At 39.8% G+C, this 144,179-nt stretch overlaps 5 protein-coding genes across 8 annotated transcripts; 3 read left to right on the top strand and 2 right to left on the bottom strand.

Moving 5' to 3' along the window:
* Nucleotides 1–318: 318 nt before the first annotated feature.
* Nucleotides 319–21,816, top strand: LOC124149171 (sideroflexin-1-like). The gene is made up of 11 exons (XM_048391703.1): nt 319–453; nt 5,227–5,400; nt 13,743–13,913; nt 16,422–16,520; nt 17,423–17,498; nt 17,919–18,004; nt 18,722–18,849; nt 20,139–20,188; nt 20,401–20,450; nt 20,643–20,690; nt 21,459–21,816. Exons 2-11 carry the CDS (start codon nt 5,240–5,242, stop codon nt 21,553–21,555), a joined length of 966 nt encoding a protein of 321 aa, XP_048247660.1. The 5' UTR covers nt 319–453; nt 5,227–5,239; the 3' UTR covers nt 21,556–21,816.
* A 10,952-nt stretch (nt 21,817–32,768) lies between these two features.
* LOC124149168 lies at nt 32,769–60,376 on the bottom strand. 3 transcript variants are annotated; one of them, XM_048391700.1, is made up of 16 exons: nt 60,276–60,376; nt 59,474–59,803; nt 58,176–58,299; nt 54,651–57,369; nt 53,207–53,320; nt 52,608–52,766; nt 51,547–51,635; nt 49,774–49,925; nt 41,224–42,332; nt 40,787–40,900; nt 38,797–40,289; nt 37,449–37,717; nt 36,715–36,889; nt 36,451–36,514; nt 34,291–34,390; nt 32,769–33,659 (listed from the first exon to the last, which is right to left on the bottom strand). In XM_048391700.1, the coding sequence occupies exons 1-16, from the start codon at nt 60,285–60,287 to the stop codon at nt 33,618–33,620; spliced, it is 7,065 nt and encodes a 2,354-aa protein (XP_048247657.1). In that variant the 5' UTR covers nt 60,288–60,376; the 3' UTR covers nt 32,769–33,617. The 3 variants fall into 3 exon arrangements, with proteins under 3 accessions (XP_048247657.1, XP_048247658.1, XP_048247659.1); XM_048391701.1 differs by having other exon boundaries at nt 51,547–51,623; XM_048391702.1 differs by lacking the exon at nt 60,276–60,376 and adding an exon at nt 59,913–60,070.
* Nucleotides 60,377–60,538: 162 nt separating this feature from the next.
* Nucleotides 60,539–95,675, top strand: LOC124149170 (ATP-dependent RNA helicase SUV3 homolog, mitochondrial-like). Its single transcript, XM_048391731.1, has 15 exons — nt 60,539–60,895; nt 63,183–63,260; nt 63,651–63,758; nt 64,850–64,964; nt 65,452–65,620; nt 66,106–66,217; nt 68,003–68,172; nt 75,310–75,361; nt 76,841–76,969; nt 77,681–77,774; nt 85,746–85,965; nt 88,599–88,679; nt 90,490–90,669; nt 91,729–91,877; nt 92,747–95,675. Exons 1-15 carry the CDS (start codon nt 60,652–60,654, stop codon nt 93,207–93,209), a joined length of 2,364 nt encoding a protein of 787 aa, XP_048247688.1. The 5' UTR covers nt 60,539–60,651; the 3' UTR covers nt 93,210–95,675.
* Nucleotides 95,676–107,102: 11,427 nt separating this feature from the next.
* On the top strand, nt 107,103–110,370 carry LOC125377709. 2 transcript variants are annotated; one of them, XM_048391728.1, is made up of 3 exons: nt 107,103–107,529; nt 107,876–108,061; nt 108,905–110,370. In XM_048391728.1, the coding sequence occupies exons 1-3, from the start codon at nt 107,257–107,259 to the stop codon at nt 110,042–110,044; spliced, it is 1,599 nt and encodes a 532-aa protein (XP_048247685.1). In that variant the 5' UTR covers nt 107,103–107,256; the 3' UTR covers nt 110,045–110,370. The 2 variants fall into 2 exon arrangements, with proteins under 2 accessions (XP_048247685.1, XP_048247686.1); XM_048391729.1 differs by having other exon boundaries at nt 107,991–108,061; nt 108,905–109,083.
* Nucleotides 110,371–113,482: 3,112 nt separating this feature from the next.
* On the bottom strand, nt 113,483–116,801 carry LOC124145946. Its single transcript, XM_046515936.2, has 3 exons — nt 116,501–116,801; nt 115,260–115,367; nt 113,483–113,873 (listed from the first exon to the last, which is right to left on the bottom strand). The coding sequence occupies exons 1-3, from the start codon at nt 116,743–116,745 to the stop codon at nt 113,483–113,485; spliced, it is 744 nt and encodes a 247-aa protein (XP_046371892.2). The 5' UTR covers nt 116,746–116,801.
* Between the last annotated feature and the right edge of the window lie 27,378 nt (nt 116,802–144,179).

The raw sequence follows: 144,179 nt of genomic DNA, 5'->3' as shown, positions 1-144,179 counted from the left end.
CTGTTCAAAGCGGCGTTAAACCCAACTCACTGTAAAAAGTAGAGACAACTGTTGACAAGTGAATAATTTTAGACAAATATATTCCTGAAATGAGTTACACTGTGTCAAGTTTACATTCAATGTTTGATCCATTTCCTTTAAATATCTGCTGCATAAACATTTTTTTTTCTCGTCGCGATAATAACGTATCAAAGTACGTCCGAAACACGACCACGACGCCAGATGATGCAACTAACGTGGCAACTTTGACCTCTGAACTCCATCCCCAAGCTTTAGCCAATCAAATTACGGGACACAGACACACCTCCAGACCTTCACCTTGAAGTGAACTTCCGCTGTGAAATCAACATGTTGGTCTGAAATTGATTAATCCGACCAGAGAAGTGTATGACACAGTCCATGTAACGAGAAAACAGTGACTATTTTGAAGCAGCATCGTTACTCCTTAAACAGGTAAATTTCCCATGTATTAACTGACAAGTTCTGAAATGTATCATTTTATTCCGAGGCGCGACATTGCAATTGGTGGCATTGTAGGCTAAACAGTGCACAGCGATGCGCCTAAAACAATGTCAACTGGTTCGTAATGTTTTAATATTTTACACAGATATGACCTATTCATACGTTATTTTAAACGAATGTGTTGTTACTAAAATGCTTATGAACGTTCATTTAGTGTTTTAGAGAACGTGATCGCCAAACGGGAAAGCGATACACGATTATTGTGAGTGACCTATATATTGACAAGATTGTATATCAAAAGGTGACATCTCTGGCTCCGAAACAGGTTGTGACCTACCATGCAAGGGCAAATCTTGTATTGTTATAGACACACTTCTTTTCGGTTCGTCGTTTATTAGCCTTGATATCAATCATCTATCGGGACAGTAATCCACACCTGGTCAGACCCCTTGCAATACAAAACAGCATTGATTGGTAGTGTAACACTATATGACCATCTGAAAGAGATGCTGAAGTAGACCATGAAAATACAATCTCTGAACAGTCTCCCCTATTTGTAATGAACAGTAAGATATAATAATTGAGTATGTGGACTATGAACAAGATGAATGCATCCCAATAAAAGTATGTGTTATGAACTCGTGTATTTGTCATTGACAAACACACAGTGACTGTGATGTTGAGGATTATTGGTACACTTGCTTATACTGGATACCTGTCAGCTAGTTTTGTTTGAGCCTTCTAATAAAGTGGGTCCCGTGAAGATCCGGGGTAGAATAGGTCTTCAGAAACCCATGCTTGCTGAAAAGGGCGACTATGCTTGGCGACTAACAGGACCAGGTGGTCAGGCTTGCTGACTTGGTTGAAGCATGTCATCAATCCCAATTGCATGGATCGATGTTTATGATGTCAATCACTGGATTGTCTACTCCAGACTTGATTATTTACAAACCACCGTCATTTAGCTGGAATATTGCTGAGTGCGGCATAAACTGCAAACCAACCAACCAATCTAATAAACAATCTAACATGACAGGTGGCCATTTGAAAAATAGTGGGATAAAGCTAACAAGCTGATAAAATGACATTTCATGCATTTGTTTGGTTTAATATGAGTGAAGTATGAAATTGAATATCAAAGTAATTCATAAACAACAACATAAAAATATTACTCGAAAATAGAAGTTCCATAATGGCTACCAGCTACATTTATTGAAACGACATTTAAACAAATGTGTTCTTATTCATTAACTTTGGTAGCTGGAAATTACACTTAATAAGCGCCCCGCTCTAATAAGCACCCACGGCGAGATTTGCTGATATATTGGCTAGTGAACAATCCCAGTTAGCACCCCTTCCGACCCCTATTCGCATATAATACACACCGCTTCCTTCCCCTATTCGCGTATACAACGCACTCATGTGTTATATGCACCCTTTATTATTGGCAATTAAATTCTGGAAACATATATCTGTTGTACATAAACATTTCAGGTTGTCGGCATAAACCGTGAAATTTATCTTTAAACTCTGTTTTTTTCACCAAAATAACATTCTAATAAGAGCCCACTTTTTCTAATTTTGAGAGCGCCCTGGGCGTTTATTACGTTGAATACAGTAGTTATAAAAGTATTTATTTCAAGCCCTTGTGCAGATGGGTGGAGGGAGGGAAGCCCCATGCATCTCGCTGAAGATCTAGGACCCCTATATGTATACAATACCTGATGTCCCTTACGATGAGGATTTTGTGGTGTTAAACAATACTCACTCACTCATGATAATAAACAGGATGTTTATGATAATACTGACAATTTATTTTTCCAAATAACAATAATAACAATTTCTTTATTTCACTCTCATCATGCTCATAAACATAATGTTCTTTGATATTAAGATATTGATAATGATATTAATTGTATTGAGGTTTTCCACTTTGCCAGTCGCTATTGTTGAGATATAGAAAGCACTCATAACTTCTAACATGATATGGTTAAACAAAAAATGAAACATTAAATGTTTTTTTTGTTTTTTTTGGTTTTTTTGTATTTTATATTGATTTCCCCCCCAAAGATCATTACCAAACTAAACAATTTTCCCCAACTTAGATTTTCCTAGATTTTTACTGTGCTGTAAGGGGATGCCTTCTGTTCATGAAACAGGAAAAATCATTTCTGTTGCAATTTGTGGTGGGTTATGTAGGATTTGACACCATATTGACTGGACTATCAGCCATGAAATTAGGTTATCGTCACGATATGGCTGAAATATTGCCGATGTGACGTAAAGCATTAACACACTCACACTCACTGATGTTAGGTTATAGTCAGTTTCGGTCTATAGCCTACTGTCTATAGCCAGCCAAAAATATAAAGTAATAGTAAATATCCATGTGATTGGTTTTTATTCACATCCCATATTTCTGGTGATGTATTTAAATTTCATAATGAATTTGTGCAATTATTTTATATTTTATTAAACACTGACTCTCATATCAACTGGTATTCATATATTATTCACAAATACAGTAGCCTGGTAATCAATATGTACATAACAAATTTCATTTATTATTCAAATCAGCATAGCATATACCATGTATACAGACATATTTTTCACTGGTGCACCAAAAAGATGGTTGGGCGGTCGGGTAGCCTATTGGTTAAAGCGTTCACTCATCACACCGTAGACCCGGGTTCGATTCCCGACATGGGTACAATGTGTGAATATTGCTGGAATATTGCTAAAAGCGGCATAAAACCATACTCACTCACTCACTCACTCACCAAAGAGATGATCTGGTATCATTTCGGGTTGTCGTCCTAGGTTGGCAAGAAACTCTTCACAAGATAACTTGGAACAATCTCAGAGATGGTTATAATCATTTCTAGAGCTACTAAGCTACTAATAATGTCATTGACTGTGTTTACTGTTGCTGGGCAACACTTCCAGTGAGTTCTGGAACCTTTCGTATTCTTAACTCTTTCCTTAAGCCAGAATACATCACATGCCTACCACCACGAGTATTGGAGTGGAGCTTAGTTAACCTGTGAGTTTGCCATTTTGTAATGATCAGTGTTGTCAGTGATACCATTATGTATCATTGGGGTTAGGAATTGGTCTGTCTTTGATATCAAATTGATTTAACTCAGTTCAGTAATAATTATAGTATGACTTACTGGCTGAGTGAGTGAGTGGTGTTCAGTTGAAACAGACTTTAGTAAGCCAACCACTAGTCCATGACTAAAACAACATTCAGCCGACTGGCGAAGTGGGAAAGTCATGCAGGTTGAACAGATAACTGGTTTAAACTGAATCTTGTAAATCTTTGTGAGCAGGAAGAACAGTGAAAACTGCAAGTGACTCACGCCCCAATAGCTTCATGACACAGTTAGTTTTGCAGACCAACAATGAACAAGTAATATAATGATGCATATTTATTTAATTCACTTCCACATGTCGTCAAACCAGCCAGTACATGATTGTATGAATAATCCCTCACACACTGTGCCCACACATTGACACTCAGGAGTCAGTAGAGTACCCCTGAGCAGGCCTGACATGCCAGCCACACACGCTACTCCAACCTTCCTTGGCAAATACAACAACATGTTTCTCACGTTGAGATCACTGACTACATAGAGTTACCATTTCATCATGACCCTGCTCACTTAAAACAAAAAAACACGCACCAAAGAAGTGTTGAACTGTTGGTAATCTCATCAACAGGTTGTCGCAAAACTTTCCAGATGCAGCTACTTGCTTCCAACTTCGATTAAACTAAAACATTTATGATAATAGATACAAGGCAATTATGTAGACCTTCTATGCTTGTGTTTACTGTACCAAACCTGTAATATACACAAGTAAATATGGACTGTTGTGTAAAGTCTGGTCTTAGAAGGGGGGCGTTTGTTGGAACAAGGCACTTATTACGGCAAATACGGTGCTTGGACTCAAATCCTAGACTTGCACAGCTCTCTAAGTCAATAATCATTAGTTTGTCATAATATCTAGATTATAGAAATAATAAGGGCAAGTTGTCCATATGAAAAACTGTCACCCTTAGTGTACAGTCCACTTCCCTAGACTTCCCTATTAGCATTTTATATAAGGATAGAATTACTAGACATCCATGATTTTATCATTCAGTAAAGCCATTAAACAAGCCCACTGATATACCAACCAGGGGAGGTAACTCCCATCTTCTCTTCACGAACACCCATGTTGCAGACATGGTTGTTGTTTGTTTGTTTGTTGTTTAACGCCGCACTCAGCAATATTTCAGCGTGAGCATGAGCATCGATCCACGCAATTGGAATCGATGACATGTATCAACCAAGTCAGCGAGCCTGACCACCCGATCCCGTTAGTCGCCTTTTACGGGTTTTTCATGGGTTGCTGAAGACCTATTCTGCCCCGGATCTTCACGGGTCTGCAGACATGGAAGAGGTATGGTACAGCCCCTGGCCATTTTGACTTAGATGATGCTTAGAAAACAAGACATTATTTCGATTGTCTGGCATATTACCATTGGAAGCTGGGTCAGGTTTTAAGACATGGGTGCTCAAGTCCTATTTCCATGGGGGTGGTCTGCTCGTCCTGCCGAAGACCCGAGTTCGATTATCGACATGGGTACAATGTGTGAAGCCCATTTCTGGTGTCCCCCGCTGTGATATTGCTGCAATATTGTTAAAAGCGGCATAAAACCATACTCACTCACTCACTCCTATTTCCGTGTACAATTGACTGTATGCTTTGCTGTTCCAGGGTTAGTTTCAACATGGAAGTCATCAAGAGGAGAATCAACCTGGATGAGCCTCGCTTTGACCAGGGCTCGTACAGTGGCAGGGCCAAACACTTCTTCATCACCACCAACCCCCTGAACCTGTTCGTGTCTGGGAGGCAGCTCGATGATGCCAAGGAGGTCGTGGACAGATGCAAGTGAGTCAATACTGATTTTGTCTGTCCTACTGATTCTGGGTTAGAGTTGGTCCTCAGTAGAGCTGGGACAGGTAACTCGGGTACTCGGGTCGAGTGGGTCCTGAGTAGGACCAGGGTACCCACAGGACTACCCGGACCCGTGGTTAGTCACGTAATATATTGTTTTATATATTTGAATTAAGATAAAATTTCATGCAGTAAACTTTAGTGTATGCATGACCATATCGCTTTACACGTGTATCAAAATACATACAGGGCTACGGTCAAACTTTTCCAAATCGGACAGTTTGTACCTATCTCCAGATATCTACAGCGGGTATCCGGGTAGGGTCGGGTAATTAGGTGATGGGTACCCGGGGAGTAAATTTAGACTCGTCCCAGCCCTAGTCCCCAGCAACCTATGCTGGTTGTACGAGCCGATCAAAATAGGTATCCTGCAGCCTGAAGCTTAGGATCATGTTCTTCAATATCAATTTCTCCTCATATTGTATGATTCTCAGTTTGCCAGCATCCTCACCCCTGTTCGTGGGTGTTCCCATAATTGTAAACATCGAAAGCCTGCATCTTTGGGCTTTCCTCCTGATTTAGTAGACACGCCCTGATATAATGGAAATACCCACCCATGCACGCTCACTCACTCACTCACTCACTCACTCACTCACTCACTCACTCACTCACTCACTCACTCACTCACTCACTCACTCACTCACTCACTCACTCACTCACTCACTCACTCACTCACTCCAAGTTCTCAGCAAACACCATACAGCAAAATGGAAAAGCTGCTGATACAGTATGATTATGATAATGAAATATAGATTGCAGACTCATGGAAAACATTATGATTTTTCATATCTTCATTTAAATAAGAAACTAGGAACAGATGGCAAAGTATTGATGATTTTTCTATATTTGACGTTCATATTTTCATTCGACCGACCACTCAATATCTGATGGTTTAGGGGGCATGAGTGGCCCTGTCGTCCAAGGCGTCGCAATTCGCTGTGCAGATCTGCATCCTATGATCGTGTGTTCGAAGCTTAGTCCACCCTGATTATGTTTCTAGGTTTGTCAGCACCATACCTGTGCTCGTGGGTTTCACCAAAGTGGTAAACGTTTGAGACCTGCATCACTTCGTGCTTTCCTCCCACATTAAGCTGGCACACTGCAATATAACTGGAATACTATTAAAAGCGGCATTTAACCCAACTCACTCTCTCACTCTGATGGATAAGAGAAACAAACATAAACCAATACAAAAATCATGCAAAATGTAGGTAACTATTAACTTTTCCAGTGATCATGGTAATAACTGATCAAATGTATTGTGTGGCTGCAAGTCTCTTTATCAAGAGAACAAAATCTTCACGGAAGTAAAAATTCTACATGTTACCATGGTTACTAAAGTTGTTCTAAACATCCTGCACATAAGGCGGAAGCCTTTATTTTGAACAAATTCAAAAAAATCTTTTTTTAACAAGTTGAGATTACATATACATTATTTTGACTGTCTCCCACTAATGGCTATTTAGGTAGAAAACAATTGTAAATAATAAAATCACAAACATGTTGCCTACAATAAAACTGGATTTTATTTCATGAACAATAAAATAAATTAAAATTTAAAATGTAGCTTAACATGCTCAATGTTCCCAAGCAAGGTCAAGGCTATTTACACTCATTCAAAACACAAATTTGGTATAAAAAAGTGTTTCCCATCATCTTTTGCATTCCATATCCATTTTAAAGTTTTAATGAGCTGATACCAGTCGTGCCAATAGCACTGATACTGACACAGCCTCGATGAAGTCATTGAAGCCATGACGAGCCATTCTTGGGCTGTCTTGGCCATGTGTTCGCGATTGATCGAATCGATCTAATGAGCTACATTCCCACGCTGCCCTCATCTGTCAGTGAAAATTCAGATAAAATTGACCATGAGGCAATATTGGAGGCTCTAGGTTAAACTGTCTTCCACAGAACATAAGATCAATTTCTTCTTGGCTTTGCAATGAGAAATTGAAGTTCACCAGCTATTATTAACTGCTGATGTGAATGTGTTGGGAAAGGGCTTGTTGAGGTATAAGACACAGGTTCTTATTTTTAGTTTAATTCTTCAGATAGACCTTTTTTTCTATTTTTATGGATAAAATGTGATACATTTTTCAAAAGTGAAAATTTAAATAAATACTTAAACAGTAGTTAAACATGTAAAATTGATAGAAAATGTGCTTATTTTAAAATATTAATTGTTTGAATATTTTTTATAAACTTTAAGTTTTTAATTATTTTTAATGTGAAAAGTTTCATTCATCATGTTCATTTTCCCTTCAGCACCTTTGCATATTGACCGAAAAGTCTGCGAAACGGTCTTGTCTTATGCAAGAATATTGTGATTATTGTATTTGGGTGCTAGGGTGGAATGGTTTTAAGAAATAGATGATTTATATCAACATATATTTATCATATTTATTCTTCATGTTCTTAGCGGGGACACAGGTGGCCTAGTCATCAAAGGCGCCACAGTATTCTGTGCAGAGTTGGTCCCATAGACATGCCAGAAACCTATGATTGTGGGTTCGAATCCTAGTTTGCCCCGTTTGTGTTTCTAGGTTTGTCAGCACCATACCCGTGCTCGTGGGTTTCACCAAAGTGATAAACATCTAACACCTGCATCACTTCGGGCTTTCCTCCCACATTAAGCTGACACGCCACGATATAACTGGAATACTGTTAAAAGCAACATCAAACCCAACTCACTCACTCACTCACTCACTCACTCACTCACTCACTCACTCACTCACTCCAAGTTCTCAGCAAACACCATATAGCAAAATGGAAAAGCTGCTGATACAGTATGATTATGATAATGAAATATAGATTGCAGACTCATGGAAAACATGTTAATAATAATAAATATTAATGATAAAATATACAATATGGTAGTCTCTCTTTATCATGTTTATTGTTTACATGTGACATGTATTTGAATCCCGTGAAGATTCTGGGTTAGAATGGGTCTTCAGCAACCCATTTTTGTCGTAAGAAGCGACTAACAGGATCAGGTGGTCAGGCTCACTGACTTGGTTGATGCATGTCATCGTATCCCAATTGCGTTGATCGATGCTCATGATGTCATTCACTGGATTGTCTGGTCCAGATTCAATTACTTACAGACCGCTGTCATATACAGTCAAGTCTTGTTAATTCGACACACGTTAATCCGACAGTCTCTCACTCTGACTCCGACACACCAAATTTGCAACTAATTACCAAAATCACTCATTAATCAGTCTCGTTAATCCGACACAGTGATCAGCGTCCTCTGTGGTCATCTGCCCGCAAGTACACAGCCCCGTGTTTTGATGCGAAACAGTCGTCAAGTCGCTGCATATTTCAACTGCCACAGAGATAAACTTGCTTAACAATAAACAATTACTGCTTTTAATAAACAAAACAGGATTAATCACATGCCTTGTTTACCTTAGTCTCATAAAATCGGATACAAGTTCTCGCTACCGCTGAAGACATCCCATTACAGGTCATGTCAGTACTAAGAGGAAGTCAACATTAGCCACAAAGAAAGCAGCTTTCTTAATCATTGCGGCACTAGTTTCAAATTGGCGACTTCCATTCCAGACTATGCTTTAAAAAGTATTTTGAATCAGTCATACATTGTGTTAAACTTTAGACTGCTTGCATGATTAGAAAACATATTCTGCTAACAATGTAACATAACAATATGAATACCGTATTCGACGTAATAAGCGCCCACGGCAATATTTGCTAATATATTGGCAAGTGAACAAACCCAATTAGCACCCTTTCCGACTGATAAATGTACACAAGACTTATTTATTCGTGTATTATATGCTCTCGTGTGTTATATACACCCTTAATTATGGGCAAATAAATTCTTGAAAAATATATCTGTCGTATATAAACATTTCAGGCTGTCAGCATAAACCAAGAAATTTATCTTTTAACTATGTTTTTTCACCAAAATAATATTCTAATAAGAGCTCCCTATTTCTAATTTTGAGAGCACCCTGGGCGCTTATTACGTCGAATACGGTATTGCCTTTCTCCTCTTTTTTTATTACAATGTGTTGGAACCGTTATCTATCTTGTAGTTATCCGATTTTCGATCACTAACGTTGATACTACTTAATTTTGTTTATCCGACATACTCGTTAATCCGACATAATCATATGCAACCAACAATGCCAGATTAACGGGACTTGACTGTAGCTGGATTATTGCTGAGTGCTGCATTTAACAAGAAACAAACAAATAAACATGTTACTTGCATATCTTTGTTTGCAAGCATCTCCCAGCACATCATCATTGGTCAACTAACTAATTCAGCTAATAATTTCAAACACTAGATGTGGGCAGTCATCTGTCAGTTAGCATGGTTAGAGCACCGAAAATACTTTTGTCCAATGGGTGGCCACTATTTTGGTCAGGTGGAGTACATTTATATGTGATAAAGTAAAAATGGTGTAGTATAAACTGCTTCATCACATTGTATTTTATTTGAAATGTGAATAAAGATTTAAATTAAAAAAAATAAAATAAAGTGCTTCATAAAACTTGTATATTTTATCATGACATGCCTTAAACACTTGAACTGCACAAACCATACTGATTACTTGTTTACTTCAGCAGTGTGCTTCAAATATGAATGGTGTGAGATCTGCAGTGGCAAGTTCGTGAAATTCTAGTATTTTCCTGTGCTCTGAGCTAGATGGAGAACTTGTACCAGTTCTTTATCAGGACATAAACATAGGCAGAGAACAAAGGGTGATGCGACAGTATTTTTAGGGACTGACCATGTGATATTCTGGGTAGGGGGGTGGGGGGGATGTTTGCTTGGATTTTGTTTCGAGATTCATTAGTTTTTCAGTTACAGCGACAAAGCCAGATATCTTACTTAAAACAATGGGCCTGAATTATTTTTTAAGAAAAACAGAATTAAAGAACATCAACAATACGATTTTTGTGGCAGGCAGTTTCTTCTTTTTTTTGAAAACAATTTTGTTTATATTAAAGTCCTAGGCCCCACAACCCACCACACCCACACCCACACCCACACCCACACCCACACCCACACCACACCCACACCCAAACCCACACCCACACCCACACCACACCACACCACACCACACCACACCACACCACACCACACCACACCACACCACACCACACACCACACCACACCACACCACACACCCCTGTCTCGCCAGAGTATCAAATGGTTAGTCCCTTACATCCTAATAAAGTACTGGCACTCAATGTCTATCTATTGCTAAGACTATAAGTAATCCATCAGTCCTCAGCTTAATTTAACCCATAGCACTCATCAAATTTATACATAATATGTGGATGATAATTTGTAAATCCATTAGCAAGGTCTGTGTCTTTCTGCAATATGCAAGGACAACATTGCTATTCTAACATGGTTAACAGCTGTTGTGTTTATTGAATGGATAAAGTAAAACAAATTGTATATTGTGGAACAGCTAACACTTATTGTGCATCAATGTAGGCCTATATCATAGTATATGTGTTTAATAATTACTCATTTATCATGGTCATTGTATGTCAATGAATATTTGTATAACAATTTTCCACTTGTTGTATGTCAGTGTTTATGTGTAGATAAAAAAATATATATGTTTCCAGTCTTTTGGTTTGGCCAAAACTGAAGTGATGATGCAACTTAAGAAAAAACCATTTCTTTTTCAAGCTCATGTGCATGACTCACCAACACCGAACCAAATGGTAGAATCTTCACATTCTTCATAGTCTCACAGTAATTCAAGTTAATTAGACACACTCCGGCGCAGTGGTGACTCAGCATAACACCACTGCCACAGGCTAATTTGCATATCACGTGACTGGATTTTTCTCTTGTTTGTAAACAAATGCGCTTTTTCAGAAATCAGTACAGAACGGATTAATGCAAGTATTACGGGGCGCTTTACATACTGTTTTGCATAATTATATAGATATGCTACTACCACTGGGAAAGTGAATTTCATGACAATATATATTTATACATCAGAGTGACCATATCGCTAGCTCTCCGCTGGGCTTCAATGACAGCATGTGGAGCCATACAACCAATGTAAACAAAGGATAACTACGCAAAAACAAATAGATTTTCACGTATTAGTATACTTTCTTAATGAACTGTAACCATTCTTTGACATTTGTTTATGAAAATGTGTAGACTTGTCAAACATGAAACGGATGAAAAGCATATGCAATATCTTGAATGGAATGTGAAAGATGTGACGAATCGTCACATGGCACTGGCCTGTGGCAGAGGTACTATGCTGGCTGGCTGCCGGTCGCTGCCAGTCGCATTGAACTCTGGGTAGGAGAGTGTTAATTAGAGTGATGTTTTGGGAAAACGGGTTAGAGTTACCTGCCCTTGATTAGCCTAAAAATACAGAACCCGTGCAGGGGTTGAAACTGACAGGGGTGGGGCCAGAACCATAAAACATGTTTTTTCCTTACAAATGGTAATAATAGGAAGAGCCTGATATTGTATAAATTAGCTACAGATTTATACAGAGGTTGTATAAGCCCGGAGTAGTGCACACAAGGCCAAGATTGGAGATGTACTCTTTCTGCAAAATTTAGAATCCTAATACCTTACTTCCTGTGTATCTTATTGATATTACCTCAAACCTAGTTTGTCTCAAGGTCCCAGAACCATGTTATCTTCCCTTCCAGCCAGCCCTTACTGTAATGCTATAGCCCTAAGTGAAGCAAGTCTAGATTTGCCTCAGGTTCTGAGTCTCCCATCTCACAGTCCCAGAACCATGTTATCTTCCCTTCCAGCCAGCCCTTACTGTAATGCTGTAGCCCTAAGTGAAGCAAGTCTAGATTTGCCTCAGGTTCAGGTTCTGAATCTCCCATCACACTGGGGCTCCTTTTCAATTTTAATGTAATTGTTGTTTCAGAAACTACCTCATACCATGCAAGCAACCATAATAACAAGTATCATATTGGTGTTTAGGACATTTCTACACACTAGTTAACCAGCCCAGGGCAAGACTTCTCAGGACCCTGTGAGGGAAGCATATTATTACAGATATTAGCAACACCCTTAGAAAACGTCATGAAAGTTATCAGATGTGTTCATGTGGAAGAGAATAAGAATTTGTCCATTTCAATTTTTCAGAGCTCCAGATAAGCTGTGTTTTTGCGTAAAATACGCATCCGAAATGCAGAAATACGCAGTCAAATAAAATCCAAGCTTATCAAATACGCAACGAACATTACAGATACGCTACAAAAATAATACTTGTGCGTATCATCAAAATATAGTGAAGTAACCCTGCTTTTCGATTGGCTAATCAGCAACATATTTTAAAATTATAAACGGGCATTCCATCAACCTTGCCAAACTCCACGATGATAGTTACATCATGATCATTTGCCATCACAGTTTCTTGTGGAAGTATCATGGTATTTTTGAGTCCTATAAAGCTCTCGAACCCACACGACATCAGTTTGCAGGGACTAGATGAATAGTGTTTTTAAATATTTAACTAAATACCCACATGTGTAAAAACTAGTGGGTAACAGAAATTTGAATACCCAGATAGAATTACTGATACCCAATGATTTTAAAATGCATGGGTAAAATACCCACAACACCAAAAGCTTATCTGGAGCTCTGAATATTTGCATATTTCATACATATAAAAGTACCAAGTGAATATGTAAAGCTGAAATGTCAAAAAGGTGGGTTTTAGATTTTTTGTAATTTTTGAAATATGTTTTTGTGGGAATACTGATTAATCTAGAACTATGGGAACAATAAAAGCTTTTTTTAAAAAAAACCAAAAAAACAGAATAAACATGAATTATATATTTTTTTTAAATAATAAAATATTTGAAGGTGAGGAAGTAGTTGACCCAAGCTGATTTAGTTTGGCGATGTAGACAGAGACATTACATACATCTGTACACATGGTACTACATTCATCTTGGGTCATGGACATTCTCATGCTTAGATTTTCACTAGATGTTTTAATCTTCTTTGCCTTACTCTTGAATTTGATATATCAGAAGTCAAAATGTGCAATAAAGCAAAACGGCTAGTTGTCAACCATGGCTGAAAATGTTTTTGCTAATATTTCAATTTTCAAATTTAAACTTTGACATTTCCAGTGGGTGTAAAACACACCTGTCCTATCTCATTTTTATACATAACGCAGAATCATGACAAACTGAAAGCCCTGACTGTACAAGGCCACAATGGTGAAGCAAGGAGGAAATATCTAAAGAGAAAACCTCTAATAAAAATGTTTTTGTTTCAGACGAGGAGATCCTTTGTCGAACTTGAGTGATGATGAGATATGGAAAGCCAAACAGTTGTATGACTCCGCCTTCCATCCCGACACAGGGGAGAAGATGTTTATCCTCGGACGTATGTCGGCTCAAGTCCCGATGAACATGTCAATAACAGGCTGCATGATGACGTTCTACAAGTAAGAGTTGCTCCCCTTGCTCATAGTGCCGTGAGAGGCGGACTGTCATCCATTGTTGCTGACTAACACTGGAAGCTACTTAAGCCTGACGCTACACCGTGCTTTAGCTTCCCTACCTTATACAAACAGACTATAGGCCCACCCAGACAGCGTCCGCCTCCTCCGCCTTACCGTCAGGCGCCACTGTCTACGCTGTGCCTGCAGTCACACAGTGAAGAATATGAGGGGGCCAAGGGGGATAACTCATGGTTGTCAAGGCAGGGGCTGTAGTCTGTTTCAACTGTCTCTTCAATCCAATACTGTCTGTTTGTATAAGGTAGCGAAGCTAAAGCACTGTGTCGCATCAGGTATGCATAAAAACATTGGATTTAATTAGGAGATAAACATACTGTAGAGCAAGATTACCTGTAGATTTAACAGTGCTAAATTGAATTTGGAACCGAACACGCAGTATGTGAAAACACAGTATGTTTATCTCCATTCTACCATGACTAAATAAAATGTGAACGCTTTGGTGTTAGCAAATATACTGAGTGAAGCGGCATGGGTTGAGTTCAGTGTTTTGAGTTTACCGATCTGAATTACGGAATCACCGAACAAAATATGGCGCTGTATATACTCAAGCAGTTTGTTTACACCGTAATACTTCACTCGAACATATTACAGGAATTGAAAGGATATAAGCACGGCAACTTGGTAAGCTAACATGAGGTGGGCATCCCTAAAGAAAACAAAGCAAGCTTTGCAAGGCTTTCGCTCCACATCGCATGCCACCATTATGACGTCATATCGCTCATTGTGACGCAAAAGATATGACGTCACAGTCGTATATAGAAAAGTGCCAAAATTCCAAGCTTTCTGTTGTCTCCAAAACCTAAATACATTCCCTTTGTCGATTTCTATCGTGTTTTCTGCACGAAATGTATTGCCACACATCCTTTGAATATTGTAGTAACTGCATCTGTGCATTTTGTAACCTGTAATTGTAGCTATAATTATTTAAATATGCCTACCGACAATGACTGAAATAAGTGCTATTCTATAAATATTAGCTTCCGCAGTGATGCAACCGTCAAACCAGCTGTTTCAATCAGAGGGAGTTTATTGTGATTTAATAGCCTCTGATTGACCAATCAGAATCGAGTAAATTCCAAATTCATGGTAGAATCGGAATGATCATTTATGAAAAAAGACAACATAGACTGATAGAGTTACGGTATGGTCCTTCAATCTTAAACTCCTCAATCTCAAATGTCTGCCTATCTCCACCAAACCTTCAGTTCCCTAATGTTTGATATAACAATATATTTGTATGTAACATATATGTCAAATTTTGAGATTCACATTCACACGATAACTCAAAATTAGAAATGATTCCCTAGTCACTTAAATACTATATAATTTGTATTTTTATCTCAAACTCAATTGGATTATTTTTAATGATTCATGTGGATGCACATTCCTCAGCTCAACAAGACATTGTACCAACATTTACTGGCAGCACATAAACAATGAGTTCATATTGAACTATTGCTAAATAAACATCCACATTTGATATTTGCGTTTCATGATTCGGTAAACTGTGGTCAAGCAGTAATGGTCGATATGAATAATGATCACAAAGTAATCTTGCCTTGTGAGACGTAAGCACAGTGCTTTCACAATCAGCATTTCACAATTGTCATTGGACTTTCAAATTTTGTATGTGGAATCAGAATGTGTGATCAGTGACTGTTTAGCTCACCTGACTGAAAGTCAAGTGAGCTTATGTAGTGGCACATAGTCCTTCATCTGTCCATCCATTCATTTTCAACCTATCCCCCGAAGCTACAAGACCAATGGAGGCTAATCTTGGTATCACTGATCCCAGCTATGATGTCTCTAACACCTGCTCGGGCGGTCAGGTAGCCTAGTGGTTAAAGCATTCGCTCGTCACGCCGAAGACCCGGGTTTGATTCCCGACATGGATACAATGTGTGAAGCCCATTTCTGTTGTCCCCTGCCGTGATATTGCTGAAATATTGTTAAAAGCGGCATAAAATCTTAATTTTAAATTTGTTCATAAGTCGGGCGAGCTAAAGAGCCTTTTGGCCCCGTTTGTGAATTCCAGTTTCTGATAAATGTGTAGAAGCATGTGACATGTAAACTGGTACTCAGGCGTACTTGTGTTCAGAGACTCGGGTGAATAAAGAACTGAAAATAGATATTGGTCTCAGATGATTAGGCAACCCATGCGACCACCATGACGAAAGGTCAAAATCAGTGTTTGGACATGATATACATAATCCCCTAAACATGTTGAACAATGTTCAAAGACTGCAAGATGGCCATGACAGTGGTCAAAAACTTGTTTCATCTGTTAAGTTTCAACTCATTTATCAGAAGTGATCAGAATGTAAATCTCAAATCTTTTCACACCTAAAGGTCTAAAAGATGTTGAAATATTGAATGGCAGGAACAAAAGATGACTTTTCAATGAGTCATTTGTTACAATATTTGTGTTTTCAGAACGACTCCAGCAGTGCTGTTTTGGCAATGGTTCAACCAGTCGTTCAACGCCATTGTCAACTACACCAACAGGAGCGGCGACTCTCCGATATCACCCAAGTCAGTACACTTGAAGGCAGTAGCGTTCTCTGCATCCTCTGTTAGTCAGCGTATCATACATCCATGTAGTTATTAAATATGACGATATGTTTGGACACATTCAACACCATTGCTTCTAGATTAAGGCTGAGACGACTCCAAATTTAATGCCCAGGTACCCGTTGTTAAAATAGACACACAAACGTTCTTCATACACACTTGTATTCTTCAGTCAACCCAAAACGCTTCCTGCACCCACAGGTGTTGTCAATCACTGCCATCCTGAGGCAAAACAAGATGGCTGCCATAAAGTCATTCCCAAAGCATAGAGGGTAGTTTCGTATTTAAGGGAAAGTTTCGTACCCACATATTAACACGTCACAGCCGCATTCTCCATAACTTTTAACTAAGAAAGCAGAGGATTTCTGTCCCTCATGACTTGAAATCATCAAGCAATCACAGACAGCAATCTTAGCCACCTTCTGTTATGTCTGTGTTAGTCTGTTTAGAACATGCGACTATCAATTGCGTGGATCGATGCTCATGATGTCAATCTCTGGACTGCCTGGTCAAGACTCGATTATTTACTGATATAGCTGAGTGCGGCATTAAACAACAAACAAACAAACCATTTAGAACATAAACTAACAAAAGTGTACATCATCCGATGTCCCCCTGGTTTTGCCGTGACCAGTGACTACATACGAAGTGTTTCATCTTCAGTGATTACAAAAGGAAATACTGGTAGTTATTTCAATTTTGTGTTTGCATCTTCTTTGTGTTCTAATCAATCATTTGGGTCGAATCTTCAAGCAGAATAATGAAAAAAAGTGGTGCCTTATTTAGATGCAATTTGTGACAGTAAAAGCTGTCATTTTCTTCACCGTACCCGGTACAAAGTTTGAACCCTGTGGCACTTTCAGGCATCTGGGCATCTCGTATATGCTGGCCACTGGCGGAGCGGTCACAACAGCGCTGACGCTCAACAGTATGGTGAAGGTAAGGTCAGAACATCTCCCATTGTGACAGCAGACTGGGGGCTGCATCTTCATCATGAGACTCCGGTCATCACTTGGCCAGCTCATTACAATCAGATCATTGTTCCTTTACAATAGACCCGTGAAGATCCGGGGTAGAATAGGTCTTCAGCAACCCATGCTTGCTGTAAAAGGCGACTATGCTTGTCGTAAAAGGCGACTTGATGCATGTCATTGATCCCAAATTCGTGGATCGATGCTCATGATATTAATCACTGGATTGTCTGGTCCAGACTCGATTTTCTACAGACTGCCGTCATATAGCTGGAATATTGCTGAGTGCAGCGTTAAACAACAAACAAACAAACAAAGTGTCCGAAATCACAACTCACTCAGCAGCAAAATTGGCATTCCTGAAGTTGACATTCATCTTTTCTTCCAGAAATTCCCTCCTCTGATTGGACGGTTTGTGCCCTTTGCTGCTGTTGCCTCGGCCAACTGCATCAATATCCCCTGCATGAGGAGCAAGTACGTAGCAGTCAGCAGAGACCATTCCGCGCTGGCAGTCGGCCATTTGGCTGGAACAGTAGTCTTTCATTTTATGTTTTGCAGAATGTTCCACAAATATTTGAGTACCTCAACATTTGTACTCTTTCCTGATTGGACCGCCTCAGTGGTCTAGTGGTAGAGCATCCGTCTGGACAGCGGAAGGTCCGGGGTTCGATCCCACGCTGCGTCATACCAAAAGACGTTAAAAGATGGTACTTGTTGTTACCCTGTCTGGCGCTCGGCATTAAGGGGCTAAAACAAGGAGTCAGTATACTCAATCTGAGTGGGGTATTCATGTTGAACTGCGGCATGGTATCTCAGTGAGCTATCACTATAAATCGGCATCAGTCCGGACTAGTACAAGCAGCCACACAAACACACACACGTACATGCACGTCGCTATATAAGTGCAATAATCTTGGACGTGAGGGTAAACCCCATTTCACCTCACCTCACAACTTTGAGGAAGCCATCAAGCACAACCCAAAGACTGGAAGATCTAAAGTAACACATGACCAAAATATGTCATAATGGGTCCCCTTTACTACATTTTGTCCATTGTTTAAAACTACCAATAAGGACTTGGTGTAGAAAGACACAGTGATGCAAACAGAATGATAATGTGAGCCTCGTTTAAGGATTAAGCAATTCCAGGAACTGCTCGATGCCTACTTTAGAGATACTGTGTTGTTTCAGGGAGCTAATGAATGGAATCCCAATATTAGATGAGAACGGGAACCGTGTGGGGACGTCCACACGAGCTGCAACGTCTGCTATATCCCAGGTGGTCGTGTCCAGAGTGATGATGGCCACACCAGGAATGTGTGAGTAGACCGACAGCTGTGTATTGGTTGGTCCAGGGTGATGGCTACGCCAGGAATGTGTGAGTAGCCCGACAGCTGTGTATTGGTTGGTCCAGGGTGATGGCTATGCCAGGAATGAGTGAGTAGTCCGACAGCTGTGTATTGGTTGGTCCAGGGTGATGGCCACGCCAGGAATGTGTGAGTAGTCAGACAGCTGTGTATTGGTTGGTCCAGGGTGATGGCCACGCAAGGAATGAGTGAGTACTCCGACATCTGTGTATTGGTTGGTCCAGGGTGATGGCCACGCCAGGAATGAGGGAGTAGTCAGACAGCTGTGTATTGGTTGGTCCAGGGTGATGGCCACGCCAGGAATGAGTGAGTACTCCGACAGCTGTGTATTGGTTGGTCCAGGGTGATGGCCACACCAGGAATGAGGGAGAAGTCAGACAGCTGTGTATTGGTTGGTCCAGGGTGATGGCCACGCAAGGAATGAGGGAGTAGTCCGACAGCTGTGTATTGGTTGGTCCAGGCTGATGGCCACGCAAGGAATGAGTGAGTACTCCGACAGCTGTGTATTGGTTGGTCCAGGGTGATGGCCACACCAGGAATGAGGGAGAAGTCAGACAGCTGTGTATTGGTTGGTCCAGGGTGATGGCCACGCAAGGAATGAGGGAGTAGTCCGACAGCTGTGTATTGGTTGGTCCAGGCTGATGGCCACGCAAGGAATGAGGGAGTAGTCAGACAGCTGTGTATTGGTTGGTCCAGGGTGATGGCTACGCCAGGAATGAGTGAGTAGTCCGACAGCTGTGTATTGGTTGGTCCAGGCTGATGGCCACGCCAGGAATGAGGGAGTAGTCAGACAGCTGTGTATTGGTTGGTCCAGGGTGATGGCCACGCCAGGAATGAGTGAGTAGTCAGACAGCAGTGTATTGGTTGGTCCAGGGTGATGGCCACACCAGGAATGAGTGAGTACTCCGACATCTGTGTATTGGTTGGTCACAATGGATCCTGGGGGGGGGCGGCTCATACAGTAGTGAACACCTCGCACTGTTTTTGATTACAGGTAATTGTTGTTGTTTTTTTTACCAGTAAAATAAAACTTGGACTGGGAATTTCAGACAATGTCGGTCCCTAGGATCAGAATACATATTTATGGCTACATCACAAATAGTCATTCTCATAAAATTACATCCGATAAAATATCTATAAATGAAGGTGGCACTGTTCTTACAAAATGTTTTGGCTAAAAACAGCAGGACTTAAACACATGAATGTTCTAGAAACTTTAATGTTGTTGTTTTGTGTTTCAGTGATTCCACCATTTATTATGAATCATCTAGATAAGAAAGAATTTCTCAGGGTGAGTAGATTAAATTTCTCCTCAAGATTCTTTTCAAATTATGTTCAATCTTAATTATTAACTAACTGCATTTTAAATATTTAGTAGAATAGCAAGTTCTTCTGAACTGTTTTGTTATACAAGTCCTTCAGCTGAAGTGTGTCAAGTTGAGGACACAAACACTCAAGCTTTTGTTCTTGTTTGCCTAAACAAATCTGCCATTTTGTTTCCAGAGAATGCCATGGTTGAATGCACCCATACAAGTGATGCTTATAGGATTTTTGTAAGTATAAAAAATATATGTAAATTAAATATTACCTTATACACTGAACAAGATCTGAATAGATTTTAAATAATTTTTTCTGTCTAGTTCAAATGGAAATGTTTGTGAAGTTTTGCTGATGTTTATGATGAGGTGTGCACTAATAACTGTTACATGAGTTGACACTCTAGTAATTCTTCTCTTTCTTTCCAGCCTTGTATTTGCCACCCCTCTATGTTGTGCACTATTTCCTCAGAAAAGGTGAGTTTTATTCATACACACGTTTGACATTCAACCATGATGTTTTATCACAGGCCTTTACAGACATACTGAGGGAAACAAATAAGGGAACACCATTACATTGCAGTGTCCCTTTATTTATTCCCAGATTTTTACCCACAGTGACATCCATAGCTTGGGAACAAAACCTGGAAAACAATAAAGGAGCACTTGTATTTTCATGTGTTCCCTTATTTGTTTCCCTCAGTATATATCCAGGATCATTTCATCATGTATGCTACTTGTTATTTCATAAAACAAGGTGGCGAGGGTCATTGTTTACGGTACAATAAACACGCTGCAGAGAGAATAAATCACTCATGGTTTATTCTCCCTGCAGTGTTTTATTGTACATAAACAACTCCCACTTGCGTTTATTTCTTAAGTAAATGTTAAATTATTCATAAACAATGGGTCAAATAGGGTCCCTTTCCAACCCTTATCCTTTCAGAAAAGAAATAGAAGATTCCGTGTAGAATAGGTCCCATGCTTGCTGTAAAAGGCAACTACGCTTGTCGTAAGTGGCGACTAAAGGGTTGGGTGGTCAGGCTCGCTGATTTGGTTGATGCTTGTTATCGTATCCCAGCTGCGTGGATCGATACTCATGATAATAATCACTGGATTGTCTGGTCCAGACTTGATTATTTACAGACCGCCGTCATATAGCTTGAATACTTCTGAGTGCAGTTTTAAACAACAAACAAACAATCAAACAGAAAAGAAATAATTCTCGTCTTTTTTTATTTTTAGTTCCATGGCAGTGAGCAGTCTAGAACCGGAAATCCGTGACAAACTGTTGGCTCTACCCTCGCCACCAGCTAGGGTCTACTTCAACAAGGGCTTGTAAACATGGCAGTATGTTGACATCGGGCCATGCTACACACCTCGTCAACACTCATGGCTTGGTACACTAAATGTTCCTCCGTTACCCGTTAATACAGTCAGCTCTGTGGTGTAATAGTGACATATGTCTATTTTTAGTCTGGTGAGGTGAGTGAGTGAGTGAATATGTTTTACGCCACTTTAAGCAATATTGCAGCGTTGTCACGGCTTCACACATTGTACCCATGTCAGGAATCAAAACCGTGTCTTCGGTGTGACGACAAACAATTTAACCACTAGGCTACCCAACCGCCCCTGGTAAGGTCAAATGGGGTTTAATATCATATTACGATTAATGCACTTATATAGTGATGTGCTTACATGTGTGTGTATCTGTCTGTCTGTCTGTCTGTGTATCTGTGTGTCCGGAATGATGCTAGTTTCATAGTGTTGTCCACTGAGATCCCATGCAGTTTAACATGAATACCCCACTCAGACACAGGGTACTGACTTCAAGCCGACCAGTCCTTGTTTTTTCCTCTTAATGCAAAGCATCAGGCAGGGTAACAACAAGTGCCATCTTTAAACGTCTTTTGGAATGGCGTGTCCGGGGATGTGACCTTCCACTTTCCGAGCAGACGCTCTATCCACCGGACAAAAGGCGGCCTTGAATCAGGAAATGACGTGAGCCAGTGTATACTTCATGGAAGTAAAACTAGCCTTCCTCCATCCGTGACCTTTGTGTGAACCCTAAGATTTCCTGACATTGAGGCAATGTTTAACGTAAGCGGGTCAAGGCTGTGGGGCATGGTGCCAGTGTTTAAAATTAAATAAATTGCCAGACTGCCATCAGGACCCACAGACTTTGGAATCTGCAGGCCCTGACTAAACTCTTCAGGGCGCCGTTCCACTAACCGATCTCAACGCTAAGACGATTGTAACTCCCAAACTTTAACAAAGACTTATGACAGTCATAGTGCTAGGATTGCAAGGAGGAACAGCTTCCAGACCAATTTATAAAACTAAAGTTTTTTGTGACAAATAATATCAACACATAAATTCACTGCATGCCTGAGAACCCGTTCAAGTTAGAAACTACAGGCCCGGCACAAGATCTACTTGCCACAGGCCTACGGGCAGCTGGTTATTTTTAACTCTGCATGGTGCCCGAGAAATATTGCTGATGTGATCAGAACACTTCATGGTCTGAATACCCGCTGGGTTCCCCACAAAGAAACCATTTGTCTTGTTTGTTAAACATAGCGACAACACAGCAAATCGTCCGCATGTATTGAGGGTGATGGCGGAATGTAGTGTATGGAAACTTGTGATGTATTGACGATATGCTACACAGATCTGGAAACGGAACTCACTCCAACATTTTAGTACGACCACATACTACTAAGTACAACTACCATCAATCAAAGGAGAGAAGCACTGGGACATTTATTAGGCAGAAAATGTAAACTGTGTTTTTTCAACAATTGCTTTTGAAACACTGGTTTTACTATCTGTATTTTGATAATATCCTGCCTGGTTTTGGTGTTTTGAGTTGTGAGAACAAAGAATATTGTTTTCTATCTTGGGCCAGACCATTTTTTTTGGTTTTAACAGATTTTCATCATCAATATCCTTTAGACAAAATAGAAATATTAAAAAAGGGTTCTTAACTGAGGTTGATAATTTTACATAAAAGTTTGAACATAAATACAAACAAAAACCTTTATAACAAAAGCATATATTTAATCAAACACCATTATTCGTATAGAAGATATTGACAAATACAAAAATTATATTTGATAATTGCATATTTTCAATGAAACAGCATTTGTTTTTGCATGCAACTTCTTTTTAAAAAAAAAAAAACAGGAAAAAAATGGTCTGGCCTTACAGTGTACTGTGAAACCTGGTTAATCTGGACCCCCTTAATCCAGAAACCCTATCTTCCAAATGATTACTGCTGGAAACACATTCATGTGTACAAAGGGACATTACTCCGTTATCACGATGTGTTTGTCTGGACATTTGTTTATACAGACTATTTCATAGGGGAACAGTACCATCCAGATTAGCAAGGTTCTGCTGTACATCAGTCTGATTTTACAAATGAGCTGACCTCTTTATGTGTGTATCTCAATTTCTGATATCATTATATAATAGAGGCGCCATGGAGTACCCTAGAGGTTAAACCGTTCACTCGTCACCCCGAAGGCCCGGGTTCAATTTCCCACATGGGCACAATGCCCATTTATGGTGTCCCCTGCTGTGATATTGCTGGAATATTGCTAAAATATAGCTTAAAACCATACTCACTCATTTTATATCAGAGCAGTGATAAAAAAGAATTTATTCAGTGACAATTGGATTGCATTATTTTGTGATTGGTGTGTTTTGCTGTTTGCCAGATGCTTTATAAACATCTGTAGACAGATGCATGTACTTTTGGCAGATATTACCTTACAACTAATGCAGTTATGTTCTCATTATCATAACAACACTAGATACATATTGACTCTTCATTATGATGGCAATAAATAGCCTTACATTGTAGTGGTAGGGTAGCAACATTTGCCATTAGGCCACAATAAATAATCATCATATTTTCATCAAAATTGTAAAAATATGTCAGACAGTTGCCCTTCTTTATGTTAAAAGTATTTTGGAAAAAACTAATGCAACTGTGTACATTAGTTGTTGATGGATGTGAATTGGGGGATCATATCGAAGGGGTACTTCCTCAAGTAAAGAATCTGCAACGTGCAGGGGTTATCTTCGTCTACTGGTACACATGGTATTTGGTACTGAGGGAGGTGGGGATACAATCTCATTAAAATCAGATCTTAGTTCTCGCTACCGCTAAACAAAGATCTGAGGACATCCCATTAGGGGTCACGTCAGAACGACCTTTCATCCGAACAATCAGAGCGCTGCTTACCAGATCATGAAAGTGACAGTCGGAATGTGATTTCTAATCATGCAACCTTGAAAACTTAAACAAGGGGTATTCCGAAGGATAGTTACAGGCTGAATCCATACAATCTAGATCATCTATTAGCTATTCCAGAATGTTTTGTTCAAGTTTCAAGTTTTTAACGAGAATTTGTCAAAATATGTTTCGAAGCGTAGTGGCCAATTTGAAGTTAGTGCCATAAAGCACAAGAAAGCTGCCTTCTGATTGGCTAATGTCGACTTCTTGTCACTCATTCCATTGGTCAGTCAAAATTCGTGCAAGGTCGGTGTGATGTGATCCGGATTAGAGTGTCTTCAGATCTTTGTTTAGCGGTAGCGAGAACTAAGATCTGATTTTGATGACATTGGATGGGGATCAGTTTTTTTATTGTGGCATTATGAAGAGTTAATGTAATTTGATAGCATTCAGTAGAGACATCCATTCCAGCGTTAAGTTGTGTGGCGTTATAGCAAAGCATGGCATTTATTACACAGAAATTATCACGTTTTGAACAGCTTGCGTTGGAATGATTATGATGATTATCATAAAGGTTTGCAAACTATAGTTCCTTATATATATGCACACAAAACTCAAATGAAGTTAAAGAATCCCTGATTTTTTCAGTTACCATCATCAATCTGTCAGGGCAGGAAAGAATCAGGTGTTCTTTAAGGTATTTTTGTATAATTAATTTAAGTATAATGAAACAAAGATGAAATTGTATTTGTGTCGAAAAATATATTCCTGAAGCAAATATGATGCATATCTTTGTACAACATGGTGTCAACCATACGCTTATATTACTAAACAAATTGTGTAAATGTTTATTTTGATAACTATAAGCAAGCTGTGAGTTAGGAGACTTTGAACGGAAGAATGTGGTGTTTGTAATGAGTTGGATCTGACAGTCTCGGAGGACTTTTTTAATAATGTTGTAAAAATCTGTTGTCGAATTGTTTTGAACAAATTTAATTGAATTCCTCTTACTTTCAAAGTTGTCAAATATTAAAACTGGGAAAACATACATTAACTAAGTCACAAAATGTAACAAACATAAAATTTTGTTAATCTTGAAAATTATGAAAAAAAAGTCAAGTCGCTATTTTCTCAAAAACAAATAATGAAAAAAAACAACAACAAATACAACAAAGATCTGGAATTTAATTTTGTGTCCTTTTGATCCTCATTTTTCCATATAAATATGCTTGTTATAATGTAAATAAATACTTGATGTCTTTGACATAATCATGTTTAAACTCCTATCCTTGACAAGATATTACAACATAGGCTGAAAGAAAAATTGATGCACCATTGTACCAAAATATTAATGTCAATGATCATTGATGATCAGATATGCTACTTGTTTCACAAATTGTTTGGGTGCCACACCCTGCCGTGCAGAGTTGTGTCCCCTAGCAGAGTTGTGCCCCCTAGGTGTGACAGGATCCTATGACTGATGTTTCAAATCACAGACATTCCTTGATTATGATCCATCGTTTGGGCTCTCCATTCTCATTCTGGTGGGTTTCACTAACAAGGGTGGATCCAGCATTTTTAAAGTCAAGTTTACTGCCTACAACATATTACATTCCGTTTTCAATAGGAAGGGTTGGGCATACATGCACGCACGCATGCTGGTATAATGGAGTTACATTTTGGCTGGACTAACGAGTGTATGCATAGACCAATCAAAATTGCACAACAAAATCGAAATTCTGTTCAAAAACTGTCATGCAGATTTCAGTCGATTGCAGGATTTGCAAAGCATGTGCACCACCAACTTGTTGTTAATGCATATTTTTCAAATCTTATGTTTTTAATCAAGGTGTTCATGTGATTTGATGCACTTTGCAATGTAAGACCCTTTTTATCACAATATAGATCTTGATTATCAATCAGATCATCTTGACTGGGCGCCACCATTTGGTTTGAAGCAAATGCTAGTGATTCGAGAGGTGGAATCTGATCGGTCCATAGGAGAGGCATAGAAGGGACATAACTCGTAATAGCCACTGGTGGCGCTACGATTGAGCCCGGAAATTTCAGCCTAGTTCGGACTTTTAAAGTCAGTTAACACTCTTGCCTCAGGAAGATGACATCAAGCTGACACACCATGATATAACTGAAATACTGTTCACAGCAATGGTAAACCCAACTCACTCACAAACCTTTTATAAACCTCCCTTAAAATAGTCTACATATTTGTTCTAGTCACATCTTTAGCTCCGGTACACTACAGGTACACATGCTGAAAAGGCTGGTACTGAGTTTTTTAATTTTTTTACAAGTATTTTTAACGAACAATTCAAAACATATTTGCTAAATTGTCTTTTTTGGGGTATATTTTACACAGATGCAGTGGTCATCTAGAGCTCTGTTCATTTCAACCCTAATTGCATTTGTTATACCAGTAGATAGATCGTTAGAAAGAAGGGTCTGAAATTGACAACGAAAAAAGAAACAATTAGTTCTCAGGAAAGCTGGACTGTTTTTGTTGTTGTTTCAGTGTGGGGATTTTGCTTCAAGTGTTGGTTGGAATTTCTTTTCTGAAATAACAAAATGCAAAATACAAGACTTTTGTTTGTTTGTTGTTTAACTCCGCACTCAGCAATATTCCGGCTATATGATGGCAGACAAGACTTTTGTACAGAATGATATACAATTCCTGATGAGGCAAGTTTTGGTCAATAAGTTTTGTGTCAACCTGTGATATAACTATAAATTTGCTGTGAATGACTTTGGTTTGGGTGAGGTCTGGGATTTGTGGTGTGTACTCCGTTATGAATTTTCATTTGTTAAAAAAAGATATTGTAAAGGATACCTGTTACCATGGCAACCATAGCTTTGAGGCTGTAGCAACTTTGTTAATACACGTCAGGAACAATACTATATTTCAGATAATTCATATCATTTGTGAGATGTATGATAAAGATGCTATTTTCCATAACACTTCTCTCAATTGCTGAAATTTATGTAAGAAGTTTTTTTATTTTACCACTTTGAGAAGTAGGTGATATGTCCGTTACAGATGGTATTTTCCGTAACACTTCTCAAATTTTGTGGATGTGCATGTTGCATGCTTGGATCTGCTTATCATGAGAATACCCTCAGTTATATTTCTTGTTCGTCAGCACCAAAATTATGAAAATCAAAATGTTTTGCTCCAGCATTGATCTGACAAACCATAAAATAACTGTTGTGTACTGTTGTGCTATGTTGAACCAAACTGATATGTTGAAAGGGAAACTATTTTCCGTATGACTACTATCATTTGGTAATACATTTGTTTTCAATGATTGAATTGTTAAGATTGATTTATGCTTCACGCTTTTACTACATTTAAAAAAAATATCTACCGAAAACGAATGTCTGCTCATTCGAGAAAAAGATTTTGTCATTCAAAAAAGTTTTACTGTTCCACAGATCTAATCCCATAGGAGAATGAATATCAGTATCATTTTGCTTGCCATATTTGTATGGAATATATTATTTTTGGTTTCTGTTCCATTTTCTGATCGAGGAAAACCAGCTGGTATCTGCGACAATAACTGGTCAGAACTGTTACATATTTCTTGATCTTGAGACATATTTTGATTTTGTTGTTGTATTGTTGATGTTCCTAGCAAATTTGTCAATGAGCAGATGAGTAATAAAGATCTGACGTGTCAGGGTTGATATGAGGTTTGTTTCACCTATACTGTCAATATTAACTATAATATCCTGTGTGATGTTTTGGGTTTTTTTCACTTTAAGAGAGGTTGTTCTTCAATTTTTTCAGTATGTAATGTTTAAATCTTTTTTGTAATAAGTGACTTGTACTGAAGGAATTGTTGTGTTGTGTGAACTACTATGAAAAACTTCCTGCTTGTATTTTCAGGGTTGAACTTATCCGTTGACTAAGGTTGAATCTGAATACATATTGTAATATACATCTTCATTATCGTTACACTTATAAATGTACGTGTGCAGTGTTCATGTCTGTCTTAACAATTCCATAATACAAATCAGGTGCATCTTCATCTAAACATCAACAAACAGTAATTGAATATTTTCCTAAAAGAATGATTGTGCTTACTATCTGTAAATTTTATATATATTTCACCATACTTTTCTGCAAGATGTGTAACAAATAATTATCAAACAGTACTGCATGGTAAAAGGCAACAATCATACCAAGACGTGTACAAGCCACATTCAAACATCTGATTATGATATTAAATATGTACATGCTTCTAGTGGTTAAAGCGTTCGCTCGTCACGCCGAGGACCCGGGTTCGATTCCCGACATGGGTACAATGTGTGAAGCCCGTTTCTGGTGTCCCCTACCGTGATATTGCTGAAAGTGGCGTAAAATCAAACTCTAATTTTTAAGTACACAAACAATCTTTCCATAATTGATCATTCTCATAAGGCCCAGTGTTGATTAGATAAATCTGAAAATATAAATTTTAAATAATAGTCGTTTCTGGTCTTCCTCTAAGCATTAGAACTGGCGCAAACATCAGTGAAGGCTCTAACTTTATGCTTTATAAAGCTGAAACCAGGATAGACTTCCACACTGAAGTTGACATTGTAGTCATTCCGGAATAAACCATTTCCATGTAGCACATTCCATTTACATGACGCGAATCTCTACCTGACAGTCATGTGACCCGCTTTTTCTATTAATAATTGATATGACCCTGAACTAAGATGAATCTCCACAAACTGACCCAGTTTCGTTTGTTTGTTTGTTTTCCTTCAACATAAGCCTTTTACTACCAAGCGGTGGAGCCAGGATGTCCCAATGGAAGGGGCTTACCATTTAAATTCATAACTTGCAGAATGTGTACGTTATTTGCGCAACTAAATATCAGTTTGCTGAAATATGCCAAGTATGTACACAAAAACAACTTGCTGTGTCCCTCGTGACATAACCATGCACTCAAAAAATGTCGACAGGAATGTATGTCGTCAACTTTGGCCAACTTTACAGATTTAGAGCTCATGACGAATTAGTTCCATGTGTCCATAGTGGGTATACGGGACGATATACGCCGATTGTTTATACCGCTACCTTCAGTATCGTGGCTGCAAGCCCATTCAGATCGTAAAAAACTTATTTACCAATCTATTGACACGTTCTGGTTTGGTTTGCTGTTTAACGCCGCACTCAGCAATATTCCAGCTACAGTCAAGTCCCATTAATCCGACATCGATGGTTGCATATGATTATGTCGGATAGTATGTCGGATAAACGAAATTTAGTAGTATCAACGTTCGTGATCGAAAATTGGACAACTACATGATAGATAAGGATTTTCCTGTTTTCTTTATTTAAAGCAGTAATTTTTTATTGTTAAGCAAGTTTATCTCTGCAGCCGTTGTAATATACAGATACCAGGCGATTCGTCTCGCATCAAAACACGGGCTGAGTACTCGTGGGCAGATGACCACGGAGTATGCTGATCACTGTGTCGGATTAACGAGACTGATTAATGAGTGATTTCGGTCACTTGTTGCAAATTAGGTGTGTCAGAGTCGGAGTGCGAGATTGTCGGATTAACGGGACTAAATAGCACTGATTTAATCGGTTCCCATCATTAGTGTCGGATAAAGCCGATTGTCGGATTAACAAGTGTCGGATTAACGAGACTTGACTGTATATGACGGTGGTCTGTAAATAATCGAGTCAGGCCAGACAATCAAATGCTGGACAGTGATTGATATCATGAGCATTGATCCACGCAACTGGGATCCATGACATGCTTCAACCAAGTCAGCAAGCCTGACCACCTGATCCCATTGGTCGCCTTCTACGGGAAGCATGGGTTGCTGAAGACCTATTCTACCCCGGATCTTCGCGGGTACTATAGACACATGAAACTCCTACAGCAAGTAGTGTAATGTATAAATTGGCCAGCTGTCTTTTGGTGTGCAAAGTCAACAAACAACATAACATTTCTGTTTGGAGTGATCTTAGCAGTTTCAATGGTAGCCGTTGGTGGTTTACAAGCTGGGGACTTCTTGATTCATGGAGATAAATCAATGTTTCCAACCTAGAGATTTGATTTTCTTTGATAAAAGAAGTCTGTTTGAATTCCATCCATCTCTTTTATTGTCTAAATTATTGTCAGACTATTATTCATTATGTGTAAAAGCATCTAAACCAGCGAAGCATTAAAAGTAGTCCCAATATATGTTGTGAATGTTTTTTCCTTTATTAAGTAGAAATAAAATATAATTAAGCTGCCAAAAATTTTAAATGTCTACTGAAAGAGGTTAGAGACGCATGCCATGACAAAACATAACACATTTCAAAGTGGCCATCTTCCCTGGCCAAGAGCATTCACTAGCCATATCATCCAAGTCTTGTTTCCACCCTTGCCACATCAAGCCCACTTTCCTGTGCAAAATATGATTGGACTGTCACAAATTTCGATAGTTCAATCAGAGAACATTTCACAAAATCAACATCCACAACTGGTACACCTCAGTATGACAGTGATTAACCGCTGTCTTTGACACAAATATGTCTTTTTCAACTTTTAAACCCCCCCAACGATTGCCTGTTTTTGTGTCAGGGATGAAATCGCGAATGTTTTCATTATCTGATCAACTAGGTTGTCGCCTATAGTAGTCGCCATCTTTGTGAAGCTGTACGAGATATTGGATATCGCGTTTTCATTGGAAGGGGCACAACTCGGGATCTACGAGAGGTGGCACCAGGTCGACACCAGTAAAGTGGCCTTGATGTGGCAAGGGTAGAAACTAGGCTTTGATATGGGCTAGTGGACACGCTTGTGTCAGGAAGATGCAAAGTGGCATGAAACTCACCTTTATGCTAATTTGTTGTTCATTTATATTTTTTTGTTTCAATGTAGGACAGTTGTCTTTGTGTGTAGACCTGTTTGTTCCATGTATATAATTATGGCATCCCCGATGGTAAATCCACCTTGAAGTATGTAAATAACATGTTGCAAATGAAACTGTTTGTATATTCTCAGTATGAAATCAGATCGAGTCAACTGAGAACCATTTCTTGGCCAAGGAACTGATTACAATTATGTACAATAAACTTCTTTTTTGCGACCCTGGCAGCCAAGGAATCTATATTTCCACTTGGGGAAACTGCCATGGCACACCACTGAGATCCTGAACTAACCAATCAGGTTTCTTGTGTAGAGTAGCCAATCAGAAGTTAGGTTTTATAGTACTCCATGCAGAAGATAAAAAGTTTCATTTCCTTAAACTGACTGTGCATTTCTGACTAGTATCATCATGATTAATATTTGATGGAATTTGAACCACCTCAGCTAGGAAATATCCCAGGAAATGTGATTTAAGTTGTCAAAAATATTTGTGAATGCTCAATAATAACCTGTATGTATATCTGATTGTTATGATGTTTTGGAAAGCTGTCAACGTGTGTTGATGTCGACACAGAAGAGTTAGGTAGGTGAAGTAAGTTTGTGTAAATAGTGACGTGGACTGAGCACAACTGTGAAGCATGCACTGTACAACAAGATTGTATTGTTTGTAGCATGAAAGTGCTGTCCCCAGAGGTGGGAAATAAATAGACGCTGAGAGTATACGTGGAGTTGTGGTCATTTCCTGAATCATTTATCAACGTCATTGGGGCACCAGTGACCCAGTTGTCTACACCACGGCAAGTCATTGTACAGAGTTGCGATCCTTAAGCGTCCAGAAATCAGTGATCATGGGTTTGAATCCTGGTTCGCCCAAATCATGTTTCTAGGTTTGTCAGGACCATACTTGCTGGTTTCACCGAAGTGGTAGATGATGACGATCTGCATCATGTCAGGACTTTCTCCCACATTAAGTCTACCCATCATGATATAATTGAAATATTATTCAAGGTGGTGATATACCCTCTCACTCACTCTGTAATCAAATACACACGCTGTCACTTCATGTGAACGTTTGTTGGTTTGTTTGTAGTGTTACGCCGCACTCAGCAATATTCCAGCTATATGACGGCGGTCTGTAAATAATCAAGTCAGGACCAGACAATCCAGTGATTAACATCATGAGCATCGATCCACGCAATTGGGCTTGATGACATGCTTCAACCAAGTCAGCGGTCCTGACCACCCGATCCCGTTAGTCGCCTCTTACGACAAGCAAGGGTTGCTGAACACCTATTCTACCCCGGATCTTCATAGTCACCTTTTACGGCAAGCATGAGCGAGTTGAATGCAGCTATGAACAGTCAGTATTTCAGTTACCTCTGCATGTTAGCTTTATGGATGACCCAGCCTAAATACATTAAAGAAAACAAAGCCAAATTGAATAAGACCTGTGTTGTATTGTACACTTAGATTCCAAACTACATGACTGAAAATGCATTGTAGTAATATTCTTAAAACACTACTTTTGTTTCAATACGGAATGGACGGAAGACACTGAATGACATTTCTCATTATCTATACCACTCAGAACAAGTTAAGGAACACCCACAATTGGAAGCCTGTGTGCTGCAATTCCAACCAGCCATGACAGTTTAACTTTAGTCAATGAACAAATCAGGTGTTCTTTAACTTCTTTTGAGTGGTACAGATATACCATGATATACAGTGAAACCCTGTTAATACGAACAGAACTGCTCCCACAGTATTTGTCCAGAATAACAAATATCCAGATTAACAAATCATTCCTAGAGCGTAAATTCCCTTTTATTCATGCTGATATTCCCACAGAATCGTCCAGAATGCAGGGTTTCCAGACTAACAAGGTTTCACTGTAGCCACTAATGCTGGAAAACATAAATATAGCACTCAAGTTTATCTAACCACTTGATCAATCAATATATGAATATGATCTATATACAATTCGTAGATACACTAAGAAACGCTGACTGTATAATTTCATGTGTGATCAAGCTTTGTTCCTATGACCTCTACTCCTACCATTTAGGGTAATAAATACAGATCTCAGAAAGAGAACTATTGACAGTTTCATTGTCCCTATACACGAAGTTGATCAATGGTCAGTAATGAGGTACTATTCATCAGGGGAATCAGTCATGTTATATTCATCATTGAGCTATTTTCCAGTACATGATTAATATACCAACAGAAAACTGTTCCTGAACAATAAATATCAATATCACAGTGGCGCTGTCTGGGTAACAGGCTTTAGTATGCCCCAGCCCTCATCAGAACGTGTCTCTGCACTTTCTGAAACACAAACAAAGAATGTTTGTATGTACATGATATAATGTTATAGACTATTGAGGAGCAAGACAATTTTAATAGCCTACGATCCTATTTCTGCGATCTGTTTTGCTTTGCTGAAAGGTTTGCAGACTGAAATTTTTAAAAATGTGGAATAAGTACCCATTTCAGTCTTTTTCAACATGTCTCGTTTTCACCTCTCCCTTTGTTCACACAACCATACCGTTTTACCCTGACAATGTATCTCAAGTTCTCCATCTATTACATAACAGGCCTCACTATCATTGATCAACATCTTTTTTTGTTTTGTTTGTTGTTTAATGCCACACTCAGCAATATTCCAGCTGACGGCGGTCTGTAAGTAACTGAGTCTGGACCAGACAATCCAGGGATTGACATCATGAGCATCGATCCATACATTTGGGATAAGATGACATGCATGCCTGACCCCCGATCCTGTTAGTGGCCTTTTACGACATGCATAGTCACTTTTTCACGATAAGCATGGGTTGCTGAAGATCTATCCTAACCCGGATCTTAACAGGCATGATCAACATCTACATACAGAGACACCCCATTAAACACAATTCACTACTACAGCAGTAGTTTACAGTTCCAGCATTGTCTGCCTCACCTTGGTGAACACCTTTGACTTGAGCCTGTTCAGTCGGTACTGGTTCTCTCGCTTCTCGACTTCTTGTCTCTTTAGTACTTCTGGCAGTTGCTTGTATATTCTACAACAAAATATGTCACACATCAGTGAGGAAGCAGCAGCATCTACAAGACAATAGAAGATAATCATTGAGGAAGCAGCAGCATCTACAAGACAATAGAAGATACATTGAGGAAGCAGTATCATCTACAAGACAATAGAAGATAATCAGTGAGGAAGCAGCAGCATCTACAAGACAATAGAAGATCATCAGTGAGGAAGCAGCAGCATCTACAAGACAATAGAAGATACATTGAGGAAGCAGCAGCATCTACAAGACAATAGAAGATAATCAGTGAGGAAGCAGCAGCATCTACAAGACAATAGAAGATACATTGAGGAAGCAGCAGCATCTACAAGACAATAGAAGATACATTGAGGAAGCAGCAGCAGCATCTACAAGACAATAGAAGATACATTGAGGAAGCAGCAGCATCTACAAGACAATAGAAGATAATCATTGAGGAAGCAGCAGCATCTACAAGACAACAGAAGATACATTGAGGAAGCAGCAGCATCTACAAGACAATAGAAGATAATCATTGAGGAAGCAGCAGCATCTACAAGACAATAGAAGATACACTGAGGAAGCAGCAGCATCTACAAGACAATAGAAGATAATCATTGAGGAAGCAGCAGCATCTACAAGACAATAGAAGATACATTGAGGAACAGCAGCATCTACAAGACAATAGAAGATACATTGAGGAAGCAGCAGCATCTACAAGACAATAGAAGATACATTGAGGAAGCAGCAGCATCTACAAGACAATAGAAGATAATCATTGAGGAAGCAGCAGCATCTACAAGACAATAGAAGATACATTGAGGAAGCAGTATCATCTACAAGACAATAGAAGATAATCATTGAGGAAGCAGCAGCATCTACAAGACAAAAGAAGATACACTGAGGAAGCAGCAGCATCTACAAGACAATAGAAGATACATTGAGGAACAGCAGCATCTACAAGACAATAGAAGATACATTGAGGAAGCAGCAGCATCTACAAGACAATAGAAGATACATTGAGGAAGCAGCAGCATCTACAAGACAATAGAAGATACATTGAGGAAGCAGCAGCATCTACAAGACAATAGAAGATAATCATTGAGGAAGCAGCAGCATCTACAAGACAATAGAAGATACATTGAGGAAGCAGCAGCATCTACAAGACAATAGAAGATACATTAAGGAAGCAGCAGCATCTACAAGACAATAGAAGATAATCAGTGAGGAAGCAGCAGCATCTACAAGACAATAGAAGATACATTGAGGAAGCAGCAGCATCTACAAGACAATAGAAGATACATTGAGGAAGCAGTATCATCTACAAGACAATAGAAGATAATCATTGAGGAAGCAGCTGCATCTACAAGACAATAGAAGATAATCAGTGAGGAAGCAGCAGCATCTACAAGACAATAGAAGATAATCAGTGAGGACACACGCTCTATAACCATAAAGCATGCTCACAGATTCACACTGCCAGGGGTCTTTTGACCACTAAATATTGAGTATTCTTGCTGACTATCAAATGTGACATGAATGAAAGTCTATCTTTATTCCAGTTATGGCTTTCATGGTGGCCATATTGAAAATCAGATTTGAGGAGACTTGGGGTTTAACATCGCATCCAAGATTATTGCACTTATACAGCGATGTGCATGCATGTGTGTGTGTGTGTGTATGACTGCTTGTAATAGTATTGACTGATGTCGATTTATAGTGCTTGCCCACTGAGATACCATGTCGCAGTTAACATGAATACCCCACTCAGACACAGTAAACTGATTCCGAGCCGACAAGTCCCTTATTTAGCCCCTTGATGCCGAGCACCAGACAGGGTTACAACAAGTACCACCTTTTAACACCTTTTGGTATGATGAGGCTGGGGATTGAACCCCGGACCTTCTGCTCTCCGGTCGGACGCTCTACCACTAGACCACAGAGGCAGTCTGAACAGATTTGAACGTCTTGAACAAATTCAAAGGTGGGATCAAGCCTGCCAAGTTTCAGCTTCATTGGTCCAGTCGGGGGAGATAATGAAATTCTATGATGAAGACTGAGCTACTGTTTCTCACCTTTGAGTGTTATCCTTTTGTTCCTGTCTGGTGAATACACGTCGTTTGGGCTGATATAAATGTTCTGGGAATAAAAATAAGATTCATAAAATTATCCAGTGACTGTCAATGTCATCAATTTTTATTCTTATTCCTGAATGCAAGCAAGAAATAGCAAAAGATTATGAAAAAAATACTGTGATTATATACAAGAGATTATATTCATGATATCTAGAATCATACTTCATCTGGACAGGGAAGATCTCCTCGCTCTCACTGACTTACCACTATATGGATGTGCACCCGTGTCGGCCCCGTGCTTCCGGGGAACGGGGAAGATCTTCTCCCTCTCCAGCCTAAGCTCTTCCTGCATGCGGCGGTGATCTGCTGACAAGGCCATGCGCTTCTGCCTCTCCCGAGACTGAGATATGAAGTGCTGCATCTTCTGCCCGAAGGCATCCTGCAACAGACAAGACAGAGTTGTACATCACTCTGTAATCTGTGTATCTATGTGCATGGTGCATGAATGTGTATGTGTGTGTGTGTGTGTGTGTGGGGGGGGGGGGGGGGGGGGGGGAGGAGGAGAAGAGAGAGAGAGAGAGAGAGAGAGAGAAAAGAGGGGGGGATAAGAGGGGATGGTGGTCACTGTGTGTGTCTATGGTCTATAGGCATGTGCAGGTCACTGTGTGTCTCTGTGTGTGTCTATGGTCTATGGGCATGTGTAGGTCACTGTGTGTCTCTGTGTGTGTCTATGGTCTATGGTCTATGGGCATGTGTGGGTATCTGTGTGGGTGGGTGCCTGTATAGACACTTGAATTTACATAATCAATACAATAAGCACTGATAAACCAACTTCTGCAGAAGAACACTCCCATTCTGTTACTTCCGGATATTGAATCGAGTGTTTGTGTGAGTCAGTGTAGCGGACTTCCCCTGTTCTCCAATCTTCATAAACAAGTCAGACAAACTGGAGGGCAGCACTGCTTTAATGTTACAAAACTACTTGTACTATGACAAACCTGCAAAGACTGTGACTTTTTGAAAGTGTACTCCTCCTCAATCAGCTTGGACGGAGCATCCTCCTGCTGTATCCTGTCCACCAGGTTGTCCAGGTAGCCCCGGTTCTCCTCTTCCTCCTCGTCCATGATGTCCCGGGGCTGAGCCGTCTGCCACTGGGACTTGGTCCCCGGGGCCACCCACGCCTGCTTCACCGTGTACTCCTGCCGCTCCCGCAGGGGCTGCCGCCAAGGGCGGGGGTCTTTCACCTCCACATACCAAGCAATGCCTTCTGAAATACAACACATTTCAAGGAATAAACTGGTTTGCTGTGAACTTGCTAGCGATACATTGTTACACTGGCACAGATTCTTGTCAATATTTTTCTGTGATTCTAGTTATTTTAATATGTTAATATTCTTACTGGTTATAACCTGCAGCTTTAAGGCAGGTTTCAATAAAATCACAGAATTCTTTCAAGATATACTAACTTGCACTATGAAGTGCTGACTGGCCCTATGAAGCACTGACTGGCCCTATGAAGCGCTGACTGGCACTATGAAGTGCTGACTGGCACTATGAAGTGCTGACTGGCTCTATGAAGCGCTGACTGGCACTATGAAGCACTGACTGGCACTATGAAGCACTGACTGGCACTATGAAGCGCTGAGTGGCACTGTGAAGCACTGACTGGCACTATGAAGTGCTGACTGGCTCTATGAAGTTCTGACTGGCACTATGAAGCACTGACTGGCACTATGAAGCACTGACTGGGACTATGAAGCGCTGAGTGGCACTGTGAAGCACTGACTGGCTCTATGAAGTGCTGACTGGCTCTATGAAGTTCTGACTGGCACTATGAAGCGCTGACTGGCACTATGAAGTGCTGACTGGCACTATGAAGCACTGACTGGCACTATGAAGCACTGACTGGCACTATGAAGCACTGACTGGCTCTATGAAGCACTGACTGGCACTATGAAGCACTGACTGGCACTATGAAGCACTGACTGGCACTATGAAGCACTGACTGGCACTATGAAGTACTGACTGGCACTATGAAGCACTGACTGGCACTATGAAGCACTGACTGGCACTATGAAGCGCTGAGTGGCACTGTGAAGCACTGACTGGCTCTATGAAGTGCTGACTGGCTCTATGAAGTTCTGACTGGCACTATGAAGCGCTGACTGGCACTATGAAGCACTGACTGGCACTATGAAGCACTGACTGGCACTATGAAGCACTGACTGGCTCTATGAAGCACTGACTGGCACTATGAAGCACTGACTGGCACTATGAAGCACTGACTGGCACGATGAAGCACTGACTGGCACTATGAAGTACTGACTGGCACTAAGAAACACTTACTTGGACTGACTGGTAGTTTCTTCTTCTTCTGCCGGGAGTGTTGGCTTCCCATGGACTCGGGCGTGAAGCAGCGGGAGTATGGCGGTGATCGACTCCGACTTGTCTTCTCTCTCATCGCAAAGGGCACACTCATCTCTGTCTGCTTCACTCTACGGCCTGGCGATGGTGACCTGGACTTGGATGCATACCGATGAAGATTGGGTGTGGTCTGGATGCCCTCTGACTTTGTCCTCCTCTGCTTGTGTCTGTGAGGACTCACAGGACTACGAGGCAAAGGTGATGGATAGTTTGTAGCAGCATCCCGCGTTTGTCCTCTAGACGTCGACCTTGCCCTTCTGTTACTATCTGGTGAGAAGTCAACACGTCTTGGCCGTTCCTGGATCTGAATATCAACCTCCCGGTAATCATACAGAGATTCAGTCTCATTAACAGACCTTTCCTTAGACCTCCGCTTATTTTTATCGCCTCTGTTTTTGGACTGTTCCTTCAGCTTCTCATTCGTCCGAACCTTCTCTGCCTTCTTGCTCCTTCCATTCTCATCAATGTCCATCTGGACAGTCGGCTGAAATTCTCCAAAACTTGCATCATATCTTTCTGAAGCAGGCTGGTTCCGAGCGAACTTCATCATCTGCATCTCAATACTACTGTCCTTAGCAGTGGTGCTGTCATCAGTGAGAATCTCGCTATTGGCTCCGGACATGGTCAGTGTTGATTCCGTGATCTCCTCCGTGGTATCCGTGGGAGCTGATGTGGTTGAGATGTACTCCAGCTGATCCAACAACGTCGACTCACTTATCCTCCCCTTCTTCTTCGCCGACAACAGCTGCTCCAGCTTCACCAGCTTCTCCATCCGCTTCAGCTCCTTCCGCTGCTCGCGCTCAATCTTCTCCTTCTGTCGCTCAATCTTCTCCCTCAACTTCTCCATGTTAGGATCGATGAGACCATCCAGCTTCTTGTACCGTCTCTGATCGAAGCTAATATCCTCGGGGATTGAATACAGACTCTCCACCCCTTCCTGTGTTCGTTCGCCAGCGTTCTTCTTATTCATCTTCTTCACTGAACTGGTCTTTGCCTTCTTCTTAGGACTCCCCTTCTCCATCACCTCGGTGTAGCTCCCATTTACCTCCGACTCGCTGATGTTCCTCTGACTCCTCCTCTGACTCCTCCTCTTCTCCCTCTCCTCGGCCGACTTCTCCTCTCGGGTCTTCCTCTGCTTCTCTTGATCCTCAAAGTAGGAGGTCACTAGATGCCTTGCTGGGTTCCTCAGGAGCTGGGCAAGTGTTTCCATGCGTGCTGTGTTGAGGGATGTGTCACTGTCCGTCTGGTTGAGCTCCTGGAACCTCTGCCAGAGGATATTGATGTCTACAGGGACAGCTGGATCCACCTCGTGTTCCAGGGTCTCTCTCAGTAGCTGGGCTGGGCGACTCACAGGGGCTCTGTCAATGGCTCGGTGGCCGTCATCTTCTGAGGAACTTATATCAACCTGCCCCCGTCTGTAACATGGAAGAAACATTTCTAACATCAGACATAGCTTCACTGGCATCACAACAGTAAAAGCAACTGAAATAATAACAAATATTGTTCATTATCAAAACATGACAAGTAAGATCAAGAAATAATTCTTACGGATTTGAAAATACTTGAATTCATGACACTTTTTATGGATAGCAACTTCTTTTTATTCTTTTTACAACATTTCAGAGCAACTTCCTGCTCCTTCATTCACCTGATGAAGAAGCAAGAAGTGGCTCTGAAACATAATACAAAGAATAAAAAGAAGTTGCTATCCATAAAAAGTATCATGTATTCATGTTCTCCCAACTTCAAAATGCATATCAAAGACTTACAAATACTTAATGTTAAAGCAAAACATAGCATTACTATTAAACAGCAATTAAAAGCAATGACACTTTGCGTTAATTCTCTGACTTGAACTAAAACTATCTATATGATGACACTTAAGTCTGCTTCATCATCTGTTTTATCCCACCTTGAATTTCGATTCTGCTCCATCCTCTGTCTGGTATCCTTCCGATCTGATGACCTCAGACGCCCGTCTTTCCCATTCCTCAGAGATGATCCTTGTGAACTCTGACCTTGATCTCTGCAAATACACAAATCCATAACATGTGAAGGTGAACACAGAAGAGAAACTTTAGCACCATTGCATCAAGTTTAGGAAAGCTGCACAAGAGTCTTTGTGGGTTAACACCAACACACCTAAAATGTGTCTGAACGGACACAATCTTTCTTCTATTCACCTTGTTTAACCTTTAAAAGTGAGGCTGTTCACTTTTGGAGTAAAAATTAAAAAACTACATTTTGAAATTTAATGCTCATCAGTTTTGATCATGTTAAGTATGTTGAGTTTCAAAGTAGTACTGCTTATCAAAGATTCAAAGATTATTTCACAAAACTATCTCTTACTCTTCCATCTGAATGTGGTCATCTACGAATCTGCCACTGCCAATTCTCTGGTCAATGCTAGAATCAATGGCTGTGGAATGTCTTGGATCCGTTCTCATCTGTGAGTCTCGTAGAATTGTAGAATGTGGGTGGATCGGTGAGGCTGGTGGCTCAGGAAGCTGGCCATCTCGGACAACAGATGCTGACCCTGGCTGCCTGTGAATGAGGTCACCATCTGACCTTGACCTTAACCTACCCTCATGGTCATGGTCAGGTACATCTCTGACAGTTGATCTGTATTCTGGATATTGCTCAGAACCCCGACTACCATTACTTTGAACAGTATCACTAGATCTGGTGGCTTCTGTGTGCCCAGATCGGCTATCATAAACATCATTACCACTTCCATACTGTCCTGTACCACGGACTCCACTTTGCCGTGACCTACTTTCCAAATCTTGACTGGATCGGCTCTCCGAGTACAATGCTGAATGTCTGTCATCCATTTGACTACCAGAAAATGTCCCCCCAAAATTATTACCCGACCCTGACCGCCTGTCCTCAGCCTGACCTTGTGACCTACTTTCTGTAATATGACTTGGGGGATTCTCAGGATGTAACACAGATTGTCTGTCATCCATCTGGATACCAGATGATGTCCTTGGCAAATTTTCACCTGACCTTGGCCTCTCTTCATCAAATTGACCTTTTGACCTACTTTCTATTTTCCTATCCAACCCTGACTCTTGTCCATCACGCGTATCCAGCAGCTTCAGGGTGGCTCGATGTGTCACATCCTTATCCGGCTGGTCTGAACGTGAACCATAGCCAACACTGTCCACATTCCTTCTTCTACTGTCCTCCATCAGTTCCATCTGATTTCTTCTCTCTTTCATCTGCAAAGTATCCGTCACAGTCGTGGTGGTGAAGTTACTCCTTGTCCCTATTCCTGAGTCGACTTCCAGCTCAGTACGGGAACTCGTCTTACTGAAAGTGTCTCTAGGACTGTGAGATCGCATTCGATCTGACGATCTTTCTGACCTCACATCCCCGCCTCTTTGGCTCTCACGGCTTTCCACCTTCTCCACGACAGTACGACCACTCTCCACAGGCATCCTGTCTCTTTCATCCTGAAAGCAAAGACAAATCAACAGGAATTCACTTAAGGGTGTCTGGATGAGTCTGTGTTCCCTGCGCCAATCAAACTGTCATGTATAGACATTCAAGACATGTTAAATCAATCTATCCACAAAACAAGTGATCATGGCAAGAATCAGTCATCTTGTCAATAACGAGTTATATATCAAACTAATCATGAATTATTTTCCGCTTTATGACAGGTCGCGTATGACTTATGGCAAAAGTGTATGAGAGTAGTGCTGCAACGTCCTTTGAACAATGATGTCACTGCACTGTAACCTCATTTCATGACGTTCTTGCACTGTATGACATCATAATCATAATGTTGCTACACGTTAGAAATTGAGGACAATATGTAAATTAGCATGTTACTATTCAACATATGCACACCAACATTAGTATGGTTTATAGATTATGGGTTTTTCAGATTAAAAACGATGTTTTATTGGTCTGTTTTCAGTCGTACAAATGGGTATCTCTCATACCCTCACGTCTAGTCGCACGTTTAAGAGGAAGCCAGAAGCTGGAATGTAAACATTAAACTTGTTTCTGTCCGGTTGCGCACGCACCTCCCTATGACATGTCACAAATCTCGAAGAATAAGCCATCAAGCAGGACTGGACTGGATTACTTCCCAGTGGGGATGGCTGGGTGGGAACGTACGACTGAAAACAGACCAATAAAACATCGTTTTTAATCTGAAAAACCCATGTTTTAGTCTGTTTTCAGTCGTACAAATGGGTAGAATTCGACGGAACACTGGAAGGAGGGTCGGGAAAGTAATCAGGCAGTGACCACTTTCACGTCGAATGTACCAAGTTCCTCATCCCTGTAGTGACAATAGAACATTCGACCAGATGCACGGACGAGACAAGTTGTTTATCACGAACGCACAGCATGGTTAATGCTCTTCGACACACAACTAATTATCGATGCGACAGGCCAACTGCACGCGTCAGTTGAGCTGCGATCGAAGTGTGGTCGACGAATAGTTTAGTTACAGAGCAACTCGCAGTATACAAGGTAACTAAAACAGCATGTTTAATGCTCTTCGACTCACAACTAATTATCGAAGCGACAGGACAACTGCACACGTCAGCTGAATTGCGATCGAAATGTGGTCGGCGTATAATTTAGTTACAGAACTCGCCGTAGACAAGGTAACTAAAATAGCATGGGTAATGCTCTTCGACACACAACTAATTATCGATGCGACAGTACAACTGCACACGTCAGTTGAACCCGGATCGAAGTGAGGTCGGCGCATAATTTAGTTACAGAGCAACTCGCAGTATACAAAGTAACTAAAAAATACGAGCAGTACTATAATCATGATAATGTATGGGAAGACGATGCATACACCGAATAACCATAATAAAAAGCAGAAGTACTGCACGCAACAAAAAACCATAAGAATGCGTACATTCACCAACAGCTTTTATTGTAACCTGTAGTATGTCACGAAGTGTCGAGCAAAAACTCCAAAGTGAATAAAACACAAATTCACTGTCTTTTCTCTGAGAGATCTGTTGTGCCACCACGAGTGGACCAAACTGTTTGAGTCCTTCAACATCTTCTGTGGAGATATCTCTAAGATAATGCGAAGCAAACACTGAAGTAGATCTCCAAAAGCAGCCCTCCATAATAACTTGTAGCGAACAATTACTGTGGAGTGCTAATGTTGAAGCGAAGGCTCGAACTTCGTGCGGATGAGAGGAGGTGGGAGGTGCGAGTCCTTGCGCCTCGTAAGCTCTGAGAATTACCGCTCTCAACCAAAATGAGAGAGTATTACGTGTAATCTCTTTCTTTGCATTGGTTGAGAGCGGTATGAACAGCCGTCGAAAATGTTGTCGTCGCTGTTCAGAACGCTGCAGGCAAATACGAAGCGCACGAACTGGGCACAAGGTGAGATCAGCGTGATCATGAGGGCCCATAATGGCAGACAAGGAAGGAATGTGGAACATTCTCGGATCTTGGCCAGGAAGTTGATTTTTCGCTAAAAAATCCCATCTAAGACCAAGATGGACGTTGCCATGGTAACGTTGATCGAACGTCATCCGACAGACGTCAATGGCATGTATTTCCGTAATTCTCGCAGCCGTAGCCAGCGAGAGAAGGAAAACCGTTTTCTGAGACAATAAGTCGAACGCGACCTGATCGAGAGGCTCGTAAGCCTGACTAGACAGGTTGCGCAGAACGACATCAAGGTCCCAGGCCGGCGGTCGGAATTTACGTGACTGATCTTCAACCATGAAGGCACGTAGAATCTTCTGCAACTCCGGTACGTTAGTGAGCTTGTCGCCCGTAGGAGACGGCACTACTGAAGCCAAAGCTGCCAGATATGTCGAGATCGTCGACCCTTTCAGACGCCGAGATGACCGGAGAGAGACTAGGAACTCCGCCACCTGTGGTGGGGTCGCTACCGCCGGGTTGAAGCCATGAGACCTGGCGAAAATGGAGAAAGTGGTCCACTTGTCATCTTACAGCTTACGAGTCGTAACTCGATGTGCCGACGAGACAAGCGCTGCCGCTTTAGCCGAATAGCCTTTCTTCATTAACGAGGTCTTAAGCAAATCCAGGCGTGAAGCTGGAAGTTCTTTATCCCCGGATGCAAGTCGTCGGTGTGAGGATGAAGAAGGAGGTCGTCTCGATCTGGCAACGGGAACGGTGGTTGATCGATGATCTGAAGAAGTTCCGGGAACCATGTTCTGGCCGGCCAATAAGGCGCGACCAAAAGCAGACGTAGGTTGGCCGTTTGACGAACTTTCACCAGTTGCGATGGTAACAGCACCGTTGGTGGAAACGCGTAAGCGTCTAGACCCCCCCACGATATCGCTAGAGCGTCGTGGTCCCATGCCCGTGAGTCTGGAACCGGCGACACGAATCGAGGGAGGCGGTTGTTGTACGGGGCAGCAAAGAGATCTACTTGGGGCAACCAGAGTCGATCTGTCAGCAGATGAAAGACTGTCGGATGGATCATCCACTCCGTTGGAGACGGCCTCGATGGTCTCGACAGGGCGTCGGCAATCACATTCTTGGCCCCCGGGATGTGACGGGCGCGTACACCCATGTCCAAGTCGTCGACGAGGGCGAAGAACCTGAATGTTCGGTCCAGAAGGGCCGCCGACTGAGTTGTTCCCTGTTTGTTGACGCAGTGGACGACTGTGGAGTTGTCCGACTGTATCATTCCCCTTTTCCGACGGAGTCGAAGTTTCCAAAACTCGACCGCCCGAATCACTGCTTCCATCTCGAGGCAGTTGATGTGGAGGACCTTTTCTACTGGCGACCACAGCCCGGCCGCTTGGTCGTCCCCGAAGTGCGCTCCCCAGCCTTCCAATGACGCGTCTACGAATAGGTGTAGTATGAACGGAGGCTCGCTCATAAAGACGCCTTCGCAAACGTTCGACGGCTGGAGCCACCACTCCAGATGACAACGTAGCTGCGCCGGAAGTGGAACCAGGAGATTGGGAAACTCCAGGTGGGGGTACAGCAATCTCTGCAGCGGACGAAGTTGAAGACGACCTCGACGAGTCAAGTCTTGGGCCGATGTCAACAGACCGAGGACTTCCTGCCACGTGTGCACCGACACCGAGGCATGTAGAAGTCTTGGAACGCTGCTGACAATCTTGTCCCAACGGTCTTGGGTACCTGGACCAGATTGACTCCCGTCTGGAAGCGTATCCTAATGTACTGTAGAACCCGAGTTGGTACCAAGTCCGACTTTTGAAAGTTGACGATCCACCCGAGGTACCGTAGTAGACTCAGGGTGGTCGCCAACTCACCTTGAAGGGCTTCTGTAAACTGGTGAGCTTGGAGCCCGTCGTCTAGGTAGAAGGCGACCCTGATCGCATGCCGATGGAGCCATTCTACGACCGTCTTCATGATCCGTGTGAAAAAGCACGGGGCCGTAGAAATTCCAATCGGGAGGGCCGCCCACTGGTAAGGAATACCTTGGTATTCGAATCGGAGGTACTTCTGGAACTCGGAAGCTATTGGTACATGTAGATACGCGTCCTGAAGGTCTAACGAGACGAGGAAGTCGTTCGGTAATATCATCCGACGCAGAGAGCTGAGGGATATCAAGGTGAATGTGTCGGGTGGTTGGAGGTATGTTGCGTTGAACTTTTTGAGATTGAAAATAAGCCGCATCTTTGTGGAGTTTTTCTTGGGTACTAGAAAGATGGGCGAGTAATACCTCGGCGATGGTGCCGATGTCCCCAGGCGAAGTACGGCCGCCTTTTCCACCAACAAATCGATGGCCGCCGTCAGCCGATCCGTTGGTGGAATGTGGAATGTCGGGGATGACGTCAGTGGTGGCGTCGATCTCAGGCGTGGGGCGTAGCCTGTTGTCAAAATGTTCTGAACGTAAGGGTCGTTGAGGAAAACCCACTTGTGGGCATAGTGACGAAGTCGCCCCCCTACCGGTAGCTCGTCTAAAGGTAGTGTCACCGGGGGAGACTCCAACCACGGCGACGGCGGGGGAAGGGACCTCACTTCCTCCCCCGCTGGTACTGTCCCCCTCTGGGAAACTTGGAAAAGGAGACCTGGCGACCTTTCCTGTTGGAATCTCTCTTGCGGGACGGCTGTCGAGGCATGTCCCTACGGAAGGCCCGTTGCACATTCTCGTTTCGGTAACGTCGTCGTGGGGCGTTCGAAACCGGTGGCCGTCTGAACAGGTTGTGTGAAGCCGAAATGATGATGTCACGCTCGGCTTCCCTGGAGTACTTGTCCAGAACGTCGTTGGTACGACCGTCGAACAACTGTTGCGATGTCCACGGGGCCCGTAAGAGTGACCTGCCATGACGATCAGGTAGGTCAGTGCAGTCGATGTAACCATGGCAACGCGCCGTAGTAATCTGGCCCGATACATATCGGGACTGGGCGAGGACGTCCGAGATCCACAGTTGCATACAGGTGAGGACCGATGGCACCGTCCTGTCGTCCTCGTCCTGGGGTTCTTTCTCCTCAAAGTACACTGAGAGGGCCTTGATCGCTGTCGACAGCATAGCAAGCGTTTGCAGCTGGTGATGAACAGCAGTGTCCATGGATTCCAAATGTGGAGGGCGCTGGTCTCTTGAAGAGTAGCCCCCAGTCCAAATCCCTAGTCATGGGTGACGAAAACGGAATGCCATAGATCGGGTAACGAGATCGACCAGGCGGCTTGCAGAAGCTCTGCCCAGGCAGAGCAGAGCCAAAGTTCTGGTCCATGTCGTGAGCCATGGCTCTGAAGACATCGGGAGGAGAAAACTGAAGAGACTGCGGTGTATCTCCGACCTTAAAGCCCGCACGCGTCGGGTTGTGATCGTTCTTTGGGAGGCCTAGGAGGGCTGTCGTCACAATCCATCGTCGACGTCGAGTGTGGAGGCGTAGATGAAGGAGCTGCTGTACTAGTTGACGGGCCATGGACCCCCGACGTAGTCGTATCCTTCTTGGTCGACGCCGTCGAGGCGAGGACCGCCACCGTGATCTGGGCTATCAAAGGCGGGTCGATATGAAAGTGAGACGAGGTCGTCGTTCTGTCACTATCTTCACTACGACGCTGAACTCCCCGAAACTCCCTTCGAGAACGTCGCACGTCCCCGTGGGGACGAGGGCTACGATCTCTAACTGTAGAAGTACTACGATCCCCATCGTAGTTATCGTCCGAATCGTACATTCGACGACCACGATGACGATGAACGCCCTCGTGTCGTGTACTGTCTCTCGACGAGGCACTCGTCCTGTCGTCCCGACTTGAACGGGAACGACTTCTGTGTCCACTGTCGTCCCGCACGACGTCCCTATCGTCGTTGGTAGAACGAGATACGGACCGACTGGGGACCATAGTCCCCTCATGGTCCTCGTCACCACCCGGTCCTGTCGTAACGGGGGAGGCTGAGTGACGCTCTCGATCGAATGACGAAGACCAGTCGTGCGGGTAGTATCATCAGCAGGCGAACGGTCACGTGTCTTGTCGAAAACTGAAGTTGACTGAGGCGGGTCTTTATCAACTGATTTCTGAGGTGTGGTCGACTCGCCACCCCCAGGGCCTGATGGGGAGGGTGCAGAGTCCAAGGATCCAACCGATGACCTTCTCTGCTTGTAGCGCTGGTCAGCGGCCCGCTTCGCCAACGCACGAAGATACAAGTTAAAGTTTATTGAAGACAAGTTCTCACATTATTTACAACGTTTATTCCACGAACACGTTGAAAACCCGTCCTTAATGATGCAGGAAGGACAATACTTGTGAGGGTCTACTTTAGACAGTTTTCGTTGACACGAGGCACAAATACCCGACATATTGCCACGTGTAGAATCACTGTCAAACAGCGAAACACGCGTTGAACACAAACAATGGATTACCAAGGATTACATTCCAGGAGTCTACAGGTAAGACATATTATTACTTTATTAGAACAACTGTAGATAAGCGATAAGTACTAGTAGAATACAAACTAGCAGTCTACCGCGAAAGACTTTCTCGAGCGACCAGCGCAGAGGCGCGCTGAGAGATTTTGTGACATGTCATAGGGAGGTGCGTGCGCAACCGGACGGAAACAAGTTTAATGTTTACATTCCAGCTTCTGGCTTCCTCTTAAACGTGCGACTAGACGTGAGGGTATGAGAGATACCCATTTGTACGACTGAAAACAGACTAAAACAATATTTTATCTATATGTAGTTAAAAAAGTTCAATACTATTTATTATGATATTATGGGATAAATAAATCAAACCCATATCTTAGGAAACAATATTTTCTCGCCTTATTTCTTATATGGTGTAAGCATTTTAAGGTGCATAATTTAAAAAAAAAATGTCTGGTTTTTTTCCACTCCTTAAACTCAAATTGACTTTCCTCTTCAATTATCACCTTCATAAGTCTCTGGGGCACCACCCAGGCCCGCGATAGAAACTAGCAGTTTTAGTCCCTTAAAAATGGCAAATTTCGACTAGTCTTCATGATACCATAGGGAGGTCGGGTAGCCTAGAGGTTTAAGCATTCGCTCGTCACGCCGAAGACCCGGGTTCGATTCCCGACATGGGTACAATGTGTGAAGCCCATTTCCGGTTACCCCCGCCGTGATATTGCTGGAATATTGCTAAAAGCGGCATAAAACCATACTCACTCACTCACTCACTCATGATACCATAACTATTGGGCATTTTGGCAAGGACTAAAGGACTAGTGCAGTCTTTTCATACACATAGTGGGGTGGTCAGTCGGGTAGCCTAGTGGTTAAAGCATTCACTTGTCACGCCGAAGACCGAGTTCGATTCCCAACATGGGTACAATGTGTGAAGCCCATTTCTAGTGTCCCCCACAATGATATTGCTGGAATATTGCTAAAAGCGGCATAAAACCATACTCACTCACTCACTCACTCATACACATAGTGTACGGAAACATTGATGTCATACTGCCATAAACATTTCATGTACAAGCATCATACCGAAACTGATTTTTCCTCTATTGTTGAAAGAGAGAGTTCCCTGTGGACGCCTGGTTGCTGATACTTCCGTGATGTGGGAGGCTGGGAGGCCGCATCCCCCCGGGTACCCAGCACTTGGGGAGGGAAGAAGGGCGCGGTGGCATCATCAGATCCTGCAAGGAACGGAACGCATCAGAGAGAACACAGCAGGCAAGGGGTTAATCACCCAACATTGCATTTTAGATAAACACAGTAGATCAGCATTTCTTGATAAACACAGTAAACAAGCCTGCATTCTTGATGAACACAGTATACAAGGGGTTAGTCTGGAAACCCTGCATACAAGATGATCACAGTATACAAGGGGTTAATCTGGAAACCCTGCATACAAGATGATCACAGTATACAAGGGGTTAATCTGGAAACCCTGCATCCTACATGTACTCAGAAGACCAGGAGTTAATCTGGAACCCTGCATACAAGATGATCACAGTATACAAGGGGTTAATCTGGAAACCCTGCATCCTAGATGAACACAGTAGACAAGGGGTTAATCTGGAAACCCTGCATCCTAGATGTTCTCAGAAGACAAGGGGTTAATCTGGAACCCTGCATACAAGATGATCACAGTATACAAGGGGTTAATCTGGAAACCCTGCATTCTAGATGAACACAGTAGACCAGGGGTTAATCTTGAAACCCTGCATACAAGATGATCACAGTATACAAGGGGTTAATCTGGAACCCTGCATACAAGATGATCACAGTATACAAGGGGTTAATCTGGAAACCCTGCATTCTTGATGAACACAGGAGACCAGGGGTTAATCTTGAAACCCTGCATACAAGATGATCACAGTATACAAGGGGTTAATCTGGAAATCTGTAGCATGTGATTTTTTCTAAAGTTGGGACTAAAAATGGAAAGACTGAAAACTATTCATGTGCAGTTAAAATACCAAAACCCAAGGGTTTTTAAAATATTTTTCAACCCGTGAAGATCTCTGCTAGAACAGGTCTTCAGCAACCCATGCTTGCAAGAAGTGTCGACAATGCTTGTAGTAAGAGGCATCCAATAGGATCGGGTGGTCAGGTTGGGTGATTTGGTATATGCATATAATCATATCCCCATTGCATGGAAAGATGCTCATGATGTCAATCACTGGATTGGCTAGTCAGAGCTTCAGATAAGCAGTGTATTTGCGTACAATAAAAAAATTATTAAACACCCAATTACTTTCAATTAATTTGCGTACATGAATGCATGCATTAAATGAAAAACTCAAATGTATAAAAACATATAATGTTAATCTGTAAACCCTGCATTCTTGATGAACACAGCAGACCAGGGGTTAATCTGGAAACCCTACATTCTAGATGAACACAGCAGACCAGGGGTTAATCTGGAAACCCTGCATTCTAGATGAACACAGTAGACCAGGGGTTAATCTGTGAACCCTGTATTCTAGATGAACACAGTAGACGAGGGGTTAATCTGGAAACCCTGCATACAAGATGAACACAGTATACAAGGGGTTAATCTGTAAACCCTGCATTCTTGATGAACACAGTAGACCAGGGGTTAATCTGGAAACCCTGCATACAAGATGAACACAGTAGACAAGGGGTTAATCTGGAAATCTGTAGCATGTGATTTTTTCTAGCTGCCATGTGACACCCTTCACTCTTGTCTCTTCGCTTGCCTTCGCAAGACGTATATATCGACTGCTCTGCGTTCAAATCAGTGTACAGCAAACATGCTAAAAAAGCAGGTAAATTTCTGAAGCATGTTACCTGTGTGAGTGCTCTCCATAGTTGTGACGCTGTCGGCCAGTGACCCTGTGTCACTCTCCGTGTAATACAGGTCCCGACTACCAGCAGGTCTGAAACAAACACATACTACATGAGTTGGGTCTAAATGACAGAATGGCACGAACACTTTAATGTGGGACTCAAAACAGATAAATATTTGGTCCCAATTACCATGATCACAGCACTACCCATAAAAAACACAAGTTTCAACGGATACATATTGCAATATTTTGTATTAAGTAAAAAATAATAATAAGATTTGTAATTATTTGTATTGCTTTATTTAAAATCTACACATTCACAAATGAGGTATCCCTTCAAACTGATTAACAAAACAGAGGACATTTTTCTCTCATATTGTTATCTCCCCTGTATCCATGACAACACAATAGCGGCAACTGACCATGCTAAATAATATTTACTTGAGTATGTAGAAAATAGGAGCTGTATGCACAATCAAAGTCAATCACTGTCAACCACTTTAGCACCGATATATCGCAGTACATATCGAAATATAGATACTTGTACCACAATATACTGCAAAACATTTTTGTTTTTTTGCCAATACACAGCCCTAGCTGCCAGGTATTTTATACACTGTATCATACCATCTATCCTGCTAGTCTATCACAACTTGTATGATTTCAGCATGGTCAGTACTTTCCAAGATCAAACTCATTTTTTTTCTTCTCATATGGGAGCAGGGCTAGAAAAAAACACTTGTCCGCTTATATTGACAAGTCGCAGCATGGGCAGGGTGAGAAAGAGGTGAACAAACGCTCGGCCCACCGGGCGAGTAATGTTTCAAGCCTTGATCTGCACATTTATAATCATAACAATACAATCACAGGATGTCCCCCCTTCCCGACCGACCTGTGAGAGTATGGTTTTACACCGCTTTTGCAATATTCCCGCAATATCACGGCAGGGGACACCAGAAATGGGCTTCACACATTGTACTCATGAAGGGAATAGAACCCAGGTCTTTGGCGTGACGAGTGAACAGTTTAAACACTAAGCCACCCCACTGCCCCCCCACTGACCTATACGGCCGGAGCTTGTCCTTGCGTTGTCCACCACTGAGGTCCGAGTCCACTGGGGACGACACAGGGCTATCTCGCTGGACACTGGCGGGGATCTGACCGAACTCATCTCTGGGCCGAAACAGCCGATCAGCAGTCATATCCCTCTCAGACACATTTCTGTCAAACATCACAAACAGATTTCAAAGGCACAAAACAACTATTTGAAATTTTCAAAAAAATACCATCTACATAATACTATGCATAAGAAAACTATTTGAGTTAAAAGTAATCTGGAAATGAGAAAAACCTTTTATTGGGATAATCTCAACCATGTCAACTGCATCAATAGCGACAAGCCTTAACAGTAGTAATAACACTTGGGTTTCACATGTTTGAAAGAGCTGATCATATTTGACAGGGGTGAGAATCTTCCGCAGATCCGTGAATTTCCACGGATCCGTGAATTTCCACGGATCCGTGAATTTCCACGAATTAATGTGACCACAAATTTGTTAAAATCTAATGGCCTCCCATAAACACCCCCATGCTCAATTGAAAAGTTTCAGCTGAAGAGGAAAATATCCACTCTCATCCCTGATTTGATTTTCTCGGCCCACCTTTCTATAGATGATGCAAGCCTCCTCTCTGTGAGTGAGTGGGAGGAGGTCGTATTGGAGGTCAGGTCGGGGCCGGATGGGAACTCCTCTGGTGACACACCTTCTGGTCTGCCCCTAAACATGGATAACAGATACCATATCATCCAAACATGAAAACATACACTTGACATTTCATTAAAATAATTCAATAAACTCTCAAAACAGTCAAATTCATTGTCAAAACAACTTTGTAATAACAAAAAATCCAAATGCAGTTACCATGGTTACCAATACATTTATGGCATGTTGGGCAACAGAACATACAGGAAGAAACGTGTCTACTCAATAATTTACAGTATTAGTTATGTGCAATGCTGTAGTCAATGCTGGTAGTTTTTAGCTCACATACAAGTGAGCTTATGCCGTCTTGATTGACATCAAACATGGCTTCCATGGCAGCTATATTGATAATGTCATTTTAGCCCACATACTCAGCCATCTTATCAAGGCTTATCTTACAGTGTATTGTGATAGTTTACCTTCAGCTTTACAGTTATGAATAATTGTGTAATCTTAAGAACATGGTGTGAGGATGTCTGTGTCTATTATTTCTTGCGCTTCTTCTTCCTTATCCTTGTATACTACTCAAAATAAGTTAAGGATCACCCGATTCTTTCATACTATCGTTACACATTGACCATAGTAATATGAAAGAATCGGGTAATCCCTAACTTCTTCTCAGTAGTATACAACAGGTCAGTTATCATTGTGACATGGGCCCGCCCTAGGAAACCTCTTGATGCCTGATAAGTACAGCATATGTTGAATATGATAACGATCTATCATTCAATATCAGTGTTTGAAATTTAGCATGAAAGTCATGGAGTCCTTGTCAAAGCTCAAATAAAAAGTTATAGATTTTGAGGGTCCCTAGATTCAAATACTATAGGAGCAAACCTCAAGGAACCAGGACCCCCTCAATTTCGAACCCTAAAAGGTATTAACATCCTGGTCCCTACAGAATTCTTATGACTATCCCATAATATCGATCCTTCCATGTATGAAACTATAGATATCATAATCTAACAATAAACTTTGGGTGATCCTAAGGACTTCAATCATGTCAATGTTTCATGACTGTGTCTTAAACAATAATACTTCTAAAAAAGTCAAGGATCACCTAATTCTTTCATTTTACTATGAAAGATTTGGCATGATAGATTAACTGTAAAATGAAAGAATCGGGTGATCCATAACATCTTTTAGAAGTATACAAGCTCTATCTGATTCAAGTCAAGTATGCGAAGGTATACATTATTGAAAAAGCACTAACTGGAGCAGGTGGAGTAACACATATTTAAGAGGTCTGTTATCATGGTGATATAGCCCTACCTAGGGAAACACCTTGATGCCTTATAAGTAATAACTGAAGCATGGAGTTAAAGAGAAGAGTTGAAGAACATACCTGCCCCCCGTGCTGTGCACTGACTCAGCAGACAAAGCTTGTCTTGTCTCAGTCCTGGAGTTGGACGAGGCTGAGTCTGCCGACTTGTCCTCCTTATCCTGACTGAACCCATACAGTGGGTAGCACTCAATCACTCGACGCAGCGGCGTTCTCAGCTCTATGCTGTGGTCAAACGTCTTATTGGACATTTCTTGCAGCTGATTGGACAGAAAACTCTTGGCATTGCTAAATGCTGAGAACGGATTGTTGATCTTTTTGGGAGTCGAAAATTCCGTAAAAGATGCATGGCCAAAGGTTCTGCTCCTATCAGGTGAGCTGAGACCCGACATTTCCAGCCTCTTCCTCACATCACTGTCGGTGAGGACTATGCTTCTGCTAGAGACATTGACAGATGTGTCTGTGAAGCTAGAATCAAGCGGAGGCCGATTTGCAAGTCTGGTCAGAAGCTCTTGTTCCTGGGTGTTGACTTGGTCAAGGATGCCATGTGCCTGTTTGTGGGGATCCTGGCCCTCCAGGATTTGGGACACCTGACCAGCCATGCCAGTCAAGTACTGGGCCTCTATGAGAGACCGCTGGGCACGGAAGGAGTTTAGTATGTTGTCAATGCTGCGATTGGTTGGGGTTCCCGTCTCACTGGTCTGTTCATCGTCTGTGCCTTGAGCTTGGACTGCCTCCTCAGCCTTTGTGTTGCTGCTGGCTGACGTATGAGTCTCCTCACCCTCAGAATTATAGCTCTGTCTCTTAGCAGCATTATGGGCAACCTGGTCTCGATCTACATACGACATTGGACGATCTTCAGAGTTGTCAGTTTCTGTGCCATCAGTCTCTCTTGATGTGAACCGACCACTTTGATTTCCCGCACAAGCAATATCTGCTCCATAATCCCAAAGCAGACGACGACTCTGCTCGGGGGTGGTTGTCGTGCTCGGAACAATCTCACTCCCAGTTTCCGATCCGACGGGTGTTCGAGCTTCCCTTGCCCTATCCACATCATTAGACTGAACAGACTCATTGCCAGAGTCAGCAAAGTCCAGATTGTTCTGCAAACTGTTCTGAATCTCCTGAAGGTCCTGATGCAACCTCCTGTAGTCCAGACTGGCAGACAGTTCCTCTTCTGTCGGGGGAGGAGGAGGAGGAGGGAGAGGCAGATCTGAGCTGACCAACTGTGGATCAACTGGTGGGGGTGGGGGGAGGGAATAATTGTCAGTTGATGTTGTCTGGATATTTTCTCTAGGGAGAGGCAAGGAATTAGCGTCATTATTAGAACTCCTGTTTTCATAAGCAGCAGAAGGGTAGGTACTAATATAAGCCGTTTCAGCCAAGACTTTGCTTACTCTAGATTCAATATTCTGATCCCCTTGAGAAGATTCCATGGATCGCCTCCCTTCATGAACCAGAAGACTCTTTGTTGACTCTGGACCGCCATCCTTTGCTTCTAGCTCGTCTCCTCTTGACATTGTTGTCTCAGCAGAGCTACCCCCTCTGGCCATCAGCCTGGCAACTTCATCACTGGTGGCCGAGTTGGAGCTCTCAGAGCTCAGAGACTTGATGGAGTGTGTGAGGTCATCACTCTGGTACGACTGTGTCGACCCAGACAAAGTCTTCACTAGCTCTTCCTGTCTTGAATGAGATCTGGGTGCACTCTCAAGCCGTCCCAGGGAATGTCGCTTGTAGTCATCCCCAGACCCACTTCTCGGACCAGACAGAGGGAATGAATGTCTTCCCTCTCCTGATCCAGCAAGATTCAGCTTGGATAGAGTCTTGTCTAATATTATCTCCGACTTCCTAGCTAGGTCTACAGTGCTTGGCAGATTATCCAGACTGTATCTAAGCCTATCCTTGGACAACCCCATCCTCTGTGCCTCAACCTGTGACAAGTCGTACCGTGACCTGCCACCATCCACAGATGACAACGTCTCTTCGGTTCTGGGTACTACATTCGAAGACACGAACTTGGACGAAACTGATGAGGAAGAAAGACTCTTATCACTAAAACTCGGTTCTCGGTCAGGGGACTTGGAAAGAAACTCAGCTGCATATCTGTCCCCAGCAGCATTCCCACTTCTAGGACCTCCATCTTTAAGGATTTCATTCTTACGGTCAGTCAGATCCTGTATGTACCTAACACTATCAAAAGATGGCGCCGATAAACTCTGCTTTGTGCTTATGGAGTCAAGATATTTGGTTTCATGATCCCTGCCTAAAAAACTACCTCTTGATGTCGACACAGATGACACATCTTTTTGCATTTCCTTAAAGCTTGCAGTGTTGTCAACAGAGGCTTCCTGGATGACAGACAGCCCATGATTCGGTCCAGCCGATGCTACACTCATGTTTGTTAAAACTGTGCTGGAGAGGGGAGGGGAGAACGAGGACATGGAGGTGAAGGTGCTCTCTGTTGTCTTGCTTTTCTCCATCCTCGGACTGACATTCGTGTCCGACTCCGTCACCCAGTCACTATCAGACATGCCCAGGGCAGTCTCGGGGTATTTCCCCTCCATAGATTTCTGGTGACCCTTCTGATCATCAGAGGATAAGTCACTATCTCCACAGTGGAGCGGGAAGGACGTGAGATTGCCTGTGATGAAGTTCTTGGACACTTCCGATATGGCCGTGTTGACCACCTCCTCACACCCACTGCTTTCCTCCGTGGCAGTTTGTCCCATGTCATCCAGACACAGCTTCAGGCTCTCCAGCGGGTACTCACTCAGGCTGGCACCTGACAACAACAAATAAGAAAATATATTACTAAATATAAAGTGTTTCTTCAAGGCTAAATACACTTCTGAAAAGAAGTTTAAAGACAACACGATTTTTTCTTATGGCTGTAGTTAATCTATCATGGGTGGTGGGTACTGCAACACACAGTCTTCCAATTGTGTTCTTTAACTACTTTTGGGAAGTATATATACCAAGGATATGGACTAACACAACACAAAAGTTACCAGACATGCTAAATTTTGTCGGTCAATTTCATGTCGACCTTTCACATCCTTGTCAAATACATGCATGTTGCTCTACACTGGAACCATGTTACACGTGGCCTAGTCATGTTGTGTCGCCATGTTGTGTCCATTGAGACATTCAGAGGTAACAAAGATCATAAATCTACGCCAGTGAAAGTAAACAACCAATGATGATACCTCATGATGACTATTCTTATGCTACCCGTGAAGATTCCGGGATAGACTTGGTCTTCAGCAACCCCTGCTCGTCGAAAGAGGTGACTAACGGGATTGGGTTGTCAGACTTAGTTGATGCATGTCATCGTATCCCAATTCCGTAGATCGATGCTCATGATGTCAATCACTGGATTGTCTGGTCCAGACTTGATCATGTTGATTATTTACAAACTGCTATCATATAGCAAGAATACTGTTGAGCGCTGCGGCAAACAAAAAACAAACAAACTATTCTCATCATGTCGCTGATGATCAACAACACTGATGTCTGCAGCATAAAACACCACACAAACAAACATGTTGCAAGCATTCCTAACACTAGTAACAGTCCATGACGCTGTACCTTCCGATGCCTCCGTTGTTGACTTCCAGGGATCATCCATGGAGGAACCCAGCTGCTGGTCGGAAGCAGATGACAGCTGAGTGGAATCTTCATCCTGACTGTCGTCGGCCAGCAGGGTCTGAAACTGAAAACACAACACCCATCAGCATCACCATGATCAACATATAACATGCCTAATGAACATCATCATGATCATAACTGTATTTTGTTATAGCATGTATATTATCAACACGAATATCACGAAAAGAAAATACTGCCAAAGTGCTGTAGCTCACCTGCTCATAAATTCATCATTCACAGCGAAAATGGCAACTTGATATTTTGATACAATCATCATCATATTCATTGTGAAATAGCCTGGCTAGGATCAACAACAGCAAATGAAACCATTGTAACCATTGTAACTCATGCAGGGATCTACCTGGTCTATTGTATTTCGAGTCCAGTGGACTCACAGTAACATATAAGGTTTGAACCATGTGAACAACATATGACAACTGTGGCAGGCTTCACTTGATTTCGAGGCATTCCACTGACCATGATGAAGTCACATTGCACATGCACAGCCTCTGAAGCCATAAGACATGGACTTCAATGTTTCACCATGGGTTCACACTTCTTTCCCTTATTTTACCAAGTACTTCAGCAGGTTCAGGGCTTTTCTACTGAGTACATGGGCCTGTCTATTTTTGAATCGGGGGGAGTTTCAGTAATAATACATTTTGAGGGTCCAAGTCGTGAACATGAGGTGGAGGGCAGGCTGGCAACATGAGTCAGGCTCTACTTGATTTCCAGGAATTGTACTGATGTCATATCACTGACATATCATCACACACGCACAGAAGTCTCAACATGCTTAGAATTCTCAAAATGCTCAAGGGAGCATCCATTTCATTTTGTATGGGGGCAGAATGTTTTTGAGAACAATCTATTTTTCCCCAAGCTATATCCAACAAACTATTTATTTACTGTTTGACTTGTGGCAGGCATTTTTATGATAAACTTATCCACGACTAACATAGCTTATTTACAAGAAATGTCAACTTTACTTCAAAACAAAATAAATGTCTGTTTACATGTTTAAAACCAGCTTTTGACTCACATGTTAACATTCTGCAGTGTATATGACAAATTCTGTGACCAATAAATGCAAAATTTTGCATGAATTTGGCACAAAATGTGATTTTCTGCAAGATATGTACATTTCTGCACCAAGTGGACATTTCTGCAAAATATTCCATGACTATGGAATCGCGGAATACAGTTGGGGCTGATTGGTTACCAAGAAAATATGTTACCTGCAAGTTCAAGCCTTCAATATCCACCTTTTTAGCATCTGTGATATCCATTTTGTCCTGATTTGATGAAGATATTGACAACTGACTCTTTCCTAAGCTATACTGACTAAGAGTTGGGTCCCAAACTTTTGAATGTTTGGACTTGTCACCAAAAGAGTCACACAGCTGACTTTGCTCCAGTGTGTGCTGGCTGAGTGTCGAATCAGTCATATGGAGATTTGTTGTTTGAGTACAGCCCCGATCAGCAGAACGATATGCATGATGTTTTGGTTGGTGGTCATCGTCCGAGTCTGAATCTTCTGTTAATTCAAACCACTTGCTTGTATCAACCTGAAAAAAATAATGTGCATCAATTATTGTCCATCAAAAGATTTCAGAAATCACTGTCATTTTTCGAAACTCCAATTTCAGTTGAACAGAGCGTTTGGGAATAATTTACCAAATGTATGTAACTGGTAAGGGGTCACCTCGTTCCCGTCTTATGCATTTTAGCAGTCCATGAGGTGAACGACTCATCAGGTTATCTCCTGTTAAAAAATAAACGTGCACTGATCTAGTTAATTTGGTACGTCAGTGCATCGTGGAGATGAAAACATCGATGTTTCCTCAAAAGGCATGCGCGTACATGCAGGCAAATGCTGCTTGCGGTCTTCCTGAAACACGTCTAAACTTGTGCAGTTCGAGTCGACTGACCGAACCTGGCTGCGGGTCCATTTAATCTGTTAGCCGTGTAGCAACCCATATACAAACCAGTTAGTCAAATGTTATCAGAAAATGATATCTCTTCAAACTGTCGATTTACCTGAGTGGCCATTGTGCCATGAAATAAATGCGTTGTTTACAGTGCAGCTGTCATTGTTGTATGTTAGACTTGCCGCGACTGCTTTCGAAATGATATCGGTTACTTCCGGTTATTTACAGGAAAGAAATATTATCAAAATCATATTGATAAATGTCGTTAGAAGAATAATGTTTTATTTTTTGTCAAAATTTTCTGCTTATTAGGTTCCACGCTAAAAAAATAAATTAAAACATTTACCCATAATTCAACAGTCAATATGTCAGCCTCCATGAGAAATAAATGACAGCATGACAAGAGTTGTCGGCGACGTCTGATAGATGTTTATGTAGTTTATTTGGGGATATTCACGAATGGAGTTGGCGTGACAACCACCAAAATGGCATTTACTACTCGTTGTAGTCCAAGATTATTTCTTAAATACCTGAAACATAAACATTTTTCGCTTATTTCGCCAAAGGTTTTGTCATCATCGCCATCAATTTTGGTATTTTGCAAAAGACACAGATCCAATGGCAAGCGTAAGGATCTCAGTTCACTCTTTCAACCAATTAAGTTAAATCCGTCAGACAGGAGTGATGACATAAATGTTGGTGCTGAACTTGCCGGGGTCTTGAAGAAAGGTTTGTTGTGGATAAATTAGGATTATTTCATTATGTTTTCATTTATGCTTACGTTCAGCAGCTGTTCATGATAAAAGGGTCACTATCACTAGTCCATGTCGTTTGAAATATAAAGATAACTGATTTTTGCATGTTAATGATGTTACACGCCCATCATTGCTCATTCTTCATGTTCATAGGCAATAAAAACAATTCATCTGGAGGTAAAGAATGGTTCAAAGTGGAGGAAAATGATACAGCTGTACTAGTGGATAATACCTAAGTATTAATGGCTTAAACTCAGAATGTCGGGGCCTGACAAACCAAGAGCCATAAAAAGGGTCAGAGGATCCTGGCACGCAAAGGGAAATAAATTATAATTGTTGTATGTGAGACAAATTGGCCTCCTGTGATCCCCCTACCATTGTCAATTAGCTTCCAGCACATGGTGAAAAAAAGAAAGAAATCAAGGGCCTACCTTTACATGCTTTAGAATACAGCACCACAAACTTTTCAAACACGTGACAATACCCTATGACGTAATTTGTAGTATTTTGTTGCAAGTCACACCAGCGAAACAATGCCCTGTGACGTCAGGGGTCATCGAGTGTGCATAAGCTCCTCTCAGTGATCTATCATCTCAACACACAATGTCTTTGAATACGCCCAGCGGTGTTAAGAGTTTTGAATATTTGTTCACTAAATATAGCTTAATAGCTTAATAGCAATAAATATAGGCGGCGTAATTTATAGCAATCGCTAGTTTATGAAAGCACTTTTATTTTTAATATATTTTTTGATTCGTTTCGTTTCATTAATTTTCATTAATATGCACAAGAATGCAGTTTATTAGGGATATTATATTGACGCTGAACACATCCAAATGTCGCCAGTGTTAGGGTAGTAAAAAGGATGAAATGGTTTTGTGTCGAATACTTTGGCTACTGGAAACTGTCCTGGAACATTCACACAAGCTACTTTCACCGGCTACATTTTTTCAGTACTGATCCAAAAGCGAACTCACCGTTGTGTTGTCACTAGCCATGCTCATGCCTCCCTCGTTCCTTACTATTATTCACATCATCCTTACAGTGTTCCCTACCACACTTTTCTGTCACAAAATCCACCCAACGAATTATTAAATACCATTTCATTCATGCGTACTCGCAAGTTCGACGTCTGACGCCTGAAGCCGTTTTCAGTTCGCGCCATATCAGATCATTCCTCGCCACTCGGTATCTTGTAGATTACGGAATGGGACGAGTGTGCCAAATGGCATAGGGATCATTCGTAAGTTTTCAGACTAAAGTCACGAGACACCATGCCTACCCGTAACCTTCGTAAGTGTCCGTCACCTATTTGACCCTTTTCGTTCAGTTCTGTAACGTCGTAGGCATGACTAGGTAAATTTGCACTTTGTTTCACAGTGTGGACGTAGCTCAGTCGGTTAGCTGTCGGGCTAACTATCCAAAGGTCGCGAGTTCGCGTCCGATGGATTCTCACAAAAACTGGTTGCTTGTCTTTGAGACATGACCTACGGCAGAGATCGTCCTCACAAGAAGTTGTGGTACTGTATTCTAAAGGTGCTCCAAATTAAGTAATACATGTATGTGTTTAGCTGATTTTGATCCAATGGATTTAAGATTGTTTGGAGGTAGAGGATTTATTTGGAGAAATTGATACCAAATGATTCTGTCTGTTATTTCTTGTTTTGGTAGTTTAATACTACAATCTGTCATTCAAAGTTATTTTCACCGCAAATGGATGAGGAAAAGCTGAATTATTGTGATGGCCTCAGTCTGCTACTTTAGCCTCTAGTCAGATGTCCAAGTCTAGTAAAATTGTGTTGGGTCTAGTTAGTTCAACGAGTAATAATCTAATAATAACATCAAAATCTAGAGAAAATTATGCTTATAGTCAAGTTCGGGCTTGTAGTTTCAAACCTTTTGGCACACTCTGTGGCCTGATGACTGCCCACTGTCACACACTCCTAACTGTTTATTGCTTGACATCACCAAATATGGCAGCCTATAAGAATTTGATAAAACAGAATTTGCATTGATGATCCGACAATGGAGTCTCTCAAGTTTCGTTTTGTTATTGTGATCTATTTTTTTGTCCACCATAGATGCTAAGGTTCACCCTAAGCTGTTTAGGAATTGTTGGTCATGGCGTCATGGGGTCAAATCCAAGATTCTCCCTGATTAAGATTAGTCCAAAATGTACTTCTTCAATCTGCTGAACGGGATTCTAAGAATGATTTTAGTGTCTTATGTTTGTAATTATTGAAATATTTGTTTTGTTTCAGAGGATATTCTGAAGGCATTAAGTGATTTTTACCGTCGGCAAGAAATCCGCAAACTTGCTCAAGAAAACGGGCTTGACAGTAAGGACCATTCTCCTAATAGATACAAACAGCATTCTTTTGTCACTAGTTTAGGGAAGAGTATTCAAGTTGACTCATGCTTGACCATATTCATCTGTAAATGATCAAACAACATACTGCCATTCTCCTGGCTACAAGGCACGATATGATTGTTTTTCTATTAATACTAATCCCTCCACTATCTACATATAACTTGGTCTATAAACTGATTCAGTGATTGACATTTTGCTTTCTTGTTTAAGAAATGTCCTTCTGTTTAACATTTACTGTTCTCCTTTTTCTGGTCATCTAGTTACAAATAAAAAAAAAGGTTCAAATGCATGAATGCACAATTGTTTTCCAATCCTGTGTTTCGCGAGCTCTGAAACCGCTGTCTGTTCTTTCTTGCAGACCGGTTGTTTCACACATCCTACGTCAGTTTCCGAAGCTTCTGTGTGGAGTCGGAGACACTGCCCGTCGATCTGCACATCGTCTTCAGTGATATTTCACAGGGTGCTGGTAGGATATAAATCACAAACACGTTCATTTCTCACAGTAGTGAGAGCACACTGTGTTTTTTACATAGACATATTTTCACCTAATCCTGACCCTATGGCTTTAGAGGGCAGAATAGATCTCATGTACCCCATGCTTGATGTAAGAGGCAACTAAAATTGGGATCGTGTGGTCACAATGGCTGCTCGTTATGAATGTGTGCTGAATGCATGGATTGACACTGCTACTTTATTATATGGTTACAGATTTTTCTGCAAACAAATGAGCTTGGGTATGAGGAAATAAATATGAATTTATGTAGCTCAATATATGTTTTATTTGGATTATGTAGTATACACTATGGTGCTTTGAAACGGCAGGATACATAAAATATTTCCACAACAATTTTATAGCGCATTTATTACTTTGCATTCAGAACTGCCCTTATTGTTCGTTTTCATGAAACAGAAATCAGATACACTTGTGTAAATGCTTCACAAATTTAGAAGGCTTGATACTGATTAGCTGTTTAGAAAGTTCATTCTCATTTATACAGTGTGTTATGTTCCCAATCGATTATGATAAATACTCATTGGGACCATTTCACCACCAAAGCTTCATTTCGGATTAGACTCCACAAAACTCCAACTATCTTATAACTGACTTTGTCACAGGATTTCTCTCAAACATGAACTTGAAATCAACAACCAATCACATTGACTCTTCTGAGAGTTTGGCATAGATCTAATTTTGACATGGCCGTTTGTTTCCATCATGACAGAACCGTGGTAATTTGATTGGCCATCTGATGTTAGCATCGTGATGAACCAGACTAATGAAGCTGTGGTGTTTATGAAAATGGAATGGAATACTATACACTGGATAAACGAGTTGGAAGAAATTTAGAGTAATGTTTTGTTCTCTTTGTACATGTTGTATGGTGTTTTCAATGTATATGATATATTATTTACAAGTTAACAGTGTTTGGAAAATCAAATAAACTAAAATTGTTTTTATTTTAGATATGATATTTTTATATGAGTATCATCTTTTTCTGATTTTGTCAAGATCTATACTTTGTGGGCAGACTTCTGACAGATCGGGTTTGTTTTCAGGCCATGTTGATGATTTATTTCCGTATTTCTTGGATCACGCGCGGATTGTCTTCCCCCACCTTGACTGCATGGAGGATCTGAAGAAAATCAGCGATCTGCGCCAACCGGCAAACTGGTGAGCTCATTGGTCAGGTCAGACGGAGGACCTGATGAGTTGTAGTGATGTAACGATACGGTCATACAGTATTTTATTGTGATATGTGGCCAACAATGCAATACATCAATTTGCAACTCCTGTAGAAACAGAAACTGTTCAACAGCCTGCTTATTGCATTTCCCGGCTGGCTATAAATAGCATAACATTTACAGTGCCCTCTAGCCTAGATGTTTCTGCCGTACAATATCCCATCTTAGATCTCTGAAATTTAAAAACAAATGATTCAGGGTTGTGATTCACCTTCGAAAGAAAGAATATGAGCTTAATAAATGAAAATACTGTCTCAGGATATGAATTGTATTGCACCCATCATATCGGGATATGAATCATGCCGCAACCCCATCGTATCATTACACCATTAGTGACTTGACATATATTCACTCGTCTCCAACCTTCACATTAAAGAGGTCACATGATAGTCTGTTGTTTGATCTCTAACTGCCAGGTACCCCGAAGCCCGGACAAAACAGCGTAAGATCATCTACCACGAGGGTCCCACCAACAGCGGGAAGACCTACCACGCCCTGCAGAGGTACCTGACGGCCAAGTCCGGCATTTACTGCGGACCTCTCAAACTGCTGGTGTCCGAGGTGTTCCACAAGAGCAGTGAAGCTGTGAGTCATAGTCATCATGTCTCGATGTTGTCTTGAAATAACATGAATAGAGTGAGTGAGTGAGTGAGTTGGGTTTAATGTTGCGATAAAAAAATTCAGTCCTGTCAAGGATTCAAAGTAGAGATAATTTATGGGTAACAACTTCGTTTTTAACTGTAAAGGTGACATTTCTGTATATATCCTTATACCGTTGTCAAGCAAGGCTGAATAATGAACATGGTACAGAATATATACAGCAGGTGGAGGATTAACAGTAGCTACAATTGCATACATGAGAGAGATTAACGTGAGTAGGTTATGAGATGACAACAGACCCCAAACCTGACATCGAACACCTCCACCAAGTCTTCACTCACCTCAACAATTATTCACCCAAACTCGTTGACAGTACAATATTAACTTACTTAAAACCTATGTTTAGTGTGACTCTACCGTGATGTACGTGTGATGCACGTGTGATGCACCTGTGTTACTGTGTGTTTCAGGGTACGCCGTGTGACATGGTGACGGGGGAGGAGAAGAGATACGCCATCAGCGAGGACACCCCTGCCAATCATGTGGCGTGCACCGTGGAGATGGCCTTTCTAGCCACACCCTGTATGTAGACCAGCTCTTGATGTCATGCAGGCATTCAGACAGAACCTACAGTACTTGTTAAAATAATCTGTCAATTAAATAATGGGAGCAGGGAAAATGAAATGGTGATTGGATGGTTACAATGGTGGCTGTGTATTAAACGTTGATGGGCGAAACATTACCATGGTAAGAGGAAAAACATTTTCATGTTTGGAAATGACTGGCTTGCTACACTTACGCTCTTGTGTTTGTGTTTGTTATTTTACACCGCAGTTGCCAATACTCCGAATACTATTCAGTGACTGAGTATGGTTTTACGCCGCTTTTAGCAATATTCCAGCAATATCACGGCGGGGGACACCAGAAATGGGCTTCACACATTGTACCCATGTCGGGAATCGAACCCGGGTCTTCGGCGTGACGAGCGAACGCTTTAACCACTAGGCTACCCAACCGCCCCCCGAATACTATTCATGGTCTGTAAGTAATCCGGACCAGACAAACCAATGGTTGATATTATGAGCCGCATCCCACACTGTCTGGGTTTGTTTGTTTGTTGTTTTGATGCTGCACTCAGCAATATTCCAGCTATACGATGGCAGCCTGTAAATAATCGAGTCTGGATCAGACGATCCAGTGATTGACATCATGAGCATCAAGCTCAAGTGTAACCTTTCTAGACGGTTTGAAGTCTTTTTGGAGTAAAAAGAAAATACTGACTTCAAGAGTGGGTGCCAATGGATGAGAGATGCTGTGCTTTGCATTGAATAAAAACAGAGTTTTATTTGCTGTTTAACTCCGCACTCAGCAATATATCAACTATAAGATGACAGTCTATAAATCCAGATGATCCAGTGATTGACATCATGAGCATCAAGCTACACAGATAGGATGGGATTAAATCCATCGACGAAGTCAGCGAGCCTGACCACCCGATCCCATTAGTCGCCTCTTACTACAAGCATGGGTTGCAGAAGACCTATTCCTACCTGGAATCTTCTCAAGACACCAGATATGATGACATACAAAGAACACAATCATTGACTCTGATCCTACTGTCTCTCTTCACTGTTTTCCCCCACACATTTAGACTGTTTGATTCATTCAGGGTCGCCTGCTCTACATGACATAGCCGACAGTAAGGACATATCTCCTTTAGGGTTATTCATTGGATATTTTAGTACTGATATATCGACTAAAACATGACACGATATATTGATTAATAATAAAATTAATTATTCTGTATGTGTATATAGGTAAAAACGGAGCGATATAGATCTGGAATTATAACACAGTGCTACATATGAGCAAGGCTGATCCTGTAAATGTTTAAAATTGAATTAGCGGGTTTTCATTGTCCATGTAAATCATTGTTATCTTATAAATATAAAAGGGGGCACGGGTGGCCCGGTCGTCTAAGGCGCCGCGATTCGCTGTGCAGAGTTGCGTCCCTTAGGCACGCCAGAAACCTATGATTGTGGGTTCGAATCCCGGTTCGCCCCGATTATGTTTCTAGGTTTGTCAGCACCATACCCGTGCTCGTGGGTTTCACCGAAGTGGTAAACGTCTTAGACCTGTATCACTTCGGGCTTTCCTCCCACATTAAGCTGACACGCCGTGATATAACTGGAATACTGTTAAAAGCGGCACTAAACCCATCTCACTATAAATATAAACATTTCTGTGGCATTGAATTATTAATTTAGTATTAATATTCTTAAATTTGTACTGATACAGAATCGATACTACAAATTTATCAATACATCGATATCGCTGTATACGATGACATCCCTAATCTCCTTACAGACGAAGTGGCAGTTATTGATGAGATACAGATGATGGGGGACCCTGTCCGAGGCTGGGCGTGGACGCGGGCGCTCCTGGGACTGAACGCAGACGAGATCCACCTGTGTGGGGAGGGGACGGCCATCGACCTGGTGAGGGAGATGACGTTAGCCACGGGAGACGAGATGGAGGTACGTGTAACCTATGGTGGACTGGCAACATTTAATATGTGCACTGACAGATTTACACCAAATTTCAAAGGTCATAATAGTTACTTTTTTTAAATGTTACTCGATATTTGGATACTTCTTTTGAAAAAGATCGCACTGGTGACACAAATTACACAATTTACTGTGCAGAGATGCGTCCTTTGGGAACGCTAGAAACCCATGGTCGTGGATTCAAATCCTGGTTCCTCCAGTGATGTTTCTAGGTTAGTCACCACGATGCCTGTACTCGTCGGTTTCACCAAAGTGGTAAACGTCTGAGACCTGCATCACTTAAAGGCTTTTCTCCCACATTAAGCTCACACACCGTGATATAACTGGAATGCTGTCAAGGCGGTGTTAAACCCAACTCACTCACACACTCTCCTGAAAAAAACAACAAATGAATCATTGCAAAATTTATTACCAAATGCGATGTTTTGTTTAAAAACAAAATATTTTTGTTTCTCACAAAGAGAAAAGGCACACTGCAAGAAAGGCAACTGTGTCTATCATCAACAATACATGTATTTGAATTTGACCAACATAATTTTACTCGGTTACACAAATATCACATGATAACTGATACTCGCTGAAACCTGTTATAATAATTTATATACAGCAAGACAAGTTGTCAGTCAAGTAGCGCTTTGATGACTTTTCTCTTTTCTCGGGGGACAATGTCACTGGGATCGCAGCCAGCAAAGTCTCTCTTGAGAACTCTGTATGTTGCCTGTCTACACGTATAAAGGGGTATTATTTTAGCATTGGTGTACAGCCAGTTTAATGAAACCGGCTCAATTATTGTTGGTGAACTGTTCTTCCTTTCCTTGGTGTACTTGATGTAGAAGGCGGTTTCATCGTCGCTGTCCTTGATGCTGTATGTGATGTCATACTTCTCCATTCTCTTTGGCTGGTAGTCGATGTTCCTCTCGATTTTGTCAAGAAAGTATTTCACTGTTTCTTTGTACCTTGCTGCCTTGTCTCGTTTTGAGTCCGACTTTTTAGAAACTTTATCTGAATCACTTGTATCTTTTACTACCCTTTTGGTCAAGTGGTCAGCGGGATTCATGGTCAGTTTGGCGAGGCATGTGGTCAAGTGGTCAGTGGACGAGGGTATCTGTTTGATCAGGGTCTCTTCTGTGGTCTTTGTAACACTTGGAATGGCTGATTCCACTTCTTTCTGACCATCCATGTCTTTGGGGATGTTGATTTGTGACTGTTTATAAGACGGCTTAGTAGACCCCTTGCTACTTACAGGATCTGTTTTATTTGTCTTGGCTTTCACCAGTGTGCATGCCGTGTTGGGCTTGAATTGGAAAGACACCTTTTCTCTTGGCCACTTTTCATTATTGTTTTCTTTATCAGAATCACAACAATCATCCTTCTGATCACGCGTCTGCTCCAGTGAAGGGGAAGGTTCAGTCGTGACACCGTCTAACATACAGTCCAATGATTTGGGGTCATATTCCTTCTTGATATGAATCTTGAGAGATGATGGCGATGCAGGCTCTTGCTTGAGAGTAATCTCTTCACTTGATGTTTCTTCAGTGCCTGGGGTTTGCTTTGTCATTGACTCTGATCCAGCATTAGGGTCAGTATCAGACGCTGGAGACTGACTGTCGGCCATCTTGTTTATCATATCTGCTTGAAGATGTGGGCCTTCCTTTTTCACTTCTTCATACATGGAATCTTTCTGCTTGCTTCTGTCCTTGACTTCCAATTGCACAACAGGGGACTTTAGAGGACTGTAAGGGTCAAATTGCAGCGGTGCCTCCTCCAATTTCTTCAAACAACTTGTTTCAGTTATTGAAGACTTGAAACTTTTATATCTACTCTTCAGTGTTTGAGAATATTTTGCATTTAGCACAGTTTTGTCAAAAGACATCAAGATGCTGGCCTCTTTGGCTCCCTCATTAATTTTCCAGGAAACCAGGTTAAACTTTGACAGTCTGGTGATATTCCACACAATGTCATCAGGCAGCACATTGTAGGACTTGTCAACAAGGATAGACATTGCTGTGGTGATGTCAAAACAAATCTGGCTGACTTGTCAAACTCAAGGCTTGGTGTTGGAAGTGAAGGTTTCTGATTGGCTGATATTTTTCACATAGCAAATGATTGGATAAAATTGCAGAGTTTTCATTGGCTAACATCTTTCATGTGTAAGTTGCATCTTATATCATGTTATATGACAAGAACTTTCTAACTGTTGAATTCTGTTTATATTTGATAAATAATTTGTAAAAAGGTGGCCTGTGAAATTATTTGTGTTATTATTGAATTTTGACACAGTATAGGATATCTTGACAGTAGCACTGACCGTCAGTCAGCTTGGAAGCTGGTCAAGTTTTGCCTTTGTTTGACTTATGCAAGGTCCAGGCTGTTGCCACAAAAAGTCTTGTCCAAGCTTGTCCCACAAGCTGATGTGATTGACAGATTGATTGACAGCTCTCTCTCTATTTGTGTGTATGTAGGCTTTGTTAAGGCTTTCTAGCTGCAAGAGCAGGTTGTAGTTTTTGCATGTTTTTTTTTCAACGTAGTTGGTTTAAACAGAATTGAATTTCATATGATACACGTAATGGAGACATAGCTATGATAACATTTACTGGCCATTTCTGTGTTGAAATTATAAAAATTCTGCAGTAAAATTACCAAAGTTCTACAGTAACATTGACAAAAGTTTGCTGAAAAAACATAACCATTTCCCCCTTAAAATTTAAAAACAAACTCATTTTTGTTTCTTTTATAAATTTTAATCTCTTGTATTGAGACATTTCAGGTTTCAGGGGCTAGACCTGGTCCAGGGTGGGGTGAGCCAGTACACCCATCGTCTATACTACTTATGATTGTAGATTCAAGTCCCAGATTATCTGACCTCACCCTGATGTTTCAAGGTTTTACAATGACAACCCATGCTTGTGGGTTTCACCAAAGCAGGGCTGGACCGCCTCTGTGGTCCAGTGGTAGAGCGTCCGCACAGATTACGGAAGGCCCAGGGTTCGATCCCTGATCCGTGTCATACCAAAGACGTTAATAGGTGGTATTTGTTGTAACCCTGTCTGGTGCTCGGCATTATGGGGCTAAAACAAGGACTTGTTGGCTCGGGGTCAGTATACTGTGTCTGAGTGGGGTATTCATGTTAACCTGCGGCATGGTATCTCAGTGGGCTAGCACTAAAAATCGGCATCACAAGCAGCCACACACACACGTGCATGAACGTCGCTATATTAGTGCAATAATCTTTGATGCGATCAACTTGTGTTAAACCGGGATGCCTTATAGCGATTCATGCCCCTCACATAGCCATTTTTGCGACTGGGTTACGTCTAAGCCCAAACAGGTATAGCTAAAGGAATTGTCATACCGTTGCTTAATTCACATGTATTTCCCCCATATATGGTATATATTCCAGATGCCATTGAAAACACATCGGGGCTTAGAATATCATACAGAATGATTGAACACATTAACATTTAACATATGTAAAAACAAAAAAAATTCCTGAGGGATTCTTTGTCCGAAGTACCGGAAGTCACACACACATTCTGATTGGTTTGTCGGAATTATGCACATAACATTCATCGAAAGGGGGACGAGTTTTCTTACAGGTTACGGAGGGGGGCGAGTGGTGACGAATGACTACATCAGTAATCACTGTGCTATGTGTACTTTATCATGCTTTCTTGGGCTTGACATCATCAATATGTGGGTACTTGTATCATGAAACAGTCATCACAGATCTGAGATTGTAGTTTATACATATATATTTCAACTTTAATAAGTTTATGGGACAAGGGTCATTTTTGACCAACTTGTGTTATTCCGGGACAAGCCGAATAGCGACTCGTGCCCCTCTCATGGCCATTTTTGTGACCGGGTTCCGTCTTAGCGCAAACGGGCATACCTAAAACAATTGTCAACTCGTTGCGTAATTGTTCACATATATTTCCCCATATATTATATATATTTCAGATGCAATTTAAAGCACATCAGGACTTGCGGGATTATACAGTATGATTGAACACATTTAACTGTGTCTTGGGTATATTTTAGAATGCAAGACACATGAGAAATCGAAAATTGTTTCTGGGGGATTCTTTGACTGAAGACTTTGAAATCATACGTGCATTCTGACTGGTTTGTCGTATTTTCACACATAACATTCATCGATAGTGGGGCTAGTCTTCTTGCAGGTTACGGAAAGGGGTGAGTGGTGATGAATGGGACCAGGGTGCAACCTGGTTTTGTCTGCTGCAACTAGGTTTAATGCACATGGGGCCAGTTGAAGTCAAGCACTTTAAATCGAGGCCTGCATCCCTTGCATGCTGTGATGCCATAAATACTAAACCCAATTCAGTCGTAATAAGAACAAAAGCAGACAATGCTGTAGTCATGTTTATTAGCACTACATTGGACTTAGTCATGGTACAATATGTATGGTGTTTTGTTTTGTGTATTGTTTAAAGACGCACTCAGCAATATTGTAGCAGTCTGTAAATAATCAGGTCTGGACCAGGCAATCTAGTGATTGATATCATGAGCATTGATCCAAGCTGTTGGGATCGATGACATGCATAAACTTTTGTATGTTAACATGATGATTAAAAAAAAGATGTGTTTGCACCCTGAACAAGCAATCCCAAAATTTAAAAAAAAATGTTTTCTCATAAAAAAAAAAAAATTCTTGGAAAAAATGCTTTTAATGTTTACCTTCATGTTAAATTTGCCCCTTGTTTTCATTTTGACCATGAAATTCTATAAAAAAATATTGAATAAAATGTTTCTAACAAAAAAGGTCTATTATTAATTGACAGTATGAACTTACATTAGAAAGTCTTATTACATCAGGCCACAATATTCTCAAGAGATCATGCAAGGAGTTCAGCAAGGATTCTTCCCATTTCTTCAGGAATTACCTCGTTCCTGTTGCAGCATGAAAATGTTCTCTTTATGAACCTGTATGTGACCTGTCGACATGTATAACGTGGCATGTAGGCAGCATTCCTCTGAAGCCAATCTAGATCAACAAGCTCTCCTAGTGTCTCTCTCACCCTTGCCACTCCTGGCCAGGAATATCTGATAGTGAAGAAGCTGGCATCATATTTGTCATCTTTGATACTATATGTGCAGTCATATTTAAGAATCCTCTTTGGTTCAGAGTCAATGTTCCAGTATGCCATGTCCAAATAGTATCCGACTGTTCCTGCGGAGGATGAATCTCTTCTGGTCCCCTTCATCCATCCATCTTTGGGGGATTTGGGCCTTTTCTGTTTTGGTTCACGTATGCTGGGATCAGATGTGGATGATTTGCCAGGCTGTCCATTGTGTTCATCAGCCTGCTTCTTTGGTTGTGTCTTGTCTCTTCTCTTTGATTTGCTGTTCTTTTTTTCATGTTGCTTCTGCAAACCCATTTTGTTGGCGTCTGCTCTCGACAGTTTGTCTTTTTGTGCTGTATTACATACAGTTTTCTTTGAACTGTTGACTTGAGTGGTCATTTTAGCTCTCTGACAATTTGGATCAACATTTTCTTTGTTGTCTTTGGAGTTATCTCCCATTTTGTTCTTGACCTCTTGCAACCTTTTACTCTTCTTTGAGACAGAGTCTGATGGATGAGAACTGTTTGATGGCACATTAGCTGATGTACAGCTTAGTGCTTTAGTTTCACAGGTTGAAGTGGAAACAGGTTCATTGATTTCAACTTTCAGAGGCCTTGGGGTGACAGGGTCATCCTTGATTATAATCACCTGTGACTGCTCCGACTTGGACTGGATTAGTTGTGGAGTAGGATCGGAGGTAGGCTTCTTTTCAGTCTGACCTTCATCCATATTTTCTTTCAGCGAAGATGTACATACTTTTCTACTTTCAACAGTCGTCACTCTGTCACTCACAGGCTTTCCTAGCTGGCCAGTTGGTTGATCCTTTATGTGCATGACCGTCAACCTCAGTGGTTTGCCAGGGCTGAGGTCCACTGCTGCTCTGTGTGTTTGAGGTGCATCCACATCTACAGGAGCTTCATGCCAGACACTGGTTGGAGTTGTACTGCTGGACAAGTCTTTGTTGAAAGTCAAGGAGATAGTTGCCTCTTGAGTGCCTTCCTCGATAGTCCAGGAGATCAGGTTGAAGTCGGACAGTCTGTTGATGTTTCTCACCACTTCAGCAGGGAACACACTTGAGGCACTGTCAGTTAAGATGGACATTGTTGTGAAGATGACTTTCCAACACTGACCTGTGTCAAATGTAACTCAGACTGGTGATAGATGAAGGCTCCTGATTGGTCAAGACTCAGCAATACTGACCGGAGTCAGATGTAAGACTCAGGCTGGTCAGAGATAAGACTTCTGATTGGTTGATATGTTTCAACAAAAACATATATAGATATATATATATCTTTGGTTTCAAGCAGAAATAATTCAAACCAATTACAAAGTTCTGTTGATAAAACTCAGATAATTTTGTTTTGGATCTTGTTTGCACAAAGCAGCTTTCTTTGCTTTTGCTAACTGCAGGAAAATCACTTTGATTTGGGACTGTAGAAGCAAGGCATGTGAGTGGTGAGTGCTAACATTGACTGTCTTTGTTTGCAGGACAGCTAAGGAGAAAATCACATTTGTCTCTTATCAGTAAGTTCTTGATCATCCACCCAAGCTGGCTTATCTGCTGTTTCTCCCCTGTCAAGGAGGTGCATTGAATAACACAATTAAGGGACTGGTAATAAAAAAACAAATTTCATGCCCCCTGCTTCCAAATACATGTAACATTGTTTTCATGACACACACACATACACACACACAAACACCCCCCTCCCCCTCACACACACCCCACTCCCACCACACACCCCATCCCCACCCACCCACCCCCCCCCACACACACACACACCCACACACACACCCCGCACCCCACACCCCCACCCCCTATAATAAATGACCAGCCCCAAAAAACATTCAAATTCATACACTTTTTATTTATAAAAAAATAGAACTGTCATTTTGTCCTTCCCCCTTCCCCCAAACCACGTCTCACTACCACCACCCACCCCCTTTAACCTCTAGAATAAGTGACCAGTCCTCAACACTCCCATAAACTGCGTATATTTTACCTGAAGTGTCTTTGTGTTTGCAGGTGAAGCAGTACAAAAGGTTGACCACCCTCACCTACACCAATAAACCCGTTGGTATGTTTACAATTTAGGCCGACTGTAGTTTATTTCTTGATTCTGAACTTTTTGTGCAAACTTTGTTACGTATCCTGAGAAAGAAATAGTTTATTGAATACCTATCAGACATCTCCTTCACCACGTGAGCAGCAGGAGCAGTGTTAGTTAAGCTTGGCTAGTCAGCCTTGTTTAACCTCTTGGATGCACAATTCTTTTTGTGGTATTTATTCAGCAAAATAAAACATTTTCAGGTTATATTTAAACCTAAGAATAGAATTTTGCCAATGCAGTCAAGTTAAGGCCAGACTCTATTTCTTGATTCTGGAATTTTATGTGCAAATATTACTCTGTACCAGGTGAACAAAATATGTTATTACAGATATTTCAGATTTTGTTATCTTTGCCATTTGTGCTGTGTTCGTTACGCTTGTCTTGTCAGCCCTGTTTAACCTCATGGATGCACAATTCTTATTGTGGGTTTTATTCAGCCAAATAAAACATTTAATACTAGTAGTGCTTTTCAGGTTATACTTATGAATTTTGTTCCACTTTTCGTTTTAAGATCAGCAGAATCTGTAAACTCGGCTAATGTTTTTTGTAAATGTGTGATATATTGATTTAGATTCAGGACTTAGTGATCATTCAAGTCTTTCAAAGGCGGGGGACGGGTGGCCCAGTCGTCTAAGGCGCCACAATTCGTTGTGCAGAGTTGCGTCCCTTGGGTGCACCAGAAACCTATGATTGTGGGTTCGAATCCTGGTTCGCCCCGATTATGTTTCTAGGTTTGTCACCACCATACCCCTGCTCGTGGGTTTCACCGAAGTGGTAAACGTCTGAGACCTGCATCACTTCGGGCTTTCCTCCCAAATAAAGCTGACATGCCGTGATAAAACTGGAATACTGTTAAAAGTGGCGTTAAACCCAACTCACTCACTCACTCACTCACTCACTCACTCACTTTGAAAGGCATTTTAGAGTGATGCACATAAGGAAGAAAGTTTATGGATGTCAACTTCTTTATGAGGAACACAACGTTTCAGTGTGTGCACTTACTCCTTCATCATTTGCTTACTGCTTCATCACCTGATGCCAGAATCCTGTGATTATAGGTTAGCAGCCCAGAGTGATTCGCTTCACTTCAGCTTTCCTCACTCACTCACTCACTCACTCACTCACTCACTCACTCACATGCTCACCCACTCACCACTCACTCACTCACTCACTCACTCACTCACTCACTCACTCACTCACTCACTCACTCACACGCTCACTCACTCACTCACTCACTCACTCACACGCTCACTCACTCACACACTCACTCACTCACTCACTCACTCACACGCTCACTCACTCACTCACTCACTCACACACTCACTCACTCACTCACTCACTCACTCACTCACTCACTGATGCACATTGTGCATCTTGTGGCCCTAATGTAGGCTCATATACATGGCTTGTAATATGATGTGTCATGCCGTTTATTCTTTGTTTCAGAATCTTTTGACAATGTCCTACCAGGAGATTGTATAGTGTGTTTCAAGAAGAACGACATCTATCACGTCAGTCGACAGCTGGAGATGCGAAATAAGGAATGTGCCGTGATCTATGGAGGACTTCCTCCAGGTGAGATAGTGCTAGTGGTCAGACCACTACTGTCAATGACTGGCTTGTCTCATCTTCTTGAGGCAAGGGAGTTAACTAACTATAAAAGTCCAGTTTCCACCCTTGCCAAACTAGGCTGGAATTATGGAGTTATATTTTGGCTGGACTAACAAGTCTACGCATGGTCCATGTCAAATCGCATAATGAAATCAACATCCGGTTCGTAAACTGTCGTGCAGATTTCAGATGATTACAGGATAAAACATGTGTACTGTCAACTTAGCGTCAACAGATATATTCAAACTTTTTTCATGTTCTTAATCAAGGTGCTCACATGATTATATGCACTTCGCGAAGTAAGACCCGTTTTATTACACTATAGATCTTGATTATAGATCAGATTGTCTTCACTGGGCGCCACCATTTTGTTTGAAGTAAATGCATTATCAGTAATAGCAAAAGGTGGCGCTATGATCAAACCCAGAAATTTCTGACTAGTTCGACAAGGGTGGAAACTTGATTTTTATTTGCCTTGTGAAGAATTTTATTGCTAACACATTCCTTGGACAACACTACCCCTGTAATTGTGAAACCAAATTGGCTATAAAAATATGGACAAGTCATTCTATTTTTGTCTTCTTTCCATTTTTTTTTGTTTAATTAGTTTTTGTTAACTTATGTGTAAAAAAATAAAACCCCAAGCTAACTCCCTGAACCGTTTTATACCATCAGGAACCAAGCTGGCGCAGTCCAAGAAGTTCAATGACCCTGATGACCCCTGTAACATAATGGTTGCCACCGATGCCATAGGGATGGGCCTCAATCTGTGAGTTGCATTCTGGGAATTTGGTAAAGGGACCATACTCTTGTCATCCAACAACACTCTTCAAACTGTTTCAGTTTGTAGACAGTAATAAGCAGTGTCTCAAGTGTAAAAAGTACTGCTAACAGCTTCAGTAGCAGAGATTAGTGATGTCATTTGATTGTGTTGTCATGGTAACCGATGCCATCACAGTGGTCTGCAAAGCATTGTGATACAATATCATTGAAGCGATATCTCCTAGGAAAGATCATTTGATCTCACACAGGCGATGCCTCCTGATGCCTCCGGAGACCAGTTTGGGATACTAAATGCATTTCTTGCACATATATTGTCCTGAATGCCAAACATAACTCTGGTGACTACACAATAGTAGTGGGTTGAAATTGAAAAACGTGACTGTTATTTGAAGTGCTACAGTGTTCTATCACAACAAAAGATTGCTTGGTGCTTGGTTAGTTCTGAGTGTAGGCTGGCATTAGAGAATATGTAAGACAAAAAACAAATCTGGCGTTTTATTCTCGTTGTTTTGTTTATAAAAGTTGCCGAGATAAGATGAAGTGTCAGTAATTTTGTATTTACGAGTATTGTTATCAATTTTTGTGATGAATATGTTTCCATATGGAAGTTGAAGGTTATGTTACTCTGTGTGGACCTCTGTGCTTGTCTAGGTACCAATGTATCTATCATCTGTGTGTCCGTGTTGTTTGTCTATGTACCAATGTATCTATCATCTGTGTGTCCGTGTTGTTTGTCTATGTACCAATGTATCTATCATCTGTGTGTCCGTGTTGTTTGTCTATGTACCAATGTATCTATCATCTGTGTGTCCGTGTTGTTTGTCTATGTACCAATGTATCTATCATCTGTGTGTCCGTGTTGTTTGTCTATGTACCAATGTATCTATCATCTGTGTGTCCGTGTTGTTTGTCTATGTACCAATGTATCTATCATCTGTGTGTCCGTGTTGTTTGTCTATGTACCAATGTATCTATCATCTGTGTGTCCGTGTTGTTTGTCTATGTACCAATGTATCTATCATCTGTGTGTCCGTGTTGTTTGTCTATGTACCAATGTATCTATCATCTGTGTGTCTGTGTTGTTTGTCTATGTACCAATGTATCTATCATCTGTGTGTCTGTGTTGTTTGTCTATGTACCAATGTATCTATCATCTGTGTGGACCTCTGTGTTTGTCTATGTACCAATGTATCTATCATCTGTGTGTCCGTGTTGTTTGTCTATGTACCAATGTATCTATCATCTGTGTGTCCGTGTTGTTTGTCTATGTACCAATGTATCTATCATCTGTGTGTCCGTGTTGTTTGTCTATGTACCAATGTATCTATCATCTGTGTGTCCGTGTTGTTTGTCTATGTACCAATGTATCTATCATCTGTGTGTCCGTGTTGTTTGTCTATGTACCAATGTATCTATCATCTGTGTGTCTGTGTTGTTTGTCTATGTACCAATGTATCTATCATCTGTGTGTCTGTGTTGTTTGTCTATGTACCAATGTATCTATCATCTGTGTGTCCGTGTTGTTTGTCTATGTACCAATGTATCTATCATCTGTGTGTCTGTGTTGTTTGTCTAGGTACCAATGTATCTATCATCTGTGTGTCTGTGTTGTTTGTCTATGTACCAATGTATCTATCATCTGTGTGTCCGTGTTGTTTGTCTATGTACCAATGTATCTATCATCTGTGTGTCCGTGTTGTTTGTCTATGTACCAATGTATCTATCATCTGTGTGTCTGTGTTGTTTGTCTAGGTACCAATGTATCTATCATCTGTGTGTCTGTGTTGTTTGTCTATGTACCAATGTATCTATCATCTGTGTGTCCGTGTTGTTTGTCTATGTACCAATGTATCTATCATCTGTGTGTCCGTGTTGTTTGTCTATGTACCAATGTATCTATCATCTGTGTGTCTGTGTTTGTCTATGTACCAATGTATCTATCATCTGTGTGTCTGTGTTGTTTGTCTAGGTACCAATGTATCTATCATCTGTGTGTCTGTGTTTGTCTAGGTACCAATGTATCTATCATCTGTGTGTCCGTGTTGTTTGTCTATGTACCAATGTATCTATCATCTGTGTGTCTGTGTTTGTCTATGTACCAATGTATCTATCATCTGTGTGTCTGTGTTGTTTGTCTAGGTACCAATGTATCTATCATCTGTGTGTCTGTGTTTGTCTAGGTACCAATGTATCTATCATCTGTGTGTCTGTGTTGTTTGTCTAGGTACCAATGTATCTATCATCTGTGTGTCTGTGTTGTTTGTCTAGGTACCAATGTATCTATCATCTGTGTGTCTGTGTTTGTCTAGGTACCAATGTATCTATCATCTGTGTGTCTGTGTTGTTTGTCTAGGTACCAATGTATCTATCATCTGTGTGTCTGTGTTGTTTGTCTAGGTACCAATGTATCTATCATCTGTGTGTCTGTGTTTGTCTAGGTACCAATGTATCTATCATCTGTGTGTCTGTGTTGTTTGTCTAGGTACCAATGTATCTATCATCTGTGTGTCTGTGTTGTTTGTCTATGTACCAATGTATCTATCATCTGTGTGTCTGTGTTGTTTGTCTAGGTACCAATGTATCTATCATCTGTGTGTCTGTGTTGTTTGTCTAGGTACCAATGTATCTATCATCTGTGTGTCTGTGTTTGTCTAGGTACCAATGTATCTATCATCTGTGTGTCTGTGTTGTTTGTCTAGGTACCAATGTATCTATCATCTGTGTGTCTGTGTTGTTTGTCTATGTACCAATGTATCTATCATCTGTGTGTCTGTGTTTGTCTATGTACCAATGTATCTATCATCTGTGTGTCTGTGTTGTTTGTCTATGTACCAATGTATCTATCATCTGTGTGTCTGTGTTTGTCTATGTACCAATGTATCTATCATCTGTGTGTCTGTGTTGTTTGTCTATGTACCAATGTATCTATCATCTGTGTGTCTGTGTTTGTCTATGTACCAATGTATCTATCATCTGTGTGTCTGTGTTGTTTGTCTATGTACCAATGTATCTATCATCTGTGTGTCTGTGTTTGTCTAGGTACCAATGTATCTATCATCTGTGTGTCTGTGTTGTTTGTCTATGTACCAATGTATCTATCATCTGTGTGTCTGTGTTTGTCTAGGTACCAATGTATCTATCATCTGTGTGTCCGTGTTGTTTGTCTAGGTACCAATGTATCTATCATCTGTGTGTCTGTGTTTGTCTAGGTATCAATGTATCTATCATCTGTGTGTCTGTGTTTGTCTAGGTACCAATGTATCTATCATCTGTGTGTCTGTGTTGTTTGTCTATGTACCAATGTATCTATCATCTGTGTGTCTGTGTTTGTCTAGGTACCAATGTATCTATCATCTGTGTGTCTGTGTTTGTCTAGGTACCAATGTATCTATCATCTGTGTGTCTGTGTTGTTTGTCTAGGTACCAATGTATCTATCATCTGTGTGTCTGTGTTGTTTGTCTAGGTACCAATGTATCTATCATCTGTGTGTCTGTGTTGTTTGTCTAGGTACCAATGTATCTATCATCTGTGTGTCTGTGTTTGTCTAGGTACCAATGTATCTATCATCTGTGTGTCTGTGTTGTTTGTCTAGGTACCAATGTATCTATCATCTGTGTGTCTGTGTTGTTTGTCTATGTACCAATGTATCTATCATCTGTGTGTCTGTGTTGTTTGTCTAGGTACCAATGTATCTATCATCTGTGTGTCTGTGTTGTTTGTCTAGGTACCAATGTATCTATCATCTGTGTGTCTGTGTTTGTCTAGGTACCAATGTATCTATCATCTGTGTGTCTGTGTTGTTTGTCTAGGTACCAATGTATCTATCATCTGTGTGTCTGTGTTGTTTGTCTATGTACCAATGTATCTATCATCTGTGTGTCTGTGTTTGTCTATGTACCAATGTATCTATCATCTGTGTGTCTGTGTTGTTTGTCTATGTACCAATGTATCTATCATCTGTGTGTCTGTGTTTGTCTATGTACCAATGTATCTATCATCTGTGTGTCTGTGTTGTTTGTCTATGTACCAATGTATCTATCATCTGTGTGTCTGTGTTTGTCTATGTACCAATGTATCTATCATCTGTGTGTCTGTGTTGTTTGTCTATGTACCAATGTATCTATCATCTGTGTGTCTGTGTTTGTCTATGTACCAATGTATCTATCATCTGTGTGTCTGTGTTGTTTGTCTATGTACCAATGTATCTATCATCTGTGTGTCTGTGTTTGTCTAGGTACCAATGTATCTATCATCTGTGTGTCCGTGTTGTTTGTCTAGGTACCAATGTATCTATCATCTGTGTGTCTGTGTTTGTCTAGGTATCAATGTATCTATCATCTGTGTGTCTGTGTTGTTTGTCTATGTACCAATGTATCTATCATCTGTGTGTCTGTGTTTGTCTAGGTACCAATGTATCTATCATCTGTGTGTCTGTGTTTGTCTAGGTACCAATGTATCTATCATCTGTGTGTCTGTGTTGTTTGTCTATGTACCAATGTATCTATCATCTGTGTGTCTGTGTTTGTCTAGGTACCAATGTATCTATCATCTGTGTGTCTGTGTTTGTCTAGGTACCAATGTATCTATCATCTGTGTGTCTGTGTTGTTTGTCTATGTACCAATGTATCTATCATCTGTGTGTCCGTGTTGTTTGTCTATGTACCAATGTATCTATCATCTGTGTGTCCGTGTTGTTTGTCTAGGTACCAATGTATCTATCATCTGTGTGTCCGTGTTGTTTGTCTATGTACCAATGTATCTATCATCTGTGTGTCTGTGTTTGTCTAGGTACCAATGTATCTATCATCTGTGTGTCTGTGTTGTTTGTCTATGTACCAATGTATCTATCATCTGTGTGTCTGTGTTTGTCTAGGTACCAATGTATCTATCATCTGTGTGTCTGTGTTTGTCTAGGTACCAATGTATCTATCATCTGTGTGTCTGTGTTTGTCTAGGTACCAATGTATCTATCATCTGTGTGTCTGTGTTGTTTGTCTAGGTACCAATGTATCTATCATCTGTGTGTCTGTGTTTGTCTAGGTACCAATGTATCTATCATCTGTGTGTCTGTGTTGTTTGTCTATGTACCAATGTATCTATCATCTGTGTGGACCTTTTTGTTTGTCTAGGTACCAATGTATCTATCATCTGTGTGTCCGTGTTGTTTGTCTAGGTACCAATGTATCTATCATCTGTGTGTCTGTGTTTGTCTAGGTACCAATGTATCTATCATCTGTGTGTCTGTGTTTGTCTAGGTACCAATGTATCTATCATCTGTGTGTCTGTGTTGTTTGTCTATGTACCAATGTATCTATCATCTGTGTGTCTGTGTTTGTCTAGGTACCAATGTATCTATCATCTGTGTGTCTGTGTTTGTCTAGGTACCAATGTATCTATCATCTGTGTGTCTGTGTTGTTTGTCTATGTACCAATGTATCTATCATCTGTGTGTCCGTGTTGTTTGTCTATGTACCAATGTATCTATCATCTGTGTGTCCGTGTTGTTTGTCTAGGTACCAATGTATCTATCATCTGTGTGTCCGTGTTGTTTGTCTATGTACCAATGTATCTATCATCTGTGTGTCTGTGTTTGTCTAGGTACCAATGTATCTATCATCTGTGTGTCTGTGTTGTTTGTCTATGTACCAATGTATCTATCATCTGTGTGTCTGTGTTTGTCTAGGTACCAATGTATCTATCATCTGTGTGTCTGTGTTTGTCTAGGTACCAATGTATCTATCATCTGTGTGTCTGTGTTGTTTGTCTAGGTACCAATGTATCTATCATCTGTGTGTCTGTGTTTGTCTAGGTACCAATGTATCTATCATCTGTGTGTCTGTGTTTGTCTAGGTACCAATGTATCTATCATCTGTGTGTCTGTGTTGTTTGTCTATGTACCAATGTATCTATCATCTGTGTGTCTGTGTTTGTCTATGTACCAATGTATCTATCATCTGTGTGTCTGTGTTTGTCTAGGTACCAATGTATCTATCATCTGTGTGTCTGTGTTGTTTGTCTATGTACCAATGTATCTATCATCTGTGTGTCTGTGTTGTTTGTCTATGTACCAATGTATCTATCATCTGTGTGTCTGTGTTGTTTGTCTATGTACCAATGTATCTATCATCTGTGTGTCTGTGTTTGTCTAGGTACCAATGTATCTATCATCTGTGTGTCCGTGTTGTTTGTCTATGTACCAATGTATCTATCATCTGTGTGTCTGTGTTTGTCTAGGTACCAATGTATCTATCATCTGTGTGTCTGTGTTGTTTGTCTATGTACCAATGTATCTATCATCTGTGTGTCTGTGTTTGTCTAGGTACCAATGTATCTATCATCTGTGTGTCCGTGTTGTTTGTCTATGTACCAATGTATCTATCATCTGTGTGTCCGTGTTGTTTGTCTATGTACCAATGTATCTATCATCTGTGTGTCTGTGTTTGTCTAGGTACCAATGTATCTATCATCTGTGTGTCCGTGTTGTTTGTCTATGTACCAATGTATCTATCATCTGTGTGTCTGTGTTGTTTGTCTATGTACCAATGTATCTATCATCTGTGTGTCTGTGTTTGTCTATGTACCAATGTATCTATCATCTGTGTGTCCGTGTTGTTTGTCTATGTACCAATGTATCTATCATCTGTGTGTCCGTGTTGTTTGTCTATGTACCAATGTATCTATCATCTGTGTGTCCGTGTTGTTTGTCTATGTACCAATGTATCTATCATCTGTGTGTCCGTGTTGTTTGTCTATGTACCAATGTATCTATCATCTGTGTGTCTGTGTTTGTCTATGTACCAATGTATCTATCATCTGTGTGTCTGTGTTGTTTGTCTAGGTACCAATGTATCTATCATCTGTGTGTCTGTGTTTGTCTATGTACCAATGTATCTATCATCTGTGTGTCTGTGTTGTTTGTCTAGGTACCAATGTATCTATCATCTGTGTGTCTGTGTTGTTTGTCTATGTACCAATGTATCTATCATCTGTGTGTCCGTGTTGTTTGTCTATGTACCAATGTATCTATCATCTGTGTGGACCTTTTTGTTTGTCTAGGTACCAATGTATCTATCATCTGTGTGTCCGTGTTGTTTGTCTATGTACCAATGTATCTATCATCTGTGTGTCCGTGTTGTTTGTCTATGTACCAATGTATCTATCATCTGTGTGTCCGTGTTGTTTGTCTATGTACCAATGTATCTATCATCTGTGTGTCCGTGTTGTTTGTCTATGTACCAATGTATCTATCATCTGTGTGTCCGTGTTGTTTGTCTATGTACCAATGTATCTATCATCTGTGTGTCCGTGTTGTTTGTCTATGTACCAATGTATCTATCATCTGTGTGTCCGTGTTGTTTGTCTATGTACCAATGTATCTATCATCTGTGTGTCCGTGTTGTTTGTCTATGTACCAATGTATCTATCATCTGTGTGTCTGTGTTGTTTGTCTAGGTACCAATGTATCTATCATCTGTGTGTCTGTGTTTGTCTATGTACCAATGTATCTATCATCTGTGTGTCTGTGTTTGTCTATGTACCAATGTATCTATCATCTGTGTGTCTGTGTTGTTTGTCTAGGTACCAATGTATCTATCATCTGTGTGTCTGTGTTTGTCTATGTACCAATGTATCTATCATCTGTGTGTCTGTGTTGTTTGTTTGTTGTTTAACACCGCACTCAGCAATATTCCAGCTATATGACAGCAGCCTCTAAAAAATCGACTCTACACAATCCAGTGATTGACATCATGAGTATCGATACATGCAATTTCGGATACGATGACATGCATCAATCAAGTCAGCGAGCCTGACCAGCCGATCCCGTTAGTCGCCTCTTACAACAAGCATAGTTGCCTGTTACGGAAAGCATGGGTTGCTGAAGACCTATTCTACCCCGGACCTTCGTGGGTTTTGTCTATGTACTATTGTATCCATCATCATCTGTTTTTCCTTCAGCGCCATCAAGCGCATCATCTTCTACACCATGATAAAGCCGCACATGAACGAGGAGGGCGAGATGGAGATGAAGGTGATAAGCACGTCCCAGACGCTGCAGATAGCGGGGCGCGCGGGCAGGTACAACACGGCGTATGAAGAAGGGGAGGTAACCACCTTCAAGAAAGGCGACCTGCAGCTCCTAGGTGATTCAGTCAGCAAGAATGTGGAGCCGTTACAAGTAGGTTGATTTGTTGTGTGGAGCCGTTACAAGTAGGTTGATTTGTTGTGTGGAGCCGTTACAAGTAGGTTGATTTGTTGTGTGGAGCCGTTACAAGTAGGTTGATTTGTTGTGTGGAGCCGTAACAAGTAGGTTGATTTGTTGTGTGGAGCCGTAACAAGTAGGTTGATTTGTTGTGTGGAGCCGTAACAAGTAGGTTGATTTGTTGTGTGAAGCCGTTACAGATAGGTTGATTTGTTGTGTGGAGCCGTAACAAGTAGGTTGATTTGTTGTGTGGAGCCGTAACAAGTAGGTTGATTTGTTGTGTGGAGCCGTTACAAGTAGGTTGATTTGTTGTGTGGAGCCGTAACAAGTAGGTTGATTTGTTGTGTGAAGCCGTAACAAGTAGGTTGATTTGTTGTGTGAAGCCGTTACAAGTAGGTTGATTTGTTGTGTGAAGCCGTTACAAGTAGGTTGATTTGTTGTGTGAAGCCGTTACAAGTAGGTTGATTTGTTGTGTGAAGCCGTTACAAGTAGGTTGATTTGTTGTGTGGAGCCGTTACAAGTAGGTTGATTTGTTGTGTGGAGCCGTAACAAGTAGGTTGATTTGTTGTGTGGAGCCGTTACAAGTAGGTTGATTTGTTGTGTGGAGCCGTAACAAGTAGGTTGATTTGTTGTGTGAAGCCGTTACAAGTAGGTTGATTTGTTGTGTGGAGCCGTAACAAGTAGGTTGATTTGTTGTGTGGAGCCGTAACAAGTAGGTTGATTTGTTGTGTGGAGCCGTAACAAGTAGGTTGATTTGTTGTGTGAAGCCGTAACAAGTAGGTTGATTTGTTGTGTGAAGCCGTTACAAGTAGGTTGATTTGTTGTGTGAAGCCGTTACAAGTAGGTTGATTTGTTGTGTGAAGCCGTTACAAGTAGGTTGATTTGTTGTGTGAAGCCGTTACAAGTAGGTTGATTTGTTGTGTGAAGCCGTTACAAGTAGGTTGATTTGTTGTGTGGAGCCGTTACAAGTAGGTTGATTTGTTGTGTGAAGCCGTAACAAGTAGGTTGATTTGTTGTGTGGAGCCGTTACAGATAGGTTGATTTGTTGTGTGAAGCCGTTACAGATAGGTTGATTTGTTGTGTGGTGTCTTTACCATGGTGCTAAGGTTTTGATTTTTTCTGTGTTGATTTCTTGTGCTGTTTTGTGTAGGTTAATTTGTTTTGTGGAGCCATTACTTGTAGGTTGATTTCTTTGTGTGGAGCTATTACGTTTAGGTTGATTTCTTTGTGTGGAGCTATTACGTTTAGGTTGATTTCTTTGTGTGGAGCTATTACGTTTAGGTTGATTTCTTTGTGTGGAGCTATTACGTTTAGGTTGATTTCTTTGTGTGGAGCCATTACGTTTAGGTTGATTTCTTTGTGTGGAGCCATTACGTTTAGGTTGATTTCTTTGTGTGGAGCCATTACGTTTAGGTTGATTTCTTTGTGTGGAGCTATTACGTTTAGGTTGATTTCTTTGTGTGGAGCTATTACGTTTAGGTTGATTTCTTTGTGTGGAGCTATTACGTTTAGGTTGATTTCTTTGTGTGGAGCCATTACGTTTAGGTTGATTTCTTTGTGTGGAGCCATTACGTTTAGGTTGATTTCTTTGTGTGGAGCTATTACGTTTAGGTTGATTTCTTTGTGTGGAGCCATTACGTTTAGGTTGATTTCTTTGTGTGGAGCCATTACGTTTAGGTTGATTTCTTTGTGTGGAGCCATTACGTTTAAGTTGATTTCTTTGTGTGGAGCCATTACGTTTAGGTTGATTTCTTTGTGTGGAGCCATTACGTTTAGGTTGATTTCTTTGTGTGGAGCCATTACGTTTAGGTTGATTTCTTTGTGTGGAGCCATTACGTTTAGGTTGATTTCTTTGTGTGGAGCTATTACGTTTAGGTTGATTTCTTTGTGTGGAGCTATTACGTTTAGGTTGATTTCTTTGTGTGGAGCTATTACGTTTAGGTTGATTTCTTTGTGTGGCGCCGTTACGTTTAGGTTGATTTCTTTGTGTGGAGCTATTCCGTTTAGGTTGATTTCTTTGTGTGGAGCTATTACGTTTAGGTTGATTTCTTTGTGTGGAGCTATTACGTTTAAGTTGTTCCTTTGTGTGGAGCCATTATGTTTAGGTTGATTTCTTTGTGTGGAGCCGTTACGTTTAGGTTGATTTCTTTGTGTGGAGCTATTACGTTTAGGTTGATTTCTTTGTGTGGAGCTATTACGTTTAGGTTGTTCCTTTGTGTGGAGCCATTAGGTTTAGGTTGATTTCTTTGTGTGGAGCCGTTACGTTTAGGTTGTTCCTTTGTGTGGAGCTATTACGTTTAGGTTGATTTCTTTGTGTGGAGCCGTTACGTTTAGGTTGTTCCTTTGTGTGGAGCCATTATGATTAGGTTGATTTCTTTGTGTGGAGCCGTTATGTTACGGTTGTTCCTTTGTGTGGAGCTATTACGTTTAGGTTGATTTCTTTGTGTGGAAGCGTTACGTTACGGTTGTTCCTTTGTGTGGAAGCATTATGTGTGTGTTAAGTTATGTGTGTAGTGAAGTGCGTTTGTGTTACGGATTGACTTTTCATTGGTGAACTGTTTGAGGGAGGTTGTGGACAAAGCAACATGATTGTGATGTGTCTGTTACAGCAAGCTGGTTTACACCCGACAGCAGAACAGATTGAATTGTTTGCCTACCACCTGCCTAAAGCCACACTCTCCAACCTGATTGTGAGTAGAGTCAATATGTATCCTTATCCCCGTGAAGAACCGGGGCAGAAAAGTCGACAGCAACCCATGCTTGTCGTAATAGGTGACTAACGGGACCGGGTGGTCAGGCTCGCTGACTTGGTTGATGCATGTCATCGTATCCCAATAGCATGGATTGATGCTCATGATGTCAATCACTGGATTGTCTGGTCCAGATTTGATTATTTACAGACTGTCATCATATTGCTGGAATATTGCTGCGTGTGGCGTTAAACAACAAAAAAGTGATTTTGTATACTTTGTAGAATTGGTCTTCAGCAACACATGCTTGTCCCCTGTGAAGATCAGGGTTACGATTGGTCTTCAGTAACCCATGCTTGTCATAAGTGACGACTAATGGGATCGGGTGGTCAGGCTTGGTTGATGCAGGGGCGGTCGGGAAGCCTAGTGGTTAAAGCGTTCACTCGTCACGCCCAAGACCCGGGTTCAAATCCCGACATGGGTACAATGTGTGAAGCCTATTTCTGGTGTCCCCCGCTGTGATATTGCTTGAATATTGCTAAAAGCGTCATAAAACCAAACTCACTCACTCACTCACTTGGTTGATGCATGTCATCATACCCCAATTGCGTGGATGGATGCTCATGATGTCAATCACTGGATTAATTGGCTCAGGCTCTATTATTAGACTGCCGTCATATAGTAGGAATATTGCTGAGTGCAGCATTAAACAAAGGAACAAAACATGTCCTTCTTCTCAACTAATATCTTAACATAAAGTATCAGTGGCCAGATTAGATGATGCTTCCACTAGGTAGTCACTAAGTGAGTACAATGCATAAAGTGATCACTGCATCTGTTGTACTTCCACATAGACTTAGGAAAGTGGACCGCCTCTGTGGTCTAGTGGTAGAGCGTCCGCCCCAAGAGTGGAATTTTCGTGGTTCGATCCCAGGTCGCGTCATACAAAAAAACCTGTTGGTACTTGTTGTTACCCTGTCTGGTGCTCAGCATTAAGGGGTTAAAACAAGGACTTGTCAGCTCGGAGTCAGGGTACTGTGTCTGAGTGGGGTATTTTATGTTAAACTGCAGCATGGTATCTCAGTGGGCTAGCACTATAAATCGGCATCAGTCCGGACTAGTACAAGCAGCCACTCACACGTCACTGTGTAAGTGCAATAATCTTGGAAGCAACGTTAAACCCCATTTCACCTCACCTTACCTCACCTCACCTCATCTCACCTCACTTAGGAAAGTCATAGAACTATCAAAGCTGTCATTACAAATATGGGATCACGCTGTAGTGACTCTTTCCTAAGTCATGCCATTGTGATGTTCATGATTCGTGTTTCAAAAGGAACAAAATACTGAATCATGATGGCGAATATGCGAGTGAAATATAACAGCCCTAGTAATTAGCGAGAGAATTTGGTGTAAAACTGTTTTAAACAGCATACCAAGTTGTATCACGAAATGTCAGATTAATGTGGGAGGAAAGCTCAAAGTGATGCATTGAAACCTACGAGCACGGGTATAGTGCTGACAAACCGAGAAACATAATCGGGGCAAACTGGAATTGGAAACCACATGAAAGGTTTCTGGCAAGCCCAAGGGACACAACTTTGCACAGTGAAAACAGCACTTTGGACGACTGGGCAGCCCATATGCCCTCTCATCAGTAATTAGACAATACAAGGAAGCAGTCATACTGTGTCAATAGTGATATAACAAGGGGACAACTTTATGTGTGTTCAGATTTCCATTCACCCATCAACCAGGTGGCATTGTGGCTCAGTTTACCACACTCACATCTGTGTTTCCATGGTTGCAGGACATCTTCGTCTCCCTGTCTGTGCTGGACAGGGACAAGTACTTCCTGTGTAATGTGAAGGACTTCAAGTTTCTGGCCGACCTGATCGAACATGTGCCCCTTCCACTCCGAGCCAAATATGTCTTCTGCTGTTCTCCCATTCCCACCAAACAACCATTTGTCTGTACCATGTTTCTCAAGGTAGGTGTGTCAGTTTGTCTGTACCATGTTTCTCAAGGTAGGTGAGCCAGTTTGCCTGTACCATGTTTCTCAAGGCAGGTGTGTCCATCTGTCTGTACCATGTTTCTCAAGGTAGGTGTGTACATGTGTCTGTACCATGTTTCTCAAGGCAGGTGTGTCCATCTGTCTGTACCATGTTTCTCAAGGTAGGTGTGTACATGTGTCTGGACCATGTTTCTCAAGGTAGGTGTGTCCATTTGTCTGGACCATGTTTCTCAAGCTAGGTGTGTCCATGTGTCTGTACCATGTTTCTCAAGGTAGGGTGTCCATTTGTCTGTACCATGTTTCTCAAGGTAGGTCTGTCCATGTGTCTGTACCATGTTTCTCAAGGTAGATGTGTCCATTTGTCTGTACCATGTTTCTCGAGGTAGGTGTGTCAGTTTGTACCATGTTTCTCAAGGTAGGTCTGTCCATGTGTCTGTACCATGTTTCTCAAGGTAGGTCTGTCCATGTGTCTGTACCATATTTCTCAAGGTAGGTCTGTCCATGTGTCTGTACCATGTTTCTCAAGGCAGGTGTGCCCATGTGTCTGTACCATGTTTCTCAGGGTAGGTAAGTCAGTTTGTCTGTACCATGTTTCTCAAGGCAGGTAAGCCAGTTTGTCTGTACCATGTTTCTCAAGCTAGGTGTGTCCATGTGTCTGCACCATGTTTCTCAGGGTAGGTAAGCCAGTTCGTCTGTACCATGTTTCTCAAGGCAGGTGTGTCCTCATGGGCATGATGGTGATTATGAGTTAGAATAGGGCCCCAGCAATCATACAAGGTGACTTACCCTATATGACCGTAGATATGGCTGTGGCCATAGCAGCAACCATGTTTTCGGAACACGGAAGTTGATTTGGTGAAGCATACTCTGATTGGACTATGGATATATGCGATAGTCCACTCATATTTCAGCACAGAAAGTAGGCATGAAATGTCAAAGGTGGGAATTAGACTTTAATATAGGCTAGTGGACACGCTTGCCTCGGAAGATGGTTGTAAGGTCACAATTACAACAGGTTTCAACATTGTGTTACAGTTTGCTCGTCAGTTCAGCCGGAGTGAGCCTCTCACGTTGTTAAAGCTGCGCACCCAGATCAACTGGCCTTTTGCCCAACCAGCCACCATCAATGACCTGATCCACCTGGAGGGGGTGTTCGATGTCCTTGACCTCTACTTGTGGCTCAGGTAACATGAATCTGTTGTGAGTGAGTACGGTCATACGCTGCTTATAGCAATATTCCAGCAATATCACAGCGGGGGACACCAGATACGGGCTTCACACATTGTACCCATGAGGAGAATCGAACCAGAGCCTTTGGCGTGAAAAGGGAAAGCTTTAATTTAAAACTCTGCATGATAATTGTAATGGTTTTGTCTCAAATCATTTGAAGACATGAGGATGTCATATCTGTTACCATCTGAAAAGACCACAATCACTAAGACAAGGTGTAGCCAGGTGGTTAACTGGAGCACTGTTGTCATGCCTGAAAGATAATCTCATTAAGAGTGAGTGAGTGAGTTGGGTTTTACGCCGCTTTTAACAGTACTCCAGTTATATCACGGCATGTGAGCTTAATGTCGGAGGAAAGCCCGAAGTGATACAGGTCTCAGACGTTTACCGCTTTGGTGAAACCCATGAGCACGGGTATGGTGCTGACAAACCTAGAAACATAATCGGGGCGAACCGGGATTCGAACCCACAATCATAGGTTTCTGGCGTGCCCAAGGGACGCAACTCTACACAGCGAATCGCGGCGCCTTAGACGACTGGGCCAACCGTGCCCCCAATTTCATTAAGACCACATCTTTCATGCAGCTGTTATGGTTTTTTTAGGGTCAGGGTCATGTCTTTGGGTGGTCTGGCTCCATTAGGTGAAGGTAAAATTTGTTCATGTTACAAACATGTATTGCTCTTCTTATTTCGCATTTTGGCCTTTGGAGTATATGGAGTCAAATACATAGAACTAAGGATGTAACCATGTAGATCTTTAGTGGGTTAAATTTAAACATGACTTAACTTGAAGCTCTACTCTCACATATTTTCTCCCTCCCAGCTACCGTTTCCCGGACATGTTCCCTGACACAGAGCCTGTGAGGGATATGCAGAAGGAACTGGACGTCCTCATCCACGAAGGCGTGGCCCACATCACCCAGCTTCTTAAAGTCAGCAAGAGCATGTCCACCGTCACGTCGGACTTCAAGGACGATTTTGAAATTGAAAGAAAGATCCAGACATCAGAGAGACGGGAAACCGATCCTGAGAGAAGTGACTTTGACATTAGTACGAAACTGTCCAGTGAGGACACGCACAAGTGGGACACACCCCTCAGTGGGGATCTCAAACGGATTATTAAATCCAAAGACACGAGTGTGGTCACGGAAGGAGATGCTGCAGTGTTGTACAACCTGGCAAAGCAGGGAGTGTTGACTCACAAGCTGGTCAAGGCATTTCAGGAAAATGTTAACGGCAATAAGAAATACCCAAAGAAAAGGAACTTTAGGAAGAAGAAAAAATGATTTCGGGGAAAAGAGGACAAAGTTGTTGGATTTTGTTTTTAACAATTATGTTCAAGTGTCTGATTGAATGGTGAGGTGTCTTTTGTGTTTGTTTGTTTATTAGCAATGCACTTAGTAATATTCCAGCTGGTGATCTGTAAATAATCAATTCTGGACCAGACAAGCCAGTGATTGATATTGTGAGCAATGATCCATGCCGTTGGAGTACAGTGACATGCATCAATGAAGTCACCAAGTCTGACCTCCCGATCCATTAATCAGCCTCTCACATCCAACATGTCTCTGTAACAAGAACAGAACGTCTTTCAAAGGATTCAATCAGATGGACGCCAGTGCTACTGGAACTATGGATGTGAATTGGGAAACGTTATGATACCCACTGGGAAATTTAGGCATCAAACAGAAGAAATATCACTCACTCACTCACTCACTCAATCACACTATGTGCCAAACTATTTTATGTTGCCAATGTTGATAGCATGAAAAAACAGCAAATACATACAACTGTTTTTGGTTAAACTATTGTAGATAAAACATGTTTTACGTTGTCAAATTTAATTATAGGCATTGACTGTGTATTTTTTTCGGTTCATTGAGGTATGAATCGAAAAACCGATGTGAAAGCGTTTGTAAGAATCAGCTACACGGATTCAGTTTGCACATCAGTTTTTCGATTCATACCTCAATGATCCGAAAAAAATAGTCAATCCTCAAAGAGTTCTTACTTCATTTGGGGGACAAAGTAATCAATGGTAGTATTTGAGATGGATTAACCAGTGATTAGAAGCAGCTGTTAACATGGTTAAGGCCAGTAAGAATTATTCATGTGATCATCAGTCTCACCTCATCGTGTTTGCGAGTTGGTTGTCAGGATTAATTTTATGTTAATGTCTGCCAGTGACCAGTTCTACTTGATCATCATGGTTTTCATACAAACATTTCCCTCTTGACCTTTCAAAAAAAAAAAGATGATAAAAGCCTAGTTTTGGGGTTGGGGTGTGTCGTTAACAGGTCCACAAGAATTCCAACAGAAAAAAATGAACTTTTCGTGGGATATACAGTTCAAGTAACATCTGTAGCGATCACAATTTTATGATTACACGTGTTTGAAAACATAGCATGAAAGTAGGGGTCTCTAATTTCGATCTCTGCAGCTATGCTTTTTGAAGGTGGGGATATGTCACAAAATTGAGGAATTAAGATTTGTAACCAACGTTGAACTTTTAAACTGCCTGTTCCCCATGCTGACATGGCATATGATAGTATGTATGTTACGTACAATGGGTGTACAGCCTGTGACTAAATCCACCAGTCCAAAGCCTGTGTCTAGTAAAATTATGTTTGGTCAAGTAAGGTCAGCTAATAATAGTCCATATTATAACACTAAAGTCTTCTGAAAAAGATGCTAAGAGCCAGGCTTGGACTAGTAGACTCAGGCTTTTGGCACAGACATGGTCAATTACATTTTAGGTGAATCTATCATTAAATGATAATGGTAAATATTGATTTAACAAAATTTGCATATTGTACAAACATTGATGTGTTTCTTCGTTTCCTGCCTGTATTGCGACCCCACAAGTGGTAAATGTCGACTCGGGTGGTCATGTTGGCTTTTCCCAACATAAGCTCAAATGCTGTGATTTGACTGTTGAAACACCAAAGATTTGCATGTTTTGTGGACATTTTCAACTTCTCCTTCAAAGAACTATTATCGTTGGTGCATCATTTTCAATCAATCTGTAAGAAAGTACATTTATGAATCTCACTGACAGTTAGATCATTTGTAGCAAACAACTGTTGCTTTTGACATGTTTAAACATGATTTTTAAGTATGAACATTTTTCAATGGATGACTCATAAAAAATGTCTCACTGTTATATATATATTCACTCTTGTCGTGTTTTATCGGGTTACATGTTATGGCTGAACTTTCTTACTGGGAATCGATGCTGGTCGTAAGAGGCGACCACATGGTTTGGTGACTTGGTTAATTGCGTGTCATTGTACCCCATGTTGTGGATCAATGCTCATAATATCAATCACTGGATTGTCTGATCCAGGCTTGTTTATTTACAGGCCGCCATCGTTTAGTTGGAAAATTGCTGACTGTGGCATTAAACAACAGCAACAACTCATATTAGGAAACAGGAAAATAGTAAAAGATCTGCTCATGACATTCTCAATTCCATATTCACGTGAACAATAGGGCTGCTTGTTACAGAACTGAATTAGGTTCAATATAAACAGGCACCTTCTTTGTTTCTTGAGGAATACCTATATATGGTTGAGTGGAATAAAGATGCAGATTGAGAATAGTAAAAACCACCAACTGTATAGTGGTTTGTTTTTGTTGTTTTGAGTGTATGGAGTAAGACAATGGGTGAGATGCATGTCTGTGACAGTTGAGAGTATTAATATGTGTGATAACATAGTGATTTAATAATAAACAAGATTATAGAATGATTACTCCTTGTTTGTTGTTCAAGTCCAGGTTAAATGAAATTGTCAAGCACTCATTTCATGCTATAATTAATTCCAACAAGAGGCTAAGGCAAAAAACAATTTAAGAATTGGTTCTTGGGCAATGGTTTTTGAAAATATAGTGCAGGCAAGCTGTGTTTTATTTTTTTATTTTTTTTATTTTATTTTTCCAAACAAACAGTTGTATAAAATCAACCCGGAAAGGGACTCCCTACATAAATATATTTCTTGATGAGTAAAATACTGGAATACAGTATTTGACTACCATTAGACTTTGAATTACCGTATTCAACGTCATAAGCGCCCCGCTCTAAAAGCGCCCATGGCGATATTTACAAATATATTGGCTAGTGAACAATCCCAATCAGCAACCCTTCCGATTGATCAATGTACACAAGACTTATTTATTCGTGTATAATACACACTCGTGTGTTATATCACCCTTAATTATGGGCAATTAAATTCTTGAAAAATATATGTCGTATGTAAACATTTCAGGCTGTTAGCATAAACCACAAAATTTACGATCTTTCAACTCAAAATAATATTATAATAAGTTTATAATTTTGAGAGCGCCCTGGGCGCTTATTACGTTGAATACGGTATTAATGATTTTTTGGTTTGTTTTTTAAAATGGAAATAAAAATGAAACGTGCAGCGAACTTTAAGATGATGCGGGCATTTTCTTTAACCTCACATACTGAAATGAAAACTATAAAGAAATAAGTAAAATCATCCAGCCCTTGTTACTTTGAATAAAGAATTCTTTTAACTGGCCTTTTTAATTCATTTTTCTACACCAAGCATGTAATGAAAAAGATGGCAATGACAGAAGACTTGTTTTTAGTTGACACTACCGTGAGAGTCACCTGATACATAACCATCATACCAGACCAACTTTCCTCCCAGATGTATTTGGAGTGAGTTGGGTTTAACACTGCTTTTAGTAGTATATCAGCAATTTCACAGCAGAAATTTATTTGGAAATTGTTATGTTTGTTAAACGTCGTGGTCAGCAATATTCCAGCTATATGATGGCGGTATGTAAATAAGTGAGTGATTGATATCATGAGCATCAATCCACGCAATTGGGACCGTTGACATGCATCAACCAAGTCAGTGAGCCTGACCACCAGATCCCGTTAGTTGCCTTTTACAACAAGCACAGAAGCCTTTATTGTCCCCCGCCGCGCGAAAGCGTGAAGGGGGGGATATAGTATTCACGACCATCCGTACGTCTGTACGTCCGTCCGTACGTCCCACCTGTTTGTTGCCACGATATCTCAAGAACTATTCACTGGATTGTCTTCATATTTGGAACTATGGTGTATATACAGACTCCGAAGACACCAGTCGGTTTTGGTGACCTTGACCCCATTTTCAAGGTCACAGCAGGCAAATCTGCTTTTGGAGTTGGAAAACGCTGTTGCCGCGATATCTCAAGAACTGATTGCGGGATTGTCTTCATATTTGGAACTATGGTGTATATACAGACACCGCAGAGACCAGTCAATTTTGGTGACCTTGACCCCATTTTCAAGGTCACAGCAGGCAAATCTGCTTTTGGAGTTGGAAAACGGTGTTGCCGCGATATCTCAAGAACTAATCGCTGGATTGTCCTTATATTTGGTACTATGGTGTATATACAGGCGGGGGACATTTCGTCACTTTGTGACAAATACTTGTTTGGAAATTGCAATGAAATGGTGTGTATCTCTATGGTGTACTGACAAAATTGACAAAATGTCCCAAGCCAACAAAAGAAAACATAACAAAATATTAACAGTATAATGTATTCAAAAATAAAACTACAGGCAAAGAAAAAAATAGATATTATATTCTACTAACAAAAAGTATGGGAACACCCAAGTCATTGAGCGAATAGGAGTACTAAGAACAATACATTTGGTATGATCACCTCATTGACAGTGACCGAAATCTTACTACAAATATTTTGAAGTGTCCTTGCACCGATCCAATAAACATGTGGAAGTGTTTCAAAGCCCCCAAACCACCACAATGTACACTGAAACCTGAACACAGAAGAGTGCCCAGCATGGATATTTTCCGAATTCAACTTACTACATGTTTGACATGTTTGTTTGTTTGTTGTTTTACGCCGCACTCAGCAATATTCCAGCTATGTGACGGCAGTCTGTAAATAATCGAGTCTGGACCAGACAATCCAGTGATTAATATCATGAGCCTCGATGACATGCATCAACCAAAACAGCGAGCCTGACCACCCAATCCCGTTAGTTGCCAGTTACGACAAGCATAGTCGCCTTTTACAGCAAGTATGGGTTGCTGAAGACCTATTCTACCACGGATCTTCACGGGTCTGTTTGACATGTAGTTTGTCCTCCCATGATGTAGCTATTGCTGCTGTGCCCAAATGTTACTGGTTCAGTGTGTGCATGATAGTTGGGAGCTTCAGGAACACTTCCCCACAATGCCATGACACTCATCCAAATATGCAGAAAAAAACTTCATACAATAATTGTATAGTTGCATCGTTTTATTTTTCTAATCCATCAAAAATATATTCACAAAACCTTATATTTCCTCTGATAGTGCCTTTTGTTTCCTGTTGGACGAACCCATATACAGAAACATTAAGGCATGTCGCAAGTTGTTTTTTCAGTGCTGTTGATGCCTTATCAGCAAACTTCAGGTTTTTAGGAACTGTATTCATGAACTATGCTTATCATCTAGATGGTAAGGTCCTGTCATATATTAGATAAAATCATGAAAACAAAACACAACAAAATACTGAAAAAACATAAACTATTTAACAACATAAAGAAAACAACATCCCAAAATGGAGGTAAAATAAGACATTTAAGTATTTCCTAAACATTGTGACAAGTGCCTCAAGAGTCCGAAAATGATTTATAAATGTTTTTGTGTAGACGCATAATTTCAGAGATCCTTCTTCTTTAACACACTCTTGACTCTTCTGAAGAAGTTGGCCACCCTGGATAGCAAGGCCTTCAGGATGGAGTGGGGTGGCTGGGCAGGTTCCTCATCAGCAAGATCTACTTCAACAAAGTCAATGTCGTCCACGGTGAACTGACCTGCGATGGTGAGGGACACAGAAGGGACAGTGCTGGGGCGAAGGGTCTGGGGGACGAGCAGGTCAGACAAGGGGGCAGGGATGGCCAGGGACTCTGAAGTGGGCTTCTACAGATAGGAGGAAGTTGAAAGATAAGAAAGTCAAGAAAGAATATGAAGTTGAAATCAGTTCATTATAATTGATATTCAATTGTATTGAAGCATAGAAAAGATTTTGGTAGTAGAGACAGAAGAGGAAGCTGGTATGATAATGAAGTGAAAGATCTTGGAGATTAAGATACAGAGCATAACGTGTTAGAAACTAGAGAAAATAGAACTGAAGACATTGAAGTATATACATGCATTAGAGGAAAGTAGACATAGATAATGTAAATAATATAATATGAAGATGACATAATGGATGTTCTTGGAAATACCAGTGAGACTACTTGATATCAAATCTAGCATGCTAGTCCCAATTGAAAGAATTATCCCTTGAACCAAAGTTATGTCTCAATATTCCAATTGGGACTGTATTAATTTAGTTTAATATACCTTGTGTTGGCTTACGGAAGGAAATACTACATGTATTGCAGCTAGGCTTTAGGTTGAGGGATTTTAAATCATCTTCCCAAGGCAAGGGCAGTAACTGACAATAAAAGTCTGTTGCAACTGGACCTTAATAGTCAGTTAATGGCCTTGCCTCAGGAAGATTATGTTAAATGGGAGACAGTACAAACTAAGAAGACATTGCTAAACATTAATGACTCCTGCTACACCTACAGGACTAGGGGCAGGAAAAGTCAGGGGGGACACAGGCAGGGGGAACCAGATCATCCGATCATCTGTGGGAGGGAATGAAAGGATAAAAAAATGGTTTGGACAAGACATTGCTGAATTCTAAATGTTCTAAAGATGATGATTACACTAAGCAATATTCCAGTTATAGGACGGCGGTCCGTAAATAATTGAGTCTGGACCAGACAATCCAGTGATTGATATCATGAGCATGGATCCACACAATTGGGATACCATGACAAGCATCAACCAAGTCAGAAAACCTGACCACCAAATCCTGTTAATCGCGTCTTACAACAAGTAGGGGTTGCTGAAGAGCTATTCTAACTCTGTTCTTCACAGGTGTGATTACATGTTGTAAGATCAGTGTGGCTCACTGAGTTGTCATTATGTAGACATATGTACCACGGCACTGTACATTACACAGTACAAATGTCTTCTTGCTGAAATACAAGTTGTGTGCCCGGTTCCATGAAGTGAAACTAAGTCCATGTTGAACTATAAGAGTTACAACTGTCGTAAGGTGTAGATTACTGGCCAGGCTAGTGATAGCAGATATAAGTAATGTTGCGTGGCACAGACAGATATAACTGCTGAAGAAGACTGGGATTTATGTTAGATATAGAATTTGGTGCTTCAAGAGGAGCCACAATAGAATATGTTTTCATTCCATGATCCCAGGGCTAAGCGATACTAAAGTATTTCCTTGAGATTTATCTAGCTTTTATCATACTATAGGGTGGCGAGAATAATACCGTAGATCTATATTCTCTGTATTCGCACCGTTTCTTTTGTGGGACCTGAGTCTGAGACATTTTATAAAGCATTTTCTGAACAAATTATTCTTTTCACAAAAACGTTCCAGCCTCCTCTAGAGTAAACTGATAAATGTGAAGTTACATGAACAAATTAGCACAATAAAGTCCCTGAGTGGTTTGGGATCAAATCAATAGTCATGATTATTCATATATCAGGATAGAATATCTACATCGCCAATACTGTTTAATATTCATAGCATCACACAGCAACGGAATAATTAAGGCGAATTTACCTCGAACGTAACTGCTCGCATTCATGTTGGCAGGTTCAAGAAATTAGGAAAAGATAGGTAACTATGGCTGTAAAGCTTTCAAAACAGCGTAGTGCATATGAAGTAGCAACAAACACGACAAAATGGCGTCGGTGTTCAAAGTGGCAACGGTTGTCAAGGACGACACCAAGTCTCGTAAAATAACATTCACACACACAAAAACGTTCAGTAACTGGGCCCGGTCTCTTAATATCGCAAAAGTCGACGACGCGCATAAAGAGCCCGGGACCACTTTACAACTTCAACTGGTTACCTGCTTTCTTTGCGCCTGCCATCTAGGTTGAAAAGACGGGGCTCGGCTACTTTGAAAGTTTTAAAAGTTTAGTTGCGCCAACCTATAAATCATGAGACTGGAATGACATTAATTATGAGTTATATTCTGATTTGTACTAATTTCCCCAAGTAAGTTAGCGTTGAGTCTTATGATTCTTGGAGTTACCAGCTACTCCTTATCCTAGTCAGCTGTCAGTCTGCAGTTTGTACAAGTAGTTAGGATTATAGGCCAGTAGAATTGGTCGGAAACCCGGACATTTTACAGAACAACCAAATTTTATGTTTTTCTGTTTCCTTAAGGTATAGTTATGGTACACACAAAACCCAGACAAATTCAGACTTGAGGAAAATTGTCTACACCCATTTGAAAATAGGCCTATCATACCTATACTTGTGCCTGTATTCGGCCAAATTAGAACAAATGTGTATTCATGTCACTATGTTACACAAATCTTAAAGCACTCATTAAGGCTTACAAAGTTCAACAATGTAATAATTTATATTTACATGTCTTTATGAATAGTTTTTATTATAATTTTAATAATTATGTCTGTAAATCTTAAAAATATATCAATAACTTTCGTATCCTCTGAATTCTTTCACTATCTACAAGAACTGTGGATATAATTATGGTTTTAAAAAAATTATTATTATTATTATTATTATCTAATAATTTACATATCATTTTAGTTATAAGAAAAGGATAACAGCATCATATTTTTTGCTGTTTTCAACTTTATGAAATGCACATAAAAAGACAAACTTCATTGCTTTCCATATACAATGTTTGAGTGTGCTATATGAACTGGAACTATGAATATTATGGACATTATTTGAAGTATATTTACAAAGAACACATGCCAGTTTCACCTATGAGAGCACAATTAACATGATATGAAGTCTATTAATAGTTTTCATATTCTGCATTTAAGTCCTGTCTATTCTCACAGTTACTTTCACATTTGCAGTGGATGCTGCATTGAATCCCCCTTTTGACACAACTACAGGATGTGCAGAGTCTGTTAGATGATTTACAAGAACACTTTATTTCCTTCAAGAGTTCTGGAGGGGCTGGAGGCATGTCTGTTATAATTGGGACTATACTCCCTTCAACTGATTTGAAGCCATGTGTCTCTTTGTCCAAAACAGTTTTAAGAGATTTCCATGTTGACACTTGCAGATGAACCCTTAGACAATGAAAATAACATGCCCGGCTTGTTGGAGGCATGCGCTCTACACTTGTGAACTTGGTTGATTTTACATTTTTGAATCTCAACTCATCCAGTTTCTCGTTTTGTTTCCCACCATAGAGTCCACAGACATACTGTTCTCCCACTTCTTTGATTACTTGGAGAGGAACAGATGATTCTCCAAAAACTGTGACTTTCTCATGTAATTGCTCTGGGGAAGTGAAATAAGCCAGATGTTTAGATTTTCCAAAGCCGAAGAAGGAAGATGTTGTATCACAACCTGATACTGCATGAAGGAAAGGAAGATTGTGACACAATTGTTCTCCTAGGCAATGTTTTGCTTCTTTTATTGACATAGTTCTTGATCTTGTCTTCATGTAAACATTGCTCTGGGAATCCACATGATGTATCAGAAGGACAAAAATGTCAGTATCATCAGAAATGACATGGACGGTTTCATGTTTCTCTGCCAACTCCACAGCTCTTTGAACAATAACAACATCAGCGTCCCCTTCATCCCCTGCATGGCTTACTAACACACGTGAGTTCTCTTGTATGTATGATGAAAGGAGATTAATTGTTTGTTGTTTGTTTTTCTTGTTGGCAAGAAAACTTGCTGCATCACTTGGAACTGGAGTATTTGACTTCAGCATAACATCAGCCATTGCAGTTCTTGAGAGCTTTCTGCGCTTCTGTTCTTGATCTTTTGTTGTTGTTACATCATAACTGTCGAACACAACAGTTACCTCATGATTCAAGGATGACCTGTGATGAATTTTAGAGAGGAATATTTCACAGACGTCCAACATTGTCCCAACCTTTGGCCATTTCAACTGTTGAAGTAACGCACATCCATCAAAGACTGTTGATACTGATGGAACATCAGTTTCAACATTTGAAGTCATCTTCATTATGCATTTGGCGAGTTGTGATTTCGTTGATTTTCTCATGCTACCATCATCATGGAACAAGGCAGGTGCCACAGACGAAAGTTCATGGCAGAACACAGATGGAGATGGTGGTCCTATTGTGTAGGCAATAGTGAGAAGTCGTTGATACAACTCAAGTGATGACATGCGAAGTCTTTCTCCACTTGTTAGTGTTACTGCACGTTTCATGATGTCAAATGTCACCACTTGTTGACTTTTCTTCATTGAAACATCTCCAAAAGAATGGTTTGTAATTAGAGATTGTATTGAACTTCCTATACTGACTGTTCTGTCAGCATTAACCCTGTCATCAGCAATAACACAAGTAGCTATGTTGCGAAGTTCAGACTGGACTCCAGTAAATGGATTGTGACTTCGTAGGAAATCTAAGAATTTGTTCATATCAATGTAATCTTGATTCATTCTTCCTGGATTTAGTTCTCGATGATGATCACTCCATGAATTTGATGATGTATTTGTCAACATTCTCAACTCCTCTGTGTACTGTGCAACAATGTGTGCTGATAGAAGCCATCTTGTCCTTGCACTGTCTTGGTGAGTTATGTTTATGAGACCGCCTGATGTCTTCCCTGACCTCATGAGAGATTGTTCTATCACCATATCAGACCAAGTGCCACTCCAGAATAACTTTTGACTCCGATGAATCGTAAAGAGGCCATCCTCTAGTGGTTTGTGAAGACAGGGGCATGGATGTACAAAATCTTGAATATATAGACGACAATACTTGGCATAATTGTTATGTCCTGTTGCAGCAAACCAGGGAAGCATGTCTTGTGAAGCTTTCAAATGCAGGAGCCAATCACCTGTTCTTTCAGCTCTAATGAACATACACATTGTTGAGACAAAATCCATGAATTGAAGCCATAATTTTGATGTCCTTGACTGTAGGTGTTTTGCCTTTTCTTTGTCAACTTTGCCCAGAATGTTATCCACTGTCTCTTCAAAGTCATCAAATTGAATTTCCCGACTTGAAATATCTTTAGCAATCTGTTCAATATCTGACAAAGAACCACTACCTACAGAATCATTTTCGTGTTCACGATTGTCACCATCTTCATCCATGATGTCTTCATGAGGCTGTTCAAAGAGAAGAATATGTAGTGCTGCGCAAGTCAAAAGACATGCCCTTACAGTTTTGTGGTAAGATTTTCCTTCAAACATTTTTGGAATTGAGTTCTTTGCATACACACATGACCATAGTTCTTCTAATCCAGTATATTGCATTGACTTACATCCAGATCCAAGAAAGGACATCAGCTGATGAAATCCTCCAAGGCGAAGCTGTATGTGTTCGAAAGCCAGAGGATTTTCTGTTTTGATTTTGTAAGCTTTGGCGTAGAGTGGTTGATCAAACGTGAGGAGTGCACAACACTGTCCAATCTTCTGACGTTGCTTGTCTACAAACATCATTGTTGAATAGACATTGTTGCTTCATTTGTCTGCGGATTGAGTGGTATCATTGGATGATAAAGTACTTTTGACTGCATATACTCCCCATGTGTCACATCAGACATGAACCCTTGCCATCCTGGGGTGATTTGTGATCTGAAATTGGAGAGCATCCACACTGTGTCTTGGAAGAGGAATTGCTTCAGTTTTGGAACTATAACTTCGACCACCGGATTAAATTTTACCTTTGCCATGGCGTTTGTATGATGATTTCTGTAGGGTTGTATGTTGCTGAAATCACCAGCAGCAAGAATGTCTGTAGCATAGTTTTTTTGTCTTCTCACTGACAGTTTCTGTGTTGATGCAGGTGTCTGACATGCGATAATTCCCATGACATGTGTGCTATTGTGGCCACTTATTGTGTCCTCATTGTAATCAAAATTATCAGCTATCCACTGACAAAATCCTTCTGTGCCATCTTCATTGACACCAATGCCTGGGTGAAGGTCATCAATGTTTCTACTTGTAACAGCAGATCTTTCAAAATCCAAAATAGTGTCATATGACACTGTCATTCCTAAGGATGAAAGGAGATTGAGTACAAGTTTTGACCTTGTAGTCTGGTGGATGAATAAACCAGTAGAGAACAGCAATGGAGACTGGTATGGATTTAGGGCAACAGCATTCATCAAGATATGACATAGAGATATCATTTGCAGTGTATTTCTATCTGAAGATGTTGAAGATAATCCTAAAAGACTCTTCATGAAAACCAGTAGAGCTTCAGGAACTTGACTCTCTAAAGCGTTGATGTTTAATTCATCTGGCGAGGGAAAGTGTTCAGTGTCAAATTTGATGTCAGATAAAAGATTCCTGAGCTTTTTTCCCAATTGGCGTGACTTGGCAATCAATTCATCACCATCCTCCTGGTCATCAGTAAGAAAAGCTTGTTGTAAAATCTCTGAAGCTGTATGTCTAAATTGGAATACATTTTTTCTTTCCTCCTAGTTCAGTTATACTCAGTTTATTGCCAAAATGATCTTGCAGTTTGCGTTTCAAATGTTTAACACTGTAAGGTTCAACATCCTCTGGAAGAAATGAAGACAGTTTTACCTGTAGATCTGATATAGTAAACTGACTCCCAGTTTGTGATGACAACCAGGTGCACAAGTTACTGAAACCTTCAGAATTTGTCGAATTTAGATTTCTTTCATTCGTATCACAGTCTTGTTTACAGCGTAAAAAAGTTTGCATACATTGGCGATGGTAGATTGCCTCTGCTGCTCTTATGTCTCCAGCACATATGATTCTTGACTTGACATCCAGAGCCTGCTTATCTGAACGCTTGGAGCATAGTTCCAATAATGTATTCTGCAAAGTGCTACATTTATCCAATTTGTCAACAATTTCAACTGAACCTATGCTTTGTCTTTTTGGATTCTTTTCAACATTAGGAAAGTTAATACATTCTGCACAAATAAGACAGTGAGTCTTGAAATCAAAATTGATTTGTAATGTGCGAAGATTTCTTGGCGGTAAAGTATCAAGTTCATAATTTCTTTTCTTCAAGAAATAATGTATGTTTTTTGATGAAGTATATGACTTCCTGCATTGTTCATGCACAACAAATGCTTGTTTATTAGATATAAGAGGCAGCAGTTGTTCATGTTTTCCATCTTGTCTTTTCTTAGACGAAGAAATAATTGATAGGAAGCCCTTTGTGGATAAGTTAGCATCCCATCCTGCTTGATCACAAATGATGCAGTGACTATCATTCTCACCTGAAAATAGTAAGAATTCAAATCAAACATATATTTCAATATATTTTAGTTTTAGTATGATTTATAAGAAATTAACATTATTGAATAATTGAATTCATTGTCTCAAAAAGTAACTTTATTTCTTGAGTTATTATGCTTTGGACAATTAATTGACTCCCATGAATAAAGGTAAACAAATATATGTCTCTTTCTATTTTGTTCTAATCGTCTAATTCTTCAAAACATTTTAAGTAAAAGAACAATAAGTTTCTTTTTGATATAGGTTGTGGCTATTTGTGGCATAATCATATTAGATGAACAATGAAATTAGTGATCTAATAAGAATCTCACTCTGTATCCTTTAGAATGAACAGAAAAATAACTTATTAATTACACTTATGTTTTCTTTGTTAAAATGAGTAATTGATTCAAACATATTCTTGAAAATTCAACAGATCCATGTAAAGATTATATTCAGGTTATTTGCTGCATATCTTTTCTCATACACATTACATTACAAAAACAAATCAGGTTTGGTAAGATGTTCTCAGAGAAAAGAAGTCTGATGGAAAATAGTATTACTTCAACTAACAGCTAATTTGCAAGGTATGGAATTGAAGATTACATTCAGGGGGTTTCATGTAGATTTTCTACAGTAAATAGTTAAAAACCAATAATTAAAAATTGGGTTCAGTTGACGTTCCAAGATTGAAAATTAGTATGTTGGAAAATAGTATCACTGCAACCAACACCTGATATATAGGGTATAAATTTAACCTTGATTAAGGACTGAGTTGTCTATGAAACGCATATATTCCATTATTCCTAAACAATGTTTGTTTACATAGAAATCAATGGGAACATGATACTAATATTTGATGAAATATCTAGCATACATATTAAGCCATTTCATCAACAAGGCCAAACTACTAAAAATAGAATTTTAGATACTTCCGCTCTATTTTGGGTTCGCGCATGCGCGAAAAACGAGGGACAAACATTGCCATTTTGTCCCTCTTCCGCTTGTTAGAATCGTAGCGCGGTTTCGGATATTTTAACACGATGCCAGCTAAACACTGTGCGTATGGGATCTGCCGAAGTGACAACCGCTATACGGATAGGCCTGACATGGCAGGGATCCATTTTATTTTGTTTCCTAAGTTTCACAAGCAGCCTGAGAAGTGTACAAGGTGGGTTCGCGCCTGTCGTCGAGAGGGCTTTACGACGGACAAGGTCAACAAGTACACCTACATATGTTCAAAGCACTTTATCGGCGGGAATGGTCCTTCACTTGAACATCCCGATCCTATCCCGGCAACATATACATTTGATCAGGTACGTGTTATTATTTGTGTATTTTTTTCATTATAACGTCAGACACATAGATCTAGATCTATGTCGATACCACCATAGGTAGACTAGGCCTAGAAGGTCAAATTAATGTTCGATGTTCAAAGTGTTTACTGGATATGTCATACCACATTTTGTCAATTTGGTGAACAGTTTTCAGATTTAACAACTGATTTAGATTTATTTAATTAGGAATTATGACAACATTAATTTGGGTTCAAATGTCATGGAAAATTGATTAAAGCAACCATGTGAGCAATAAGTAGATTCTAGGCCCATGTTCCAAACATAGTGGCAGATTTGTGCAGTCCATATATTATTTTTTTTCTAGGTGGTGAAATTTTCTAAGAAAAGAAAGAGCCCTGTGGAGAGATGTCCCCTTCCATGTAAGGTACCCAGGTTGGAGCCCACTTCTACAGCAGGTGATGGCCTATCTTTACTTGCAGTGTGTGCAGCTGACCACCCATACACCTCTAGAAAGCACCTGGAGTGGCAGGAAACAGTCAATACTGAATTGGTATGGACCAAATTTTGTATTGCCATAAATGTATTACATTTGTAAAGTTTTTTTTATTTAAGCTGTAATCAGATGTAAAATGGGCTCTGCAATCATATTTAACCGTGTAAACAATGGTAAATATTAGATCCATATTTTGTTTAAGTAAAAAAAATTATGGTATGCAATTTTGGAATGTAAACCATTAATAATGTTATCCTAAAGGAATATTTTCTTTGAATATAGACATAGTTGCAAGTCAGCGTTAGCTTCAGCATGTTCAGCAGATAACTTGTTTATGAAAATGTCGCCTTACACCTAACCTTAAAGGGTTAGATTCATTAATGTCATTTCACCATGGCTAGATAATAAGCAGTTGTAATTTAAAAGTTATTCCCTGCCCTTTTCAATTTCATTGAAATTGATAACACTGTTTTCATTGATGCATTAAGCATTTAAGCACGTTGTGTGTTTGTTCACCATTTGTTTATCTTATTAATAGCAGCTGATGCAATCATTGTAATAGGTGGTATTATGGTATTGTTGAAATAATAGATTTTACAAGTATGACCTCAAGGCAACAGGAGGGGCGGTGGGGTAGCCTAGTGGTTAAAGTGTTCACTCGCCATGCCAAAGAATGGTCTCGATTCCCCACATGAGTACAATGTGTGAAGCCCATTTCTTGCGTCCCCTGTCGTGATATTGCTGGAGTATTTCTAAAAGCGGTGTAAAGCCATACTCACTCAGGCACCGGGAACTTACTTCAACCATGACATTGCCACTAAGATACAACAATTTCCTAACCATGCCTTAGATGTTAATGATCAAACATTATGTATCATTAGTTAATTTTTATGTCAACAGGAACAGAATGTCTGTGCTACTGGTGCTGACATAGAAGAGGCTACCTTGACTGAGCTCAGGTCCAGTGATGCTGCCTGCCAAGCAATGCCAACAACGAAGCATGAGTCCAATCAGACTGAGTTTGTGTGTTCCAGCATTCTGGTATCTAAAATTTATGAAAAGATGACAGCACAAGTCCCTGATTCAGATTGTGAAATAAGCAGGGATCTTGACAACAAAAGCTGTGATTTACTATTTAATAATTTGGTATCTAATAAGAAGAAATTCAAGTACTATACTGGCATGAAAACTGTTCATTTTAATCATCTTTTTGCTTCCCTTGGTGACAGTGTAAATGACATCTGTTACTGGCGTGGAAATAAGATAAGTTCCAGTAAACCTGGCAAGTGCCGGGTTTTATCAATCAAAGACCAGCTTGTTTTGACACTTGTCAGATTAAGGAGAAACTTTCCAACAAAAGATTTATCCTATAGATATAACATCAGTGTCGGTTCTGTTTCCTGTATCATTACCACTTGGATTCAGTTTCTGTACATGAAATTTATTACTTTGAAAGATCACATCTTTCCTTCTAGACATCTTATCAGGAAAACATTGCCATCTGTGTTTAAAAGCTTCAAAAACATCAGAGTTATTGTTGATTGTTTCGAAGTGTTTTCTGAGCGACCAAGTGATTATGGTGAGCAAGGTAACATGTACTCTCAGTACAAAACTCACAACACCTTGAAAGTTTTACTTGGTATTTCTCCAACTGGTGCTGTTACATTTTTGTCTGATGCATATGAAGGTAGCATATCAGACAGAGATATTATCAGGAAATCAGGCTTTCTGGAAAAAATTAACCCAGGTGATTTGATCTTAGCCGATAGAGGCTTCAATATCAAAGATCTCCTCATGAGCCGTAGAGCACACTTGAATATTCCTCCATTTCTAGGCAAAAGGGACAAGCTGACTCCTCAAGAAGATATCTTGACTCGATCTATTGCTAGAACAAGAATACATGTGGAGAGATCAGTGGGAAGGTTGAGGGAGTATCGTATATTAAACACAGTTATTCCTCTTTCAATGAAACACTTAGCGTCCCAGATAGTTTTTGTTATAGGAATGCTTTCCAACTATCAGCCACCACTTGTTAAATAGGGCATGAGCCCATTACCATGATTGAATTTATAATACATGTGATAGGAGGTACGATAATTCTAGTCCGAGTAGTTGTCGTTATCGGCTGATTATTTTTCAATATCTCATAAATACTACTTTTTTTTTACAATAAAAAGCGCACTAAAACATGTACATCATGAACCAAGTCATCACTCAGCATCTATCGCCAGGTTCCATTTGCGATGCCATATATCGGTGATCAATCATGACTTGTCACTACCTGCAGCAAGAAATAATAACAAAGAGTAATATTGCGCGTCAAATTTTTATTGACACCTCATGTATATGTCCACGGCTCATGTATATGTCCACGGCTGGCGCTGGTGAACAATTTTAGACTCATGTCTGTTTCAGTTTTCACTGCGTCCTTATCAAATAGCTACTAATTAGTTAATCAGTTTTATTTTTGTGAATGTAGATGTTTGAATCATTCACAATTGTGATCTGTTCTGTGTCATAATGTTCATACATATTATCCCAGAAAATCGTTTTTGGAATCATGCTAAACTTTCTTCAAAGACATGCAGCCATCATCATATGAGCTTTGAACCACTTTAATATTTAACAGCATTGTTGGCTGTAGTACTTCACCTGTGTTATTACATGTCCCTGAAGGTGAGATGTATCGTCATAACTGTTATTAGAATACAAGGTATTACAATTATTTCACTGTTTATCAAGGTATTTTTCCCAACAACTGCAGCATGTATTGGAATGATCATTTGAACATGGTATTGTTGTACAAATTGATATGTCTGTCCTGGGAACAGGCCTGAAACATTGACCCAGTCTCCGTATAGGAGGTATGCACACTTTTGTACAGCGTGAATAATTGACATGTCAAGACTACAAGAGTAAACATTACGGAGGTATCACTCAGCGAGAAGTATGATTCGTGGTTATATTAAAAAAACTACACACTCACAACCATTGTTTCAATTGTAACAGTATCTGCATGTCTCCACTGATCTAGTTTATGATAAAATAATATTCCAACAATGTAACTATTACTTTGAAAATAGTAATAATGAAAAATATTAATAACATTACCGCTGTAGATATGCAAAACATTTTTATGCCTTTCAGCCCAACCATTTTGTCACCGCCATAATTGTTTGTTAAACTCTAAACAATGAAAAATATGTTCTGATTGTGTCAACTTAGTACTTCTTGTTCCTTGAAAACAATAAATGTTTCAGGAAGTCATTACTGGTTTTGTTTTCATGATATGATTGTTTCTATTACATATTATGTATTTTAAACTCAAATGTGTCCTTTTCTCCTTCCTGATTCTGAAGGTACCACATGCAATTTTGAATCTTCGTTACATATGTACGATTTATGACAGTACATGTACTTGCATCAGTAAGTAGTTATGCGACAAAATCTCTTCATGCTGTGTTGATCAAAGTTAACTTGTATCCACATTTGTGAAATACTTAGTCCATGAAGTATAAAAATAATTACAAATGACAGTACTTCACATTTTTGGTAATTTACATGGTTGTAAATCGAGGCAAATAAACACTGCGGAAATCTAAAATTAGTGTTTTTTAGTTATCAAATGTATTCGTAAGAACATAACTTGAATACAGTTAGTTGCTTTGCTAAAGCTGTACACCATGCATACTAGTTATTAACTTTCATCATTCTCACATTGCATATGTACAATTAGAAGTGAAAAAATGTTGAAATGTTTACTAGCTTGAATAATGAGAACAAGTACTAGTCCTCACCATACTAACTGGAAGCAAAGGTGTTTCACTTTCTTTATGAATGCAGCACAAGAAAAATATTCACCATAAGTGTGGTACGATATGGAGCTCACCTAGTATAATGTCAAGTTTACACATGAAGTATATTGTACTAATAATCATGACAACCTCACAGGGATACACTGTACAGTGTATTCAAAAAAAGCTGAATTATACACAGGGATGTGAGCAGGTTTTCCCAAAAGAGGAAAATTCTAGGGGGGTCTGGGGGCATCCCCCCCCCCCCCCCAGAAAATTTTTAAACATTTGATTGCATTTTAAGCAATTTCGTGCAGTTTGGACAACATTCACACCAAGAAATGTAAAAAGTCAATGGCAAAAGTCAATAAGTCAAATAAACAAGACGGCAGATGCAGTAAAATTTCGAAATAATACATCATGTGATTCAGTTCTATGATCAAAGAAATGTTGAAGTGAATAAATGTAACACACTGACCATTAACTTCTGTGTCTTGTTTTTTATGGACATTCACTCATGTTACATGTTTGTTATGCTTACTTGGACAGATCAAAGGGAAGTAGCTTTCTTGGTACTCTCATTTCAAATATCTCAGGAACTAGAATATTTTTGTAAAATATTTTCAAGAGGCGGTATGTCTGTTCCCAAAATAATTTATTGAAGGGTATTCTTTCTACTGACATACCCTCAGGCGACCATATTACAAAGTCACAAAAAGATTTTTCACAGATGGCCATTTGCATTTGACATTGGAAATAATATTTATGATTCCTTTTCAATTTCAGTCTGCCATTTTCGAAAGTGCTGCAAAATGAATAGTATTGCTTCTTTGTAAGTTTTTCTTTTGCCTCAGTTGGATTAATGTTTTCAAGTACTGATGGGCACTTAATTTCTAAAACACCATCAGCCACATCTGTACTGAGAGACTGTAAGATGCCATCAGGGCTACATCCTAGTTCAGGATACTTCGAATTTATCCAGAAACCACTTGCAAGGCAGGTAAATGTTTCTACATATTTTAATGAATAGTCTTCAAAGGCTTTTTTTTCATTATGTGATCCATACCTCATGTCAACAGTATTAAAACAATCAATACCCCATACATGTGATGATAACAAGCGATATCTACCTCGATCTGTGGATACCATAGAACAGTCTTTACAAATAGATGCTGTCACTCTGTACCACCTGGCATTATGCCACTGATCAGAAATTGCTTGACCCACAGTACCAGGTACTTCACAAGGGCCAACTCCATACTCTGAAATACTTTCTTTCACATTTTCAATGAAAACATCACATTTATCCATGAGATATAACTTCAAGTCATTAGACAATTCATAATCATCATAAGTAATTTCTAGGATACTCTGCCATGAAGTATTTGTATCCAAGGCAAGTGCAGTAGAAATGAAAGCAGTTGCAAAACTACTGTCAGCTCTGTGAGACTGATCTACAACAGGACATGGGTCATGATCAATAACACGGTTAGGAGCTCTCTTTTTGCTGTACTGCAAAGTGTGGGCAGGTTGTGGGTTTCTAGTTTTGTTTCGGGGTTTATTCCAGGAACAAGAGAAAGAAGTACATGAGGGTGCTGTATAGCCAAAGTTGACAGTATAATCCTCTAATGCAAACAACAATCCTGCAATGTGGCTACAACGTCCAGTGGCTGAACCTACACAATCACATTGATGCATCCTGGATGACTGCAAAATTATCAAGAGTAACATGTACATGGTACATCATACCTAGTCTGTATGATGGAAGACATTCACATTTAAGATAATAATACTCATTTTTAGAACATGTTTGAATATTTTGTATGTGGCCACTCTTAAAAAAAGCTCGTCCCTTCTTCATTGGCTTTGCAGTGCTGAAGGTGTTGTCCTGATCATCATCATCACTGTCATTGATAGGAGTGACTTGTGGTAGAGGCTGTAGTCTGGCTGATGCAATGATATACTGGTATATATCGCCATATGAGAAGGTTGGTGGGATGTTGCCAGAAGGGAAGGCCTTCCATCCAGTGATAGGTGGTGTGGGAGGTTGCCTCACAGCCGAACACGGACTTGAACTGTAAAACAAAGAGAAAATAGTGCAATACACAATCATGACACATGTATCTATTTGGCTATATAATTCATGCACCATTGCAACATATTATTTTAACATGCAACCTAATATTGATGTCAAAATGCACTACCGTATTCGACGTAATAAGCGCCCAGGGCGCTCTCAAAATTAGGAATAGGGGGCTGTTATTAAAATATTATTTTGGTGAAAAAAAAACAGTTGAAAGATAAATTTCGTGGTTTATGCTGACAGGCTGAAATGTTTATGTACGACAGATATATTTTTCCAGAATTAAATTGCCCATAATTAAGGGTCCATATAACACACGAGTGTGTATTATACGCGAATAAATAAGTCTTGTGTACATTGATCAGTTGGAAGGGGTTCTAATTGGGATTGTTCACTTGCCAATATATTAGCAAATATCGCCGTGGGCGCTTATTGGAGCGGGGCGCTTATTACGTCGAATACGGTAAATGCATGTAAAATTCCAAATTTGTGTGTCTATAAGTCTAACCCTTGTGTATCCACACATCAATCTTGGATCACATTCAATACCTGTACAGTTTATTTACCATACTACATAACTAATCTGTGTTATTTGTAATTTGTCATGATTTCGTGGGCTTGACATTGTCACATTGTGGGTACTTCTAGATTGTGTGCAAATGTTCCTATTACGTTTCACAGCAATAATCCAAAAATAAACAAGACACGGGCAGCAGACCAGCCTGTTTCAACTTTGATATATTTATTGGACCAGGGGACAAGCTGATTTTGTTTGTTGCAACTGGGTTTTCATGTCAACATGCACCTGGTGCAAGTATAATCAACTTCCTTAAAACCGAGCTATGTGACATTGTAATCACATATATGTGATGCAAGTATTATCTTTCTTAAGGGACCAATTATTTGATTTAATTTGCGGGTGGGGTGGGGGTGGGTTCCTGGGATTTCATGACAGAAGACCCAAAGGACATTGTTTTCACAACGCCAATATTAAGACATGAAGCTTTTGAAAATTAAAATATTACGAACATTTTTATGTCAACCTGATGGAAAAATATTTTCGGATTCCTGTAACAAATTCTTTTATGAGTTGATTAATTCAATTACAAATGTATTTAAGTGATTAATATAATTTTCTCAAAATAAATATGCTGTGAACAGTAATGGAAATTCCCTTACATTTTCTTTTTGGGTACTTTTTAAATGATGTTCCATTACAAATGTTGTTCACAATATTAAATCCATTTGACAAAAGTTAACAGAATTCAATGCCATTTCAATCCAGAAATGGAAATGCATCAATAATATTTCAACCCATTCTTACGCAGTCTTTGCATTTGGTCAAAGATAAAATCTGGAATTGAAACCTCATAGTTACCTGTTAAGAGATGCCAAAACATCTTGAACCTTTATTTGGTACCATTTCCCATTATCAATGGAAATGGCAATGTTCGTGTTCTGCTGAGCTGTGATGCACTCTTGACATCTGTGTGAAAACAATGGATAAACATCAGTTATGTTACAATTTCAGATATTGATTAATGAGTAGATGAATTCAGTTTCCAACCCCTGAGCATACTAGTAAATGATTGCATGATTACTTTCCATCTATATTATTACTAGTAATATTAGTCCAATCACTTTAATCATTGTTATTGGGTAATCATGATAATAGGATCAAGTTTTTTGCAGAGTATAGTAATATACATACTTTCTTTTTTTAAATAGCAATTTCATGAAGAATACTGACAAGATCAATCACCCCTTTAGGATCATTAGGGTTAGGTACCCGTTTTATTTCGAAAATGCCGAAATGCTCTTACTCGTGACCTGAAGCAATGGTGTCATATACTGAACCAGTTGTCATTTTGAAGTAATAATTATGCATATAAGTAAATAAATTAATTGTATACTTATGTTCACATAGCCCAAGTGTGTGAAGAAAAACACTACATAGAGATGAAAATGGCTATAAATTATATATTTTCGCGTGGAAATTTTCGTTGTGTGGGATTATTTATGCCTTAAAAAATCTGGAAAATAATAGTAATAATAACAAAAACGTTTGCATGTGTAAACAGAATCATTGACAGAGGTACATATAGTATTGGGGCTGCCAGACCAGGTTGTGGTCATCATGTGAGTATAATAAAAATAATATAGTAATTACCGGATTATAGCCCAAGCTGTTAGATTAGAAGGGTCATGGACGCATTAGGCCTAAGTGTCCATGAAATGGTGAAAACTGGAACAGTTATTGCCCTTTTTCAGACGAACGTTTAGTGCCCGAATTCTCTCATCCAGGCAAATGTCATGCTGATAACGAATACGACAGATTTCTATTATTCCCACATACATTTATGGAGTTGAAACACACAAATGTATTTCAGTATTATCCGTTATTAGCATAAACAAATATTACGGAAATCACTTCCGGTTTGGATTTTGATATGACGTCTGTCTCGTAAGTTATATGCACATCGGGTTAATCATCAGAGTACCGTAATACCATTGTAATAACAATCACGGCACGATACCTTTACCAAGATATATATTTCATAGATTCTCATAACTTACATATACTATTTTTAACGAAAACCAATAAATAAGACGACTTACCTTTCGACGAGTTCGGTCTTCCTTCCTGTCATCGGCAGGCCTCGGCACTCCAACCACCGTTTCAGCTGAACAACTGAATGTCTGTCGACGTCTGGATAAATAAACTGAGCTCCAGGGACATCTTCAGGCAGCAGAGACACGTTAAACAAAGGCGATGTAGAAGCCATGTTAATATCATATGGGGAAGGCTCATGCCACTGATCGGCACATGTGCCAGTAAAAAGTGCCAGTGAGCTGACCCACATCTCTGTGTTATTGTTTATATCCCCTTTCAGCAACAGCTGTGTTGTGGCGAGACTGTCCCTATCTGATGGAACCCGGGGTCAGGAGACATAGACTTACACAGGCTTTTCCCAAAGCATTGATAACATTTTTGTGTCTTATTATAGTACTTATTCACATATCTTATACTTATTCACATGTTACATTATTTGTCTAGTGCATACTAGGTAGTATATAACACCCTGTTCATATAATATTCTTGTTTCGAAAGTAAATACCGTGAGAGGAGTTTGACCAAGAAAGTCTATACTTTGGGGGTTTATAGTTAAATTGAACTCTTTTAAAATATTGTCCAAACAGTTAAGAGCTCCTGAATAATGTTTCCTTTAATTTCCCCACCACCAACCAGGGTATGAAACTCCCAAAAATTTCAGCCAGACCACAGGACTGGCTAGCAGAAATACTTGCCAGCCCTGACCAAAACCTGCCTGCCCACTATAATCATATGTTTCTCAGGATAGTTTAATTAAAAATATCAAAACTGATTGCTTGTAGCATAAGCGCATCGCTAAATGTTAGGTTGGCTAAAAGCTAACGGGGTTTCTTTTTGGTTACATTTTATCATTCATCTTTACATGTGAATTAATGCTTATCATCGGGAATTATTTAGAATATTTTCACCTATAAAATAAAACCCGACCGTCGGGCAGGGGGATTTGAAAATCTGACAGTACGGGTTAAAATCAACCAGTCTCGGACGGTCGGGCAGGCAGGTATTTCGAACGCTGCACCAACCCCTCCAGCCACCTATATTTAGGTACATTTTAGTTCACTGTTCTGTTTCAGCATGCATGTTCCAGTGTTTTTCTATTGAATTCAATTATGCGTTTTTATTCTATTTCTCCAGTCTGGGTCATCTTAAATAAGAACCCCTCTCCGCCGCCTGCTCAACGCCATTCTCCCGTCAACACGTCAAGGCCAAATGATGACAGCACTTTTGTAATCTGATACGACATCTCCAAATAAACTGCAGCGCGGCCCCGGAACAAATCCCTTCAGTGAAGGTTCACATGAACAAATCTCCCACCTCCTAACTGATAAAGACGAGGACGGCTGGATAATTAATCTGCAAGCTGTTTGTAACAGACGACACGTTCTTTACTTCCGGCTGGGAATGCATTTATATTATACAATATCATCTTCAATTAGTTCCAACTATTTTATCATCAAGCGTGTCAAATAGGTAAAGTAGCCATATAGATAGTAAAGATATATATCAGTATGTTCTTGTGTTATAATGCATTTTTTTTTCATCAAATAATCTTATAAAGCAACTGAGCATACATCGCGTGAAGCTACTATATATAATATGATTCATATGATCAGTAGTTTGACCTTTGTGTAGTTCTTTTGTATGCCCGTCCTTTGCAAATGTTATGTAATGTTACCAATGATCAAAGTTTCATCGGAAACGAAATAAGAAACATGGCTGCAACATTACCATAAAATCTAAGTTAAATACAACACATTGGTAAAGAAAGGGTAAACTAGATTATCTTAGTAGTAAAGTCAAGGGAATTACAGTCACATCATATGCTTCTTCTGCATAACTCCCAACCTGTAAAATTGTTGGTAAATCATTTCGATCTACAACCTCTCTCGTTAACTTTTAACTCACTCACTCGGGAACTATATGTCTTCCCTTTAACATAGGGTTTTCTCTATCCAAACGTCACTATGGAAATAGCCTGAAAATTTCGTAGCACATCTGGAAGCCTCGCATGAATCGCATGGAAATAGTTTCAAATACAGGTTTGAAATATTATTATCTTTTTACTTAAACATTTAGGCATAAAATGAGGTAAAAGGAGTAGCTCTATATCCTGTCTCGGAAACTATATAGCTTCCCTTTAACACAGGGGTTCGTCTATACAAACGTCCCATTGGAAAAGAGCCTGAAAACTTAGTGGCACATCTGGGAGCCTCGCATGTTTCGCATGGAAATAGTTTAAAATACTTGTTTGAAATATTATTATCTCTTTCCTAAACAATTTAGGCATAAAATAACTTTAAAACAGTCGCTCTATACCCCCTTTTGGAAACTATATTGCTTCCCTTTACCACTAGGGGTTGTCTATGGAAACGTCCGTATGGAAATAGCCTGAAGACTTAGTGGCACATCTGGGAGCCTCGCATTTTTCGCATGGAAATAGTTTAAAATACGGGTTTGAAATATTATTATCTCTTTCCTTAACCATTTAGGCATACAATAACTTGAAAACAGTCGCTCTATATCCCCTTTTGGAAACTTTATAGCTTCCCTTTAACACAGAGGGTCGTCTATTACAAACGTCCGAATGGAATTAGCCTGAAAACTTAGTGGCACATCTGGGAGCCTCGCATGTTTCGCATGGAAATAGTTTGAAAAAAGTGTTTGAAATATTATTTTCTCTTTTCTGAACAACTGAGGCATAAAATAACTCTAAAACAGACCCTCTATACCCCCATTTGGAAACAATATTGCTTCTCTTTAACACAGGGCGTTGTCTATGCAAACGTCCCTATGGAAAAAGCCTGAAAACTTAGTGGCACATCTGGGAGCCTCGCATTTTTCGCATGGAAATAGTTTAATATACGGGTTTAAAATATTATTATATCTTTACTTCACCATTTAGGCATAAAATGAAGTAAAAGGTGTAGCTCTATATCCTGTCTCGGAAACTATATCGCTTCTCTTTAACACAGGGGGTCGTCTACAAACGTCCGAATGGAAATAGCCTGAAAACTTAGTGGCACATCTGGGAGCCTCGCATTTTTCGCATGGAAATAGTTTAAAATACGGGTTTGAAATATTATTATCTCTTTCCTTAACCATTTAGGCATTAAATAACTTTAAAACAGTCGCTCTATATCCTTTCTTGGAAACTATATAGCTTCCCTTTACTACAAGGGGTCGTCTATACAAACGTCCCTATGGATATAGCCTGAAAACTTAGTGGCACATCTGGGAGCCTCGCATTTTTCGCATGGAAATAGTTTAAAATACGGGTTTGAAATATTATTATCTCTTTCCTTAACCATTTAGGCATTAAATAACTTTAAAACAGTCGCTCTATACCACCTGGTGAAAACTATATAGCTTCCCTTTACCACGGGGGGTTGTCTATACAAACGTCCGAATGGAAATAGCCTGAAAACTTAGTGGCACATCTGGGAGCCTCGCATTTTTCGCATGGAAATAGTTTAAAATACGGGTTTGAAATATTATTATCTCTTTCCTTAACCATTTAGGCATTAAATAACTTTAAAACAGTCGCTCTATATCCTTTCTTGGAAACTATATAGCTTCCCTTTACTACAAGGGGTCGTCTATACAAACGTCCCTATGGATATAGCCTGAAAACTTAGTGGCACATCTGGGAGCCTCGCATTTTTCGCATGGAAATAGTTTAAAATACGGGTTTGAAATATTATTATCTCTTTCCTTAACCATTTAGGCATTAAATAACTTTAAAACAGTCGCTCTATATCCTTTCTTGGAAACTATATAGCTTCCCTTTACTACAAGGGGTCGTCTATACAAACGTCCCTATGGATATAGCCTGAAAACTTAGTGGCACATCTGGGAGCCTCGCATTTTTCGCATGGAAATAGTTTAAAATACGGGTTTGAAATATTATTATCTCTTTCCTTAACCATTTAGGCATTAAATAACTTTAAAACAGTCGCTCTATACCACCTGGTGAAAACTATATAGCTTCCCTTTACCACGGGGGGTTGTCTATACAAACGTCCGAATGGAAATAGCCTGAAAACTTAGTGGCACATCTGGGAGCCTCGCATTTTTCGCATGGAAATAGTTTAAAATACGGGTTTGAAATATTATTATCTCTTTCCTTAACCATTTAGGCATTAAATAACTTTAAAACAGTCGCTCTATATCCTTTCTTGGAAACTATATAGCTTCCCTTTACTACAAGGGGTCGTCTATACAAACGTCCCTATGGATATAGCCTGAAAACTTAGTGGCACATCTGGGAGCCACGCATTTTTCGCATGGAAATAGTTTAAAATACGGGTTTGAAATATTATTATCTCTTTCCTTAACCATTTAGGCATTAAATAACTTTAAAACAGTCGCTCTATATCCTTTCTTGGAAACTATATAGCTTCCCTTTACTACAAGGGGTCGTCTATACAAACGTCCCTATGGATATAGCCTGAAAACTTAGTGGCACATCTGGGAGCCTCGCATTTTTCGCATGGAAATAGTTTAAAATACGGGTTTGAAATATTATTATCTCTTTCCTTAACCATTTAGGCATTAAATAACTTTAAAACAGTCGCTCTATATCCTTTCTTGGAAACTATATAGCTTCCCTTTACTACAAGGGGTCGTCTATACAAACGTCCCTATGGATATAGCCTGAAAACTTAGTGGCACATCTGGGAGCCTCGCATTTTTCGCATGGAAATAGTTTAAAATACGGGTTTGAAATATTATTATCTCTTTCCTTAACCATTTAGGCATTAAATAACTTTAAAACAGTCGCTCTATACCACCTGGTGAAAACTATATAGCTTCCCTTTACCACGGGGGGTTGTCTATACAAACGTCCGAATGGAAATAGCCTGAAAACTTAGTGGCACATCTGGGAGCCTCGCATTTTTCGCATGGAAATAGTTTAAAATACGGGTTTGAAATATTATTATCTCTTTCCTTAACCATTTAGGCATTAAATAACTTTAAAACAGTCGCTCTATATCCTTTCTTGGAAACTATATAGCTTCCCTTTACTACAAGGGGTCGTCTATACAAACGTCCCTATGGATATAGCCTGAAAACTTAGTGGCACATCTGGGAGCCTCGCATTTTTCGCATGGAAATAGTTTAAAATACGGGTTTGAAATATTATTATCTCTTTCCTTAACCATTTAGGCATTAAATAACTTTAAAACAGTCGCTCTATATCCTTTCTTGGAAACTATATAGCTTCCCTTTACTACAAGGGGTCGTCTATACAAACGTCCCTATGGATATAGCCTGAAAACTTAGTGGCACATCTGGGAGCCTCGCATTTTTCGCATGGAAATAGTTTAAAATACGGGTTTGAAATATTATTATCTCTTTCCTTAACCATTTAGGCATTAAATAACTTTAAAACAGTCGCTCTATACCACCTGGTGAAAACTATATAGCTTCCCTTTACCACGGGGGGTTGTCTATACAAACGTCCGAATGGAAATAGCCTGAAAACTTAGTGGCACATCTGGGAGCCTCGCATTTTTCGCATGGAAATAGTTTAAAATACGGGTTTGAAATATTATTATCTCTTTCCTTAACCATTTAGGCATTAAATAACTTTAAAACAGTCGCTCTATATCCTTTCTTGGAAACTATATAGCTTCCCTTTACTACAAGGGGTCGTCTATACAAACGTCCCTATGGATATAGCCTGAAAACTTAGTGGCACATCTCGGAGCCTCGCATTTTTCGCATGGAAATAGTTTAAAATACGGGTTTGAAATATTATTATCTCTTTCCTTAACCATTTAGGCATTAAATAACTTTAAAACAGTCGCTCTATATCCTTTCTTGGAAACTATATAGCTTCCCTTTACTACAAGGGGTCGTCTATACAAACGTCCCTATGGATATAGCCTGAAAACTTAGTGGCACATCTGGGAGCCTCGCATTTTTCGCATGGAAATAGTTTAAAATACGGGTTTGAAATATTATTATCTCTTTCCTTAACCATTTAGGCATTAAATAACTTTAAAACAGTCGCTCTATATCCTTTCTTGGAAACTATATAGCTTCCCTTTACTACAAGGGGTCGTCTATACAAACGTCCCTATGGATATAGCCTGAAAACTTAGTGGCACATCTGGGAGCCTCGCATTTTTCGCATGGAAATAGTTTAAAATACGGGTTTGAAATATTATTATCTCTTTCCTTAACCATTTAGGCATTAAATAACTTTAAAACAGTCGCTCTATACCACCTGGTGAAAACTATATAGCTTCCCTTTACCACGGGGGGTTGTCTATACAAACGTCCGAATGGAAATAGCCTGAAAACTTAGTGGCACATCTGGGAGCCTCGCATTTTTCGCATGGAAATAGTTTAAAATACGGGTTTGAAATATTATTATCTCTTTCCTTAACCATTTAGGCATTAAATAACTTTAAAACAGTCGCTCTATATCCTTTCTTGGAAACTATATAGCTTCCCTTTACTACAAGGGGTCGTCTATACAAACGTCCCTATGGATATAGCCTGAAAACTTAGTGGCACATCTGGGAGCCTCGCATTTTTCGCATGGAAATAGTTTAAAATACGGGTTTGAAATATTATTATCTCTTTCCTTAACCATTTAGGCATTAAATAACTTTAAAACAGTCGCTCTATACCACCTGGTGAAAACTATATAGCTTCCCTTTACCACGGGGGGTTGTCTATACAAACGTCCCCATGGAAATAGCCTGAAAACTTAGTGGCACATCTGGGAGCCTCGCATTTTTCGCATGGAAATAGTTTAAAATACGGGTTTGAAATATTATTATCTCTTTCCTTAACCATTTAGGCATTAAATAACTTTAAAACAGTCGCTCTATATCCTTTCTTGGAAACTATATAGCTTCCCTTTACTACAAGGGGTCGTCTATACAAACGTCCCTATGGATATAGCCTGAAAACTTAGTGGCACATCTGGGAGCCTCGCATTTTTCGCATGGAAATAGTTTAAAATACGGGTTTGAAATATTATTATCTCTTTCCTTAACCATTTAGGCATTAAATAACTTTAAAACAGTCGCTCTATATCCTTTCTTGGAAACTATATAGCTTCCCTTTACTACAAGGGGTCGTCTATACAAACGTCCCTATGGATATAGCCTGAAAACTTAGTGGCACATCTGGGAGCCTCGCATTTTTCGCATGGAAATAGTTTAAAATACGGGTTTGAAATATTATTATCTCTTTCCTTAACCATTTAGGCATTAAATAACTTTAAAACAGTCGCTCTATACCACCTGGTGAAAACTATATAGCTTCCCTTTACCACGGGGGGTTGTCTATACAAACGTCCGAATGGAAATAGCCTGAAAACTTAGTGGCACATCTGGGAGCCTCGCATTTTTCGCATGGAAATAGTTTAAAATACGGGTTTGAAATATTATTATCTCTTTCCTTAACCATTTAGGCATTAAATAACTTTAAAACAGTCGCTCTATATCCTTTCTTGGAAACTATATAGCTTCCCTTTACTACAAGGGGTCGTCTATACAAACGTCCCTATGGATATAGCCTGAAAACTTAGTGGCACATCTGGGAGCCTCGCATTTTTCGCATGGAAATAGTTTAAAATACGGGTTTGAAATATTATTATCTCTTTCCTTAACCATTTAGGCATTAAATAACTTTAAAACAGTCGCTCTATATCCTTTCTTGGAAACTATATAGCTTCCCTTTACTACAAGGGGTCGTCTATACAAACGTCCCTATGGATATAGCCTGAAAACTTAGTGGCACATCTGGGAGCCTCGCATTTTTCGCATGGAAATAGTTTAAAATACGGGTTTGAAATATTATTATCTCTTTCCTTAACCATTTAGGCATTAAATAACTTTAAAACAGTCGCTCTATATCCTTTCTTGGAAACTATATAGCTTCCCTTTACTACAAGGGGTCGTCTATACAAACGTCCCTATGGATATAGCCTGAAAACTTAGTGGCACATCTGGGAGCCTCGCATTTTTCGCATGGAAATAGTTTAAAATACGGGTTTGAAATATTATTATCTCTTTCCTTAACCATTTAGGCATTAAATAACTTTAAAACAGTCGCTCTATATCCTTTCTTGGAAACTATATAGCTTCCCTTTACCACGGGGGGTTGTCTATACAAACGTCCCCATGGAAATAGCCTGAAAACTTAGTGGCACATCTGGGAGCCTCGCATTTTTCGCATGGAAATAGTTTAAAATACGGGTTTGAAATATTATTATCTCTTTCCTTAACCATTTAGGCATTAAATAACTTTAAAACAGTCGCTCTATATCCTTTCTTGGAAACTATATAGCTTCCCTTTACTACAAGGGGTCGTCTATACAAACGTCCCTATGGATATAGCCTGAAAACTTAGTGGCACATCTGGGAGCCTCGCATTTTTCGCATGGAAATAGTTTAAAATACGGGTTTGAAATATTATTATCTCTTTCCTTAACCATTTAGGCATTAAATAACTTTAAAACAGTCGCTCTATACCACCTGGTGAAAACTATATAGCTTCCCTTTACCACGGGGGGTTGTCTATACAAACGTCCCCATGGAAATAGCCTGAAAACTTAGTGGCACATCTGGGAGCCTCGCATTTTTCGCATGGAAATAGTTTAAAATACGGGTTTGAAATATTATTATCTCTTTCCTTAACCATTTAGGCATTAAATAACTTTAAAACAGTCGCTCTATATCCTTTCTTGGAAACTATATAGCTTCCCTTTACTACAAGGGGTCGTCTATACAAACGTCCCTATGGATATAGCCTGAAAACTTAGTGGCACATCTGGGAGCCTCGCATTTTTCGCATGGAAATAGTTTAAAATACGGGTTTGAAATATTATTATCTCTTTCCTTAACCATTTAGGCATTAAATAACTTTAAAACAGTCGCTCTATATCCTTTCTTGGAAACTATATAGCTTCCCTTTACTACAAGGGGTCGTCTATACAAACGTCCCTATGGATATAGCCTGAAAACTTAGTGGCACATCTGGGAGCCTCGCATTTTTCGCATGCAAATAGTTTAAAATACGGGTTTGAAATATTATTATCTCTTTCCTTAACCATTTAGGCATTAAATAACTTTAAAACAGTCGCTCTATACCACCTGGTGAAAACTATATAGCTTCCCTTTACCACGGGGGGTTGTCTATACAAACGTCCGAATGGAAATAGCCTGAAAACTTAGTGGCACATCTGGGAGCCTCGCATTTTTCGCATGGAAATAGTTTAAAATACGGGTTTGAAATATTATTATCTCTTTCCTTAACCATTTAGGCATTAAATAACTTTAAAACAGTCGCTCTATATCCTTTCTTGGAAACTATATAGCTTCCCTTTACTACAAGGGGTCGTCTATACAAACGTCCCTATGGATATAGCCTGAAAACTTAGTGGCACATCTGGGAGCCTCGCATTTTTCGCATGGAAATAGTTTAAAATACGGGTTTGAATTATTATTATCTCTTTCCTTAACCATTTAGGCATTAAATAACTTTAAAACAGTCGCTCTATATCCTTTCTTGGAAACTATATAGCTTCCCTTTACTACAAGGGGTCGTCTATACAAACGTCCCTATGGATATAGCCTGAAAACTTAGTGGCACATCTGGGAGCCTCGCATTTTTCGCATGGAAATAGTTTAAAATACGGGTTTGAAATATTATTATCTCTTTCCTTAACCATTTAGGCATTAAATAACTTTAAAACAGTCGCTCTATACCACCTGGTGAAAACTATATAGCTTCCCTTTACCACGGGGGGTTGTCTATACAAACGTCCGAATGGAAATAGCCTGAAAACTTAGTGGCACATCTGGGAGCCTCGCATTTTTCGCATGGAAATAGTTTAAAATACGGGTTTGAAATATTATTATCTCTTTCCTTAACCATTTAGGCATTAAATAACTTTAAAACAGTCGCTCTATATCCTTTCTTGGAAACTATATAGCTTCCCTTTACTACAAGGGGTCGTCTATACAAACGTCCCTATGGATATAGCCTGAAAACTTAGTGGCACATCTGGGAGCCTCGCATTTTTCGCATGGAAATAGTTTAAAATACGGGTTTGAAATATTATTATCTCTTTCCTTAACCATTTAGGCATTAAATAACTTTAAAACAGTCGCTCTATACCACCTGGTGAAAACTATATAGCTTCCCTTTACCACGGGGGGTTGTCTATACAAACGTCCCCATGGAAATAGCCTGAAAACTTAGTGGCACATCTGGGAGCCTCGCATTTTTCGCATGGAAATAGTTTAAAATACGGGTTTGAAATATTATTATCTCTTTCCTTAACCATTTAGGCATTAAATAACTTTAAAACAGTCGCTCTATATCCTTTCTTGGAAACTATATAGCTTCCCTTTACTACAAGGGGTCGTCTATACAAACGTCCCTATGGATATAGCCTGAAAACTTAGTGGCACATCTGGGAGCCTCGCATTTTTCGCATGGAAATAGTTTAAAATACGGGTTTGAAATATTATTATCTCTTTCCTTAACCATTTAGGCATTAAATAACTTTAAAACAGTCGCTCTATATCCTTTCTTGGAAACTATATAGCTTCCCTTTACTACAAGGGGTCGTCTATACAAACGTCCCTATGGATATAGCCTGAAAACTTAGTGGCACATCTGGGAGCCTCGCATTTTTCGCATGGAAATAGTTTAAAATACGGGTTTGAAATATTATTATCTCTTTCCTTAACCATTTAGGCATTAAATAACTTTAAAACAGTCGCTCTATATCCTTTCTTGGAAACTATATAGCTTCCCTTTACTACAAGGGGTCGTCTATACAAACGTCCCTATGGATATAGCCTGAAAACTTAGTGGCACATCTGGGAGCCTCGCATTTTTCGCATGGAAATAGTTTAAAATACGGGTTTGAAATATTATTATCTCTTTCCTTAACCATTTAGGCATTAAATAACTTTAAAACAGTCGCTCTATATCCTTTCTTGGAAACTATATAGCTTCCCTTTACTACAAGGGGTCGTCTATACAAACGTCCCTATGGATATAGCCTGAAAACTTAGTGGCACATCTGGGAGCCTCGCATTTTTCGCATGGAAATAGTTTAAAATACGGGTTTGAAATATTATTATCTCTTTCCTTAACCATTTAGGCATTAAATAACTTTAAAACAGTCGCTCTATATCCTTTCTTGGAAACTATATAGCTTCCCTTTACTACAAGGGGTCGTCTATACAAACGTCCCTATGGATATAGCCTGAAAACTTAGTGGCACATCTGGGAGCCTCGCATTTTTCGCATGGAAATAGTTTAAAATACGGGTTTGAAATATTATTATCTCTTTCCTTAACCATTTAGGCATTAAATAACTTTAAAACAGTCGCTCTATACCACCTGGTGAAAACTATATAGCTTCCCTTTACCACGGGGGGTTGTCTATACAAACGTCCGAATGGAAATAGCCTGAAAACTTAGTGGCACATCTGGGAGCCTCGCATTTTTCGCATGGAAATAGTTTAAAATACGGGTTTGAAATATTATTATCTCTTTCCTTAACCATTTAGGCATTAAATAACTTTAAAACAGTCGCTCTATATCCTTTCTTGGAAACTATATAGCTTCCCTTTACTACAAGGGGTCGTCTATACAAACGTCCCTATGGATATAGCCTGAAAACTTAGTGGCACATCTGGGAGCCTCGCATTTTTCGCATGGAAATAGTTTAAAATACGGGTTTGAAATATTATTATCTCTTTCCTTAACCATTTAGGCATTAAATAACTTTAAAACAGTCGCTCTATATCCTTTCTTGGAAACTATATAGCTTCCCTTTACTACAAGGGGTCGTCTATACAAACGTCCCTATGGATATAGCCTGAAAACTTAGTGGCACATCTGGGAGCCTCGCATTTTTCGCATGGAAATAGTTTAAAATACGGGTTTGAAATATTATTATCTCTTTCCTTAACCATTTAGGCATTAAATAACTTTAAAACAGTCGCTCTATATCCTTTCTTGGAAACTATATAGCTTCCCTTTACTACAAGGGGTCGTCTATACAAACGTCCCTATGGATATAGCCTGAAAACTTAGTGGCACATCTGGGAGCCTCGCATTTTTCGCATGGAAATAGTTTAAAATACGGGTTTGAAATATTATTATCTCTTTCCTTAACCATTTAGGCATTAAATAACTTTAAAACAGTCGCTCTATATCCTTTCTTGGAAACTATATAGCTTCCCTTTACCACGGGGGGTTGTCTATACAAACGTCCCCATGGAAATAGCCTGAAAACTTAGTGGCACATCTGGGAGCCTCGCATTTTTCGCATGGAAATAGTTTAAAATACGGGTTTGAAATATTATTATCTCTTTCCTTAACCATTTAGGCATTAAATAACTTTAAAACAGTCGCTCTATATCCTTTCTTGGAAACTATATAGCTTCCCTTTACTACAAGGGGTCGTCTATACAAACGTCCCTATGGATATAGCCTGAAAACTTAGTGGCACATCTGGGAGCCTCGCATTTTTCGCATGGAAATAGTTTAAAATACGGGTTTGAAATATTATTATCTCTTTCCTTAACCATTTAGGCATTAAATAACTTTAAAACAGTCGCTCTATATCCTTTCTTGGAAACTATATAGCTTCCCTTTACCACGGGGGGTTGTCTATACAAACGTCCCCATGGAAATAGCCTGAAAACTTAGTGGCACATCTGGGAGCCTCGCATTTTTCGCATGGAAATAGTTTAAAATACGGGTTTGAAATATTATTATCTCTTTCCTTAACCATTTAGGCATTAAATAACTTTAAAACAGTCGCTCTATACCACCTGGTGAAAACTATATAGCTTCCCTTTACCACGGGGGGTTGTCTATACAAACGTCCCCATGGAAATAGCCTGAAAACTTAGTGGCACATCTGGGAGCCTCGCATTTTTCGCATGGAAATAGTTTAAAATACGGGTTTGAAATATTATTATCTCTTTCCTTAACCATTTAGGCATTAAATAACTTTAAAACAGTCGCTCTATATCCTTTCTTGGAAACTATATAGCTTCCCTTTACTACAAGGGGTCGTCTATACAAACGTCCCTATGGATATAGCCTGAAAACTTAGTGGCACATCTGGGAGCCTCGCATTTTTCGCATGGAAATAGTTTAAAATACGGGTTTGAAATATTATTATCTCTTTCCTTAACCATTTAGGCATTAAATAACTTTAAAACAGTCGCTCTATATCCTTTCTTGGAAACTATATAGCTTCCCTTTACTACAAGGGGTCGTCTATACAAACGTCCCTATGGATATAGCCTGAAAACTTAGTGGCACATCTGGGAGCCTCGCATTTTTCGCATGGAAATAGTTTAAAATACGGGTTTGAAATATTATTATCTCTTTCCTTAACCATTTAGGCATTAAATAACTTTAAAACAGTCGCTCTATATCCTTTCTTGGAAACTATATAGCTTCCCTTTACCACGGGGGGTTGTCTATACAAACGTCCCCATGGAAATAGCCTGAAAACTTAGTGGCACATCTGGGAGCCTCGCATTTTTCGCATGGAAATAGTTTAAAATACGGGTTTGAAATATTATTATCTCTTTCCTTAACCATTTAGGCATTAAATAACTTTAAAACAGTCGCTCTATATCCTTTCTTGGAAACTATATAGCTTCCCTTTACTACAAGGGGTCGTCTATACAAACGTCCCTATGGATATAGCCTGAAAACTTAGTGGCACATCTGGGAGCCTCGCATTTTTCGCATGGAAATAGTTTAAAATACGGGTTTGAAATATTATTATCTCTTTCCTTAACCATTTAGGCATTAAATAACTTTAAAACAGTCGCTCTATACCACCTGGTGAAAACTATATAGCTTCCCTTTACCACGGGGGGTTGTCTATACAAACGTCCGAATGGAAATAGCCTGAAAACTTAGTGGCACATCTGGGAGCCTCGCATTTTTCGCATGGAAATAGTTTAAAATACGGGTTTGAAATATTATTATCTCTTTCCTTAACCATTTAGGCATTAAATAACTTTAAAACAGTCGCTCTATATCCTTTCTTGGAAACTATATAGCTTCCCTTTACTACAAGGGGTCGTCTATACAAACGTCCCTATGGATATAGCCTGAAAACTTAGTGGCACATCTGGGAGCCTCGCATTTTTCGCATGGAAATAGTTTAAAATACGGGTTTGAATTATTATTATCTCTTTCCTTAACCATTTAGGCATTAAATAACTTTAAAACAGTCGCTCTATATCCTTTCTTGGAAACTATATAGCTTCCCTTTACTACAAGGGGTCGTCTATACAAACGTCCCTATGGATATAGCCTGAAAACTTAGTGGCACATCTGGGAGCCTCGCATTTTTCGCATGGAAATAGTTTAAAATACGGGTTTGAAATATTATTATCTCTTTCCTTAACCATTTAGGCATTAAATAACTTTAAAACAGTCGCTCTATATCCTTTCTTGGAAACTATATAGCTTCCCTTTACTACAAGGGGTCGTCTATACAAACGTCCCTATGGATATAGCCTGAAAACTTAGTGGCACATCTGGGAGCCTCGCATTTTTCGCATGGAAATAGTTTAAAATACGGGTTTGAAATATTATTATCTCTTTCCTTAACCATTTAGGCATTAAATAACTTTAAAACAGTCGCTCTATATCCTTTCTTGGAAACTATATAGCTTCCCTTTACTACAAGGGGTCGTCTATACAAACGTCCCTATGGATATAGCCTGAAAACTTAGTGGCACATCTGGGAGCCTCGCATTTTTCGCATGGAAATAGTTTAAAATACGGGTTTGAAATATCATTATCTCTTTCCTTAACCATTTAGGCATTAAATAACTTTAAAACAGTCGCTCTATACCACCTGGTGAAAACTATATAGCTTCCCTTTACCACGGGGGGTTGTCTATACAAACGTCCCCATGGAAATAGCCTGAAAACTTAGTGGCACATCTGGGAGCCTCGCATTTTTCGCATGGAAATAGTTTAAAATACGGGTTTGAAATATTATTATCTCTTTCCTTAACCATTTAGGCATTAAATAACTTTAAAACAGTCGCTCTATATCCTTTCTTGGAAACTATATAGCTTCCCTTTACTACAAGGGGTCGTCTATACAAACGTCCCTATGGATATAGCCTGAAAACTTAGTGGCACATCTGGGAGCCTCGCATTTTTCGCATGGAAATAGTTTAAAATACGGGTTTGAAATATTATTATCTCTTTCCTTAACCATTTAGGCATTAAATAACTTTAAAACAGTCGCTCTATATCCTTTCTTGGAAACTATATAGCTTCCCTTTACTACAAGGGGTCGTCTATACAAACGTCCCTATGGATATAGCCTGAAAACTTAGTGGCACATCTGGGAGCCTCGCATTTTTCGCATGGAAATAGTTTAAAATACGGGTTTGAAATATTATTATCTCTTTCCTTAACCATTTAGGCATTAAATAACTTTAAAACAGTCGCTCTATATCCTTTCTTGGAAACTATATAGCTTCCCTTTACTACAAGGGGTCGTCTATACAAACGTCCCTATGGATATAGCCTGAAAACTTAGTGGCACATCTGGGAGCCTCGCATTTTTCGCATGGAAATAGTTTAAAATACGGGTTTGAAATATTATTATCTCTTTCCTTAACCATTTAGGCATTAAATAACTTTAAAACAGTCGCTCTATATCCTTTCTTGGAAACTATATAGCTTCCCTTTACCACGGGGGGTTGTCTATACAAACGTCCCCATGGAAATAGCCTGAAAACTTAGTGGCACATCTGGGAGCCTCGCATTTTTCGCATGGAAATAGTTTAAAATACGGGTTTGAAATATTATTATCTCTTTCCTTAACCATTTAGGCATTAAATAACTTTAAAACAGTCGCTCTATATCCTTTCTTGGAAACTATGTAGCTTCCCTTTACTACAAGGGGTCGTCTATACAAACGTCCCTATGGATATAGCCTGAAAACTTAGTGGCACATCTGGGAGCCTCGCATTTTTCGCATGGAAATAGTTTAAAATACGGGTTTGAAATATTATTATCTCTTTCCTTAACCATTTAGGCATTAAATAACTTTAAAACAGTCGCTCTATACCACCTGGTGAAAACTATATAGCTTCCCTTTACCACGGGGGGTTGTCTATACAAACGTCCCCATGGAAATAGCCTGAAAACTTAGTGGCACATCTGGGAGCCTCGCATTTTTCGCATGGAAATAGTTTAAAATACGGGTTTGAAATATTATTATCTCTTTCCTTAACCATTTAGGCATTAAATAACTTTAAAACAGTCGCTCTATATCCTTTCTTGGAAACTATATAGCTTCCCTTTACTACAAGGGGTCGTCTATACAAACGTCCCTATGGATATAGCCTGAAAACTTAGTGGCACATCTGGGAGCCTCGCATTTTTCGCATGGAAATAGTTTAAAATACGGGTTTGAAATATTATTATCTCTTTCCTTAACCATTTAGGCATTAAATAACTTTAAAACAGTCGCTCTATATCCTTTCTTGGAAACTATATAGCTTCCCTTTACTACAAGGGGTCGTCTATACAAACGTCCCTATGGATATAGCCTGAAAACTTAGTGGCACATCTGGGAGCCTCGCATTTTTCGCATGGAAATAGTTTAAAATACGGGTTTGAAATATTATTATCTCTTTCCTTAACCATTTAGGCATTAAATAACTTTAAAACAGTCGCTCTATACCACCTGGTGAAAACTATATAGCTTCCCTTTACCACGGGGGGTTGTCTATACAAACGTCCCCATGGAAATAGCCTGAAAACTTAGTGGCACATCTGGGAGCCTCGCATTTTTCGCATGGAAATAGTTTAAAATACGGGTTTGAAATATTATTATCTCTTTCCTTAACCATTTAGGCATTAAATAACTTTAAAACAGTCGCTCTATATCCTTTCTTGGAAACTATATAGCTTCCCTTTACTACAAGGGGTCGTCTATACAAACGTCCCTATGGATATAGCCTGAAAACTTAGTGGCACATCTGGGAGCCTCGCATTTTTCGCATGGAAATAGTTTAAAATACGGGTTTGAAATATTATTATCTCTTTCCTTAACCATTTAGGCATTAAATAACTTTAAAACAGTCGCTCTATACCACCTGGTGAAAACTATATAGCTTCCCTTTACCACGGGGGGTTGTCTATACAAACGTCCCCATGGAAATAGCCTGAAAACTTAGTGGCACATCTGGGAGCCTCGCATTTTTCGCATGGAAATAGTTTAAAATACGGGTTTGAAATATTATTATCTCTTTCCTTAACCATTTAGGCATTAAATAACTTTAAAACAGTCGCTCTATATCCTTTCTTGGAAACTATATAGCTTCCCTTTACTACAAGGGGTCGTCTATACAAACGTCCCTATGGATATAGCCTGAAAACTTAGTGGCACATCTGGGAGCCTCGCATTTTTCGCATGGAAATAGTTTAAAATACGGGTTTGAAATATTATTATCTCTTTCCTTAACCATTTAGGCATTAAATAACTTTAAAACAGTCGCTCTATATCCTTTCTTGGAAACTATATAGCTTCCCTTTACTACAAGGGGTCGTCTATACAAACGTCCCTATGGATATAGCCTGAAAACTTAGTGGCACATCTGGGAGCCTCGCATTTTTCGCATGGAAATAGTTTAAAATACGGGTTTGAAATATTATTATCTCTTTCCTTAACCATTTAGGCATTAAATAACTTTAAAACAGTCGCTCTATACCACCTGGTGAAAACTATATAGCTTCCCTTTACCACGGGGGGTTGTCTATACAAACGTCCGAATGGAAATAGCCTGAAAACTTAGTGGCACATCTGGGAGCCTCGCATTTTTCGCATGGAAATAGTTTAAAATACGGGTTTGAAATATTATTATCTCTTTCCTTAACCATTTAGGCATTAAATAACTTTAAAACAGTCGCTCTATATCCTTTCTTGGAAACTATATAGCTTCCCTTTACTACAAGGGGTCGTCTATACAAACGTCCCTATGGATATAGCCTGAAAACTTAGTGGCACATCTGGGAGCCTCGCATTTTTCGCATGGAAATAGTTTAAAATACGGGTTTGAATTATTATTATCTCTTTCCTTAACCATTTAGGCATTAAATAACTTTAAAACAGTCGCTCTATATCCTTTCTTGGAAACTATATAGCTTCCCTTTACTACAAGGGGTCGTCTATACAAACGTCCCTATGGATATAGCCTGAAAACTTAGTGGCACATCTGGGAGCCTCGCATTTTTCGCATGGAAATAGTTTAAAATACGGGTTTGAAATATTATTATCTCTTTCCTTAACCATTTAGGCATTAAATAACTTTAAAACAGTCGCTCTATATCCTTTCTTGGAAACTATATAGCTTCCCTTTACTACAAGGGGTCGTCTATACAAACGTCCCTATGGATATAGCCTGAAAACTTAGTGGCACATCTGGGAGCCTCGCATTTTTCGCTTGGAAATAGTTTAAAATACGGGTTTGAAATATTATTATCTCTTTCCTTAACCATTTAGGCATTAAATAACTTTAAAACAGTCGCTCTAGGTTCTACTACACCAAATCAGTACCAGTTTGGAGAGTGCGGTTTTCGTAGGGAGCCTTCAATGCAGATCGAGAGATATCTGCAGGCTGTGATTGGAGGATATTCTGTAAGATTTTTATGTCTTTCAAATGTACATCCATCCAGTTATTAAAACTGACCATGTTCTTCTATATTTAGTACTGTCTTTTTCAACATGATGACTTATGCTGAATGTGACCACAGCTATTTTAAAGTAGGTGACATTTGGTGCGAAACTGGGGGTGGTGTGTTTAGCTTCCGGTACTCGGAAAATGAGCTGGGTAAGCTAGTCATTTTTATTTTTTTTATTGCTGCTCTAAGGCCAAACTGTGCCCACACGTACAGGTAATAGCTGTTGAATGCTTAGTTATTTAAAAAAAAATCATAACGTTACTATAGAAGTCTATGGGAAAACATTTGGTTGTGTGTAACCTGTAGGGTGAGTGCACATTTCAGTAATTCATACTTTACATGCTTTTCTGTTTATATTTCACCATGGATACACCATGGAGGCAAATTTAAAAATAATGACAGTGAAGTTGGGGACATTTTGGGTTGAATGGAGCATTTGGATGGGCTGGAAATGAATGTTGCTTCGTATTGTGGTCGAACTCAGCACGAACCCCCCAGGGTACCTCTGTCCAACAAGCCCTCCTCCTGCCTTCTGAATTTGTTGAAACTGATGAATTTGACAACAAATTAGGATAAAGTCACCACTGCCACAACAATTTCTGCCTTGTGTCAATCGCTTGCCAGTCAAGTTACGCGATGCCGTTATCTTGAATATGAAGCATGTACACTGCTGACAGCAGAATATGTCAAACATCCCCTTATTTATAGTAAACAATGTAGCATACCAATATGTCTTTCTGTTAGGTGCTCTTGTGTGAATGAATGATGCTATTTTTCTATTAAGTTTCTTAAAACAGACTTATTTTTCACTCATATAACTTTCAAATAATTATTTTGTCCCCTCAAGAACTGACTCCTGGCTGTTATATCCAAACTGGTTTGCCATTTGATATTGTCTGAACACTTTTTTCAGCTTTTCACATGCCTGATGTTGACTGGGGAGGTATATGTGCACTCATGCAGAAGAAGTAGGAGTTTCGACATCGAATTTGGCATTTGGAGAAGCTGATCCGAAGTCCGGTGTTGGCAGTGTGTGATCGACAACCCTTGTTTTGCCTCGCTGCGCTTCATTACCTTGTAGAAGTTGTGGAACTTGGACATGTAGGTACAGTAAGTACATTTAAGAACCCCAGTCCACTTGAGGCCCCTCTGTTGCTCACTATCAAGTGCCATAATAAGATCACCCTCATGCACTAGACATTTCTGATAGTGCTCCCTTAATGCCTCACTGTGCAGTTTTTTAGTTTGCAAACATGAAGTAAGGGCTATACACCAGTCCCAGAACCTGCTTAGATGAAAATAATATCCATTGGCTCTTTTGGAATGTAACATTATGGTTCTGAAATCATCTGTAAAGAATGTGATAGTGTTCGACAAAACTAAATTATCTCCCCTGTTTAGTAAAATGCATTGTATCTTTCATTCCCCTATAAACCCATACATTATTGGAGAGAAACACTATTTTAAGCTGGTATTGCATGACACTGTTAATTGTGAATAAAAAGAATTACATTTATGTCAGGATAAGCTGTACATTTTCATAATTATATGGAATTTTAACTTTGTTTCATTGAAACTGGCAAATAACTGAAATAAGCAAGTTTAGCCACCTTGAAACATTAAACAGTAAGAATGTTTGATGTCCTGTGAGTATTTTAAAGTCTTAACTAAATAAATCAATAGAGTTAAGTGTAATTTCCTTCCATGTTGTGGTTTCAAAAAGCTTTTTTCTACTTGAGGGTCCATTTCAATTTCTCGGCTTTAATAGGCGGTATGGTTCACTGGTCAGCATTTGAGATTGCTGTTAACAATGCACCCCTTTACTTCCTATTTTCTGGTAAAGTTCATTATCCAGCCTTACATATATGATGACTTTAAAGCTGCTTAATGTGTCCCTTGCTTATTGTTGGCCTGAATTCCATGCTCTCTGTCCAATTTTGAGATTTTTTTCTGATTCCTTTCCATGTGTACTTATGTCATCAGCCTATATCATAGAGGATTATACTTTTGATTTTTGGAGTATATGAAAGCACAAACATTTGTGATAGCCCCTCCATAGATGATTTACCAAATGCTGACAGCCATTTGAGTGTTTAATTATATAAACAATGGATGGTGTAAGTTCGAGCAATCTCAAACAATATCAATCGCATCATGTCATGAGTGTCAAAACCATATTCCATGAATGTAGCAGACTCTGCTATGTTCTGATGATGTCAGCAAAGGAAGGCAAACAACAGACCACTACTCAATTTTAAATATGTATTGTAACAGGTTTTGAGGTTTAAAGATTTGTTCAATTTTTTTAGTCGAAAAAATATTTTAGGGTGATATGATCTATGCAGCCTCAATCATTTATAGAATTGACCCCTGACCACCATCATTTATGAAATATAAATGAACTTCCATGGTCAGTGCATGAAGGTAAAAACTTCTTTATTAATACAGAAATACCTTTTGTAAAACATTGATGAAGTGTACACCATTAAACTCTCACAACTCTTTCTGTGCATCAAAACTATGTATTCTGGTGCCATATAGACATGCTGGATAGGAACAAGTAGTGAAGTTTAATCCAATTTCCATTTTTTTTCTGAGAAGCTACATATATATACAATATATAAATCACAGATTTGACAAGTGCAAATATATTCTGATTTGTCTACAGGTTCTACTACACCAAATCAGTACCAGTTTGGAGAGTGCGGTTTTCGTAGGGAGCCTTCAGTGCAGATCGAGAGATATCTGCAGGCTGTGATTGGAGGATATTCTGTAAGATTTTTATGTCTTTCAAATGTACATCCATCCAGTTATTAAAACTGACCATGTTCTTCTATATTTAGTACTGTCTTTTTCAACATGATGACTTATGCTGAATGTGACCACAGCTATTTTAAAGTAGGTGACATTTGGTGCGAAACTGGGGGTGGTGTGTTTAGCTTCCGGTACTCGGAAAATGAGCTGGGTAAGCTAGTCATTTTTATTTTTTTTATTGCTGCTCTAAGGCCAAACTGTGCCCACACGTACAGGTAATAGCTGTTGAATGCTTAGTTATTTAAAAAAAAATCATAACGTTACTATAGAAGTCTATGGGAAAACATTTGGTTGTGTGTAACCTCTATACCACCTGGTGAAAACTATATAGCTTCCCTTTACCACGGGGGGTTGTCTATACAAACGTCCGAATGGAAATAGCCTGAAAACTTAGTGGCACATCTGGGAGCCTCGCATTTTTCGCATGGAAATAGTTTAAAATACGGGTTTGAAATATTATTATCTCTTTCCTTAACTATTTAGGCATTAAATAACTTTAAAACAGTCGCTCTATATCCTTTCTTGGAAACTATATAGCTTCCCTTTACTACAAGGGGTCGTCTATACAAACGTCCCTATGGATATAGCCTGAAAACTTAGTGGCACATCTGGGAGCCTCGCATTTTTCGCATGGAAATAGTTTAAAATACGTGTTTGAAATATTATTATCTCTTTCCTTAACCATTTAGGCATTAAATAACTTTAAAACAGTCGCTCTGTATCCTTTCTTGGAAACTATATAGCTTCCCTTTACTACAAGGGGTCGTCTATACAAACGTCCCTATGGATATAGCCTGAAAACTTAGTGGCACATCTGGGAGCCTCGCATTTTTCGCATGGAAATAGTTTAAAATACGGGTTTGAAATATTATTATCTCTTTCCTTAACCATTTAGGCATTAAATAACTTTAAAACAGTCGCTCTATATCCTTTCTTGGAAACTATATAGCTTCCCTTTACTACAAGGGGTCGTCTATGCAAACGTCCCCATGGATATAGCCTGAAAACTTAGTGGCACATCTGGGAGCCTCGCATTTTTCGCATGGAAATAGTTTAAAATACGTGTTTGAAATATTATTATCTCTTTCCTTAACCATTTAGGCATTAAATAACTTTAAAACAGTCGCTCTATATCCTTTCTTGGAAACTATATAGCTTCCCTTTACTACAAGGGGTCGTCTATACAAACGTCCCTATGGATATAGCCTGAAAACTTAGTGGCACATCCGGGAGCCTCGCATTTTTCGCTTGGAAATAGTTTAAAATACGTGTTTGAAATATTATTATCTCTTTCCTTAACCATTTAGGCATTAAATAACTTTAAAACAGTCGCTCTATACCACCTGGTAAAAACTATATAGCTTCCCTTTACCACGGGGGGTTGCCTATACAAACGTCCGAATGGAAATAGCCTGAAAACTTAGTGGCACATCCGGGAGCCTCGCATTTTTCGCATGGAAATAGTTTAAAATACGTGTTTGAAATATTATTATCTCTTTCCTTAACCATTTAGGCGTTAAATAACTTTAAAACAGTCGCTCTATATCCTTTCTTGGAAACTATATAGCTTCCCTTTACTACAAGGAGTTAGTCTATGCAAACGTCCCTATGGAGCCTCGCATTTTTCGCTTGGAAATAGTTTAAAATACGTGTTTGAAATATTATTATCTCTTTCCTTAACCATTTAGGCATTAAATAACTTTAAAACAGTCGCTCTATATCCTTTCTTGGAAACTATATAGCTTCCCTTTACTACAAGGGGTCGTCTATACAAACGTCCCTATGGATATAGCCTGAAAACTTAGTGGCACATCTGGGAGCCTCGCATTTTTCGCTTGGAAATAGTTTAAAATACGTGTTTGAAATATTATTATCTCTTTCCTTAACCATTTAGGCATTAAATAACTTTAAAACAGTCGCTCTATACCACCTGGTAAAAACTATATAGCTTCCCTTTACCACGGGGGGTTGCCTATACAAACGTCCGAATGGAAATAGCCTGAAAACTTAGTGGCACATCCGGGAGCCTCGCATTTTTCGCATGGAAATAGTTTAAAATACGTGTTTGAAATATTATTATCTCTTTCCTTAACCATTTAGGCGTTAAATAACTTTAAAACAGTCGCTCTATATCCTTTCTTGGAAACTATATAGCTTCCCTTTACTACAAGGAGTTAGTCTATGCAAACGTCCCTATGGAGCCTCGCATTTTTCGCATGGAAATAGTTTAAAATACGTGTTTGAAATATTATTATCTCTTTCCTTAACCATTTAGGCATTAAATAACTTTAAAACAGTCGCTCTATATCCTTTCTTGGAAACTATATAGCTTCCCTTTACTACAAGGGGTCGTCTATACAAACGTCCCTATGGATATAGCCTGAAAACTTAGTGGCACATCTGGGAGCCTCGCATTTTTCGCATGGAAATAGTTTAAAATACGTGTTTGAAATATTATTATCTCTTTCCTTAACCATTTAGGCATTAAATAACTTTAAAACAGTCGCTCTATACCACCTGGTAAAAACTATATAGCTTCCCTTTACCACGGGGGGTTGTCTATACAAACGTCCGAATGGAAATAGCCTGAAAACTTAGTGGCACATCCGGGAGCCTCGCATTTTTCGCATGGAAATAGTTTAAAATACGTGTTTGAAATATTATTATCTCTTTCCTTAACCATTTAGGCGTTAAATAACTTTAAAACAGTCGCTCTATATCCTTTCTTGGAAACTATATAGCTTCCCTTTACTACAAGGGGTTAGTCTATGCAAACGTCCCTATGGAGCCTCGCATTTTTCGCATGGAAATAGTTTAAAATACGTGTTTGAAATATTATTATCTCTTTCCTTAACCATTTAGGCATTAAATAACTTTAAAACAGTCGCTCTATATCCTTTCTTGGAAACTATATAGCTTCCCTTTACTACAAGGGGTCGTATATACAAACGTCCGAATGGATATAGCCTGAAAACTTAGTGGCACATCTGGGAGCCTCGCATTTTTCGCATGGAAATAGTTTAAAATACGGGTTTGAAATATTATTATCTCTTTCCTTAACCATTTAGGCATTAAATAACTTTAAAACAGTCGCTCTATACCACCTGGTGAAAACTATATAGCTTCCCTTTACCACGGGGGGTTGTCTATACAAACGTCCCCATGGAAATAGCCTGAAAACTTAGTGGCACATCTGGGAGCCTCGCATTTTTCGCATGGAAATAGTTTAAAATACGGGTTTGAAATATTATTATCTCTTTCCTTAACCATTTAGGCATTAAATAACTTTAAAACAGTCGCTCTATATCCTTTCTTGAAAACTATATAGCTTCCCTTTACCACGGGGGGTTGTCTATACAAACGTCCGAATGGATATAGCCTGAAAACTTAGTGGCACATCTGGGAGCCTCGCATTTTTCGCATGGAAATAGTTTAAAATACGGGTTTGAAATATTATTATCTCTTTCCTTAACCATTTAGGCATTAAATAACTTTAAAACAGTCGCTCTATACCACCTGGTGAAAACTATATAGCTTCCCTTTACCACAGGGGGCCCTCTATACAAACGTCCCCATCGTAAAAGCCTGAAAACTTAGTGGCACATCTGGGAGCCTCGCATGTTTCGCATGGAAATAGTTTAAAATACGGGTTTGAAATATTATTATCTCTTTCCTTAACCATTTAGGCATTAAATAACTTTAAAACAGTCGCTCTATACCCCCTTTTGGAAACTATAGCCTGAAAACATAGTGGCACATCTGGGAGCCTAGCTTTTTCGAATGGAAATTGTTTTAAGTACGTTTTTGAAATAATATTTTCTGATTCCTTAATCTTTCATGCATAAACTAACGTAAAAAGAGTCGCTCTATACCACCTGGTGAAAACTATATGGCTTCCCTCTGGTGGGGGTTGGAGGTGAGGAGTCGGGGTGAGGGGTTTGCAGTGATTCTGCTATATCTTTTACTGCATCTTATCTTCATATCTTCTTATACAATCTCTGCGTTTCACATCTGAAATTGGTTTGTGTCTCGGGGTGTGTTACTGTTGGTCATCACCCTTTCTTGGTGAGTGTGCCTCAAAACTAAAACAGCCACAAACCGTAACTTTTACGACATGATATGTCTTAGACGAACATCTTGTCTCTGAAATTAACATATTTTACAGATATAAACAGTTGTTAAATATTAGTTATGAAATATATTAATAATAAAACTCTCTTCATTTTCAGGGACTAAACAAATCTGTAGAGCTATAATTGCCTGGAAATTCACAACACACGTAAAGATTGCTATCACCCATCACTGACAGGCCGCTGAAAGTGTGTCTGACAGGATCATTTACTGACGCTACTGCCTCTCCCCAAACACGCACACTCTCACTGTCAGTCGTGGGCAGTTGAGAGAGCTTAAGTGTCTAATGTCCAGAAATCTCTCGAAAAATCCGACAACGATTTCAAAGTTATTCAATATTTCTGCAAAATCTAAAGATTCTGTTTGCACTATACTTGTAATGGGATGTCCTCAGTGGTAGCGAGAACTTGAATCCGATTTTATGAGATTGAGGTAATCTAGGCATGTGATTATTCCTGTTTTGTTTATTTAAAGCAGTAATTGTTTATTGTTGAGCAAGTTTATCTCTGCAGCCGTTGAAATATGCAGCTTCTCGCCGACTCGTCTCGCATCAAAACACAAGGCTGTGTACTCGCGGGCAACAACAACAAACGTATATTTCGTATATGGTGACACGAGGCAGGAGACTATACGTTTAACTGCAACAAACTCATACATTTAATTAAGCATTTTGAGGATTTCTTTTACAAACTGTGCTAGTTTTCTTTGTTCTGATAAACTTTCAGTATTGAGTAACATAGTGGTATCGCACAAGGTCTTGTAAAATACTTCTTTTGAAGATATAACTTACGCAAGTTATGCAGAAAAGGATATATTAGTAGATAGTGATATTCGTCAGCTAAGTCAATGACTACAAATTCTGTCTGGTATATTTTCCCATCGCCCCTTTTCTATTGGTAATCTATGGTTTGTGGATCTTATTTTAGTAATCGGGATACTGAGTCTTAAGGGTAGCGACAGCAGATAATTTTCTAACTGGAGTTTATGTTTAAATATTCGGTAAAATACTGCCTTGGGAGAGTTGTTTACATAACTTGTCCACGTCTGGCTACACTGATTTAATCCGTTTATATTTGGCATGAATTGTTAGGTCCGTATAAAACTAAGGCCTAATCTATCAAATAGTCCTTTAACATATTTATGGTTACAGCAGTCTGCAAAACTATACATAACAGTACACGTTGGTTTATTATAAGTTATCTTAGACCAATATGTCAACATTCTTTGTTTAATTAAATCCGTAATAGGGGTTCTTCCCAGCTCTCCATATAAAAAATAGTGGGGTGTGCTTTTTTTACCCTTAGTATATATATTAAGAAATCTGTGTAAACATTTTCTATCATATCTAGTTTATCAAATCCCCAAATTTCGGAACCATATGTTAATATAGGCACGATTGTTTGATCAAATAATAATAGCTGGCAGTCTATTGGCAAGTCAAGATTACGTATTCTAATATATATTAAGTGCTTAGCTTTTCTATCTTGAGCTACTAACGACATCTTGGCTGCTAGGGAATTTCAAGTTCGTTTAAAAACCAGACCCAAGTACTTATAGTGATCTACTACTTCAACAACATTATCGCCTATCCTAAACACATTATTGTTCTTTCTTGATCCAAATACAACCACCTTAGTTTTATCAATATTAATACTCAGCTTCCATTGTTTTCAATATTCATAATAAAACATTCATATTATTTTTCTCTTAGGTCACAGGGGTTATCTGCAAGTCTAATAGTATCATCTGCATATTGCAAAACAATAATATTTTTACAGATTCTAACTACTTCATCTTCCGATATAACATCAATACCTTTACGTATTTCCTGTTGTAGATATTCTTCAAGGTCATTTAGGTACAGAGCACACAGGATTGGCGATAGATTTTCCCCCTGTCTTACTCCGATATTACTAGAGAAAAACGATGAATCTTCACACGACTTTATGCCTTGATACATGTTAAATATGAGCTCGAAACGTTTACCTTGTACATTTGTTTTTA

The sequence above is a fragment of the Haliotis rufescens genome, unplaced genomic scaffold (assembly GCF_023055435.1).
Source record: "Haliotis rufescens isolate VD_foot unplaced genomic scaffold, xgHalRufe1.0.p SCAF_96, whole genome shotgun sequence".
NCBI classification, from domain to species: Eukaryota; Metazoa; Mollusca; class Gastropoda; order Lepetellida; family Haliotidae; genus Haliotis; species Haliotis rufescens.
The sequence above is the reverse complement of the archived record's forward strand: the minus strand, read 5'-3'. Positions and strand labels throughout refer to the sequence as shown.

Bases quoted from the DNA above. Each gene is read 5' to 3' on its own strand.
- LOC124149171 (XM_048391703.1), top strand. From the start codon at position 5,240: ATGGAAGTCATCAAGAGGAGAATCAACCTGGATGAGCCTCGCTTTGAC. The intron at 5,401-13,742 runs GTGAGTCAATAC...TTTTTGTTTCAG, and splicing joins GAGGTCGTGGACAGATGCAA to ACGAGGAGATCCTTTGTCGA. The intron at 13,914-16,421 runs GTAAGAGTTGCT...TTGTGTTTTCAG, and splicing joins TGCATGATGACGTTCTACAA to AACGACTCCAGCAGTGCTGT.
- LOC124149168 (XM_048391700.1), bottom strand. The intron at 58,300-59,473 runs GTAACATATTTT...TTGTGTTTTCAG, and splicing joins TTGAAGGCTTGAACTTGCAG to TTTCAGACCCTGCTGGCCGA. The intron at 37,718-38,796 runs GTAAGTGTTTCT...GTTGTATTTCAG, and splicing joins GAAACTACCAGTCAGTCCAA to AAGGCATTGCTTGGTATGTG.
- LOC124149170 (XM_048391731.1), top strand. From the start codon at position 60,652: ATGGCATTTACTACTCGTTGTAGTCCAAGATTATTTCTTAAATACCTG. The intron at 66,218-68,002 runs GTATGTAGACCA...ATCTCCTTACAG, and splicing joins GGCCTTTCTAGCCACACCCT to ACGAAGTGGCAGTTATTGAT. The intron at 91,878-92,746 runs GTAACATGAATC...TCTCCCTCCCAG, and splicing joins GACCTCTACTTGTGGCTCAG to CTACCGTTTCCCGGACATGT.
- LOC125377709 (XM_048391728.1), top strand. From the start codon at position 107,257: ATGCCAGCTAAACACTGTGCGTATGGGATCTGCCGAAGTGACAACCGC. The intron at 107,530-107,875 runs GTACGTGTTATT...TTTTTTTTCTAG, and splicing joins CAACATATACATTTGATCAG to GTGGTGAAATTTTCTAAGAA. The intron at 108,062-108,904 runs GTATGGACCAAA...TTATGTCAACAG, and splicing joins AAACAGTCAATACTGAATTG to GAACAGAATGTCTGTGCTAC.
- LOC124145946 (XM_046515936.2), bottom strand. From the start codon at position 116,745: ATGTGGGTCAGCTCACTGGCACTTTTTACTGGCACATGTGCCGATCAG. The intron at 115,368-116,500 runs GTAAGTCGTCTT...GTTTTCACACAG, and splicing joins AAGACCGAACTCGTCGAAAG to ATGTCAAGAGTGCATCACAG. The intron at 113,874-115,259 runs GTAACTATGAGG...TTTGTTTTACAG, and splicing joins GTTTTGGCATCTCTTAACAG to TTCAAGTCCGTGTTCGGCTG.